Source organism: Cupressus sempervirens, chromosome 11 (genome assembly GCF_028749045.1).
Source record: "Cupressus sempervirens isolate cs-2001-9-10 chromosome 11, ASM2874904v1, whole genome shotgun sequence".
NCBI classification, from domain to species: Eukaryota; Viridiplantae; Streptophyta; class Pinopsida; order Cupressales; family Cupressaceae; genus Cupressus; species Cupressus sempervirens.
The window spans coordinates 540,631,782-540,775,960 of record NC_143128.1 but is presented as its reverse complement, the minus strand read 5'-3'; the positions used below and the strand labels follow the sequence as shown (position 1 = coordinate 540,775,960).

The 144,179-nt window shown below is 33.2% G+C and overlaps 1 protein-coding gene and 1 pseudogene across 1 annotated transcript; one reads left to right on the top strand and one right to left on the bottom strand.

Annotated features, from left to right (window-relative positions):
- Positions 1-7,941: 7,941 nt before the first annotated feature.
- On the bottom strand, positions 7,942-9,297 carry LOC149530768 (uncharacterized; annotated as a pseudogene).
- Positions 9,298-57,427: 48,130 nt separating this feature from the next.
- On the top strand, positions 57,428-106,529 carry LOC149530767 (uncharacterized). Its single transcript, XM_089808238.1, has 7 exons — positions 57,428-57,508; positions 57,594-57,656; positions 64,577-64,664; positions 70,094-70,170; positions 70,305-70,424; positions 70,679-70,783; positions 105,162-106,529. Exons 1-7 carry the CDS (start codon positions 57,428-57,430, stop codon positions 106,527-106,529), a joined length of 1,902 nt encoding a protein of 633 aa, XP_089664364.1.
- Positions 106,530-144,179: the final 37,650 nt, after the last annotated feature.

Below are 144,179 nucleotides of genomic sequence, written 5' to 3'. Positions count from 1 at the left end.
AGGGTTTTTCCCATGTGGTTTTCTCTATTTCTCCTCTTTTCAGAGATTTAGTTGTGCTTGGGTGCCTCATCAAGCTTCGTTGTCAGGACCCAAGTTTACTTCCATGACTAGTTTCTAGCTTTTTAGCTAATTCCTAAGTTTATCTTCTTTTTTTTTTGTGTGTGTGTGTGTGGGGGGGGGGGGGGGGGGGGGGGGGTTGGTGGTGGTAGAGTAATTAGATATTTTCTAATTAACTCTATTTAACTTAAGCTAAACTTTATGCATCTAATAATTAATTCTTTTATTAATTATTATAATATAACCTAGGATTTACCTTTTAGGGTTTTGATCTCCTTTATAAGGAATGATTTCTCTTTGTAGTTCATTCACTTTTGATTAATAATAATTTCTCTTTTTACTCATCAAGAATGTCTCTTCTATTTATATTTGAATTCCATCCTTCAATTCTTTTGCTTCTCTCTTTTTGTGACAAGTATTTGGATGTAGGTTATTCTTGCGAGCTATGGGTTTGATCTTTCATCAACTTCATCAAAAACATATTCTAGGAACATTTTGTTTTGAAGTACCAAAAGAAACTTGTTGCATCAAAATTTTCATATCAACCATTTGCGTGCTTGAGAATTTTTGTCTATAAACATATCCAAGGCCATAAAGGTGTTGAAGTCAAATAGTTTTGAAATCCCCAACTACACCAAATAACTTCCATGATCTACATGAAAAATTTATCTATCATTTTATTTTGATCGATACTATTTCACTTTTGAGTGGAACTACAAACTAGTGAGGCCAAAATTTTGGAGGACCTCATCTGTGAATACAACAACTAAGGCCTATGAGCCCATGAAGGACATCCAATAGGGATCCCAAGCCTAAGGGAAATAACCAACACACCCATCATTAGTCTCACATAGGGTCCATGAGAAATCCTAGCCCAATGGTGATCTTGAAAGTTGACTATTGCTCTCTCCATCTCCATTGGCAAGCGGTCTCAACACTGTGATCTCCATCATGAGTACACTATATACGTTCACTTATCCACCACTACACATGACAACCCAGGTGGGATCAACCAATATTAACACTGTTTTGGATAGGTAATTATTTGAAGTTGCACCATTAATAATGCAACCAAGTCATCACTACACCACAAGCTAATCCCTAGTTCATGCATCATTTTATTTTCCCTATAACTAGGATTTAACTATCAAGGGATCATTTTTATTTGAGCAAGACTTTGATCTATATACAATTAACAATTGTGAGCATGCTAATTGTACCAACTTATCAAATTTTACTTAACTAAATATTTTTTTGTATCAACACTATTCTTTATTGTTGTTTCCTAAACTAAATGTCTTGTATATATTCTCATTTAACTTCCTAAAATAATTTATCAAATTCTCTCTTCCATTTATAAATATAATGATCATATTATATAACTATGATATATTCAATAGATTGAACACATATTTCAACATAAATATTAATGAAATTTTTTAACTTGATACATCAATTAATTGAAAATGAATATAAATTTTAAAATTTTACTAAGCAAAGTTTATAGTCAATTTTTCTCCAACATGCCATCATAAAGAGACTTTATTGAAATGCTTATTTCTTACATAGGGTTATGAGTGGGTAATGGAAAATTGGATAAATTAAAAATAGATTCAAATCAATGCTCTTAAAGGTGACATGGAATATTAATAATTATTGATGATTATTCTATCATAGTATTCCTAAATGTAGGGAAAATGTTAACTTTTTTTCATTGGCATTTTAACATTTATCTTAAATCTTTAATTTTTTTGTACATTCTTCATTATATACATGAATAGTCCCATTGATCTCACAAAATTTTTGCTACTAGTATAAATGTTGACAATATTAACTACATCACACTTGGTTTGTCTAAAATGTAGATACAATGTATTCTAATCAATATGACCACACATAGGGCATATCATCATGTTTGTCACAAACATATATAAATGTTTTTAATATGTTAATAACTATTTATGAAAAATTCAACAACTTATATAATTAAATTCAACTCAATACTATCAGAGATGATATCAAACCTTACTAATAATTTATGATTTTCTATACTGATATTTCTATCTCAACTAAAGCAATTAGAGAAGAACATCTTAAGCAGAAACACATCAATAGTGGGATTGATAAACACATAATAAGATTATTATAACTTCTAAAACATTTCTTCCATATGTATAAGGAACTAAAAAATTCAACAATGTCGAACTGAATTAGAATCAATATTTATAGATAAATCAAATGTTTACAAGTTCTATTATGTTCACCCATCCTTACATTTGCATCAAATAAGAAAGAAAAACATGGAAAATTGTGTTATCTAGTAACTTAGACCATTATATTCTCATTCTATGAGTGAATAATGACCAATTCAACCATCTAAAACCAGATACAAGTCAATGCTCTTTGCTCTTTGAAATAACACAAAAATGTTAACAATACCATAAAACTAGATTATAATTATATGCTTACTAAAATAAGTAGCTGAAAGAACATTAAAAATACAATTCCAAAATTAATAAACTCAAATAAAAGATGTTTAACTAATCAATCTTTAACATGTTATAATATCTTTGAAAAAATATTAAATAAAGATAGTCATTATAAGAGATAGTCATTATTAGAGTTCAATACTACATAGTTATTAATAATAATAAAATATAGTCACAAAATCATCTTCTTAAGCTAAATTCAAAAAATTGACATTAGATAAATTGAATTATACTCCACATAAAGGGAGAACTCATTTTTCCCATAGAAAATCAAATAATGCATTAGCTTGAATTTTATTTTATAAATTTTATTCAAAATTATTTAATATTATTACTACTATATAGTTTAGGATACAATAACCATAATTAATTTTTAACTTAGGTGTCACTTTTATATCTCACATCTTAGTTTATTTTTATTAATCTAATTAAATGTAAGAGTTTTAAAATGTTAGGAAAATAAGAATATGATATTCACTAGTCACTTTAATATATTTTATATGTTTTTTTTCATCTTGATATTTGAATGAATTTATTATATGCATATAAGGACATGTCCAATAAGTAATCTACAAAACAAGAACTATAAGAATAATATTCTAGGAACAATTTTTTTAGAGCACTAAAAGAAACTCGTTGCACCAAAATTTTCACTAGAACTAGGATTTAACTATGGAAGGCTACTTGGAGAAGATTTTGATATATGTACAATTGAAAATAGTGAGAATACTAATTGTATTAACTTATAAACTTTTACATTACTAAATGCTTTGTTGCACCAACACTATTCTTTATTGTTGTTCCCTAAACTAAATGTCTTATATTTATTCTCATTTATTTTCCTAAAATAATTTATCAAAATTTTGACTCTCTTCCATTTGTAAATACAATGAACATATTATATAACTATGATATGTTCCATAGATTAAGCACATATTTCAGCATAAATATTAATTCAAATTCAAAAATTAAATATACATAGATCTTATTCAATTAATTGAAAATGAATGTAAATTTCCAAATTTTATTAAGTGAAGTCTACACTCAATTGTTCTCCGACATGTCATCATAAAAAAGATTTCACTAACATGGCTATTTCTTAGGGTGTTTGTCATAAATAGACCTATTATTTTAATATGTCCATTTTATGAGTGGCAAATGGAAATTTGGACTAAGTAAAAATAGATTCAAATCAATGCTCTTAAAGGTGATATGAAATATTAATAATCATTTATGATTTTTCTATCATAGTATTTCTAAATATAGGGAAAATAGTTGTCTTTTATTTTCATTGGCGTTTTTACATTTATCTCATCTCTTTTAGTTTTTGACATTCTTCATTGTATACATCGATAGTCCTTGATCCCACAAAATTTGTTTTACTAGTATACATGTTGACAATATTAACTACGTCATACTTGGTTGATCTAGAATGTAGATACAATCTAGTCTAATCAATATGACCACACATAGGACATATTATCATGTTTGTCATGAACATATATTTTAAGATATCAAAGTTTTTAATATGCCAATAACTATTTATGAAAAATTCAACAAAGTATAATTAAATTCAAATAAGTACTCTTTGATTTGATATCAAATCTTAACAACAATTTATGATTATTCTATGCTAACATTTATATCTCAACTAAAACAACTAGAAAAGAACATCTTAAACATAAACACATCAATAATAGATGGATCAACGTATAATAAGATAATTATAACTTCTAAGACTTTTGCTGCATATGAATAAACATATAACAAATTTAACAATGTTATTCTCACAGATAAATCAAATGTTTACAACTATTATGTTAATCTTATCCTTATATTTGCAACATAAGCAAAATAAAACATGAAAGCTGTGTTATCCAACAATTGAAACAGATAGATATGGAAATGTTCTCATTCTATGAGTGAACAATGACCAATTCAACCATCTAAAATTAGATTCAAATTAGTGCTCTTTGCTCTTTGAAATAACACCAAACTATTAATAATACCGTAAAACTGGATTATAATTAGCCGATAGGCTTTCCTTCTAGAGTAGCTTCTAGTTAAAATTTGTCTCACGCCAATAAACAACTGTCAGAAAATGATTTTTAGATCATGGTTTCAGATTATTACTGGTCTCACATCAACAAAAAATTGTCTCACATACGTAAACAACTATTAATAGTAAATGGTTTCCAGGTCATGTATAATGGTAAACAACTATTAGTAAATGGTTGCTAGGTCGTGTATAGTACAAAAGTGGTAGAACAATTAAATACAATCATTTTTTAGACCTACTTTAGATAAAGGCCACAGATCACATGCCACTTCTATTTAGTCAGATCTTAAATCAATGGTAGTTTGGCTCACCAGTTCAGCCAGACTCCAGGTGGACTCCTCCCTACAAAAGTTTTCCCATTCAATGCCTTATTAATGACATGATTTTGGGTGTTTCCAATCAAGTCAATTTATTGGTATAATCTCTCTGTCAAAGCATAGCAAACACGCCTCTACTCCTTTAATTTCCTTTAATAGAATCTCAATGATTTTGCATTGCAGGTGAAGATGATTTTAGTTGATAGGGGTTGCTTGCAACCTAAAATTGGTTATTGCCAGAGAATGGGTTTAGACTATCATTAAGTAGTTTTTTATATCTCACTTTAGCATCAAGTGCCTTTTGATCATGCAACCCACTTAGTCATCTAGATAACTCAGCCTAATACCATCCCACTCAGTTGTCTAGTATACAGTCCTCTATAGCTGCGAAAGCCTTCTCCCCTTTCTAGAAAAACTCAACATCATCACTTGATGCATCCAGGAAAATACATCAGTTGTATCCAATGAAGAGCTCAAAGAGGTCTCTCTTGACTTAAATCCAGTGGAAACAACTCTCAATGGTTGACATCTTAGGACTACCCACAAAACCCCCAATCCACAAAGTCCATGGAAGTCGAATTAGATTCATGGTGGGGAAAAGAACTCAAATATTATTCACCATCTCTATTCAACTACACTTAGCATTTGGCCAGTCCACTGACTATAATTCACAAATTCTCACACTACAAGTACCTACTTTCAAAATCTTCACTACTATTTTGAACTCAGAATATCATGCTTGTGTTTGCAAGCAGTTCAAAAACTGAGATGTTGTACGCTTTGTCTGCCTATTTAGAATTTTGAGTTTGGAAAATATGGAGAGAGAAATCCATACAATTTGCATCATCTTTAATTCCACTAATCTTTTTGATGAGCTCTATTACCCAATATTTGTAGATTTGGATGATAAGATACTGAAACAACAAGAGGAAGAAGAAAGGATATGACAAAGGACAGAGAGGAAAAGGGGAACTAATGTATATATGGAACTCATGTATTTTATGGGAAGCTATTTTGTGAAGAACATAATCTTGTTTCTATGTGTTTATTGCATATATTCCTATTTGAAAGTACTTAAATAAGTCAATTTGTCCACAAATCTTTTACCTGAAGATGCATTAAGCAACATCTCTTTGAAATCGTGTCTTGTTCTTATTATTTGACATAGAGAAAAAGCCTTGGAGGAAGATCTTGATGAATGTGACCAGGATGTGGCATAAATGATGGGCTTTGGTGGATTTCCATGAGATATTGGCAATCTTGGATTTCCATAAGAATTTGGCAATCCTTTAAATGATCTTCAATATTGCAGTCTTAGTTTCCCTATGCTAAGGAACTAGGGACCAAGTCTGATGTTAGGAGTGAAAGCATCCATCTAAAGAGAAAACAGTAGGTTCCCATAAAACATAAAAGAAGCTTCCTTTAAATTGGTTTTTATACAGCTAAAGCCAAAGAACTGGGAGATTGTATATTTAAGTTGAGAGAAACATGGGTCAATGAGTTTGACTCAAATTCACATTGTTAAATAAATCCTGACAGCAATATCACAAAGAAAATCCGGTTAGGAATGATGCTAAAAATAAGATAGGAATCATGTAAAAATAAGGCAAAAGATGCCTATAAATATTTTAGTAATCTATAAATGTTATGGTTTTGTATTTCAACTAAAAATGTTCAATGATGGTGAAAGCAACATTTTGTGGATTCTTCTAGGCAACCAATGGTATACAACAAGCTGACCCCATATTCCCTTTCTTATTTGTGATAATAGTTGAAGTCATGAGGTGGGATTTTGGAAAAGAAACTAAATCATGGAATTTGGAAAGAAATTAAGGTAGTTAATGATATTGAACCAATTAGAGAGGTCATAAAAGATATCATTGAGCAAGCAAGAATGTGAGGAGAAAGAGTGATAGTTCAAGGTTCCCTTTTTAAAAAGATTCTATGATAGGTTAGATTTGGAGGTTATACATTGACATATTTTTAATATAAATGTGTATGTGGATGAAAATTCTACAAACTTCAAAGCCATTTAGGTGCCAATAGTTCATTAAGATTTTACTTTTTAATTATTAGCATTCATTTTAATAAAAATAAATAATATTATCTTTTAACTCTTGAAAGCTATTGCTTATGGTCTTAATTTATGTTTTGCAAGTTTATGTGATCAATTTTGGTATGCATTGTATGGTTTTAAGTTTTAAGATTCATCTTGTGTTCCTATTTATTTAATATTTAATATTTATTTATTTAAATGCTTTTTTCGCACCAAGAGAATAAGCTACACACCTACTTTTAAAGAACTAGTTGTTAAATTACTCTCTTTCCTCAATTCATGATAATTGTCACTTATGAATTATAACATTTCACCTTCTAAAGAAATAGAAAAGATTTGTAAGTAGCAATAATATAATTTTTTGTCTTTTCATGCATTTCATGCTATGGTTTTTTAGGACCTACAAAAGCCACAAACACTATTTGATGCTACTATTTAATAGACTACTTTATGCAATGATACATGTTTGTAGATCTACACTTTTATAAACTTACTTTTATTATGCAAATCTTAAATTATACTTTCAAATCAAATACCTACCAGCGTACCCCTTGCACCTCCTTACGATACAAGTGCTAGTTATATGCTTACTAGAGTAATCATACGGAAGATCTTTAAGGAGAGAAGAATACAATTCCAAAATCAATAAACTGAAACAAGAGACATATAACTAATCAAAACTAAATGCTATTATACTTTTGAAAATATATTAAATATGGAAGATCTCTATGAATGATTGATTGAAGTTTGCATTTTGGGGAAATGCTTCCACATTGAAATACAATTTTCCACCCACAGATTATCATACGTTGCTACAGTGATCCAAGAATCTATCTTGATAAACCTAGTTCCTCTTGTATGACAGAAATTTCACAGAAATCAGGACAGAAATAATAATCATGGCTTTTTGCTCACACAGATTCTTACAACATTTCTTGAAATACCAGCATTTCCATCATGCTTTCACATTCTCTCTGTTGTCGTCTCTTGTGAAATAACCTCAACACATTCTTTCTGATCATCTTGTGGAGATGAAGATGATGATGGTGATTGAAGAAGGCGAGGCACAGGATTAAGCCAGGCATGATCAATGGCTACCATTGCAGTGGGTCTTTTTCCAGGCAAAAATTTTAAGAGAGAAAAAAGAAAGTCCTTGAAATCATATGCATCCTTTTTAGCAAACCCATATTTCAACTTCCTATACCCTCTCAGGCGACCATGACTGTCGAAATAATCTTGTGAAAGCTTGCCACGCATAGAAATTCCCCCTGGCATTGGACCAAGGAGTTCCATCATTAAGCTCAAGTGATTCACAGCCTTTTCGTTCCCGTTCTTCCCCTGAGGATTAAACAAGAACTCCCCTGTTGCAAGTTCATAGGCAATGCATGCAACGGACCACAAATCTGCCGAAGCATCGTATGGAGATCACAAAATGGTCTCCGGGCACTCGTAACGAAGTGTTTGAATTGGAGCCATTAAATCATTTGGGAAGCTCACTGCATTACCCAAATCAGCTATCTTGCACTTGTGATGATCAAGGGATTCTATCCATTCCTTAGAAGGGCTGTTGATCTTGAGTTCTTTGAATCTCTGCCATGGATTTACCTTCAATGCATCACCCAATTCCTTTTTTCCCCCACCCAATTCCTCTTCTTCATCATCTTGAACCACTGATTTGCCATTCTGATTTCTTGTCATTGATGCGGAGGAAGAGCTTGTAACAATGGCGGATTCAGCATTGCTACAAGAAGGCATTAAAATTGGGGGGCTAATCATCTTAGGATCTTTCTCCGGATCAATGGTGCACGGCAGAAGAATGTTTTCTGGCTTGAGATCGGTATGAATCAATGAAAGTTTGCCATGCAAGAAACATAGTCCACTCAAGATGTGAAAACAGATTTTCTTGACCATGTGCAATGGAATGCCATTAGGATGATGCTTGAGAAGAGTCCTCAAATTGTCTCCTAAATGCTCGAGAACCAAGCAGACATGATTCCCATTTGGGCCAGTGTGTATGAAATCGTCAAGCAATTTAACCACGCATTGTTTGTCCTCTGGATCCTTCTCTGCTATGTACTTGAGGATTCCAACCTCACGTTGGGCTACATCTCTAAGACAATCTTTGCTCATTCTTATCTTGAGGGCCACATATTTGTTGAGTAGGGTGTCCCATGCGAGCCAAACAGTGGAGAAAGCCCCCCAACCAAGCTTGGATTGCACCAAGTAGCGACCTCCATTGAAGAGATCGCCAATGTCCACAGGGTGATATCCTCCATTAACATAATTTGCAGAGCCCTCCTCTCCTTTGCCCCTCTCCATTCCTTCCACTTTGGACTTCTTTCTTTCTTTTCTGCCTATAGATAAGAGTTGGTTATACGATAATAGCCCCCTTGTAGAGGACCAACAGAGGTTCTCAGGGCCCCTCTTATTGTGTTTTGTGTGGTAATAGAGAGGAGTCTGTCTCCCATCTGTTTTTCCATTGCTCCTATTGTACTCAGATATGGCACTTTTGGTGGAGCACTTGGGGTTGCTCTTGTAGGCATGCCTCCTCTTAGCATGAGTTCTAGGCTCGTTTGGGCAGTGCTCCCTCCAAGTCTTCTTCTCTCCATGCTGCTTGGATTGCTGGTCCATCTTTCATGCTTTGGCATATCTAGTTGGAGAGGAATTGTCGCATATTCCAAGATGTTCAGCTTGATGTTTTGCATCTTTGGTGGAAGATATCACATTCTCTTCAGGAAACTATTCATGTCAAGTGTGAGCTTGATGGGGGTATGGATCCGGTTGATCTTGCTATCTGTAATCGCCTCAATTTTCATCCTCAGGATGGGGCTGCAGTTCAAAGGTTTCCTTCTGTGTCCAAGCAGCTTCACCATCAGAGGAAGGGTCGGGTTAACCGGGATGGGCATTGGACTCCTCCTCCCTATGGAGTTCTGAAAATTAACACTAATGGTTCTTCCCGTGGGAATCTTGGCCCCACTAGTATTGGGGGAGTGGCTCGTTGTAGTTCTGGGGATGTTAAATTTTTCTTCTCAGTTCATAAGGGTGATTACACTAACAATCTCATGGAAGCTCAGGCTATTTTATATGCTGTGGAACAGTGTTGCTTGTGGGAATGGAGTAAGATTATCTGTGAGTTTGATTCCCAGGTGGTGGTGAACATGCTTTCTTCGCAGGAGCTTGAGGATGTTAGTTGGCAGCTGGCCACTGTTGTTAAGCAAATTATTCTCTTCTCTACCTCTTTTCAGTTCATTAGGTTCACGTATATTCCTCATGAATGGAACAGAGCTGTTGATTGTTTAGCCAAATGGGCTTCTAGTCATGATCCGGGTTGGAATATTAGGGATAGGAGGCAATTGTCCTTTGAGATGGTGCAAGAATTTGATGATCTTGTTGCTCAGGATCGAGCTCCTTGTTGTATTCCTTTCTGTCTTAATAAATTTTTACCCCTCTTTTCCCTAACAGAGGTTCTCAGCCAATGCATTATATTCTCATGCAATTGAAACAAATTTAACCGTTGTGGGGTTGAAATAGTTTAGGGTTTTTGGCTTCCCGTTTCTCTTCAAGATTCAAGATCAAACCCAGTGGCCATTTTCTGGTAAGATCAAACCCAATTCATATACTTTCAAATATGAGTAACGAAGTGAGATAATTTGAAATTTGAAATCAATTGTAGATTTGTGGTTCACTATTTACGGTGAGAAATATTGGAAAAGAATAATAAAGAATAAAATAATAATCATATATATAGGGTATATAAATAATTATTTATAGTAATATGGAAGTATTCTATATTTCTTATAAGAGATCTGATTTTTTATAAATAATGTGTACATATAGCATCTTGTATGAGATTTAAGATGAAACCCAATTCCTGTATGACTAATGAAGTGAAGGAATTTGAAATCAACTCTAGAGGTCCACTATTCATGCTGGCATATATTAGAAAAGAAAGGAGAAAAAATTAAAAAGTTCATTATATTCATAGATTGTATATGGGTCTATAAATAACCTATAGAAATATGAGAATATTTTGTATCTTTTGGAAGGAGTAGCTAATTGTGCTATAAACAATGTATACAACTTACTTTCTATGCCTATCTGTTCAAATTTGAACTTTTTAACCTATCTTTCAAGCTCATAAATTCTTCATCACTAGAAAAATTTAAATAGCTTTACTTATTGCAGTTTTTTGAACATGAGTAATCTTCTATAAGAGAGTTGAAGCAAGCCAAACACTAGAAACATAAAGTCTTCATAATTCTAAAATGAAGAGTTAATGTTATAGAGTAACTTTTGAACCTGTTTGGTCCTCTATTTTCATTCACATCTTGATTACATTATCTTCCATTGCAACACCATTAATTTGTAGATACAATAATGTAGTGAAAAACCTTATTGTCAATGCTTCAAGAATTCCTCTATGATGTTATAATAATTGTTGGGATTATGCTTGCAAGGCCTAATGTTCAAGCTATCTAATATATTTATTAGTTTGTAATTTTAAAATAAATAATTTATTTGGGAGAAAGCTTTCCACATAGAGAAACTTTCATGGGCATCTCACCAAGGAGATCTCACCTGTGTAATTACTTGATTGAATGTTTTTTTGTTAAGTATTTGTGGGTGTATCCAATCTGGCAAGCATCACTTTGTGTTGAATCTTAGAAGGGATTATGTTTTTGGGTTTAGCATTGTTTTGGAATGGGTGTGCATCCCTTGCATATTTCAGGGTCTTTTGATTGCCATATATATTTGTTTTCTCTACTTGGCCTTCTACTTTTGATATTTTCTCCTATTTATACTTTTTTTTATCCCCAATATGTTGCACTCTTACTTTGATTTGTTGTTCCACTTTTATCTTCCTTTGAATTGCAGTCTCATCAAAACCTAATGCCATGGTAAAATATTTTTTCTCATAATGTTGTGCTCTTACTTTGTAATTTTGTAACAATTTTTCCTTCATATTTGGTGATAACCTAGACCACTAAATCAAAGTGGTACAAACATTTAATATAAGAGAAGGGTTTGTGAGTGGTGCCTCTCCACTATCTTTTCCTACACTTTCCTTGTGAGTGCCTCTTAAACCCACAATTCTTGTCTTGCCAAGATTTAATTCAAAATAGTAACATGAACAAATTGTATGGAAGATCGAGTGTTTCTGGAGACTTCAAAAAAGGTTGAAGGTTTAATGATGAAGTCTCCTAACTTTTAGTTCTTGAATCCAAAAAAGTGAAGTCCCCTTGAGTCTCGTATCTCTTGATATGACTATGAGATATGCAATGTGAGTTTTGAACTATTTGAATCTATATTAATGTGACATTACTATTATAATTCTCCCTCTCCAAGTACCTCCATCTCTTATTTTTGAAAAATAGCTGCCCTACCAATACTAATATCAGTATTCAAGACCTCCCAGTCTCTCCTTAATCTTGAAACATTTAAACATCACGCATTAAGACTTGATTCATAAGTTAAAAGTATTAAATAATTAAAATTTACTTATTTTATTTAAAAAAATTCTTAATTTTAAGAATAGTTCAAACTACATAACTAAATTTTTGTTCTCCCAAACTGGCCCTTTTTCTTAGATTTGTCTTTTGAACTTTTAGTAAAACATTCAACTTCAAAAATTGAATTGGGAGAAATTACCGCATTTCCATCTACACTCCTAATCTGCCATCTTGATTTAAACTTACCTTCTCCTTTTTTATGAATACTTTAGTTGTAGTCTTACCAAGATCTAATATAGAAGGAAGCAGGGTTGCAGAAAAGTTGATAAATTATTTCTTAGAAGCTCAAGAACCATGCAAACATGTTGCCCATTTGGTCCAATGTGGTTGTTCTCATCATGTAATTTAATCACATTGTTGTCTTATTTCTTCAAGGATCTCAATCTCATGGAATGTTATTCTTCTAAAATAATGTCACTTGTTTTGTATCTTGAGCGCCACATATTTCTCGGGTTTGAAATCCACAAAAAGCAAAACAATGGAGTAAAAGCCCAAACATGCTTGTGTGCATCATATAACGATCTTTCCTGCTCTCCATTTCCTATTTCCTTTCTACCAAACAAATGGTTACGAATAAAATTGAATATTAAAATAAAAATAAAATATGTGTGTTTGTGTGTGTTGAGAATAATCTTTCATAAGGCACTTATATTCATCAACTCCTAACCCACACAAACAAACTTATAGGACTTGATAAAAATAGATGCCTCAAGAGGGGTTATTCTCTGCACACACACACACACACACACACACAAGCTACTTATGTTGACATTTACAATGGTAGAAGCAAATCTATGGAAAAAAGATTAGATGACAGTTATAAACAAAATTGAATATTAAAATAAAAATAAAAAAATAAAATTAAGAATAACAAATCAATTAAAAATAGTAAATACCATTTGGCACTAACAAAAACTTTAAAAATCGAAATTAGAATATGTAATACCATTTGCAATCATAATTATTAATGAATAGAAATAGAAAATAAATTGACAAATGAGATGTTTACAATATTAAACCAAAAAGTCAAATTAAAATAGCAAATGCAAAAGACATTCACAAGTTTTTAAAAATAAATTTTCAAATGACATTCTCAAGTATAAAATATAAAATATCAATTTTGAACATTATTCTTTTACAAAATTTCCAAAGTAAAAATAGTAATATAGAAACAACCTAATTTCTTACTTTTTATTATTAATAATAGTTAATGAGTTCTTTTGAGCTAATATGAATACCATGAACAATAAATTATAGAGAAAACAAATTAATATTGAATATACATTTAATATAAGTTCATTAAATAAAGAGATTATCAATTTTTTGTAAATATTAATTTATAATTATTTTTCAAATATAATTATGTTATGACTTTTAAATTAATGTTTCAAATCACAATATTATCCTAAATAAATTGAATCTTACCTAACAAACTTGGGACCTAGCTCTAATACTAAATTAAGTTGAAATACAAATTTAATACAACCTTGTCTCTAATCTTAATTAAGTATTAATCATTATTTATCTAATATATTAGATAAAATGGTGAAATGAGGGAGGTGAGATACACACACACACACACACACACCACACGCGCGCGTGTGTGTGTGTGTGTGTGTGTGTGTGTGTGTGTGTGTGTGTGTGTGTGAGAGAGAGAGAGAGAGAGAGAGAGAGAGAGAGAGAGAGAGAGAGAGAGACAAACTTGAGACCTAGCTCTAATACTAAATTAAGTTGAAATACAAAATTAATTACAACTCCATCTCTAATCTTAATTAAATATTAATAATTATTTATCTAATATATTATATATTATATACATGTACAATTAAAATTAGAACAATATAAAGAAATTAAAATAGAGGCCAAAAGTTAGCTAAAGATATATTTATTATTTGAGGGGGAATGTTTATAATTAGATCACATTCAATTAAATGTCAAAGCTTCTTCCAATCACCATACAAAATTAAAGAGGTTTTTGTTAGGGTATAAATGGTATCAATGAGTTAACAATGCTAACTAGATATGGCAAGTTTAACACTTTCTTTCTAAATCATTAAATAAAAGCAAAAGAGAAACTTCCAAACATAACTCTTAATGCAATTTAAGTTGGATTAGAAAAACCCCAAATAGGATTAAGGGATGTCAATACTAAATCAAAATCTCATCAAGGAAGTATGCAAGCAAGGCCTCTTTCATGCAATGTAAATTGTCTTAAAATTAACAACGAAAAAGTAAGTCGAATCCATTTAATTTATTAGAAGTGTAGGATATATCTATGTGTAAAACATGTGCGATCAACCCAAGTAAGGTATGAAAATAGATCTATGCTAAAATATGAAATAAATGATAAAGTACTTATCTTGAGATGTACAAGGGAATATGTCTTCTTGCTCTAAAAATTGTGGATCTAAAATCGTGGTTGAACTTCTAACTATGGATTTGTGACCATGATAGAAAACTCAAAAGATATTGTTTTCATGATACCTCTAGGAACATGTTGACTTGGTGGTTAAGAAGATGAGCATATTATAGTCTTTGTGAAGGGGCAATGCCAAAGGTGATTAACTCTATTTGAGAGAAATACTACCATTATAATAGTATTAGATTAAAGTTGTTTACAATAGAATTAAATTGTCTTTGTACACTGGTCCCCAGTATTGGTATGGGTAGCTACACCTCCCAACCATGTGGAATCTGTAGGTCCATACCCATCATGTTGATGGAGATAATGCTCCAACCACAAACACACACCAAGGAAACATCCACGACTAGCACACACGCCAGATAGTATGATGACTGAAACCAAGACATAAACTATGCATAAACTAAAGGTCTTGGTCAGACACTCAATGGGCTACTATGTAGGGGTTGACATCATGGAGAGTAGCTTGGCATCGACAAGCCCAAGCTCAGATCACATGTGGAACACTCATAAGGTACTCCCTTGGAACCATCACATGAATGGGGATACTCACTCAATGTACTCCCTTGAAGGCCAACACATAGAATCTTTTCATTATCTTAAGTTTTATTACCACTCACACATTTTATTTAGTTATCACTTACTTAAAGCTTCCTTTGCCAACCTTTGATGCCATGATTGCCGACCTACGAGATAGAAGCCCCCTCCATATGCTACCCTACCCTACCCATGCTCATCCAATGATGAGCACCCGTAGGCATGCAAATTCCTAACCTAAACCCAATGATCATAACTTCTGGCAAGTCCATGGAAGGGCGGGCCCCACAGGTCACTCAATAGATATATACGCACACGTACTCGTGTGTGGCACACCACCATCATGAAGATCATAAGATGAGAACACAAAAAAGAAAGTTACTCAACCGAAAATAGAATCAGGATGATAGATTATACACAAATCCCAAAGATCAATAAAATCATACATCATGAAATCTCTCAACTAGCCTCAAATTGGGAGTATGGATTCTACATGAATCCCAATGATGCAACAAGACCAAACATCATGAACACACTCAACTGGCCTCAATCTGGGAGTACGAATTCTACACGAATCCTAATATCCACGATACAATAACAAAGGTCCAAAGAAACCATAACAATAGGTATAAAATTACTCAACTGAACACAAAGTTGGGAGTACGGGTGTGACACACATCCCAATGCAAACATAAAAGTACAATGATGGTCTGACTAACATCTTATGGATAATCCAAGTCCATGACCAACATCATGCCAAGAAAACCTGAGAAAACTGGGTGGCACGCAAACTGAGGCAAAAAAATCTCAAAACTCAAAAACTTCAATATTAAAACCCATTTGCTCTTAGGGCACAAAAGCCACAAATATCAAATAGAACTTGGGTTTGGAGTCTGTATGAAAAAATGGCTAGCATAATAGTGCAAAACCCCAAACCCTCAACTTGAAAAACAAGGAAATGCTTATACCTACTCAACTGGGTAGAGCTAGTATACAGAAATGGAGGGGAACACTAGCTCTCAACCTCTTAACAAATGGCTACCAAAAAATAAGAAAAAACATAGCTGAAAAAATAAAATGGGAGAGCACTACCTCACAGCCAAAAGGGAAAAATGAGAATCTAAACCATAAAATAAAAACCCCATAGAAGTAGATAGAAACTGCGGCAATCCAAGGTCTCCCTGAGCTAGATCCAATGAGCTCAACCTCAAGATGATCCCACGCTCGTAGCTCCCACAACGAAAAAAATAGTAAATCCTCATGAAGAGGATTTTGGGTTTTATTCTCAAACTTTCTAATTCAAAAGGGAGAAGTGAGGAATTAAATTCCTTTTTGGATACTTATTCACTTTTTGAGTGAATAATCGATTAGGGCAACTAACCAGCCAACCTAGTTAAAACCCAAATCGACCCAAATGAAAATAGGCTATTCTTAGAAATAGGAATTCATCTATAGAAAAGTTGCCAAAAATTAAAATAAATTAGTTAAAAAGCTCAAAAATCCAAAAACACAAAAATTTCCTTAATAACTTTTGCGACAATGTGAAACTCTAAATGCACAGACATGCTCACTGGTCTAATCACATAATGCAAATGAATTTAGATTTAATAATAACTAAAAGGTTTAATTTAAATAATTAATTAAGGATACGTCGACCACACAAGGACGACATTGGTAAAATATGAATAGTTGAATCACTAACTCCATGTGCCATTGCCAGGGATATAAATCCTGCACACTAAACAACACGATCAAGTGCAATTGCATATAATAACATAATTGAAGCAATAAATGCATTAAATCACCTAATTTAACCATTTGTCAATTATATTGAAATAATCTATTTACAACTCTCACATTCGCATAAAGAATAACAACACAGGAATGAAGTAAATAACCATAGCATTAAATCCATCATATAATATAATCAGAGGTATGTCCAAATACTGGATAACCATATATCAACATAAAACACATTGTCATCTCAAAATGGCATCATCATGCAAATATGATCGACTAAACAACATAGTAGTCTAACATCTATGATACTGAAATTCAAGATAACATCTGACCCTCGGGTCATCTCACATGTAAAACCTAACATAGTAACAAATATCTCTCGGATCAAAATATAACAAGGTAAATATCTACAAGCCATAACCAATGAATCCAACATGGACAATCCATTTCTAACAATTTAAGCATTTAATAATGGTTGTTTAAACAACATAAAAAGGCACTTAAAACACATAAGAAACCACAATCATAAACATGACTAACCACTGCTATAGGAACCTAGTCCACTGTAGCATGGTAATAGTACACAATGAAATATTTGCACACATCTCAGGATAATCACAGAACAACATCATGCTACCACATCAATCCTGGTAACCGCTGACACTAACCTCAATGAACCATAAATCAGATCATAATCTACTAAATTAGTCATAAGCATAATCAAAGCAACTGATATATAACATAAATCCAAATCACCACAAGGGTGTAGACCACTCATAGTCCCAATCACGATCCATCATAATGAAAGATCAACAAGGTTGCATCCATCAAGATGACTTACAGAAGTCAAATGGGAGAGGCACTACACTTACTCTTGAAGCTATTTGAGTAGTGGACCTAGCTATCTTCCACAACTCCTAACAAGGTTGGAATATCCTATCAGGGATTCAAAGTCTCCTAATAGGGACTCATATGTACTAAATGAATTTATAGACCCCTAACAGTGTCCATCCTCTAAAAAGGAATAATTTATATTAGTACATCATCTTGTGGGTACAATCCCACTGGGGTTTTCCCTCTGATCAAGGGTTTCACTAGTTAACATATTTGGTGTTATTGTGTGTGAGTATCCTATTGTGGTTTTAGTTTATATTTCTTAGAAGGTTAAGTTTGTTTAAGGTTGATAATTATGATTCACCCCACCCCCCCACCGCCTCTCTCTTTCCTCTCAATTATATCAGTGAACTATATATTCTAACAAAGTGTGTTGAAGATAAAGATGGATGACCTAGATCATTTAAATAAATGGAAATTGCATTTATTTATTTCTATGCAAGGATACAAGGAGAATTTTGTAGAAGTTTCTATAGCAGAAAAGAGGAGATGAAATTTTGGAAGGATTCAATGAATCTATCCTAAACCTAAGATCTATGGTGGTGTTTAAGCAACAAAATATCAAAATTACCTATTTAAGGAGGTGCAAGGGTTAACCTAATATGTTGAAGCAGTTTTTGATGATATTGATTGGTGAACTTAAGGAGGCTTAATAGGAGTCATGTAGAGGTAATTTCTTCAAGGCTTTCCAAGCAGATTAGAGATAGAGATGACAATGAAGGCCAATCAATGGATCAACATGTTAGCTAAACTTTGATCTGTAATTGCAAAGTGAGTTGTAATTGTTAGATCAAAGCTCATTGTGACTTTCTAACCATTGTATTAGTATTGAATTTTTTTAATCAAGGTTGACCTACCAATCATATGTAAAACCTTTAATCAAGGTTGACCTAACAGTCATATGTAAATCCTTTAATCAAGGTGGTATTCTAATGAAATATTCTAAAGTCCTCTAACAAGGCCACTCCTACCAAGGTGATTAAATATTTTAACAAGGTCACATTTAATAGTGTATTTTGTAACCTTTAACAAGACTGGCTCCCAAAAGAGCTCACTTTAGAAGAGTGAAAATATTGGTGAGATGTTACTAGTAGTTTTCAAATTGGGTTTCCACATTAAATCCTAGTGTCATACTTGTGTGGATGTTTTGTAATGATTTACAGTTAATGTTTTACATTCTACAAGTCTATTATATTTAGAATAGTGGAATGCTATTTTATGTTATTGAAAGTTTACTACAGAGACCAAGCTAATGGATGTTAAGATTTGAAGTAGTTGAAGTGTTTATTTGTTTAATTGGTACATTTGGACCCTGGATAACTAGTTCCCCCCCCTGTCAGTTATTATAAACATTCTAACAATAAAATAAAATAAAGTACATGAATGTTATGAAGGTTCTGGTACATAAATGAAAAATAATAATTGTATGAAGATGTTACCTAATGCAAAAAATGATGCAAATAAGAAGAAAAATGATTAAAAAATTTGTAATCAATTGTAGTGCCTGCCCCTAGTTTACATTTTCGAGCTACATTTATGATATGATTGCCAAACTCTTTTAGGCCAATTTATGTTTGATGATTAGTATTATTATTTTAGAGATTATCAGATGATGTTTACACTCAGTTTATTATATGATGAGATTACTTGGTACTCTATATTTCATGCATGTATGATGATTATTCAATGGTTTCAGTTATCGATGATGATTAGTTAGATGGTTTATTATTTCATGTGCTTCTTATGGATACTTACCCCATACTGCATGTGTATGGTGTGCGTGTTGTTTTATTTATGTATGGTGTTTCTGATATGGTTAAGGAAGGGAGTCGTAGTCACCTGCTAGTCAGGATCTACACGATGCACCACTTCCTGCCATTGTCTGTTTAGCTTAGAATATTGTGTTTGTACATGCGTGGATTTTATGCAGGTTGCAGGTATCGGGTATCAACTTCCCTGAATTGTCAGGATGAGTGTACCCTATCGCACTGTCTCAATGGTAAGAGAGGGGAGATAAACTCTTAAGTTTAAATCCTAAACCCTTTAGTCAATTGTCCTAATTGATAATTAGGACAAGTATCTGAGTTAAGTACCCTCCGAATGCATCAAATGATGTAATTTTGTGATTATAACCCTTTTGTTTGATTTGGTATGTATTTTTCTATGATGGGTTTTCGTGTGTTGCTTTATGAGTCCTTGGTGTATTTTCTATTAATTAAGTCTAATTAAAAAGACTAATTAATGATTTAATTTAATAAAGAATTATTATGATATCTTTATATTTAATTAATTAATTAATTAAATAAAAGAATTAAAGTTGGAGATTAAAGTTCAAGATATATTTAGAACAGGATAATATTTATTTAATTTAATAATAATATATTTGGAGTTCATTTTTAAATAAATGCTAAATATTATTGTTATTTAAATTAATTAAATATGTTATCAATTAAGTTCTAAAATAAATTAAAAGTTGAAAGATATTAATTTATTAAGAATTCTAGATCGCATGATCTAAACATGAGTTAAATTTAAGAATTAAATTAAAAGATTAAATTATAAAAATTAATAATGTTATTTTAATTTCTTAAAAGTGCACATAAGATTTAAAGTAATAAATTAATTAAGAATTGAAGTCAAGTGAAATTTTAAATAAAGTTATTTAATAATTCAACTTAATGTGCATGAAAGTTGAATGCAAAAGAATACGAAAAGATAATAAAAGTTAAATTGGAGTTAACTGAGCTGTGCAAAGAGTCTTCTCGGGTAAACGCACAATTAGTGCCCCGAATTGAGGAGAAATTGCTTATCACAACTTTGGGGGTTCATTTTTGAGATAGACGAATTTGGACGGGAATTTTTGGGAACAATTTTTGGAAGCAAATTTCAGAAGGCTGATACGAAGAAAGTCTTCGAGGGGAAGGTTATTGAGAGGAGCGAATTCGCATACAGTTCTTGGAGATTGCACAATAGCATTAGGATTAGGTAGGGTCTTGTGTTTTGACTATCCATTAAATATGCAATTATCCCTTCCTGTCTTCTTCGTGTCTGGGGTTTGTAGATCTAAATTCTCTGTGATGAAAGTTTTAACTGTTCAATATTGTGAATTTATTAATTGCTCTTCAATAATTTCTGTATCCATGGAGACTGGATGAATTATTAGAACCCTTGTTTTCTTGATTTAGAAATTAGCATTTAATTTAGTAGGGGTTTTGATTTTTTTTAAATTGAAAAGTTCTAGATAAAAATATATATATATATATATATATATATATATATATATATATATATATATATATATATATATATTTATATATTACATATTTATCCTTTGGAAGAAATTATTTTTTATTAAAAATTAAACAAAATTAATTTTTAAAATAAAACTTATTTTATTTATATTAAAATAAAATAAAATAAAATAAAAAATATATATATAAAAATATATAATAATATATAGTGGGGGGGGAGGGAATCACCCCGTACCCGCCCCCCACTGTCAGAGGCCGATAGTACCTGCATCGCAGGTACTGCGACGGCAGGTACAAAGTACCTACCGCCACAGGCCCTGCGACCACAGGCCTGCAGCCAAGCCGATGGGCTATAAACGTTGTGTGAATAAAAAAAAATAATATAAAAACTTTGATTTCGCTTTTGTTTTTTTTTAATAATTTTTAATTTATTAAAACAAATTTTATATTATTTAAAATTTTTAAATAATAAAATTATAATATATTTAATTTAATAATAGTTTAAACTTTATTAATATTTAATAAATAAACATTAAATGCATAGACATAGTTTGTAAATTTTAATTTATTAATAATTTTGCTTAAATATTAATAAATTAACAATTAATGGTTAGATTAAAATAAGTAATTAGATCAAATGATTATTGATTAATTTAATTAAAATTAGTTTAATTAAGTTAATTAATAATGAATTTTATTTGACTAAATTATAAATTTGGATATTGATTTAATGAAAGTTATTATAGAAAAGGGATAATCGTAAAGGGTAGTTGAGAAAACCTAGTTACTTGAATTTGACATTAAACTGAAACATAAACCTTACCTTAACTCAAACAATATACTTTCAGATCCAATCTCTGAGACTTTGATGTTGTCTTTGTACTTTGAATGTTTTGGGGTTGGTTTAGCGTTGACCAGTTCAGGTTGTTACTAGAGGCTCGGGGTGGTGAATGTGATGTCATGATGATTTGGTCTCGATCTTTCTTAACCTGACCATGGTAATGTGATGAAGTGCTCTATGACATGATTGTGTTACTGTTTGTTGTTGCTTTCCAGTTTCCTTGTGTGAAGCTGAGGTGTATGTATTTGAGAATACCTAACTTAACCATTTTTGAGTCTCGATCAGTTATACTTGTATTACTTTCTGGTTGCTCCTTGGAGAACCATTGGATTTTGTGACTTATCATTGATGCCTTCAGTTGCTGATAGAGAACTGTCGTGATCATGTGATTACTTTTTGATGTTATCTGCTGCTCATGAAGAACTGATATAATTTTGTGGATTATCTTTTTATGATGTTTTTCAGTTGCTTGTATAGGACTGAGATGGTTTTATTATGATTCTTTGATTTACGAGTTCATGAGCTAGGGTAGGTTATCTATGTGTAGAGTCGGGAAGTGGCTTGCAATGGGGGTCGGAGCCCTAAGAGGCTGCCTTGAGGAACCCATTGTAAGTCGTTTTTAATAAGTGAAAACATTTACACTAAATGAGAGAAAATGAACCTAACAAGATAATTGTATGTTCTCTCTCATGCCATGAGTGCTAGTACAGACTAGGATGGGGTAGAGAGAACGCTTGGTTACGACCTTGCATTCCATAGTATGCCTCGTCAGTACGAGAGGATACTAGTGGCCGCAGGATCGGTAGGTACCCGGGATTCCTAAGGGATTGCTCGGGTAACTTCTACGTGAATTTTGCGATGACACTTTCCCGCTTGCATATTAGGTTTCCTACGTGTCTTGTGGTACCTCTGGGATTTAGATGTCGATCTTTTTAGGAACCCTTGAGTTAGCATACTTATAGGATTTCCTGGACTTAGAGAGTACTTATGATTATAGGTTTTGTTATCCTATTTGGGACTTGAGACTATCTCCTTAGCGTAGTGGGAGTGGACCATTTAGGTTCCACGCGGTCGGGTGGTAATGCTTTTACTCTTACCATCGAGATCCATTCCGTGGTCATCGTGGCTGGAGATTTCGTGATTGGCATTTACCTTCACTTTGTTCTTGGATTATTATGATGGATGGTTAGATTTTATGATAGATGTTTTATCATTATGGATGTATCATGTATGGTGAATAGTTTCATATATTTTACTTTACTTTGTATCATGGATTTGAGGATGTTGTATCTTGATCTTTAAATATGTATATTCTTTTAAGCCTTTCATACCCTGTGACTTGTACAGTGGATGATTGAGCATTCCGAATTAATTTGCCGAGAGGCATTCAGAACAAATGTATATTAAGGACATGGGACTTTCTGATTATTCTTTCATATGTATGTGATGGTTGTTAGACTTAGATTTAATTAAATTTAAACGTGACTCAACGTCTTGGGATCTTTAAGAAATGTAACTTGCAATGTATGTTTGTCAATGATTACATGTTATTGCTTCCGCTACTATGTGTTTGATGTGTATGTTATACTTTCTTACTTTAAAAAAAAAAAAAAAAAAATGTTTAGCAAACTTAGTGAAACTTTAGGTTAATTCTTTTGGATCCCTTGGCGGGGCGTTACATCAATAAAATCAAATAAAGTAAATTGAAAAGATTCTATGAAGGTTCTAGTACATAAATGAATAATAATAATTGTAGGAAGATGTTACCTAATGCAAACAATGATGCAAATAAGCAGAAAAATGATTTGTCATTATTAAATGAATAACATGGCTCGCATGTAATATACAATTCAATATACTATAATTTAAAAAATCCTATAGCAGAGTTACTTTAGCAACTTTAAAGTAATTCACTAGTACACAAAAATAGTATAACTATAGTAATATAAATAATGAATCAAACAAGGAAAAAAGTACGTGAAAAAAGTTTTATATTAAAGAGAATGTTAGAGAAAAAAATCTTCAAAGTGAAGAAACTTTATAAAATCTTAATACAATAATTTGAAATATTAAATTATTACAAAATTCATAGTTTAATACATTTATTTTTAAAAATTATAAAAATGTTGGACAAGGTAAAAACTTTTTTAGGCATTAAGAGGGCATTCCCACTATAAATCAAATGACAGATTACAATTTCTCAACTAGTAACTATCTCAAATAAAAATGATTGCTCTACAAACTTGCAGAAGAGGTGTTACACTGTATACATTATCAAAATGATTGAAAGATTCAAATCATTGAGTAGAGTTGGTGAATTTACTAAGAGGTTACAATTGAGAATCAAAGGTTGGAAATTTTTTAATGAGATTTCAAATTACTAATGAGGGCTAGAGACGTTATGGTATAAGATATTGCATAAGTAATAATGAGAAATAGTAGGACAAGAAGATAAAAAAGAAAGATGATGAATGTTTAAAATTTGTTTGACCACCGAAAATACATACAGCTTGCGAGTCTCATAACTCAGTCACATATGTGGATTTTCCACATAATGCAATGTTGTAGTGGAGGAAAATGGCAAAGCTTATGGCTACTAAAGAGTTCCAAATGAAGAGAGAAATCGGCTAGGATGTTACTATGAAGGGCCTTGTCGAAGCCCAAATAATATGCATGTCCATAGTGTAGAAATAAAAGACAATGGACCACAAGTCATGTGAGAAAAGAGCCTTTAAAATGCACACAAATACTAAGGCACGTGGGATAGAATTGTGTATAAAAAAACACCAAGCTTATACACAAACTCCTAACTCAAAAAAATGTTGATAAGGAGTGGAAAAATAGAGAATTGTGCTGATCAAAGGTGAAAGCTTGTGGTTGTGCTTAAACCAAATGTGCTAAACATAAATGTTAAACAATGAAATACAGAAATCAAAGGATGCAAAGGAGAATCATATGCTCCAACAAATTCAAAGCACACACACCAACATAGGGGAAGCATAGAGTGGTATGATGATTTAACAGAGATATATTAATCTATATAACAATAAATAAAAATGATATTACTTTGAAAAGAAATAAAAATAATTTTCTTGTTAGATTTAGATTTAAACTAAAATGAAATACAAATAATTAAATACTTGCAATAATAAATTAATATTGAAAAAGAGTCATAGAAAAACGTGCAAACAAAGAATATTAGATAATGATGATTTTTTAAAATTAGATTGAATCAATAAAACCTAAAACATAATAGTGCTAAGTTTCTCTTGTTTTAGCGACAAGCCTTCCAAAACAAGAGAAAAAAAGAGATTTTATCAAGAAAATAATCCTTTGGAGGAAAGTCTTCCAATGAGGATTAGATAAAAGAAGAGAAGCTAAAAAACCTACACAAAAAGTTTTAGAATGAGCTAAAATTGACCCAAAAAAAATCTTCTCTTAAAATAATAATGTCCAAATAGGTGAGCTCCAAAAAATGGCAACCTTCAACACAAGACTCAAAACAAGGATTAGTATCTTGGGTCTTATACCATGTAAGACATGTTTAAATGAAAAGGCATAAAGGAAAGAATCCAAGTGATCAAAGTGAGAAGATGTGTTACCATGAGATAAGTTTATTTCCATGAGTATGCACCAAATAATCAATAAGAGGAGACAAAGATTGCAAAAGGAAAAACAAAGAAAACCCCTTGTGTAATATTATGAATGAAGGCAAAACCTATGCAAAAGAGAGGGAGGGAGAGTTGGAGCCATTGGCTCATTACAATAACATCAATGTGATGTGAAGAAGAAGAATTGTAGAAGAATGTGAGAGAGGTGTTGATATATGATTGAAAAGATCATTTGAGTAGAAGAATGTTGTGTGTTTTTAGTCATTGTTTTGTCACTGATGTCAAACTTGCTATATGTTGGTAAGACAATTTCTTATATGTTTCAATCACTATCACTTAGTTGATTGATAAAGAGGATTTTATCAACAAGATGTAAAAAAAGTACCTAGAGAAAAGGTTGAGTTATGATTATGTATTGAAGTGCAAGAATTAGTTAAGACAATGATAACATAATGTATTGATGATCTACTTGTGGTTACAAAATGATTGGCTACACTTAGAAAGTTTGGAAGAATAAGGTTGGACAAAGTTCATTTGCTAAGCTTGACCAAGTTGATAGAAGGTGTCAAGCAAAGTTAGTGCAAGCCGAGCAAAAATTTAGTTGGGGCTGAGTGAAAGTGATTTCTGGTGGATGCTAGGTAAACTAGTGGATGTCGAGCAAGTTAGTAGGTGTCGAGAAAGACAATACAAGCCAAGTGATTTTTAATAGATGCAAAGCACTAGTAAAATCTAGTTGATACCACTATCTCCTCCAATATCAATTTTTGAATTTTTCTTCTCGCCTAGCTCCCTGTGCTTGGCTTCGGCTTCGACTTCGGCCCCTAGTTTTGACCAAGCTCCTGCACCTGACTTCCACTTTTGCTTCTACCCTGGCTTCGTTCTAGTTTTGACTTGGGCTTTGGCCCCTGGCTTCATTTTGTCTACTATGCCTTGCTCCTTCACCTGGATTCGGCTTCAAACTTAGCCTCTGCGCTTGGGCTCGGGTTGGGCCTAAGTTCTGCTCGTGGGTTTGGATTCGGCTTCCCATCTGGCTTTTTTGCCTAGCTTGTCATGTTCTTTCTCTTGCATTGGGTTTTTTATGGCTACTTCGGTTTATTCTCTTATGTCTGGCTTTGCGAAGGTTGCTTTTGTTGATCGGGCAAGGATTGCACCTAGAGTTGTGGGTGGTTCAACCATTTCCTATGCTGATGTGGCTACATTTGAGGCTGGTATTGGTGGTCGGTCAGTGTTGCCTAGGTTTCATGATTCAGGGTTCCGTGTTGCTATGTCGGTTGTGGTATGTAACCCAAAAAAGCTTCTTCTAAAATCTTCTTTAGTTGATAAGATTTCTATTTAATTGGATGATTTCTTGGCTACTGCTGCTATCTTTCACTTTAAGGGTTTCTGACCCTCTCTTTCAGATTTGCATGCATGGATATCCCATGTTTGGGAACCATTCATTTCGAAGAGTGCCTAGATTTGCCCTATGGCAAGGGGTTTTTTTGTTGTGAAATTTGATTTTGCAGATGACAGAAATGCCATTCTCAGCAATAATTTCTCTTGGGATGGGAAGTTTCCCTTGATGGCAAAAATTTGGCACAAGGATTTCAACCCTTTAATTGAAACTTTTAATAAGACCCCTGTTTGGGTAAGGCTGCTGAACCTTCACCTTCATCTTTGGCTGGAACCTTTCTGGGTAGAGGTGGGGAATGTGCTTGGAGACTTTGTGAAATCTGATTCAGATATTGACGGCTTGTATCGATCAAATTTTTCTCGCATTCTTGTTGAGATCGACATTTCTAAGGGACTCCCAAATATGATTTTAGTGGATTCTTCTCTTGGTTCTTGGAATATTCTTCTAGACTATGAGGGTATCCCCTTTCACTACAGGAATTGCCACTTGACTGGTCACCTGGATTCCAGGTGCTCTTCAGGTAAATCTAGATAGAAATTGTCCCCTTCTTGGTGGAAGGGGGTCTTAGATGACCACTACATGTATGTGAAGGCTGTTGTGAACTCTTCTTAGTTTCCTTCTTCTCCTAGTATCTTGAAGATGGTTCCTCCTTCTTCCCCTTCTGTAGTGACTGGTGGCTAGTCTCTGGCTTCTGTTCCTACTCTTGGTTTTCCTACTACTATCCCTATTTCTAGGGTGGATTTTTCTCCTATTTCACTTCTATCCCCTCCTCTGGCTCCTCCAGTGGTGACAGCAGGTTCGTCTCTAGACCCAGTTTCTAGATTGGATTCTGCTCCTGTCTTTGTTGATCTGCCCTCTCATGAATTCTTGTCGATGGATCTACTTTTGGCTCCCTTAGTTTTGGTTGCTGGTCTTTCTTCTAGTGTTTCCAAGGTAGTTCCTCCTGTGATACCTTTCCTGGGTGCCACTATTCTGTCTCAGGTTTCTGCTGTCACTTACGCTTCTTCATCCTTTTCCCTGGCCTCTGGGGTTTTAGGTTCTGGCTGTGATGGTGCTAATTTTTAGTGGTAGAAGGTTGTTGGTTTGGTGGAGGATGGATGGACTATAGTAAAAGGAAAAAAAGGATAGCCACCCATTCCCTCTTTTGACATGGCACTGAGGTCTAACTTGAAGGGCTCAAAAGGGAAAGTCTGACTCACCTGGCTTTTGGCCAGTTGATTCTTGGCTCTTTTGGCCTTTTGCTCTTGGCAGTGTGTTTCATTTTGGGGTTTTAGGAGCCTGTTAAAAACCTATTGTTGTGGTTGTTATTGTCTTTTTTTTGTTTTGCCACAATGGTCACCTTTTGTTTGGTGACTTGTTTCTCCTTTGTTGACTCATATAGGGTTTCAAGAACCCTTCAAAACCTGGTTGTGTGGCTGATGTGTACTATTTTATTTGTGATGTCACTCTGGTCACTTCTATTTTGTGACTCGTTCTTCCTTAGGATTGTAGTTTGTTTGGTTTGGGCTTCATTGAAAAATCTTGATTTGTAAAGGGTTTTAGGGTCACTTCAAAGCCTATTTATCTTATCAAAAACACAGTATGTGTCGAGCATCAATAAATTTATAATGTCGAGCTACTGCATTATGAAAAGATTGAAGAATCACCAATTAAAAGCCAACAAGTTTATTTTCTTGGAACTTGTAAATCAGGAGGAAGATAAGATTGATGAGCTAGAGGCACACAATCTTATGTAAATCATTTTGGAGGAGAATTCAAATGGATTCAAAGAGAAGTTACTAGAGACGACAAGATATGAGGTAGATACATTGTATCCTACCTAATCTATTGAAAACCCTAATTTTGAGATGGGTAATGAGCGAAAAAAAGAGTTCTAATTCTCTATATAAAGGGATGTCTGGTCATGAAGAAAAAAGAAAAAGAAAAGAGGTCAGAGAGTTTTTGGATGCAAAAATCTGACAAGGAGGAGGAAGACAATTTGCTTCATCAAGTGACCCAAGAGGAGAAGTTTGCAATGGTGAACTAAGCATGAAGGCTTAATGAGGATGAACACTTGAAGGGTGAACAAGCTATCATAACTAAATAGATTGGAAGCCAAGAAGAGATGAGGACTGAATAGTGATTTGTAATAAGCAAGTAAGGTTTTAACTGGTATCAGATCAAACCTATACTATGACTTTCTAACAATTGTATCAGATTAGGGTAAATCCTTTGAAGAAAGGTTGACTTAATAGTCATTGGAAAATCCTTTAACAAGGTGTCATTCCAAGTGAATGTCCTAAATTCCTCTAACAAGGCTCACTCTTAACAGGGTGATTAAAATCCCTTAACTGGGTCACATTTAACAGTGTGTGTTGTAACCTTTAATAGGGTTGGCCTTTAACAGGGCATCACTTTAGAAGAACGAGAAAGGAGTAACATGTTACTGGTGATTTTTCCCAAATTGGGTTTCCATGTTAAATCACTATGTCATGTGTACTGATGGATGTGTTATGTTTTATGCTTTACATTGTTGCATGTTAATTTTATAGTAACATATCAGTTTAGATTAACACACAATGAATGCATGCATGGTTAAGAAAGTTTTTTTGGTTCACTGAATTATTTTAAAAAAGATTTTTATTTGGACATCTGGACCTTGAATAACTGATTCACCCCCCACCCCCCACCCCCCCTCTCAGTTATTCGAAAGAATTCCAACAATTGGTATCCAAGTGTAGTTGCTTAAGAGGATTAGTTTCAAGGTACTAAAAACATAAAGATCAAGATGTCAAAAAGAGAGGTATGCAAGCTGAATAGAGATAACTTTATTGCATGGAAAATCTTGATGAAGCTACATCTTGGAGGACTTGGAGATTATGCACAAACTTGCATTACAATAGAACATGTTGATCCAACAGGAACCCTAACTACTAAAGACTTGAAGAAAAAGAAGGAACACAATTAGGTGATGTTGAAGATTGCCTCTGCCTTGAGCTATGCTAAGTTTTATGATATCAAAGACCTCAAAAGTGCAAAGAAAATGTGGGATTCTCTAAACACCATCTATGGAGGAGACAAAAATGTTCAAAGAGCCAAGTCAGAGAGCCTCAGCGGTAAGTTTGATGACATGAGAATGGAACAAGGTGAAAACATTGATCAATATGTTGCTAGAATAAAAGAAGTTTTTATTTCTATAAAAGGTGCAACTGGTAAAATAGATGATGATACTATGATAAGTTAAGTTTTGAGAAAATTGTTGCCTGTGTATGCCATTAGAGTATCTGCAATTCAAGAGTTAAGATGTTTACTAGGAAATGATCTAACCCTTGAAGGTATAGTGGGTAGACTCACTACATTTGAGTTATATAATTTTGACAACTATAGACCAAAGAGTATTGAATTAGCTTTCAAAGCCAAATTGTTACCGAAGGATTCCAAGGAGGTGAAGCCCAAGAAGAAGAAAAGAAAGATAAAATATGCATCTAATGACAATAGTATAGATAAGGAAGACATTGAACAATTGGAGGCATTGCTAGAAAGAAGATTCCACAAAGAAAAAGGTAAATTCAAAGGTAAGATGCCTATCATTTGTTTTAATTGCAATAAAGTTGGCCATATTGCAGAAAGATATACACAGAAGAAGAACTTTAGAGAAGGGAACAAGCACAAAAATAGAAGAGAAAATGATGAAAGAGACTACAAAGATAAAGGCAAGAAGTCATGCTACATTGGTGATGAAAATAATTCTGATGAAAATGATGATGAAGTGGTATATGCAGCAATGAAGGATGAATCTATAGCACTTATGACTTGTGTGAACAATAATGACAAATGGATCATTGATAGTGGATGCTCACATCACATGACTAGAGACAAAAGTAAGTTCATTTCCTTAACCTGTTATGATGGAAATAGTGTAAGATTTGGTAATGATGCACCATGTTTAATAAAAGGAAAAGGGTCTATTAAGCTTATAGACAAGATTTCATGTGACAATGCTTATTATATTGAAGGATTGAACTATAACTTGTTAAGTGCATTACAATTGAATAATTTGGGGTGCAAAGTTGAGTTTGAAAAAAAATCAGTCAAGATATATGATACAAATGGAAACTTGATTGGAAAAGGTGATCAAAGTAGGAGTAATCTATTCTATTTGGATATAGAAGATGCTACTTGTTTTATTGTAAAATTTGATGATGTATGGCTTTGGCACAAGAGGCCATGTCATGTTAACTTTGACAATTTGATTAGTATCAACAATGTGAAAAGAGTTAGAGGTTTTCCTAAGTTAAAGAAACCAAAAAATATAATGTGCAAACAATGTCAGCAAGACAAGATGACAAAGTCAAACTTTAAAAGTAAAGCTTATCCCTCTAAGGAAATACTTGAAATTGTTCATACTGATTTATGTGGGCCTATTGATGTGCAAAGCTACAGAGGGGACATGTATACTATGCTACTTGTTGATGATTACTCTAGAATGATGACAAACATGTTTCTAAAACAAAAATCAGATGCTTTTCAAATGTTTAAATGGTACTTGGCAAGAGTTAAAAAAAATAGGTAGGAGCTTGAAATGCTTGAGATTAGATAGAGGAGGAGAATTTACTTGACATGAGTTTGAGAGGTTCTGCAATGATAGAGGAATCAAGAGATAGAGATCAACACCTATGACCCCTCCAAAAAATGGAATTGCTAAAAGAAGAAACAGATCAGTAATGGATTGTGCCAGAACACTTATGATGGAGAAAAATGTTGTCTTGAAATACTAGAGAGAAGCTATAAGTACTTCTGTATACACCTTGAACTGTGTGCAAGTAAAGAAAGGTACTCATTCTACACCTTTTGAACTATGGTATGGTCATCCACCTAATGTGAAATATTTTAAGGTATTTGGAAGAAAATGCTATATTCTTAAAGATGTTAGGAGTGGAAAGTTTGATGCAAAGAGAGAAGAAGGTATATTCCTTGGTTACTCTATAAGAAGCAAAGCTTACAAGTGTTTAATTACTAACACTAACAAAATTGTGGAAAGTGCAAATGTGAATTTTGATGAGTTTACAAAAGCACATGAAGCTAAACCTACAAAAGAACTAGAAGATTACAAGACATTTGTATACTACTATGAAGGAATGCCTACTAAAGAAGATGCTACAAATCATGCAACAAACCAACAACAAGTTTCAACAACTGCTGAGTCACATCTTGTGAATGCTAAGTTGCATTCAGATGCCAAGTTGTAAAATGAGGAAAATTTACAATCTAACTCTAAGATTGGTACACATGAAAGAGATGCTAAAATACCTAACATAGAATGCACATAGTAAAATTAAAGCTGAGAGACAGAATCCAGCCATGAGAACTGAGCCTAGACTATCCAAATATGTCAAAAGGTGCCATCTTGTAGATCAAATCATTGGAGACAAAGATGCAAGGCCAATGAAAAGAAATAGGTTGAGAAGTGAATCATGTTTTTTAAGCATGAAGGAACCTAATATAGTGAGAGATGCATTGGAAGATGATGATTGGTACAAGGCTATAGAAGAAGAAATTTAGCAGATAGAAAAGAACAAGACTTGGAGCTTTGTTCCAGACAAGAAGACAAGAATGTGATTGGCACAAAATGAGTATTCAGGAAAAAGCTAGATAAGAATGGAAGGAGTAAGAATTCTGCTTGCTTATGTCGCTTATAAAGGTTTCAAAGTCTATCAGTGTCAAGTCTACATTTCTGAATGGAATATTAGAAGAAGAGGTCTACATAGAACAAACAGAAGGATTTGATGACAAAAACAATAAGAGCATGGTATATAGACTGCACAAAGCCCTATATGGATTGAAACAAGCACCAAGAGCATGGTATGAGAGAATTCATACTTATCTTGTTAAGATTGGATATGAAAGGATAGATGATAACAACAATTTGTACATGAAGACAGATAAAGAAAAAGGTATACTATTATTTTAAATATTTGTTGATGACATAATATTTGGAGGAGAAGATGCATTGTGTCAAGATTTTGCAAATCAGATGAAGCAAGAGTTTGAAATGTCAATGTTTGGTGAGATCAAATTCTTTGTGAGCTTACAAGTCTATCAAATGAAGTATGGTGTATATATTAATCAATCAAAATATGTCAAGGAGATATTAAAGGCATTTGGACTTGAGGATTCAAAACTAGTAAGTACACCTATGGTAACAACACTCAAGCTATCAAAGAATGATAAATCAGTTGAAGTCAATCAAACATTATATAGATCCATGATTAGTAAATTGCAATATGTAGTACACAGTAGACCTGATATTACATTAGTTGTAGGGATAGTTGCTAGATTCTCTGTTAACCCTAGAGAGAATCACTTGGCAATGAAAAAAATAATGAGATGCTTGAAAGAAACAAAAGATTATGGCTTATACTATAAGAAGAATGAAAATTTTGAACTGAAAGCCTACATTGATGCTGATTGGGTTGGAAATATTGATGACAGAAAGAGCACCAATGGAGGAGCATTCTTCTTAGGCAGAAGACTTGTTACATGGACAAGAAGAAGAGTTGTACTTTACAATCTACTGTTGAAGCAGAGTATGTTGTTGTTGCTATCAATTGCACAAACATTGTATTGATCAAATAGCTACTAAAGGGAATGAAGGAAGAGATCATTGAACCAATGACACTTTATTGTGATAATACAAGTGCTATAAATATATCAAAGAATCATGTTATGCATACAAAGAAAAAGAACATTGCAATAAAGTATCATTATGTAAGGGAATTGGTTCAAGACAAAGAGGTGAAGATGGAATATATCAAAACAAAGGAGAAAATTGTTGATATCTTCACCAAAGCATTACCTAAGGATTCTTATGAGTATTTACGAGGTAAATAAAGGGTGATACCCCTATCAAAGGCTATGTAAAAGACAGAGGGAGTACCCTATATCAAATAAGCTGACATTCATTTCATACACATTGATGTAGCAGATCTTACTTTAGGAATTGCCTAAAGTAATTACAGAGCTGGAATTTCAAATCAGTTACAAGCAAGGTGACAGAGGGAGAAAATTGAAGAGTTTGCATATATCAAGATGCCAAGTGTTGAGTATATGTCTTTGGCATTGTTGTCAAAGAGGGAGAATGTTTAGTAATCTAATCAAGTGCATATTGATCAAGAGGAAGATGATCAAAACAAAAAATCAAGTCAAAGGAAGAAAGTATAAAGATGAGAAATGAAGTGATAATGCATCATTAGAAGATCGGAAGACTAAAAGAAAGAAAGAGGGAGAAAGTAGAAGATCAAAAAGAGGGAGATATTCTAATATTTTGCTAATTCATGACAAAAGATAATGTTATATTTTCTAACCTAAGAGGGAGTTGCTGATAAAGGGAGAAGTTTGATTCACAAGCTTTCTTTTTGGTATTACCTTATTGTTTTAACCTAGTTAGTATTGATAGAACAAGATGTTCATCATTTGTTTGACTAGTTGATCAGTTTGGTTTGCCATCAATGCCAAAGAGGGAGATTGTTGATAAATGATTAAAAAGATCATTTGAGTAGAAGAATGTTGTGTGTTTTCAATTATTGTTTTGTCACTGATGTCAAACCTACTATATGTTGGTAAGACAATTGCTTATATATTTCAAGAACTATCACTTAGTTGATTGATAAAGAGGATTTGATCAACAAGATATAACAAAAGTACCTAGAGAAAAGATTGAGTTATGATTATGTATTAAAGTGCAAGAATCAGTTAAGATAGTGATAACATAATGTATTGATGATCTATTTGTGGTTACAGAATGATTGGCTACACTTAGAAAGTTTGGAAGAATAAGGTTGGACAAAGTTCATTTGCTAAGCTTGACCAAGTTGATAGAAGGTGCCGAGTAAAGTTAGTGCAAGCCAAGCAAAAAGTCAGTTGGATCCTAGTGAAAGTGATTTCTAGTGGATGTCAAGCAAGTTAGTAGGTGCCAAGCAAGACAATAGAAACCGAGTGATTTTCAATAGATGCCGAGCACTAGTAAAATCCAGTTGATGCTAAGTAACACAGCATGTGTCAAGCATTAGTAAATTGATAATGCTGAGCTATTGCATTATGAAAAGGATCAAAGATTCACCAATTGAAAGTTGACAAGTTTGTTTTCTTGGAACTTGTAAATCAGGAGGAAGATAAGATTGATGAGTTGGAGGCACAGAATCTTATGTAAACCATTTTGGAGGTGAATTCAAATGGATTCAAAATGAAGTTTCTAGAGAAGACAAGATATTGGATACATACATTGTAGCCTACCTAATCCATTGAAAGCCCTAATTTTGAGATGGATAATGAGTGGGAAAAAGATTTCTACTTCTCTCTATGAAGGGAGGTCTAGTCATGAAGAAAAAAAAGAAGAAAAGAGATCAAAGATTTTTTGGATGCGAAAATATGACAAGGAGAAGGAAGAGGATTTGCTTCATCAAGTGACCCAAGAGAAGTCTACAATGGCGAACTAAGCATGAAGGTTTAATGAGGATGATTGCTTGAAGGGTGAACAAGCTATAAGAATTGCAAAGATTGGAAGCCAAGCAGAGATGAGGACTAAATAGTGATTTGTAATCAACAAGTAAGGTTGCAATTGGTATTAAATCAAACCTATACTATTACTTTCTAACAATTGTATCAGATTAGGGTAAATCCTTTGGAGAAAGGTTGACTTAATAGTCATTGGAAAATCCTTTAACATGGTAGCATTCCAAGTGAATGGCCTAAAGTCCTCTAACAAGGCTCACTTTTAATAGGGTGATTGAAATCCCTTAATCAAGTCACATTTAACAATGTGTGTTGTAACCTTTAATAGGGCGTCACTTCAGAAGAGTGAGAAAGGAGTAGCATGTTACTAGTGGTTTTTCCCAAATTGGGTTTCCATGTTAAATAATTGTGTCATGTGTATTGATGGATGTGTTATGTTTTATGCTTTACATTACTACATGTTAATGTTACATTAACATATCAGTTTAGATTAACACACAATGAATGCATGGATGGTTAAGAAAGTTTTATGGGTTCATTGAATTGTTAAAAAAAAAGTTTTTATTTGGACATCTAGACCTTGAATAACTAATTCACCACACCCCCCTCCCCTCAGTTATTCCCCCCACCCTTCAATTATTCTAAAGAATTCCAACAAGAGGTATCTCTTTTATAGAGATGAGAAAGGAGTTGCATGTGTAACTCCCTTTTCTATGAATGCCACCATTCATAATAAGTTTGTGCAAAGTGTCAAGATCCTCTTAAGGAGGAGGAGGATAAACTAATTTCCCTATAAAGGAAATTACAAAAAATGAGTTGCTCCCAGACATGTACAAGAGGAAAAGTAAATTACATATCCTCACATGTGGAGTAAAGGACATAAGACATGAGGGATGCCTTGGTTTATCCCCAAAAAAAAAAACCAAAGAAAGATTACTAATTCTAAGAAGATCTAACAATATTTTTAGAAAGTTCTCATTTTACAAATTTTTTTTTACATAATTTCTAATTTTTACATTTATCTTTATATTCTAATTATGAATAAATAATATTTTATAGCTTGTAAGTTTTGAATTATATTTAGATCAATTTTTAAAAAATGATTATTCATATATTTAGAGAAATCTATAATTTCTATTTAAATTTTAAACTTGAATTTTTTATAAAATTAATTATAACTATAAATAATTTTAAACTGTGAAAGAAAAAATTAGAAAGATTTTATATAGATTTAGATTTTAGAATTATTCTAAAATTAAGTGATGATACATTTTAGAAATTAGAAATTATTTAAAATTTTAAATATGAAATAATTTTATGTTAAATAAAAATAAAATTGAATAAAAAAATAGAAAGGTTTTACATATATTAAGAGACATTGAATCCTAATCCTAACGCTAAAACTTATGTTAAACAAAATTGAATCCTAAACATAATCCTAATGTTAATCTAATCCAATTTGAAAGTTACCCTTAAATATAACTAAACCTTACCTCAAAATCAAAATCTAATCTAAATATAATTAAACTATGATCATATTTCAATTCTAGGTAAAAATGTAACCCTCATGAAAGACTAATCTTGATTAAATACCAATCCTCATATAATTAACTAATTATAGCCCTAATTGAACTATAATTATAACCCTATCTAACTAGTATAGATATCTTAAATAAATCTATCTAAAGAAATGTCGATAGATAGCCACTACAAAATAATTATAATTTAATTTACTATATCTAAAATAATTTATATTTCATTTATCTCTATTTATTTAGTTTTTAACTAACTTAAGCTTTTTATTTCAATTTCTTGAAAAATGGATGATTTATATTTCCAAATATTATAATTTATATCTCCAAATATTATTATCTAGTTTTTTTAAAAGTATATTCTATTTATAATAAGATTTAAAATTTTGAAATGTACATGCTTGTCAAATTTTAACCTAGAAAATGTTAACATTAACGCGCTCACACCATCTCACTCCCCCATTTTTCCATTGTAGAATGCCTATCAGCATTAACTCAACAATAGTCTTTGACAATCGGTAACCAATCTATGTTGCAATCACACATAAGACTCTATTTTTATTCCATGTCAAACATATCATTGTTATCGATTTATCGTTGTACACACAAAAATGTGCAACTGCTAGTTTATATTTTACTATCAACATTATATATATATATATATATATATATATATATATATATACAATGACATCGACATCGTAATGATGGTAAAAGAAAACCTTTGAAGTCCCCTATTCAATTAACCACATGTATAGAAAATTTTCAAAAATCTTTGAAGTTAAGTTGTTAGAGGCGTTCCATATAATATTATAGTTCTTGGCATGAAATCTATGCTTAATTCCATCCATTTGTTGAGGAATAAAGAAAGTATCAAAAGAAAACAAATGGAGAACATGAAAAATCATCGTTATATGGTGCACAGAAAATTGTGTTGAGGCTTTTACTTCACTTTTCAAACTAAAAAAAACACATGTTGATCAAGATACAAAACAATGGAAATTTAATACAAATTAAATTGTAGACCACAACTGGGAAAATTAGTTCCTAGAAACTAACGCTCCTAGTTGCAATCTACAATTTAATTTGTATAATTAAAGCCACCCTATTCCTAAAGTTCAGAAATAGTTTATTTTTAAATTAGTTTTTAAATATTGATTACTTAATTTTGATTAGTTGCCCATAATTTCCTAGGGGTAAAATTGATTTATCGATATAAGAATTTCTAGAAATTAAATTTTGGAACCTTCTTCCAAATTTCTAGAATGTTGATCATAGCACTGGAAGCTTGCCTCTATAACATTTTAAAATCCGTGGTACATTTTGTATAGAGCTTAACCAACGTCATTTTAAACCAGATTTAGTCTTTGGAGAAATGGCCATTGGGTTTGATCTTGAATCCTGAAGAGAAACAGGAAGCCAAAAACCCCACAATGGTCAAATCTGTTTCAATTGCATGAGAATATAATGCATTGGCTAAGTACCTTTGTTGATCCTCTACTAGGGGTCTATTATCGTATAGCCAACTCTTATTTATAAGCAGAAAAGAGAGAGAGAAGTACTCGAAAGTGGAAGGATCTTTGCGTGGAGGAATGGAGAGGGGCAGAGGAGAGGAGGGCTCTGCAAATTATGTTAATGGAGGATATCACCTTGTGGACATTGGCGATCTCTTCAATGGAGGTCGCTACGTGGTGCAATCCAAGATTGGTTGGGGGCATTTCTCCACTGTTTGGTGCACATGTGACACCCAACTCAACAAATATGTGGCCCTCAAGATAATAATGAGCAAAGCTTATCTTAGAGATGTAGCCCAATGTATATAGCGGAGAAGGATCCAAAGAACAGACAATGCGTGGTTAAATTGCTTGATGATTTCATACACACTGGCCCAAATGGGAATCATGTCTACTTGGTTCTTGAGCATTTAGGAGACAATTTGAGGACTCTTCTCAAGCATCATCCTAATGGCATTCCATTGCACATGGTCAAGATAATCTATTTTCACATCTTGAGTGGTCTATGTTTCTTGCATGGAAAACTTTCATTCATTCATATAGATCTCAAGCTAGAAAAAATTCTTCTCCCGTGCACCATTGATCCAGAGAAAGATCCCAAGATGATTGGTGCTCCAATTTATTAGGATAAACCATGGACAAAAATAAAAACTACATGCAAAAATAACGAATAAAAAAAAAAATAGAACACACAGAAATGAACACAAGGCACCAAGATTTAACGTGGTTCACCCAATCCCTGGGCTACATCCACCAAACAACAAGTCCGATCTTATTACAATCTAGTGATTACAACCTGATTACAATCTATAATCCCTTACAGCTCAATACTGCCGCAAGAACCAATTTCGCATCACAACATAATGAAAAAAACCTAACCCTAAACCCTTTTATAAAAGTATTTTATTTGTTTTAGGGTTACAACATAATCTAACAATCTCCCACTTGGGGACTAATCAGGCTCCACACTAAACAACAATCTCCCACTTGGAGACTGATCCTATAGCAATAACACTACCACATGGGGTTCCCACTGGATCAAACCACCCTGGACTTTGTTGTTCTTTTATTCATGTTCAGTCTAAAAGACCAACCAAAGCTGAAGAGGAGTTCAGCTTCTCCCTTGTTACAACCTTTGTCAACATATTTGTTGGATTGTCATTTGTATGTATCTTCTCCAGCTTTAATTGTCCATCCTCCAAAACTGGTCGAATGAAATGGTACCGCAAATGTATGTGTTTGGTCTTAGAATGCAGAGCTGAATTCTTTACAAGATGAATGGCACTCTGACTATCTATGAACAAATAATTATTCTTCTGAGGATGTCCCAATTCTTCCAAGAAGAACTGAAGCCATATCATCTCCTTGGCTACCTCGGTAGCAGCAACATACTCTGCCTCTGTAGTGGATAAAGCATTAATCTTATGTAACCTAGAAACCCAGCTGATGACTGCCCCACCAATAGTAAAGACATAACTTGTAGTACTCTGCTTGGTATCAATATCCCCTGCCAAATTTGAGTTAACATAGCCCTGTAAATTAGTAGTAGAGCCCCCAAAGTGTAAACACTTATTGGATATTCCTCTCAAATATCTAAGAATCCACTTGACAGCATTCCAATGCTCAAATCCTGGATGACTCATATACCTGCTAACGACTCCCACTGCATGTGCAATATCTAGCCTAGTGCATACCATAGCATACATCAAGCTTCCTATAGCTAAAGCATAGGGTACCATGGACATCTTATCCTCCTCTTCCTATGTCTTGGGACACATCTCCTTGGTTAATTTCAAATGACCAGGTAAAGGTGTGCTGACAGCTTTAGCATTCTCCATAGAGAAACATTGCAACACCTTCTCAACATAATCAGCTTGAGATAGCATCAATGTTCTATTCTTCCTATCTCTGCAAATCTTCATACCAAGGATTTGTTTTTCTACCCCCAAATCCTTCATGGCAAATGCATGTGCTAACTGGTGTTTTAGCCCCTTAATATGATCCATGTTAGACCCAGCTATAAGCATATCATCAACATATAGACATAAAATAATGTAGCTATCATCATCCAACCTCTTAAAATAAACACAGTAATCTGAATGACACCTGTTATATCCATGCTCATGCATAAAACTATCAAATTTCAGATACCATTGCTGAGGTGCTTGCTTCAAGCCATATAAACTTTTCTTCAATTTGCACACTAAGTTCTCCTTACCTTTGACCTCAAAACCCTATGGCTGAGCCATATATATTTCTTCATCCAAATCACCATGAAGAAAGGTTGTTTTAACATCCAGCTGCTCTAAATGAAAATCTTTAGTAGCCACAAGACTTAAAATAGTACGAACAGAAGTCATTTTAACAACAGGAGAAAATATCTCATCAAAATCAATTCCCTTTTTATGTGCAAATCCTTTTACAACTAACCTGGCCTTAAATCTTTTCTTACCTCCTTACTCTTCGTTCAACCTATAAACCCACTTATTCTGTAAAGCCTTTTTACTTGTAGGCAATTTGCACAAATCCCATGTCTTATTTTTCAGCAAAGAGTCCATTTCATCTTTCATTGTAGACTCCCACTGAATCTTAGTATCCACCTGCACAGCTTCATCATAACTTTCAAGTTCACCAGCATCAGTAAGGTAAATAGAATACAAAGAGGGAGAAGACCTTTGTGGAGGTCTAATTTGCCTCGTTGACCATCTAACATTCACTGGTGTGTGTGGTATTTGTTGTTGCGGTTGTTGCACATCATGAGGAATGGCTGGAACATCAGCTTTTGGAGTATCATCCAGCACTACATAATCATCTTCTTTCTTCTCATGTTGCTGCAACAAATCTTTGTACAACACTTTTTCATTGAATATGACATCCTGGCTTCTTATAATTTTATGATTTTCAAAATCCCAAAGCCTATAACCAAATTCATTAATGCCATATCCAAAAAAGACACATTTATTTGATTTAGCTTCTAGCTTGGTTGTATTTTCAGAGTCTATATGAGAAAAAGCTTCACAACCGAAGGTCTTGAGAAAAGAATAACTCACCTTCTTACCATTCCATGCTTCCTATGGAATACACATTCCAAAGGAGTAGAGGGTGTAGACACCTAAATTTGATTACATTGCTTTGGTAATCCTATTTAGTTATCTCTAAAGGCATCATTAATTAAATTTCTATTTAATTAATCCTTTGCCATCCCTTAGCTAATTAATTTAATTAATCATCTATAGTCCTAATTGATAAATCAAATAACCTATTATTTATCAATTAAATCCTATTCTTCTATCTAAATCCAAAATCCCCATTTATTAAATAAACCTATTTGATAAATAAAATCCTCAAATCTAAAAAGCCCCTAACTTATTCCTAAACCCTCTTTTTAGCCTAATCCACCCCATCCACCCATACTAACTAAGCTTAGTCACTAACTCACCCACACTCATGAATGCCATCCACTTGCAAAACTCTAACATCCCTAATCTAATCCTAAATCCAAGCCTAATCCACCCCCTAATGTTGTCACATTCCATAAGCAAGCTTAAGACTTTCTTAAGCCAAGGAAAGTCAACAATCTCAACTCCCCTCAAAATATCCCAACCACTAAGCTTTGAATGCTCTTAAAAAAGCCATAAAGACTCTTACAAGCTCTTACAATCTCTTACAAGCCATAATGAAGGGTCTTTATGAAGATATTATCCTTTGAGCCTCCTTTGTTGACTCATCCTTCCCCTTTCCTCCATCCACTTACCTTGTGACATGTGTCACTCCCTGATTGGTGCTAAACAAGCAAAACCCATGTGCTCCCTTTTGAGTGCATCCTAGCCCTCCTTAAGCTTTTATCTTTCCTTCCATCTTAGCCCTTAGCCTATAAATTGAATCCCCTCCCAAGCCATTTCATCACAATCTTGGAGCTAAAGTTATAATGCCCTTTTGAGAGCCAAAAGCCATCAACCATACCCTTATGATGATAAATTGAGAGCTCACAAAGCTACCAATTTGCCATTTTTCATCTCCATTGAAGCTAGTTTTTGGGAACCTTGAGCATACATCCCAATCTTTAGACCCATCTATCAAGCAAGGAGCTAAATCCCATTGGGAGAGTCCATTCATTTGGCTCACATTTCCAATTGGGGTTTCCTCTTTAGTCTCTCATTTATGTTATGGTTTATATGCTAGTTAATGCTTTTGTTTTTGAATAGATTAGTATTACTTGCTAACATATTCCTCATATACAGAGGGACCTTTATTAATCAAATATACTGTAGTATTGACAACCTCTGCCCACATGTGTAAGGGCAACCCAGCATGCAACCTCATGCTCCTTGCGCACTCCATTATAGTCCTATTCATGTGTTCAGCCACTCCATTTTCCTGTGGAGTCCTTGGAATAGTTTTTTGTCTATGAATACCATTAGTGGAGCAATAATCTTCAAATTCATGACAGAAATACTCACCACCATTATTAGATCTGAGACATTTTAATTTCTTACCAGTCTCATTTTCAACCAAGCATTTCCATTTCTTAAAAGTTTGAAATACATCAGATTTCTGTCTAAGGAAATAAACCCATACTTTTCTAGTTGCATCATCAATAAATGTAACATAATAATGAGAGCCACCAAGGGAAGATACCTGAGCTGGTCCCCATACATCTGTATGCACAAGCTCTAATTTCTCCTTTTTGTTTTCCTTCCCAGTCTTTACAAAACTCACTCTCTTTTATTTTCCATACACACAACTTTCACAGAAATCCATATTCACACATTTTAGACCTGGTAAAACTTTCTTTGAATGAAGTACTTTCATACCTTTCTCACTCATGTGCCCAAGTCTATTGTGCCACAGCGCTGTATCAGAATCTATAGCAGCTATTTGTTCTCCCTAGTCAACTGCAACAATTGTTCCTGAACATTCATTTTTCTCTGAAACAATCAAAGTAGAAGGAACAATATGACCTGTACAAAGATATAAGGTGCCTACTTTCACACCTTTTGCTAATACAAGGGAACCTTTTGAAACCTTCCAATTTTTATCATTAAAAGTAACTACACAACCCTCATCACCGAGTTGCCTTGCTGAAATTAAATTCCTACTCAGCTTTGGAACATGTCTTACCTCATGTCGTAGCCAATGATTCCCATTCTACAATTTAATCTTAATTTTTCCCTTTCCAACAATTTGACAGAGTTCATTATCCCCCAAATAAACAAGCCCAAAATCCCCTTGGACATAATCAATGAAATAACCTCTATGAGGTGTAGCATGAAATGAAGCACCAGAATCTAAAACCCATGAATCATCAACACTTTCTAAAGACAGAAGCAAAGCATCCTCGTCAGATTTGTTACTTACCACATTTTCCTCCTTGTCTCCATTTGATTTATCTCCTTCATTTTTCTTGCGATTCTAGCAATCTTTCTTTTTATGACCTAGTTTGCCACAATACCTATAGTCATTCGGTCCTCTCGATTGAGACCTCTTCCCCTTTGACTTTCCTCTTGATTTCCCATGATTTCCAGAGTTACTTCCTCTCTCAGTTGTTTTGCCCCTACTTTATGCATTCAAAGCACTTCTTGATGTAGATCCACCTGAGGATTTTCTACAAGTTTCCTCACTTAAAATAACACCAATCACATCATCATATTTTAGGGTACTAGATCCAGGAACAGAATTACTCACAGCCATTACCAAGCCATTCCAGCTTTCAGGCAAAGAACACAAAATCAAGAGAGTCATAATTTCTTCATCAAAATTAATACCCACAAAAGATAACTGACTAGTAATAGTATTAAACTCATTTAAATGATCTACAACAGATGCACCTTCTGCCATTTTTATATTAAATAAATGCTTCATGAGAAATACCTTGTTTGAAGCGGAGGACTTTTCATATAGTGTCGCTAGGGTTTTCATCAAATCTTCTGTCGTCTTTGCTTTTGTAATATTAAATGCCACCAATGGTGCTAAGCATAATCGAATGCTTTCGAGTGCCTTTCTATCCAAAAGATCCCATTCAGCCTCTGACATAGTTCCTTGATTCTTGGCTTTGTCGTCCAATGGCTTCCATAAATCCTTCTTATATAGATAGTCTTCCATTTGCATTTTCCATAACTGGAAGTTCTACCCATTAAACCTATCAACCCTCAGCTTACCCTCATCTGCCATTGCTCCCAGTCAACCATGAGACTCCCACTTAACTATGAGACTTTCTTGCAGAGGATAACTGAAAGACAACCTCGCTCTGATACCAATTGTTAGGATAAACCACGGACAAAAATAAAAACTACATGCAAATATAACCAATAACAGAAAATAATAGAACACACAAAAATGAACACAAGGCACCAAGATTTAACGTGGTTCACCCAATCCATGGGCTACATCCACCAAACATCAAGTCCGATCTTATTACAATCCAATGATTACAACCTGGTTACAATTCATAATCCCTTACGGCTCAATACTGCCGCAAGAACCAATTTCACATCACAACATAATGAAAAATACCTAACCCTAAACCCTTTTATACAAGTATTTTATTTGTTTTAGGGTTACAACATGTCGGCTACCATGTCGGCCATGGCCAAATTTTTTTTTTCAGGGCGATGCCCCAAACCCCACTATTTATGAAGTATGTACAGTACTTTCTTGATCAGTCACCATAATCTAACACAATTTTAATGCCTTCTTGTAGCAATGTTGAATCTGCCATTGTTACAAGCTCTTCCTCTGCATCAATGGTAGGAAATCAGTGGCTCAAGATGATGAAGAAGAGGAATTGGGTAGGGAAATAAAGGAATTGGGTGGGAGAAAAGAGGAATTGTATGATGCATTAAAGGTGAATCCATGGCAGAGATTCAAAGAACTCAAGATCAACAGCCCTTCTAAGGAATTGATAGAATCCCTTGATCATCAAAAGTGCAAGATAGCTGATTTGGGCAATGCAGTAAGCTTCCCAAATGATTTAATGGCTCCAATTCAAACACTTCGTTACATGTGATCAGAGACCATTTTGAGATCTCCATACGATGCTCTGGCAGATTTGTGGTCCATTGCATGGATTGTCTATGAACTTGCAACATGGGAGTTCTTGTTTGATGAGGAAAGAACGGTCAAGAGAAGGCTATGAATTACTTGAGCTTAATGATGGAACTTTTGGGTCCAATGCCCACAACAATTGCAATGGGTGGCAATCTTTTTAGAAACTATTTTCACAGTAATGGTCACCTGAAAGGGTATAGGAAGTTAAAACTTAGGTCATTGATCAGTGAGCTTCAGGATAAATATGGGTTTGCTAGAAAGGATGCATATGATTTCAGAGTTTTTCTTGTTTCTCTCTTACATTTTGTCCCCGAAAGGAGACACTCTACAATGCAAGCCATTAAAAATTCCTAGCTTAATCCCATGCCTCGCCTACTTCAGTCACCATCATCATCTTCATCTCCCCAAGATGATCAAAAAGAATGTGATAAGGTTATTTCACAAGAGAAGACAACAGAGAGAATGTGAAAACATGATGGAAATGTTGTTTGGTTTTAAGTATTTGTGAAGCAAGAAGCCATGATTACTGCATATTGACATGATTTCTTTGAAATTTTTGTCATACAAGAGGAACTAGATTCATGGAGATAGATTCTTGGATAACTGTAGCAATATATGACAATCTGTGGGTGGAAAATTGTATTTAAATGTAGAAGCATTTCCCCACAATGCAAACTTCAATCAATCATGCTCAGAGATCTTCTATATTTAATATATTAATAGAATTTTGTTTCGATTAGTTTAATGTCTCTTGTTTGACTTGATTGGTTTTGCAATTGTATTCTTTTGTCCTTAAAGATGTTCTTCTGTCTGAGTACTTTAGTAAGCATATAATTATAATCCAATTTTATGGTAATGTTAACATTTTGGTATTATTTCAAAGAGCGAAGAGCACTGATTTGAATCTAGTTTAGATGGTTGAAATGGTCATTGTTCATTTAGAGAATGAGAATATGAAAAGCTTAGACTATAAGGAAGCAAAGGTGTGCAAAATTGCTTCCTACGCTAATTTTTGAGAGGACGATTATGCAAATTGAACTAACTATTGCAGAGATCTCAAGAAATGCATAATAACATAATCAAAATAACAAAGAACACATAGCATAGTGATTACCATGGGGAAACCCTTCCGGGAGAAAAACCCCACCCTCCAAAACTCGCACAATGTATTATCAAACCAAGATGATTACAATACACTTGCAATGCAAGTTCTTAGAGGAGCGCATCACCACAACTCGAACTCGGAGAGACTTCTTCTAGCACTAGTCTTGCAAAATGAACTCAATTAGACAAGCACCTCCCCAAGCCCTCCTTTTATAGTGATTTTGCAACCTGGAAACCACTTGTGGTTTTACAAAACCATGGGCAAAGCTATCATGACACATGTTTCCCATTTTTGACATTTACATTTCCAATATGGAAAAAACAACCAGGTTAAAATAGTAATCCCGTCCACAATTTTGTCTCTTAGTCTAGACCCCCATAAAAGTCACAAAATGAGTCATCAAGACTCTAAAAATGATCTATCTATTTCTACTATGGACAAGACTCATTTTTGACAACTCATTAACCAATTTCCAATGTATAAACAAGTCGAAAGCTTCCACAAAGAAATTCTAAAATTTTCCAAAATAAGATTGCAAGGTTGAGACACATGTTCTCAACATTCTCCCACTTGTTGAACATCTTGTAAGAGTCAGGGGATCCAAAAATATCATGGACTTAATTGCTAGGGGTCAAGAGACCCATAAACTCTAAACACCATTTGAATTTCTCTGTGCTCATGGGCTTAGTTAATACATCAACAACATTCACTAAAGTCTCTACCTTTTCTAGCTTCACCTTGCCATCCTTGGTCATATCTCTCACAAAATGATATTGTACATCAGTGTGCTTGCTCCTCACATGAAATGTTGACTTCTTTGCTAGGCAGATTGCACTCTAGCTATCACTATAAATTGTCACTGCACCCTATTTGAACTCTATATCTGAACACAATCTCTTTAGCCAGATGGCTTCTTTGTAGGCATGAGTAGCTACCATATACTCTACCTCAGTAGTGGACAAAGCAACCACAACTTGTCGCTTACTTATCCAACTGATTGCACCACCAAATAATGCAAACACATATGCACTATGGATCTTCTTCTATCAACATCATTGGCCTAGTCTAAATCCACATAGCCTTGAATATCCAAGTAATTCTTGTTTCTTATTCCATGAAAATATATTGAGTACTCTGAGGTACCCCGTAAGTATCTGAAAACTCTTTTTATTCATCCCAATGTGCTCTTCCTGGATTAGACATATAATGGGAAAGTACTCCCACTACTTGGGCAATGTCTGGTCTTGTACAGACCATAGCATACATCAAACTTCTAACAACACTCTGATATGGTACTTGACTCATCTCTTCCATCTCTGATGGGGATGTAGGACATCGTGAGCTAGAAAGCTTTGTTCCCATACTATTAGGAACACTCAATGATCTTGAATCCTGCATATTAAATTTTTTTAAAATAGTGCCGACATACTTACTCTAGCCTAGCCAAAGCTTTTTGTTTTGTCCATCTCTTATAATCTCCATTCCCAGAATGTGCCTAGCTGCACCAAGATCTTTTATTTCAAACTTTATCAAGAGTTGAGATTTTAACTCTACAATCAAACCTTTTCCTTTGCCAATAAACAACATGTCATCGATATACAAGGCAATAACCAAGAAACCATCACCATCAGATTTGAAATATATACAGTGATTAGATTTAGATCACACAAATCCCAAACTCAACACATATTTATCAAACTTCTAGTACCACATCCCAGGACTCTGTTTTAAACCATACAAGGATTTCTTCAATTTACAGACCAAATGACTTTTACCTTTCACCACATAGTGCTCTGGTTGTGACATGTAAATTTCTTCCTCCAAATCTCCATGAAGGAAAGCAGTTTTCACATCCATTTGCTCAATTTCTAGATCATAAGTTGCTGCAATAAAAAGAAAAAAACTAATGGATGTCATTTTGGCTATTGGAGAAAAAATCTCACCATAATCTACTCCCTCAACTTGAGAGTAACCTTTTGCAACCAAACGTGCTTTATACTTCTCAATGCTTCCATCTGAACCCATCTTCCTTTTGAACACCCATTTACAACCAACAAGCTTCCATCCTTTAGGAAATAGTACAACGTCCCATGTTTGATTCCTCTTAAGAGCTGCCATTTCTTCATCCATGGCTATTTTCCAGGACTCTAAATCATTCATACCAAGAGCCTCTTGTATAGATCTCAGTTCATCAATATTAGCATTCAATGCAAATATGCACCTCCAATCATCAGGAGAATACCCATACCTTTCAGGTGGTTTCCTTTATCTAGTAGATCTTCGAACAAGATCTGGTTAAGGTTCAAGAGGTTCAAGTTCATTATTAGATTCTCCCTCTTCCTCTGATGATTCAGAACTTGTAGAGGTTTCTTCAACATCTCATCTTTCTAGGGGCCTCGATTCAACTTTCTCAGGTGTAGCAGGAAGTTGAATCACATCTTTCTTTTCTTCAATCTGTTCTAGTTGCACTGTAACAAAAGAAGGCTTAGTTTCTCTAAAAATAACACTTTTGGAATAAAATACCTTTTGTGCAATAGGATCCCAAAGCTTGTATGCTTTCACACCATAACTATATCTGATGAAGATACATTTGACAGCTTTGTTGTCCAATTTTTTCTGCTTCTCCTTTGGCACATGAGCATATGCCTCACAACCAAATACTCTTAGATGTCTAAGTGAAGGCTTGTGGCTCGACCACACTTCCATTGGCATCTTATCAACAAGAGCTGATGTAGGAGACCTATTTATTAGGTAGCAGGCAGTGGCTATAGCTTTAGCCTAGAAATTTTGTTGTAGTCCAGCACCACTTAGCATACTCCTAGCCTTCTCCATCAGGGTCCTATTCATTCTTTCTGCAACTCCATTATGTTGTGGAAAATATGGAGTTGTCTTCTCTCTTTTAATACCACAATCTTTACAAAATGTGTCAAAATCATTGAACCCAAATTCACCACCATTATCAGTTCTCAAACATTTTATTTTCTTTCCAGTCTACAATTCAACCGTTGCTTTAAATTCTTTGAAATGACTAAAAACTTCAGCTTTACTCCTAAGGAAATAAACCCATGATCTTCTACTGAAATCATCAATGAAAGAAACATAATAAATTGATCTACCAATAGAAGGAACATCAACTAGACCAAATACATCCAAATGGATTAGATCCAAAATACATGAAGACTTATGAGAACTCAAGTAAAATTGAATGTGGTTTTGTTTACCATAGATACAATGCTCACAAAAATCAAATTCAAGATTGCAATCATTTAACCCATCAACAAGGTTCTTATTTTTCAAGGTTCGTAGGCCCTTCTCACCTATGTGACTGAGTCTCTGGTGCCATAACATGGTCTTCTCTGCAGGCAACTTTGATTCGATAGATAAAGCACCCTTGGGTACCCAAAAACCATGACCATCTATTGAAAGAGAAATATTCTCCTTCTCCCACTGAGTAGTCCTTTTTACAATCTTATCAAAAGTAATATTGCACTTAACTGTGCATGCATCAAGCTAGTACAATGTACCCAATCTACTTCCTCTTTCTATTACCATAGCATCTCTCACCATTTTTATACCTGCTTTAGAAAACTTTACATGGACATCCGCATCTATTAGCTTACTAACAGATAACAAATTTCTTGCTAGTCTAGGGATATGCAAGACACCATCAAATCTTCTAATTCTACCATCAGAAAATTTTACGCAAATACTTCCACGACCAACAATATCAAGTACTAAATTATCATCCAAATACACCTTACCACCATCAAAATTTTCATACTTACTAAACTAGTTTCTATTAGGAGTCATGTGGAAAGATGCACTTGAGTCTATTAACCATGCATTTTCACCTACATGAGTGGCCAAGGCTATGATGAAAGCATCTCCATCTTCCTTCTCGGACTCAGAATCTGAATCTTTCTTCTTCTTCTTCTTATTTTTCTTCTCCTCTTTGCAGTCCTTTCGAAAGTGTCTATGTTTGCCACAATTCCAGCAGATTGCCTTGGACTTACAAGGAGATTTCGATCTCCCTTTATTTTTGGACTTAGAATGGCCATGTTGCTTTTCGTTGTTGCCTCTTTCTTTTGGTTTTCCTCGAACACTCAAAGCCTCTTTGGCATTCAAAGAGACCTTCCTTCTCATCTCCTCAAAAAGTAGAGAACCAACAATGTCCTCCATCTTTAAGACAACTAAAGTGCTCCCTATAGCCATCACAAGACTATCCCATGAGTCTAGCAACACACATAGCAAGATTTGACACCTTTCTTCTTCATCCATTGGCACCCCTACTAAGGTCAACTGAGTCACCAACATATTAAACCTTTCTAGATGCTCAAAAATTTGTCCACCTTCTTCCATTCTCAATGAATACAACTTCTTCCTCAAGAAAATATTATTCACAAGTGATTTCGATTGATAGATCTCACTTAGCTTTTTCCAAAGCTTCTTTGCAGTAGGTTCTTCATGGACATTAATCAGAATAGAGTCTGCAAGACACAATCTGATGAGACCTTTAGCTTTTATGTTGATCACATCATATTGTGTGGCTAATGTTAGATCTATGGGCCTCAACTTGTTCTCATCAATCACATCCCATAGATCTCGATCAATCAATAGATCTTCCATCTTCAGCTTCCACATCTCAAAGTTTGTGCCAGAAAACTTTTCAACATCAATTCTCCCTGACATGCTTTCCATCTTTTCAATTCTGAAACACAAAAATGAAACACTCTACACAAGCTCCCACTCAAACCTTGATTAGCTCAAAAAACCATGTACCCAACAAATAGAACCAAAACTAGCCAGGCTCTGATACCACTTGTAAGGAAGCAAAGGTGTGCAGAATAACTTCCTACGCTAATCTTTGAGAGGATGATTATAAAAATTCAACTAACTATTGCAGAGATGTCAATAAATGCATAATAACATAATCAAAATAAAAAAGAACACATAACACAGTGATTATCGTGGGGAAGCCCTTCTGGAAGAAAAACCACACCCTCTAAAACTCGCACAATGTATTATCAAACCAAGATGATTACAATACACTTGCAATACAAGTTCTTATAGGAGCGCATCACCATAACTCGAACTCAGAGAGACTCCTTCTAGGACCAATCTTGCAAACTGAACTCAATTACACAAACACCTCCCCAAGCCCTCCTTTTATAGTGATTTTGCAACCTAGAAACCACTTGTGGTTTTACAAAACCATGGGAAAAGCTATCATGAAACATGTTACCCATTTTTGACATTTACATTTCCAATATGGAAAAAAAAACCAGGTTAAAATAGTAATCCCGTCCACAATTTTGTCTCTTAGTCTAGAACCCCATAAAAGTCACAAAATGAGTCATCAAGGCTCTAAAAATGACCTATCTATATTCTACTATGGACAAGACTCATTTTTGATAACTCATTAACCAATTTCCAATGTATAAACAAGTGGAAAACTTCCACAAACAAATTCTAGAATTTTCCAAAAGAAGATTGCAAGGTTGAGACACTTTTTCTCAACATAGGCATCTCCATATCTATTTGTTTGAATTGCTAGATAACAAATTTTTCATGTTTTTTTAAACTTATGTATCTATGAGGACATTTATTCGAATTCATTTTGACATTGTTGAATTCATTATTTGTTCATTTATATGAAATTGACATTTTAGAGTTACAATTATCTTAATATAAGTTGATTGATTCCAAAGTTATTCTTTGTTTGTTTTAGTTGATGGGGATGCAAGTATAGAATAATTTTAAATTGTTCTTAACATTTGATATATCTGTAAGAGTAGTGATTTGAATTCGTTTGTCATAAATAGTTATTAATATATTAGAATCTTAGACATTCTAAAGTATTTATTTGTGACAAACATCATGATATGCTTTATATTTGATCAAACTTTACATTAGAGGTCCATGGTTGTGTTAAAGAAGAAAATTCTTCACTTCTCATAATTTATACATTGTTCCCATGTAGTAGCATAATGGATAAGGAGAGTTGTCCATTCTCTAGCTTTGATCGTCTAAGAGCTTCCAAAGAATAAGGTGGCATCAACAATCTACTACAAAGGTCGAGGGGGGAGGTGAAGCTAGTTTAATGCTAATTTTTTTATCTGAACTACTAGGTTTGTTATATTGCACCCTAAGACCTCTACCACCATGATGAAAAGATAAGGGGAGAGGGGATCTTTCTTTTTAGTCCTTTACTAGTTGAGAATTTGACCCTAGGTTTCCCTACGACCAAAATGAGAACTTAACCATCTCCACACACTTTGAAGTATTATGCTAATTATGCCTTGACTAAATCTCAACATGATCAAACCTTGTATAGGAAAGCTCAATTTAATTTATCATAATCCTTGGAGATATTAAGCTTGAAATGCATACCCATTCCTTTACACTAGTCCATAGAGTGCATGATCTTATGCATTGTGATAGTAACATCAAGGATATGTCTTCCCAGGACAAATCACTTCCGATTTGGGTTGATAATCTTTTTAAGAAGTAGTTTGATTTTTTCAATTGCAATCTTTGTAAGAATTTTGTAGAAAGTATTACATAGAGTTATGCCAGGTCTAAATTCATTAAGATACTTTGGGTAATTGTGTTTAGGGACCACTATAATGTAAGTATCATTAAACTATATCAAGAACTTATCTATTCTAACAAAGTCCTAGCAGTCTTGGTAACATCATAACTAATAATGTCCCAAAAATCTTGGAAGAAGGCTGAAGGGAAGCCATTTAGACCTCAGAGACTTGTAAGCATTCATAACAAATCTTAGATAAGGTTTTATCTCATTTTTAGGTAATCTAATATTTTCTAAGGCAATTGTAAATTATCTAGTTTTGTGGAGTCAACCAGATTCTTGTAATGTAAATTTTGAGATATAAGCTAAGGTGACTGATTTTGAGATTATAATACAATATTTTCAATAAATTTTATGTGAATTTGGACCCCCTATAGAGGTAAGATCTATGAGTGAGGCTTACAATTTGATGTGTAAAATAAAATTTATAACTATCTAGAAGCTTTAAAATTACCTTGCAAAATCAAATTCAAGTTTTAAAAAAATAAAAAAAGAATTTTTTCACATGATAGCCTTACTAATAATAATAATAATCTTCTAGAAATGGTAGTTGTGTTAACAACATTTTATCTAATTTATTCTTGTGCCTACGACCTAGATACTTTACTATTTGACATTAACATAGTCAACATGTATATTACTAGTAACATAATCTTTATGAGATCCAACAAACAAGTTATGTATGTAATGGAGAATTTAAAACAAAAATTAAAAGAGATAAAATTAATGGAAAAATATCAATATAAAATAGAGGGCTACTTCTTCCCTGATACAGATGAATGCTAGGATAGAATAATTATAAATTGATATTAACATTTGATAGAATCTCCAAGAACACCAATTCAAATTTGCTTTCTTTGTTAATTTGTCATTGCCTACATATAAAATGACCATATTATAGCTTTAGGCATTCCATGTCTCTATTTTCTACAAATATTCTATATATATGAAAACTTCTTCAATGACTTATCCACTTTAGGGAAGCCTCATTTTGATGTATTAGATGTATACCTAATTATAAACATTAACTAATAGAAATACATAAACCTATAAACTATATATCAATTCATTAACTTATTTATGGTTTATGTATAAAACTAAACTAATATTTATGTTTAAATATAAGTTTAAGATACATTACACATTTAATAGTTGTAGACATTATAATCATCTATGACAAAGGCAAAATAAATCTAGCTATGAAAGGAAAATTAACATGACCAAACACATAAGAAGGAATATAATTCAAATATCTAGAAGACTTTTGTGAACTAGAATAAAAGAATTAAAATGTATTTAATATTTTTTTACCATAAACTTTATGTTTATGGAAGTCAAATTTAAGATTTCACTCATCAAGGCATTTGACAAGACTTTTACTTTTTAGGGCACTAAGAAATTCTCACCAATGTGATCAAATATTTGGTGACATACAACCATCTTCTTTATTGAGAGCTTCATCTTTAAAGCTTTTGTACCTGTAGGTACCCAAAAAGAACAATTGTCATGTGTAGAAACATCAATATTCTTGTTTGCTATATTTGATATCAAGAATGAAGAATCCAAAGCTGTTTACATGGACTTCACATAATCATTACTACACTAAATTGTGCATGCACAAAATCTATACAACCTACCAATCTAAACACCCTTACCAATCACCATAGAGCATCTTTTAATATTACATACACTACTTGGGAAAATAACCTACACACTCACATCATTGAACTAGCTAAGGGCATATGTATTAAGTTGTGGTACCAAAATGGTGTCACATTTTTATTTTTTTCCTTATGAAAGCTATAGTGTGATCACACTGCCTTATTCATGATCTGAGCCACAGGCTTGGGTGATTCAAAAAGGTCAAGGTAGTTGGATCACACTATAGTGTGATCACATTGATGGTTTTTTTTTTTAATAAATCACAATCTCTTAGCTTATTTCCTCATTGCACTCAATGTATTTTCCCTTTCTCCATTTTCTATAGCCCCAAGGACCACATATACACTATTGCTTGCTAATAATGTCCCCTCCATGTGCTAGCAATGCCTCCTTGTTGTATTAATTTTTACGGTTAGAGAAGAGGAATGGATTTGAACCCTTGTTTTTATTAATTTTATGCTTTTTTATTATTTTTTTCCAATTTTGATTCAAGTTAGTATATTTTATTGAAATTTACTATTGTTTATATGTCAGATAATGTTCAAAATACTCCACCAAATCCACCTCCAAACAATCCACCAATCTAACAACTAACCCCTCCACAAAATCAACCTAAACAACCACCTCCTCCATGACCTCCACCAATTCGATGACCTCCTATAGGGACTCAAGATAATTTATTGAATGAAATAGAAAGAGGAAAAACATAATTATAATCAATTGTTAGGAGGTTAAATGATTCACTTCAAAACAATCTTGGTAGGGCACAACTGGCAACATCCCTTGAGACTATTGTGACCTAAATTTCTTCTATTAGTGGCCAGTTAAATATATGGAAGAATAAAAGAGAAGAACAAAAATGATATTATGTTAAAGACATCAATTTTCCACAATCCATCATGTATAGAAATAGTTTCTAGAAGATATTATGTTGATAAATTATCATATCATGATGTTAGAAATAAAGGAATTACAAAAGATTACATATGTTCTTTGTTTAGAAGGCTAGGAGAAGAATTCACGATAAAAATTACTACTAAAAGGCTCCCCATCCATTGGTGCATAAATAAACATATAAAGAATAAATTTTTGGATAGATGGTTGATAGTGTTTGATGCCCATCCTTGAAATAATCATGAGGTACCAAAGTATTTTTTTTACATCATATTGGGAGTTTATTCTTGGGGAGATCCCCAACTATGCATGCATCTTGGGGTAGAGGTGAGGGTTCATCGTGTCAGAGGTTGGGGGCACTTCATGACCCTTATGCACCAAGGACACCAGTTGGCATCAAGCAGGTGGAGCATATTCTTTTTCTTTCTATTGTGAAGGAACACATATAGATGCATACACACTAGGCACTATTAGTGCATTGACTAAGAGCCTCATTCAGGTTTCTTGTCCTTTTCTTGTGGACAAGCCTCATCATCGTAGAAGCTATATGTGCATGTCATGTGGAGCTTTGTGCACATTTGACACTTCTAGAAGAGAGGATGTGGATGATGGGATTATGAAAGATGACTTCCTCAATACACATTTGGCATTGATGCACATGTAAATATTAATAATTATATTAAACTATTTTGATTCCATCTTGAATATGTACATGATTGAATAATAAATTGGTATTTTTTAGCACTAGCGCTAAACCCCCAACCAAATTGTACACCATGTCGACAACTTGATAGGTATGCATTGGTTTAATCATTTAATTAATACATCTATATAATGTAATCAGATGAAAGGTTGACTCAAAACTTGTATCCATGTGCATTAGTTCTTTGGTGGACCATCTACTTTCACATTCGACTTTAAGCATGGGCATGGTACCAGTCATAATAAGGTACATTTTTTTTGCATGTTTATTTGGTTTAATTGATTATGTTTGTTTAACAAATAAATTAATAATTAACTAATTGGCTTATTATCATCATATACAGAATCATGCTATTGGTCATGGTGTTCCTGAATTGGGCTCACCTAGATATTATACAATTTTATTTTCCCCACAAATATATACATGTATTAATGCATTTTTATTGGTGCACCTTCAAGGAATCCTAATTGAACTCATTGGCTTCATAGTTTGTTTGAACACCCAAAAGGAACTAGGAGAATCTCTAATAGATTTGCATACATGTTCAATAGGGAAATGTTGTACTTGTGGCATTAACACCACATAATATAGGACAAGGTGGTACATTCACGAAGGTACCTGAAATTTTATAATTATTGATGTAGTATAAAAATATATGTATTCTGATAATTACAAATAATTCTCTTGTTGTATCATTTTCAGCTTATGACAATGGAGACTCCTCCACATCTCTGTGTATCTATTGAGAAAGGAGTTACTGTTGTAGTGGTCAATTCTAACTCATTGACTGAGGTATGTTATTTACAGTTATTAGTATTGAAAATTATAAATTATACTCATGAGTAGGATTGATAGATTATTTTGATCATTGTTGTAGGGTCTTGTCACTCTTGATTATTTGCCTACTCTTGAGCTTGAAGAGAGTGACCATTTACTTTTTGTAAGTAAATACTTTATTTTATGTGTACTTATATTTCAATTTTGATATATAATTAATAGTTATTGATTCACATATATTGTTTATTGTAACACTAGTACATTTTTGGGTGATATGTGACTAGGTGATCGAAAATTCTAGTCACACGACTAAAATTTTAGTCTTGTGACTAAAATTGATCACACATCACTATTTCTTTATAATAGGGGATCAAACAAGTGACTATTTTGGTCACATATCACTATTTCTTTGCAATTTATAGCTATAGGTGATAAAAAAAAGTGACTAATTTGGTCACCTATTAAAATCACAAGGTTAAATGTGTAAAGAATCAACTTTCAAGTAGAATATGGTCAAATTTAACCTACCATGATCAATACTCATAATTGTATAGCTTTCATCAAACATGTATTTCTGCAATATCTTTAAATATAATAGCATTTAGCACAAGTGTGTAATTAATGGGTACCTTATATAAGAGATCATACCTAATATAAACCTTTATGTACAATGGTTATATAGTCTAGGAGGTGTGCAAGGTAAATTAAGAAAAATAATAGTTGACCCTATAACATCAGGAATAAGATCATGTCATGATGTGTTGTGCACATGAAGAGTTTTGGAAGTTTTTTTAGGCTAAACTTTGATGTTTTTGCATGCAATTATATAATACATGAGATGAATAATTAGTAGGTCAATTAACAAATGATATTATTTGTGAACAAAATTCTCAACAAAGAAGTGATTGCAAAAACTTATTTAATAATTTTTATAAACTAAAATTAAATAAATTATTTATCACAGTTACTAATTAATTCAAAATTAAAACTAATTGATGAAAAAAAGTAATCAATTAATTGATGAAAACAAAAATTGAGTTTGACTCAAAAACTAAAGAATTGAATCTTGATGGAAATATCACAAAAATTAATCAATTAAAAGTTATTAATTAATGAATCTTATTATTAAATTAATTAAATCCTAAAAAAAATAAAAATAATGATATTCATGTTGGTTTCCCAATAATGTCAACAACCAAATTTCCCCAATTTTCATTCCTGCACGTGCAATCAAGGGTCTGCCGAGACACAAAACAAAGCTTAAAATTTGCAGAGAGCATTAATTTAGCCAAACATACAACATATTGCAACAACAACATATACATCAATGACAGGCAATAGCAGAAGGCATAATATTGTTCAGTGGGTAGAGTAGTTAAAGTATTGGGAGGCAACATATTCTATTTATCTACATTATATTTAAATTCAATCTTTAAGGCAATCAATTTATTCCCTTTTCTTTCTCAAGACTAGAGGATTCATGATATATTGGCTAGGGATTTTATTCATCTCCATTATTCTTTGATTGAATCTTCAAGGTAATTAATATGTTCCTGTTTCTCTCTTAAGCACTGGTCTTAGGTTCCCTTTTCTCTTTTAGATTAGATTAATATTAGTTTAAATGGTTTAAATCGATGCCCTATCTAGGCTATATAGTGCATTTTCTTAGTTTTTGTGATTCATTCAATATGTGATTAGCTTTAAGATGTCCTATGAGATACTCAACATAGGCAAAAGGCTCAACCCCACCTACCACAGGTTTGATTAGCATCTTGATGATTAAACTAAGGATGTCCTTTGAGTTACTCGGCATAGGCAAGAAGCTAAATAAAGGTCATTGGATAAAGTTCATGCATTGTAGGGTTGCAATTAAGGCCATTTCATGTGATTTAAATAACAATCCTCACCCTCTAAACCTGAATGGTTGCATACACATAGAATACATATAATTCTTATAATTGTGGTATATATTCTATAGTACTACATTAATACAAGCAATTTGAGCACACAGTTGCACCAATTGGTGCACAACACATCCATACCCTACTCCAAAGATTCCATTCTTCACAACCTGCAAGAAAGAAGACAAAGGTTGTAGAGTTCATCTTTTACACTAGTCAATAATTGCATTTTCTTGTTCAACCCACACAAGGCCTACATTAATACAAGAAATTTTTTTTCAACTTTGACATGTATCACTCTCTTTTAATAGCACATATCATTGTCATGATAAATAGTATTGTCATTAGCATTTGTGAAGCTGTTCCCTCATCCACTTTTTCACTGCTATAGGTGGCTTTTCCATAGATTCGATCACATTTCCACATTAGATGTTAATAATAAAGTCAAAGAGGAAAAGGAAACACTTATTAGATGTGAAGAACACAAGTCAAAGAAGATGCAAAATACATGCACTATCCTCTGAGCTTTCAAAAGGCAAGTCAAAGTTTGATTTATATATTAGTTTTGTGGATGGGTGTGAACTTGAAAATAATATGTTGGTTAGTGCTAATTCAAAGATTTCAAGTCACAAAATAGAATTATTGAGGTTATTACAATAGAAAAGAGGATGAGCATATTTTTTGTAGGATCAAAGTGAACCTTTGGTGAGCCTAATTCTATTATTCTATTCTTTTATCTGCAATTCTATCTTGATTTATACCATACAATTTTAACTATGTGGTTTTTGAATCAAATTCATTGATCTCCATTTCATGAATAGTGATTCAACAGGAATCCATCAATCATACAATAGCTTAATACCAATAATATAGTAAACATGTGTGGGGTATAAAGTTCTTTTAATAATCAAATGAAACACAAAACATACCCTCTAGCATTTTGAATATCCCAAGTCTTGCTACCATAAAATTAACTAGTTTTAGGTTTGACGTGTCTTGGTATAGACACAATTACAATAATTTAAGGTATGCGGCATGGAAAATGCAGATGTGAAATCCTTTGCTAGATATATTGTGTGTGTTTTCTTAGTGGTACCATTACATCCAACATCAGAGATCCACCATGGATTGAGAAACTCTATAACTGTAAAACATCATTATTGACTACCAATTTGATAATGCAAGGAGTGATTAGTCCATACATGTAGCATGAAAAAGATACTGAGCATCATTGAGGTGGGCACTCATGTCTTCATTAATGTAATCAATTGTGTGAAGTAGTTGTATCTCCTCTTGCCATTTATCAATTTGTTGTTGATCTCACCTGCATTATCTATGTCAAGAACAACATTCTAATAATAATAAAAATGTGTTTTACAGGGACAGTCTAAAATATAAAACCCATGGGCATAAATGTAAGGATATTTTTCTCAACGTTGGCAAAAATGACCCCCAATTCCTTCTCTAATCCCCTGGCATTCACATCCTGATCGAAGTGTTTTGTTTGATCACGGTGGGTAACAAAAATCTGGAGTAGAAAATGGTTGTGTCTTAGATAGTTAACCCCCATATTTCTACCTCCTCAAAGGCCCCCACCACCCCTTGAGATACCCAAAAAATATGTCTCACCTTCACCCTCACCCTCTTTGAGGTCTCCAAATGGTCATTCTCAGAAAAGCATGCAAGTCCCCTCTATGATTCCTCTCCAAAAAAACTCAGCTTTATCTCCTTCTGTGGAGCTCACAAATGACATAAACTTTCAAGCCTCCTCTTGTATCCTTCTTGCCATGTTATCATCTCATCCAACATTTATTGAAATTGGATCCTCCTGGAAGAATCCTAATCCCAAACCCTAGTAAAACAATGAAGTAGAAGAGAACAATTCTACCAAGGATCTATCGTTATTGATAGTGGCTAAAAATGGGAATTAATCAATCCCCAAATCACCTGTTCCTCCTCTAGTTTTGAAAATGGGAATTAAAATATTTGATGCAGTACTCCTATTCCCTCCCAATATTCCATGTCGGCATGCTTTCCTTGAATTTTCCTTGAACGTACTTCTTTATCTCCCTGTTGATGCTTGGGAACTCTCTGATTCTAATACCCCACTTATTGAACCATTTGATCTTTTGCTTCATCAATGAGCTCTTTCTTCTATCTAATTTCTCCCCTTTCCTCTGTCTAATTTATTCTCTACAACCAGTTTTGGGTAATGATGCAGCTCCATGTTCTCTAATCTTCTTAAATAGATTATCTTTTTGTACCTAGCTTCTGCTTCAATAAGTTAGTTTGAAATTAGTATGGTGGTGAGTAAGTTAGTTTCTTTGTGATTGTCATTCTTCACATAAGATAGTGGAAGACCACTAGTCATGGCAAAGCCACGCTAGATTGGTAGACTACCACTAACTTGTAGCCATTAGGGATTTACTATGGGAGCGAAGTTTTTAAAGAGTCAAAAGTAATGAGAATGTGGAGTTGAGACTTTTAGATCTATATTTGAGGAGAAAAAAAAGTCGATTGAAGCTCAATCTTTCACTATGGAAGTGTATGCAAAGTGTATGCACATCCTAGATTGTGTTAGGAGGTTACTGGTCCTAATAGTTAATATGAACATTAAAGTTGACTTTGTTGCTAGACTGGTGCAAGTATTTCCATTGTTGTTGTTGGAAATATCCTTACTATCCTTAGCCTAATCAGAGTCTAAAGATGTCACCTCCAAACTTATGGTACTGGAAATATCCTTACTATCCTCAGCCTTGTCTCTTTACAACACAAGGTAATAAATGTCTTTCCATGCTCGTAGCCATCATTTTTCCCTCTTCCCAACTAGATCAAACATTATATTGGCACTTTGCCAAAAGTGAAAATAATTTTATTTAATTGTTATTTCTTAGCACTTGCCTTGTGTATTATAGGGTAATGATATGGACTTTGGTAATATATTATTATAATTTTTTTGGCATAAGCCCTTTTGGGTGAGTTCTCAAACATAAAATATGTAGCTACCATCATTAAATATCAAAAAATAGTAAATATTATTCACTTATGAAATTTGTTGATGTTAGAGCTCTATAGCAATGTAATGTCCCTTGTCAGATTGCTTAAAATATAGAGACAATGTCCTCTGAACTTCAAAGTGAAAGATACTTTTCCCTATTAAGCCTTCAAAGATATGAATTTAGTTCTCTTAACACTATGAGAGATTTTTCTTATCAAGTGACTCATATAATGAGACATCACCCATTTGTCTCAATACGTCTTAATTTTGGTACAAATATGGGATATGGTTGCAATATATCATTTTGGTGTAGAATAGATCCGATTATTCACAATATATAATATATAGCATTGTCTCTTTTTCACTGTATTTATTAATTAATCTTAATGTTTTAATAGTGATTATTGATGATATTGTTGACATAAGCTGCCAATACCAATCACAACCACCATTTAATTTCTAATATTTCTTCTACTAAGATGATCACAGGTGTAATGTATCAAAAATGTGTTGCTCGCAAGCTCCCCAAATGTGATGTTGCTGCTATAGTATCTTACAATCGATTGTCTTTTTATATACTCTACTTTCCACTTTTGCAATCTTCCTTTATTCATATTAGTTCATGTTCCAACTAAGCCTGAATAGTTAGTTCCTATTTTATGTGGTGTGGTTCTTTGCCTTTGTATATACTTGAAATCATGAATTGTCGGCATTGATGTTGTTATTCCATTCCAAGCTATCACTGGATGTCATACCTTGTTTGTCACTTGACAGTTCTAAGTACATTTGTAAATCTGGAAGTTCTCAATACCATTACATGCATCCATTATTATCGATAGTTGATTGCCTATATAAGGTTGTCTCCCAATGTAGACTAGATTCTTTTCAAAGAAGAACCAATGCTCTATAATTTTCAAATGATAAGGAATTTGCTGTAGTATTGTCTTCCTTGTATAATACTGATATCTTTTGATATGATGTTGATAGTTATGTTGAATTTATATCTTTGCATAGATACCTTGAGCATTCACTACAGATATGTTTGATTCCATCATGGTCCTTTTTGATGATGAGGATGAAAAATATGTATCTTCTTGTGCCACTATGCCACTATGCCCACCTTGTAAATATCAAGTCTGCTGACTTTCTCTTGTTGGATGCTAATTGTCGCTCTCTTGGATGAGTACCAATGCTCTACAATTTTCAAATGATAAAGAATTTGTTGTTGTATTGTCTTCCTTGTATAATACTGATATATTTTGATATGCAGCTGATAGTTATGTTGAATTTATATCTTTGCATAGATACCTTGAGCATTTACTGTAGATATGTTTGATTCCATCATGGCCCTTTTTAATGATGAGGATGAAAAATATGTATCGTCTTGTGCCACTATGCTACTATGCCCACCTTGTAAATATCAAGTCTGCTAACTTTCTCTTGTTGATTGTTGATTGTTGATTGTTGCTCTCTTGGATGAGTGTTATTGCTCGATAGTTTGATTTTCCTCGGTTGATGCCTTGAGGTATGGGTGAGTGATGACTTTCTCTCATTGGATGCTGATCATTGATCTTAGGTGAGGTTCTAACAAGGTGAGGAGCATAATTCTATTATTTTAGTTATTTTTAGCACGCTTCATCAATACTAATATTTGATTTATGATTGTGATATTTCTTGCCATGCTTATGAGAGTCAACTGGACTTTCCTAACATTCTAGGCTGAGTGGGAGAGTGAAATACAAATAAAATTAGAGTGAGTTGGGTTTCACTCAAGTTTTATTTTAAATTAAAACATTACAGGCATCTTCACATTAGAATGAGTGATATGAGAATTTCATAACATAGAATAGCTCTTCCATTATTCAAGCTTACTTTTTAAACTTACAAATGACATGATTACATCATTTGCAAAATGGAAATTTTGACAGGAACACATTGAGTAATGTGGATTAAAAATGCTATAACAGATTGATTACCAACTACTATGAATTTTTGCTATTAGTTCCTGTCATGGCATGGAAGTATTGCCATGGCTTATAGTTAAATAGTGATTAAACTAAAAGGAAATAACCAATCAAGTATTAGTTTTCCAATATAGATATTTAAATTAATTTCTTTATTCAATGTTTCTATAAATATTTGATTGAACGTTAGTGGTTTCCTGTAAAATATGAACATTGGCAGGCTCCTGTTGGTGGATGCAAAGGCATTGCCAACTTCCACATAGGAGAACACTTGAATACAGAGGAAGAGGGTAAAAGAAAGTCCAGAGGTTTGACATAATTTGTGTTTAGGGTTATCTTTCGCATATTATGCATTGGGTCTCTCAAGAAACTTCAGAGGCCATAGCGAGTAGACCAAGAGAAGAATGAAAAATAATTGTCATCTGGGAAACTTTAACAAGTGCAGGTGGCTACTTATGAAATCAACACTTAGCATTCATTATTCTCCTGAAGATGAGAAGTGTGCCCTCTTTATTAGCTTTGGCATGTATATTTTAATGAAAAAATGCTATAGATCTATAAATGCTCTTATGTTGTTCAGGCTATAGAGATCATTCAGAGTATACAAAAATGTTGTTGTTGACATTGGCAAGGTATGGAATTCCATTTTCTCTCATGTCTCTAGCTCTTGCAAATTGGTAATTTAGATTAGGGCCTGACAAAATGCCTTAGCCCTATACCCCATAAGTATAAACCTAGTTACAATTTTCTTTGTAGATCAATAAAGAAAGAAATAGAACAACAATTTTCTAGAACACAATTTAGATTCTTGACTTGTGCATTATAAACTAACAATTAAGATGATAGTCTCCAATGCAATTATAATTGGCTCTGGAATTGGCAAGATAGAAGCATTTGTTCTCCCATCTTCCTCACAAATCTTTGGCTACTCTTGCCCAAAAATATGGCCCAATTATGACCATCTATTTGGATTCTAAACCAGTCATTGTATTATCTTCCTCACGCATGGCTAAGAAAGTCCTCAAAACACATGACAACATATTTGCAAACCACCATAATCTCATGAGAAAGTACATAGAAGTACCCGGCTGGCAGTTTTTCATAATTCATGTCTTGACTTTAACAGTCACCATTACAATATGTGAATGGTTTAAGGATCAACTTCAGTAGCAGTAGTGGGGAGTTCTCCTTTCATGTGGCCTTTGCCATATTCTTCACTTTTCCAATTGCCATTAGAAAGGCTATTATTGATAAGGTATCAAAGAAATCCATTTTGGAAAAGAGGACTGCTCATGTTGTGAATTCTTCCATAAATGTACTCTTAATATTTTCAAATTTCCACATAATATAAGGCTGATATCTTACAAGATAACAATCTATGGATTTGTCCATTAGACCAAGTGATATATGGTTTGAGGACTAATTGACCCAAGGAAAATTTTATTGTGCTTTTAACTGACCTCTTTCCTAAGGCTGATATCTTACAAGAGAACAATCTATGGGTTTGTCCATTGGACCAAGTGATATATGATATATCTTATTCAAAGAAAGGTAGGAGAGATGATCTAGAGTCCTTGATATACATGCTAATGTACTTCTTAAGAGGTAGGTGGGTTTATTGATCACATGATTGTACCTTTTTAATTACTTGTTTTGAAGCATTTTCTATCTTTTCTCTATATATTGTATCTTATTTTTTTCATGTATCAACCTTTCATGGTAGGTTTTCAAGGCTGCGACTATAAAGTGAAAGTATGAGAAAATATGCAAGAAAAAGACCTCAACTCCAATTGAGGTATTATTTTCATATCAATACAATATCTTTCTAATACATTTGACCGTGCACATCATTGTGATATTTTATGGAGAAGTATATTTCAACTGAGTTTCATATAGAAAATATATCTCTAAGATTGTCACTTCACTAACAGTTAGCAATACACTCAATTCTTTTATTTGAAATCAGATCTCTAGCTTGTCATGCATCTGCCTTGCATACACATCACCAAGGTTATACCAAATTTCTTACACCTTATCTTAGTTATTAAATAAAATTCCTAGCCCCAAAATGTTAGTAGAAGTCTATAATTGCAATTTTACTGTTGAAAAACATAGAATTTCTTAGGAAGATCTTGCTAGGGCATCATGTTCCTTATAAAGTACAAAATTATTTAAGTTAAAACCAAAACCATTTATGTCGATGTGCCTATATTAAATCACTGGCGATGAGGATCACAATGATTCTAATCACATGTCCTATGCATAAGGACTGATTTTGCAACTTCCTTAGAACTACTCCTAGATCCCACAACTGATCACTAAGTATCTCATCCACTTAATGTCTCCCTCAAGATGTATTAATGGTCAAATCCCTCATACCATACCTTCTCCAACCAAACACAATTCTCCACATGTTGACATGTCTCAAACTCTAATCACACCCAAAAGTACTAATCATAGACTCCAACAATAACTTCATGCACTAGTCCTCATACATTTATCTGCCTACTAACCTTATGAACATATACTCAAACCTTATCATTAACATCCCACATAAGGAAATCTCACTTCTATTGATATAATCAAACATTTATGATTCATTCTTGCCGTATGGCTATCCCAACCACATTAGATATTTACTTATTTTACTGTCAATCAATGGTAGTCTCACATCACTGTCCTAAATACCAAAAATCTTGTCCAATAGAATCCTACCTTCCATAAACCTTTGATCCTTTGGAATTATATCCTTCTATCATCATCAAAATTTCCCACATTGTCCACAACTTCCACTCATTCCAATCCCTCATTACTAATAGTGATGCATCTCTTGCTGTCATTATGTGACAATCAATGTATTAAAGAAAACAGTTAATAAACATACCTTGTTTTGGTCTACAACCTTCTTCAAGGAAATTTTCAAATAAAATTCTCCCTAATGCACCTATCACATCTCTCCCTACACTTATCTCCCTTCTTCAATTTTTTTTTCTTTTTTGAACTAACTTATATTTGAAGACACATTGTTCCCTTCTTGAATGAGACAACATTTCTCATTTTTTCATTCATTCAAAGAATGTGCAAACTTGTGAATGGAACACTATAGAATTAAGAATGTAAAATATTTTATTTCCTCCCATCTATTATAATTTTGAGTCTTGGTCCACAATTTACATTTCAAATCTACATTTTCAAAGTTACTGTTTATCCTAGTAAGTGTTCAGACTAGATTTCACCGAAACTTCAATATCTCACTCAAAACATAACAAAATTCAATGAAACAATTTTTATTATTATAGAGGATTAGGTATATCCATAAAACCAAACAATCATCATATGATTTTTTATTTTTTGAGAATTTTCATACTACAGGTGATCGGGTGGGGATAGTAGGCTTCCCCTTGATTGTTAAAAAACATCAAAATATGAACTTATCAACAACCTTCCAAACAATAAATAAATCCTCCTCAACTTTGACCTACACAATGGTTATAAACAATGACTTCTAATTCTCATATTAATGCATATTTTCTTGGACCATTAGTGTCTCTACTACAAACTTATTGAATATACCATTTGTATCAACCATAGGTACCTCCTTGTCTTCACATCAACCTACAACATCTCCATACTAGGAGAGAAAAAACTCTTCAATTAATCATCATGGCCCACCACCTCATCTTTAGCCTCTTGAATTCAGACCTCTACTAAACCAAAGTTTTTTCATGCCATTTACCTTGAAACTCAATTACTCCCTTATTCATCTCAAGGATGTCTCACCCTTGAGCCTCACCATTTAGTTTCATAGGAGTACCTTGCATGGTACCCTCCCTTTCTTCATCTATTTTCTTCTTTTTTTCTGCTAACCTTTGCATAGGCCATTTTATCTTCTTCTTAATCTTCAAATTCCACCTTGAATTTTTTTCTCCAATCAACCTTTACAATGCCTCTAACCTTTCCCTTATCTCCCTTAAATCATTTTCTCTCAACTCTTCTTTTCTCTTTCTCTTTTCCTCTTCCTCTCTTTTCTTCTTCTCATCCTTCCTAAACTCTTTCCATGCCTTCAATATCTCCCTCTCAGACCTTGTCAAACCAATATTCAACTATCTAGGACTCCCAACCATGATATCCCAACCCTTTGAATGCAGAGCATCAGTGGGCCTTTACACAATGTCCAATTATTAAGGATAAATTCACAACTATTTATGATATACAACTTCTCACATTATCTCCCCTTACCAATGTTATTGTTCAAACTCAACTTCACAAACATCAAGTATTCAAAAGTTTGGTCATGATGTTGTTCAACATTCCATACAATATGGACTTTTTGCCATGAGATCCTACCCTTGGATCAATCTTGTTTGTCTTAGATTCCCCTTACAATTTATCTTGAGAAGAACCCCCAATTATCCTATCAAGTGGTAAAGACTCATGACCATCTAACCCATCAATTTGTTCACAATATAATGACAATCTTGTCCTTGTCTTATCAATATTTTCCAGGGTAAACTTTAAGAAAGCCACCTCCAAAAAAAGATATAAAATATTGGCAAATATTTCATTATTTTGAAAAAAAAAAATTATTTATATTGGCGAAACTCTAAATTTTTTATTCTAAATATGATTAATTTTGGCGATTATTTTTGAATCATAATTTTTTTTTGTATAAAATATTTACGAATATTACAAATCAAAATTGAACATTTTTTTACCTTGTGGAATGTTATGAGAATCGTTACATATACTTTAAATCAATAGTGAATAATAAATATTAGTGATATATCCCTAAATTAACTAATAATTATGATAATTATTGGTCAGTTCAATTTAATTTCTCCAATAATATATTATATTTAGGTTACTCAAATCTATTCATGTAACGAATATTGTGGCGAATATTTGAGTTTAAATTTTTTAATAAAATAAATTATTGAGCGATTTTAAATATTCTAGAATTGAATTTTATAAAACTATGGTGATTTAGGTTGTATCAAATCTTAAATTATTAGCCAAAATACTAGCCAAAAAATTCTAAAATTAGCCAATTTATGAATATTAGCCACTAAATTATACCCTAATATTTTCTATACTTTTGACACTTCCTTATGACAATCATTTATGACTTCCAACCCAAACCCAACTACTCAATACTTTCAAGAATGGATCCATGCACTTTCTCCCTATAATGGTATCACAATTGGGATCCTACAAAAACCTACACCTTTCCCACACTTAAATCACAACTTACCCCAAACAATAACACTTGTTCACATCTTGATTCTATTCTATCAGAGTCACTCTATCATAGTCCCAACATTCCTTGAATCATAATCCCTTTCTTGGTCCAATACATGTACACTCCTTGGTATGGATATATGCAAGTTTCCAGATAGGTGTTTTACATAGTCATCCATATTCATGCTGAATATGGAGACTTATTCCTTGTGATCATGAAAGAAATTACACTACAAAGGGTCACCGATTAACCTAGTTAAGGGTTTTATCAATTTCATTCAAACATAAATATCTTAACTGATTCCCAACCAAATTCAGTGCTTCAAGAACCAAACCTATGGAATTCAAAGTGTTAACATATCCAATCAATGAAATGTTCAAAAAAAATGAAATGGACATGTAATATCTTGGATAACATTATTTTTTGGTATTAAAAATATTAGAGTAAACATTTGCCTTTGGTGGGTATAGCCTATGACTTGTTCTATCTTTATTGCAGTTGATAGACACACACAATTTGAGATGCTAGAATACATTGAAGAAGACTATAAGAAGGAATTGGAACACATTGAAAAGGTAAGATATATATATATATATATATCGTATTAGTTTTAAAATAGTGAGTAACAAGTGTAGTTTGAGAGATTTTCTTGATATGGATTAAAATGTTTTAACTTTGAAAATTTTACATATATTGTAATTTGTTGTAGGTTTTTTCTCCTCTAGTAGAGAAATGCAAGAAATATGGAAGGGCGATCTGCATTGGCACAAACCATAGAAGTCTTTCTAATCGAATCATGAGTTACTATGGTGATTCTCCTAGGGGAATGGTAAGTTCATTTGTTATTTATATTTCTATTAAGTTGGGTGTATAGATTGTATGTTTAAGTAAATTTTATTTTACTCTATTAGAAAATTGTTTTATGTTCATACGTAATGTTATTTATATTTTTTGAACATACTAATGTCCATTGTCTTTAAACAAGTGAAATCAGTATTTGAATTTGCATGCATTTGTCAAAAGTTGGATTTCCAAATCTTTGTCTTGTCAATGAAAGAAAGAAATTGAGTAATTATGGTCCAGGAATATCATTTTCTTGTTCTAGAGATGAATGTCCCTGGATGGAATTATCCATTGCATTTGGGAGTTACTGAAGCTAGTGAAGGTGGAGATGGGCGAATAAAATTTGTAAGTGGCATTGGAACAATTTTACAAGTTTTTTCTAATGATTCTCTTCCTCATTTTTGTGTCAAGATATCAAAATTTTTCTTATACCTTATCATGATATATGCTGACACTTGTCAATTTTCTATGCAAGATGGTTTGGTGATACAATTCTAGTTTCCCTGACGGAAGCTCCATAAGAGTAGATAGATCCATGTAGAAGACTTGCAAATCTTGTAATGCAAGCTGCTAAGCTTGAGAAAGGAGTGGTAAGATTGAAACTAGCTTCTTTATACATGTATGGTGTTGATATTTTTCTGAATCATCATTTTACTTTTAAATTTAGTATTGATATTTTAGAAGCTAATCTTTTCATAGGCTCCTTTTGAGCAGAAGCACTGCCACTACTTTGATTTCCAAAGGAGAACCAACCAACTTCCCATTTAGAAGGAGGTGCGTTATACTTTATTCTTGTAGGCTTGCTTTTTGCAGAATCTTTATACTTCCTTTTTCCCATTTGTTTGATATTCTCCATTTCAAATTATATTAGTGTTTATTTTTCCACAGTGGAAGTCTTGTTTAATTATTTCTTTTTGTACTTCTACTCAGTCAATATCTCGACTAAAAGAATTCAATTTTTTGTTGTTTGAACTTCTTAATTGATTCATTAAATTTTATCATTTTTATTTTTAGTCATTTAAAATCTTGACACTTGATCTGGGAAGCTCAAATTATAAAAGTGAGTTGGTCTTAATGTTAATATGTTTTTAAGAAAATTACATTTTGTTTCTTTATCTCTTTCTATAGATCATGCTTATCATTAATTGAATTCCTTTCACATGTACAGGGTGATGAGGTAGATTACAAGGGTGTTCTGCATCAAGATGGGTTAGTTTTAATATTTGTCACTCTTGATTAGTTGAAGGTGAATTTTGGATATAAGTTATTGTTCTATTCAATGATAGTTGCTATAATGTCTCTATTGCCCCAAATAGTTACTAAGGTGTAAAATTTCATTTGATTATTCTTAAATTCCTAGTACATGAAATGTGAATTTCTTAGCTTTGACTCTTTACTATATAACCTTTTTGGGTGCTATATTGAGAATGAAATGAAATGAATAACATTTTTTTATGTATTCTTTAAAGGGTGCTAGCTCAATGGAAGAGCACCTACTTTACAAGCAGGAAGATGGTGGTTTGATTCCATTATGCCCTATTATGACCAAGTACACTACCAAATATCTGACTAAATATACTATTGAATATGCTACTAGATATGTAACCAAATATATTATTAAATGTGCTACTAAATACACTATCAAATATGTGCCAAATATGTGACTAAATATGCTATTGAATATGCTACTAAATATGTGACTAAATATACTATAAAATATGCTACTAAATACACTACCAAATATGTGGGTAAATATACCAAATATGTGATTAAATATGCTACTAAATATACCACTATATATGTGACTAAATCCACTATCAAATACACGACTAAATATGTGATTAAATCGATGATCAAAATTAGTGATCAAATAAGTGACTAAAATTGTTTAGTATTATATTTAGTAGAGTTATAAATGACTAGATATTAACTACTATTAGTCATGTGACTTATTTTAGTCACATATATACAAATTTTAGTAGTTTTTTTAGTCACGTATTGCTATTTTGGTACTAGTGTAATAACTTGAACTAAAGAAGAGTCTAAAGCGATGAAGGAGCAAGCATGTTAGGAAAACCCCCTCATCCTAGGCATCTCCCTTTATGCAACAGACAAAGATAGGTAGATATTTGTTTTCCTACCCTAGAGAGAAGGACTATGTCTATAGGATATTTTATTCTATTCCCATGTGGCATCATTGGACATGCATTTTGTATATTGTACTTGATTTACATGTCACTTTTGACTTATGTTGGACATATTTGATGTACATGACATATTTTTTGTATATTATATTCGATGTATGACATATTGGACATATATTTCATGTATGGAATACTTGCAAATGATTTTTTTACAAAAAAATCTTCATTAACTCATATACTAGGATGTTTTCAATTAGTAAATCAAATCTTTTACACTCTTTCCCATCTTTTAGAGCATCTATCATAATCTTATATATTTTCCAAAATCTACGTTTTCATTTCCAATTTCATGTGTACTATCCATATGTTCACAAGTCAATAAATGTTGCAAACCACCACAAACCAGACATGCACCATTCAAGCATGACAACCTGTAAAATTGTTGACCATACCTCTTTCACATAAAATGGAAAAAATGAATTCCCTTGAAGATCTAGGTGGCTCCTTTATGTTACAACCTTGTAAAATAAACTTAGAATGCAAAAATACACATATATACCTTAAAACATCAAAATGGTTAGAAAATTCAATATTTACCCTACAACAATAAGTTGTATTTTTGTAATTTATCTTCACATAAAAATTTTTACGCATTTCAAAATATCTTTGACTTTGAGTAATTTTAATTTGAGGATACACAGCAATAAATTTTGCAAATAATTGAGTTTGAGTTGAATCAAAAAATTATTTTGCATGTGGATTGTAGATTCTACTACAAACCCTCCTTTTTAAATACATATATTTGATTAGGGGGAACATGTGTATTATTCTTCCAAAAACCTTCAATCAATTATTTTAAAGTTTTGCTAATTTTTTTATCCTTTCACGGTAGTCTACTACTAAATATCCATAACTCATTTTTGGTTGGATCTTCTACTCTTTCATGTCTTCCAATGGTTCTCATTAGAGTACCTCTACTTATCTTCAATGATTTTCTTGTGTTTCTAATGAGTTGAGATTTATTCATTTGGGTGCTTACAAATGTTTATGTAAGCATGCATCTTGTGGCATTATTGTCTTTGGGGCATAACTTACTACCCAGTTTGTCATATGCACTCATTAGATTTTAACAATATTTTTTTTCATTTGACTTATCCATCGTTCTTAGTCCAAGAATCTCCATGACAAGCCTAAATTTTAAATTCCTCATCATTCAAAAAATAATCGACATCTTCCTATCATATTGAATTCTTCAAAGAATAATCTCCATATCCAAATAACTTTTCTTTGAAATATTGCCAAGCATTGATTCCAAAATGTTAGTATCAATATCAATCAAATATATTGGATTTCTATAACAAAATGTTGGAGGTTTTCTAATATCTTTAGTGGACTTAACATTATAAGAATCAACACTATTTTGGGTGAATTTCGTACGTTCAATGTTCAAAGATGGTGTGCCTTGGCAATAAGATATGAAAGAAGGAATATCACCTACTAGGTATGTTGATGTTGTGCCTTCAACATGACATGATGGAGTGTGTATATTGTGAAACGTAGAACAAGATGCATCTTCAACATGAGACAATGTTGTGGCTCCAATATTGGAAGATAACATACCTTTACAATTCAACTGTCTAGTTCGGCATAAGAGTCACATTCATTCTCTTTGTCTTTCCCATTCTAAATCTTTGTTTCTTTCTCTTATTTCTTCCAAAGATAAATTGTCATTAGCGGCTTACAATTTTATTTGTTCATGTGATACTCTCATTTTATCTCTTTTACTTATCAATTCTCTCTCCTTCTGTTCCATCATTTGAATTTTTGGTTTCTTCCTTGGCATGATGGTGAATTCTACATGAAAAATAGTTGAAATATACAAATTACAATGATTTATAAACATCAAATCATTCAAACATACAAATTACAATATTTTTTATGGACAATATATTAAAACTTGTCAAATAAGAACAAAAATGATCTCTATAATTGTATTTAACATTTAAAATGCTAGGTGTTAACCTCAAATATGTTGGAATGTTGATCAACAATTGAAATAGTCAAGGTAAATGGTTCATTTTGGTGTTTTTGAAACTTCCAACACCATGAAAAGCACATTTATGTTGTAAAATCAACACATAATAGAGAATGTGGGCCTAACTCAATAGAAAAACTCCTCATTACCAATTCATGTGTTTGAATATAGTGTGATTGCCCCCCCCCTCTCTCTCTCTCCCTCTCCTATCGCGTACCTTTACACCTCATTACAATAGATCTTAGAACTAATTATGACACATTGAGACCCCTCTAATCATGTTAAATATTCTAGGATAATATGTTATTGTAGAATTGGTTGAAATGGGTCATAAGGTATCTTATGACCCCTTTTTCCCATTTCATGACAACATATGAACTCCTAGAGTTCCTACAATCCCTAGGGAAATTTTTTATAATAGAATGGGTTCAAATGGGTCATAGGGTACCCTATGACCCCTTTTGACTAATTAGAAAATATAGAATATGTCCATAGGTATCGTAGGATCCCTAGGGACATATGTTATCATAGAATGAATCGTAAGGGGTCATCATTGGTATGATGATCCATTAAGATCTATTAAGATCCCTTAATATGCATTAGGACCAATTATAAATTATTAATACTCCTTAGACCACCTCAATGGACTTATGATGTACACTAAGGGGTTAGAATATGTCTTAATGAGTCCAGATGTTATCTAAGTGATCATTTGACACCATTTGGTCCATTAGTACCCCTTACAACCCATTTGAACATTTAAGAGGCAATTGCAACCCCTTAGAAAATATAAACCATCAAAAGGCAATATATTTTAATTGTGTGATTGCTCTATAATGTGTACACACTACACAATCCACTACATTTTAGTAGTGTGATCGAGCTATTAAGTGATCACATTTTTTAAATGCATCAAAATTCACCAAACCTAAGGCTTGGATTTTCCTTAGAGATCCAACCCAAAGTTTTGGTGGTCTCAAACATGCATGAGATGTGTTAATCAATAAGCACACCAAAAATGCTTAATTTTTCTTCTATGCACCCCATCAAGTATCATCATGGTTGAATATTGATAAAATTAGGTAATGTGATATTGTATATCTCTTTCTTAGCTATTTAACCATATTAATTATTTTGAATTTGGACTTTTTCAAGCCTTTCAACTATAATTTATTCTAAATGTATGTCCTCTCTATAAAACCAACATATAGTCTCTGGGGGTTAGATTTTAAGTTGTTAATAAGATATTGCAACAAGTTAGTTTTATGAAAACTAGACTCCATTCTACACACTTTTTGAAAGAAAAAAAAATATTTTCAATTAGTTTTGATTAATGTCTAGGAGGTACATAGAGAGATTTCACATCTTTGAGATGTGCCCACTTACAAAATTTGTAAAAAAAATACATTAAAAAATTTAACAAAAAATATGGGATAAACTACATGGTGTTAGATAACTTCACACTAGAGTGATTAAAGTATTTCAAAAAAATAGTTAGAAGTTAAGGGGGGGCACACTTTTTACTTTGTTATATTTTTACTAAAAATTAGTACCACTTTCTATGACCCCTTTTTTGAGGGGCTTAAACTCCACGATTTTTTAAAGTAGTAGTTTAGAAACTAGATTTGGAGGATTGTGAATTTTTTTTTGGTTGTATTTTAGAATTTTGAGTGTAACTATCTTCAAATGCTTGTCAAAGAGTAGAATTTGTTGAATTCAAAAAAAATGTGGCACCTTAGACCCTGCTTTTGGTACCACAACTTGTTGCATATAGCACTAAGTAAATATAATACTAGTTTCAAAGTAGGGATATGAAAGTGAATATCAATCCCCTTCATGCTACCATTAGGGAATTACATTTGGACTTTCCCATAAGCAATAACCTTCAAGTAAGAGTTATCACCCAAATGCATCTTACCACCATCAAATGCTTCATACTTTGAAAACCAACCTCTATAAGAGGTCATGTGGAAAGAGGCACTTGAATATATCAACCAAACATCTTAACACTACTAAATTTGATAGAAAATTGCCATCACAGGTTTGTCTCAATTTTGGCATCACAACCTATCACTATCATAATTTTGATGACTCATTGTCAGAATTGTGATGGTAAGAGGTTGTGATGCCAAAATTGTGACATACCTACCATGGTAATTTGGTATCAAATGTAGTAGTGTAAGATTCATGTGTTCATGTCAAGGTTGCGATGAAAGAACCTACTTAGTCTTGAGAGGATGTTTTGTAGAGTCAGAATAAAAGAAAACCTTTTTAGCTTTGTTTTCTCCTTTTTGTTGAACCCTTTTCAAAGATGGCTAGAGGTTTGTTTTAAGGTACACTATTTTTCTTTGTACTTGTTACCAAGAAACTTGCATTCACATTTATTGTCATTTTTCTTACCTTTCTCCATTGTACTACCATTAGAAACCTTAGTCTCCTTATCCATCTCAAGGTATTTCCCTTGCATCTCTTCAGATAAAAATGAAGTAACTATACACTCAAATTTGAAAGTGATTGTTATGATTCCAATGCCCATCACAAGGTGATACAAGGAGTTCTGCAGAAAACAATAGTATAAGTTTGCATTTTTTATTATCATCAATCTTAACTCTAGTTCAATTCAGTTGAGAAATCAACGTATTATATACATTCATGGGTATGTGTAGGATCATGATCAACCAAACTATGGTCTTAAGTGGTAGTGAAAAACCAAAAAATCAAGGTTATGTCGACACATAATTTTAAAGTATGGACTTTATATCAAAAATTTGTAAATAAAGAATCTTTAGGAACTTGAATGTAATTTCTAAATACTAGAGCTTATTTGGAGAAAACATTATTTGATTGGTCAAAGTTTTGGATTTTAGTGTAGTACTACAAAAATTTTAGTGCAAAAATAAAAAGTAGGTTTATGTATGACCACCTTAATCAAAATCAAATGATGATATTTTTAAATATAATTATAGATATAAAAAGTAGACTCATGCCCAAATGTAATACATATCTTTGGGTTTTTTAATTCCAAATAAATAATTAAATATGAATTTTCTACTATAACTTTTCCAGAATAAAAAATTCCTATGTCTAAACACCTAAACTAATTGAAAAATTTACAAATTTTCCTTTTTTCTTATACTACGTAAAGCATAGAATGTGACAACTTTTGGATTTCAAAAATATCATATTGTTTGAAAGTTGTAGCTATTTTTCAATCAGTATGTCAATCAAGAGTTTGCAAACATCTTCATTAGAAATTAACTAATAAATACTTATCAAACTCATAATTTGACATCAATGATATCAATGGAATCTTGAGAGTGTTCTCAAAAAGCCCTTTTCATTTCATTGAATTTGGATGAAAAAAATATTGTCAGATGGCCAGTCAAAGTTTAAATGTTAAGAAAATATGGCTCAAACACTTTTTTGAGTTGACCAAATAAGTTTGGTAAATATCAAGCCTAATTGGGCACCTGATACAAAATAGGGTACTCGGTCCAAGGTTGGGTACCTGATGTAAAATCAGGTACCCAAAATGTGGTTGCAAAATACAAAATTTTAAGTTTGAGATAGTGGGAACCAACTGTACATTTTAAACCAAAAGGCTTACAACCATATTTAAATATATTTTACATTTAAGATATAATGATATTTGAATACTATTATTTTATATTTTATTATTGTATATTATGTAATACATTTTATTATTATAATATTATATATGATATTAAATATGATTAGATAGTATATTAGGATCATAATAGTATATATTGTTATATAGTATTCTATATTATCTATATATTATTATTATATATAATATAAAAAATATAATATTAAATATACTATAATATATATTTTAACAAGGTATTAGAAATTATTACATAGTATTATATAGCTTACTAAATTACAATATGTCCCAAGGTGTCCTAGGAACCTAGAGACATATGTTGTGATGATATGGGTCGAAGTGGGTCATAGGTTACATTTGACCCATATGATCAATTACAATATGTAGTTAGGGGTCCTAGGACCCCAAGGGACACATGTCCTGATGAAATGGGTTGAAGGGGGTCATAGGTTATCCTACGAGCCCCTTCGACACACTTGATCGATTATGGTATATCCCTAAGGGTCCTAGGACCCCTAGGGACACATGGCATGATCAAATGGGTTGAAGGGGGTCATAGGTTAGTATATGACCCCCTTTGACCCATATCATTAATTATAATATGTCCCTATGGGTTCTATGAACCTTAGGGACACATGTTGCAATGAAATGGATTGAAGGAGGTTAACCTATGACCCCATTCGACCCATATAATTGATTATGATCTGTCCCTAGGGGTCCTAGGACCCCAAGGGACACATTTTATGATGAAATGGGTCAAACGAGGTTGTATGTTAGCCTATGGCCCCCTTTGACCCATATGATTGATTACAATATGTCCCTAGGGGTCCCTAGGGACACATGTTAGGATGAAATGGGTCAAAGAATTCATGTGTTAGCCTATGACCCTCTTTGACCCATATGATCAATTATGATATGTCCCCAAGGGTCTTAGGACACCTAGGGACACATGTCGAATGGGGTTATAGGTTATCCTAGGAGCCCCTTTAACCCATATGACTAATTATGATATGTCCTCAAGGGACCTAGAACCCCTAGGGACACATGTCATAATGAAATGGGTTGAAGGGGGTCGTAGGTTAGCCTACAACTCACTTTGGCCCATATGATCGATTATGATATGTCTCTAGGGGTCATATGACCCCTAAGGTAACATGTCATGATGAAATAGTTTGAAGGGGATTGTAGGTTAGCCTATGATTCCTTCAATCCAAACGATCAATTACAATATGTCCCTTGGGCTCGTAGGACCCTGTGGGACACATGTCGCAATGAAATGAGTCAAAGGGGGTCATAGGTTAGCCTACAAAACCCTTCAACTGAAATGATCAATTACGATATGTCCCTAGGGGTCCTAGGACCCTAAGGGACACATCTCATGATAAAATGGGTCAAAGGAGGTTGTAGGTTAGTGTACAACCTCCTTTGACCCATATGATCAATTAAAATATGTCCCTAGGGGTCCTAGGACACCTAGGGACACATGTTGTGATGAAATTGGTCAAGGGGGTTGTAGGTTAGCCTAAGACCCCATTCAACACATATGATCAATTATGAAATGTCCCTAGGAGTCCTAGGACCCCTAAGGACACATGTCAAAATAAAATAGGGTGAAGGGGGTCATAGGTTAGCCTAGGACCCCCTTTAACCCATATGATTAATAATGATATGTCCCTAGGGGTCCTAGGACCTTGAGGGAGACATGTTAAAATGAAATGGGTTGAAGGGGGTCACAGGTTAGCCTATGAACCCCTTCAACCCATATGATTGGTTATGATATGTCCCTAGGTGTCCTAATACCCTAAGGGACACATGTCATGAAGAAATGGGTCAAAGGGGGCCATAGGTTACCCTACAACCCCCTTCCACTCATATAGTCTATTATGATATGTCCCTAGGGGTCTTAGGACCCCTAAGGACACATGTTATGATGAAATTGGTCAAAGGGGCTCATAGGTTAGGCTATAACCCCCTTCAACCAATATGATTGATTATGACATGTCCCTATGGTTTCTAGAACCCTTAGGGACACATGTCAAGATGAAATGGGTTGTAGGATATCCCATGACCCCCTTTGACCCATATGATCAATTACAATATGTCGCTAGGGGTCTTAAGACCACTAGGGACACACGTCATGATTAAATGGGTCAAAGGGGGTCATGGGCCTTTGACCCATATGATCGATTACAATATGTTCTTAGAGGTCCTATGAGCCTAAGGGACACATGTCATGATGAAATGGGTCAAAGGGGGTCATAGGTCAGTCTACGACCCCCTTTAACCCATATGATCAATTACAATATGTCCCTAGGGGTCTTAAGACCCCTAAGGACACATGTTGAGATGAAATTGGTTGAAAGGGGTCATGGGTTAGCCTACGACCCCCTTCAACCCATATGATCAATTACAATATGTCCATAGTGGTCCTAAGAGCCCCAAGCACACATGACGAGATGAAATGGGTTAAAGGGGGTTGTAGGTTAGCCTACAACCCCTGTCTACCCATATGATCGAATGTGATATGTCCTTAGGGGTCCTAGGACCCCTAAGAACATGTGTCATGATGAAGTGAGTTGAAGGGGGTTGTTAGTTAGCCTAAGATCCCCTTTAATCCATATGGTCGATTATGATATGTCCCTAGGAATCCTAGGACCCCAAGGGACACATGTCATAGTTAAATGGGTCAAAGGGGGTTGTAGGTTAGCCTACAACCCCCATTGACCCATATGATTGATTAAAATATGTCCCTAGGGGTCCTATGACCCCCAGGGACACATGTTTTGGTGAAATGGGTCAAGTGAAGTCATAGGTTAGCCTATAAACCCCTTTGACCTAGATAAGCAATTACAATATGTCCCTAGGAGTCCTAGGACCCTGAGGGACACATGTCTCAATGAAATGGGTCAAAGGGGTTATAGGTTAGCCTATAATCCCCTTCAACCCATATGATCGATTATGATATCTCCCTAGGTGTCCTAGGACCACTAGAGACACATGTCATGATGAAATGGGTCGAAGGGGTTCATAGGTTAGCCTACGATGCCCTTCAACCCATATGAATGATTACGATATGTCCCTATGAGTCCTAGCACCCCCATGGACACATGTCACAATGAAATGGGTCGAAGGGGTCGTAGGTTAGCCTACAACCCCCTCAACCCATATGATAAATTATGATATGTCCCTCGATGTCTTAGGACCCCCATGGATAGATTTCATGATGAAATGGGTCAAAGGGGGTCATAGGTTAGCCTACAACCCTCTTTGACCCATATGATTGATTACAATATGTCCCTAGGGGTCCTAGGACCCCCAGGCATACATGTCGTGATGAAATGGGTCGAAGGGGGTCATAGATTAGGGTGGACACATGGATCAGGGTGAGTGGGTGGAAACATGGGTTCCACATGATCTTACTCCATTTTCTATAATACCTTCTATAAGAAATTATGACATGGAAAGTTCAATTGAGCATGACCATCCATCAAATCTTCTTTAGCCAAGACATGTCTTTGCATTGGTTACACCATACGGGAACGATGAGAAATCATATTATTGGTTAGCACATTGTGTAAGATGTAAACAAAATATTGCACAACCAATTATAAATGATGATGGATTCGCATATCCTACTAGTTCAATTTCTATTGCTAGAATATGGCTAAGGACATGCATGCTTAGAAGGAATGGAATTCCCACATTCAAAGACTATCAAAAGCACAAAACAATTCTCATATATTCACATCTTATTATAGCAAAAAACATGAAGTTGTTGAAGCATCAAGGAAGACCAAAAGTAAAAGAACTTTTTACTATAAGTAACGCTGATCATGAATCCCTAATGGAGACCCTAAAGTAGAGAGAGGACCCTACATGAACACTCGACTAGATATATTTACTTCTTATGTTCTTTTGTTAATAATGATTTGGTGAACTGATGATAATCTTGTTTAAATTCAATTAAAAAATTATTATGTAGTCATAATACAGATTTTTTTTACAATATTGGAATGTAGGTACATAATGAAGACTAGTTGTGCATGAAGATCAAAACTAAATAAGTAGTGAAATGAAGAAAAATTTATTCTATTTTTGATACTATGATTTTTGACACTACGATTTTTGACACTGATTTTTGGTAGTTTTATATTTATGTAATGATGAAAAATTTGAGATATTGTAAATATAAACTTATTGATTTAATGTAAGCAATAGGGATATTTATACTTAATTCAATTAATGTGGAGGGAGCTAAAAAATGATATTTTGACTTTATACTAACACCAAACTTGCACTGTGCGTGATATTAAAAACTTGAGGGAGATTAAAAAATAATGTTTTTACTTAATACTAACCCTAGTGACACCCTTATTTCGACTGCAAAGAGCCTACAACATTCATGAGCACCCTGTACTGGAGAGTCTCTAAGATGCTCTAAGTGCATTTGGAGATTGATCTTCTGAGGATCATAACTTAGAGCTCATGGGGGCTATTAGTGAAACATTGAATGAGATCATATTTGTTTGGATTTGACACAATGATCTTGCCTAATGCCCAAAATTGTAGGGTGTGTCAATTCATTAGTGCATCATTGTGTAACTTTGAAACCTCTGATCCTGGCATCAAATCATTAGCACGATTAGCACCAAATGGGTGGGTGAACCTTATTGACACCCCTATTTTGATCACAGAGCCCGTATAACATTTGTGAACATTGCATACTAAAGCATCGCATAAGACCAAAATTGGGCTACTAAGACCAAATTGGCCATGGATATGGCTAATTGTAGACATCTTAAGGGACTACATACATCATTTCAACTAAACATGTATGCTTTAGTTTAAAATTAAACATTGCATCAAAATTTGATAATAAAGGTTGATAAAATGTTCTTCACAAATTAGTGCATTTGAATCGAATATAACAAACATGATCAAAATGAATGATATTCCATAAACATGAACAATACACATGATCCATGATAAATTGAACAATACTATACTAAATTAATATGTATATCCTTATGCACAAAAATGAAAAAAAAAATCACAAAATACATGTATCCATAGAAAAATTATATAATTATATATCAAAGTTCATGTATCCATAGATAAATTATGCAAATATATATCAAAATACATAGATTCATATACAAAATGTGGCTGATCATGCCATCAAAATGTGTATAATATCAATTTTTTTGTATACAATGTGGCATATACCATCTCAAAATGTCTCATGATGCATCCTATGACAACTATACTATCCTATGTTGCTAGTGGATCATCAAAATGTAGCCTCTTCACTAAACTAGGTGGATTGGATGCCTCCTACATAAAAAAAAAAGTAAAACCCAAAGTTAGACTACTAAATTGATATGATTCTATGTACCTAATATTGAATTACTCAAATGCATAATGTTCCTAATTTAAAATTTATAGTTATAAACTTTCATCATAAATACCTCTCTCATCGACCTTTTACGATGGTCAAGAGTCCTCTCATATGTCCTCAACAATGCTTGAACCTGGTTGATTGTGGCATGTATATGTTCAAGTATGGTATTTATATGGATCTAAAACTTAAACTATAACATTATAATTTATAGCATACTATATTTATAACATATAATCAAGAATTCAAAGTAAAACTTACCTCTGTTGACTCCTTTGGATATAATGGTTGCATAAGAAAAGATACAAAACTTTGATGTCCAACCTCCGACACACTAGGTGTTTCCTATGAGATACAAAAGCCTAGTTGTTAATATAATGGAAAGATTTTTAAATGAAAATAAGGGATATAAAAAATAAATGATACTTATAAATATGATGGGGCTTTCTCTATGAATGAAAATGCCAAAGGGTCTGAGATGTTGAATCTGCATGGACTTATCACCAGTAGCCACACCCTGTACAATAAAGAATGCAATTAAATTTCATTAGAAAAAATATTTTACAAGAATGCATCGATATTTAATCACTTTATAGTCACCTAATTACCTTTCTCTTGTCAATAGGTTATGCCTCATCCCCCACACTCTGCCACCTACCCCCCATTGATAGGTGATACCTATAAGAGAAAATAAAGATTAGAAACCATATATGTTCCAATATCAAATAGAAAAAGAATGAGAACACAACATAATTTACCATAGATACTCAAGGCCAAATAAAATAGTTGAGAGTGTGACATCATCAACCTATTGAGTTCCTCCTCAGTCACCAACTAAACATGAATGAGGATCACATACATGTATAAGTTAATATGGGATAAAAATTCTCTATTATAAAGATTAACTTTAAATCAAATTTGTCATAACAAAAAATGGTATACATGTACCGACACAGAAGGACCCCATGGTTCTACATGCTCCTCTTCTCTCACGTCAAGGTGTGTAGTCTTTGTAGGTGTTTCTATTGTATCATCCTCTTCAAATAGAAACTGATTTTCAGAATGATCACCAATGGGACCCAAATAAATTTTCTTGTGCATTATGGAAGTAAAAGGCACACAAACATGTGATGAGCTTGTTGATGTTGAACTCGCACCAACATCATCAACATGGGAAGGCAATAGTGACCTAGTATGGGATATCAATAGGCTACTCAATCTATGGATGGGTCTAATAGTCTAAGAGCTAGCCTTTGCAATGATATCAGGATGTTGCAATGGAGGAGGGGGGAGGCATCAGTATGGGTGACAAAAGTGCCAACTTTTTTCCACTAGACAAAGGGTCTATCCTAAGGAGCTCCTCCTCCTACACCCATGTTGGGCCTCATGCCCCAGTAGTTCACCTTGAGGCCCAACACAAATTCAACATATAGTTTTCTAATTAAATAGAATGAGACCTCTAAATTATTGTGTGGAGGTTTTTCAAAAACCATCCACCAATGATCCCAAAAGTTTGTACACATGGCCTCATTTGTGCACCATTTAATTTATAATTTGGACTTATTATGTTCTACTTTTTTACTAGTTTTTGGTCTCACAAAAAGGTTATCTATATCATCTTTACTTATGTTTAGGGTCACAACCTCATCATAGTCCAACCCATCCTCAAACATTGCATGTATTTTCTCATGCAAGTGAAGAGAAACATTTTTTTCATTGGTAAGTCCCTCAATATTATCCACCATGGTGTTTAATGTGGATAACATGGGAGCCAATGAAGCTATATTGTTATATGTAGCTTGAAAACCCCTCAGTTCAGCAAGATTTTCTTGTATCAAATCTTCAATTTGATGAGGATTTTGAGGGGGTAGTGAAATTTTTGGTGGAGGGTTGTGGGGGGGTATTGGATCATTTGGTGGAGAGTCTCGAGAAACTCTATTTCATAGCTCAGTGCTATCAACATCATTTGGGTCATCCATGCCTATTAAATTTCAAAGAATCCAAAAATTACTATTTGTATTAATAGTTTTTAATTAAAATAATAAAATCAACAATTTCTATTAAAAAACATAATTTTAAATAGATTTCAATGAAAAAAATCACAAACAAACAAACAACTTATTTGAAATTTCCTAAGTCCTATATCCGATTTCAAATCATATACCCAATATGGGGGCTAGCAAATAGCACAAACAAACCACAAACAATAAAAAATAATAATAATGCACTCAAAACTTTTATTTAAATTTTTGGTTGTAGGTTTCAGGTGCCTAATTTTATATTGGATACTTGACATGGGGTTGAATATCCGATATGGATCAGGTACCTAAAATGGGTTGGTATCACATTTTTGCTTTGGTATCAAGATGGGTGAAAATAAGTCAGAACAGATTTTGAGATGCTTTTAGACATTTTAAACTCTACTTTTTTCACATTGCCACTTTTTGGTATAAGATGATCTTACACATAGCCACATTTAATAAATAGTAGATCCTCCTTCCTCTATCCTTAAAGGATACAAATTATTTTCTCAAGAATAACCTATTTACCAAGGATTTCCTCTAATAAATATTAGCAAGATTCTTCCAAATCTCAACTATAATTTTCTCTTTATGCACATTTAGAAGGATATATTCATCCAAACCAAGTCTTATTAAACCTTTTACTTTCTAATCTATTGTACTCCATACATCCCACATTATAGTTTGGGGTTTCATTAAAGAAACTATAGCCCATAAATCTCTATCTGTGAGCATGCCCTCTATTTTGAGTTTTCACAACTCAAAGTTACTGTCATTAAACTTCTTTGTCTCTATCATATTGGATATTCTTGTCATATTGAACTTGCATCAAGGCTACCAAATCTTCCTCTATGATATTTCCACTAGACCAACATAAAAACTCAATAGTAGCAAAGCTAGTCAAACTCTGATACCAATTGAAAGGAAACCAATGTATAAAATACCACCTCCAAATGCTAAATCTAACACAAGAGAAAATGTATATATTTCTTACAAGGCCTTAAACTAGTGTAGATTAGAAGACACATAAAATAAAATTTAAATAGGTAAAACCACAACACTAGATATATGTCGGAAATCCCTTTCAAAAAAAAATTGTCCCCACTCCAAAAGCTATTCTCAATTGTATTATCAACAATAACCAATTCTTATAATACAATTCATATACCTAGAGAAATTTTGATATATAAAAGCTTCTTAGAAGATATCCAACCTATCATATAAAACACACTAAGACACCACATACTTATAGAGCTCAACATAGTAGAAAGCACTCATGATTTTTAAAACCAACTCCATTGATAAAGAGGCATGAGTAGTCATAAACAACAACTTGATAAACTAGTGGCACATTGCTTATAGCCCTTTTGATACAACAAAGAATAAATCATCCATAATGATCACCTTTCCATATGTAACAACTATCTCACACCACTTGTTAAAATTAAACTTCATAAAAACATATGAACTATTTGAAAATAACTCTTCATGACTCTTCTATCAAACTACAAATCACAATATACATAATAGAAAATCATTATAATTCCAACATAGCAACCTACAACACGAATTCCATAATTTGAAGACTTACAAATTAGATATGAAATTGAAAAAATAATTAATAAATATGTTTAGACTCTAAATAAAAGATCTTAATTCCAATAAAGACTACATTAAATAAAATCATTGAATTCGAGAGGTACATACACAATAAATAAATAAATAATAGACCATGTATCCACTAGAGACCTTAAATTGGTCGACTTCATTAACTATTTTCAAATTATATAAATGAGAGGGGCAATCTTACAGAAAATAGCCACTTGATCTTAAATTTTGAATCCAAGAACAATAAAATTTTCTTCAATTGACTAAAAATATAATGTGGTGGCTAGAAATCTTTGGCAATCCTCTCATTGGAAGAGGTCTCATATAGCCAATTCTTGTGTATGGAAATCCAAATAAAGAGATCTTGTCTATAGGTGTTGCATGTCACTATTGGTCATTTTTCAAACTATGTCAAAAATAGGCATAATATTACAATAATAGCCAAAATCTTATATCAAATCTATATTGGGTTTGATACTCGATTTTTTGAAAGAAAAATATATCAAAAAAGAAAGAAAAAAAACTTAGTAACCCCACAACAATTAAATTTATTGGTCTTCATGCAGCCAATTCATGTGAGGTCCAAAGTGAAGAAAGAGTTCTTTTATGTAGGTTTTGCATAAGTCTTGGTAGAAAGAGAAAAAGGAGAAAAAAGAACAAAAGAAACAAAATGAGTAGAAAGAATGGACAGTAGGACATCAAATGAACAAAACTCTTTTCAAAAAGGTGAATCATTCTAAAATGGGTGTTATGTGGTGTAATCCAAGTTGCGTTTTGGCACTTTTTCCACCATTTGGCTCACATGGGACACCCACTACTATAATTGGGATGTAATTGCAATGATAGGTCATCTTAATTGTGATAGTAACCTTTCAAATGAGCGACAATAAATGGAATTACCTCCCATCATATGGGTGTTGGACTTTTGTTTCCACAAATTGTGATGGTGTGGGCAAAAGAAGTCACAATTTTAGAGAAAAAAAAAGTGGAAAGTTCATCCTTGCACTATTAGAGATTCAATTGTATACGATTGCAACTATGATGGTCTATAGTTTTAGTTAGCCATCACAGTTCCAATGACATTGTCATAGTCCCAATGAGTATCCAGCTGAATGGGCATCACAATGGAGATGGGTGTGTGATGAAAACATTGTTGGAGCAATGGTGAACCATCAGTGGGTTCTGTCACTGTGGAGATGAAAAATCTGTCAGAACAACGACTGCCCATTGGACTATCTATCACAATTGCAATAGATTGTTGCATTATCATATATATATATATATATATATATATATATATATATATATATATATATATATATATATATATATATATATATATATATATATATATATATATATATATATATATATATATATATAAGTTGTCATGTAATCATATGTTAATATTGAGCTTCACTTGGTTTTTAGAATAGTTCAATATTCTCTACTACTTAGGGCCAACCATGTCAAGGTGGAAGTACATTTGGTCTCTCCCCCCCACAACATCTAAATTCCCCATTAACATCTAAAATCTTTAAGAAATGATCAATTTCAAGTACAAAAAAAGTTTCCAAACCTACAAAGGGGACATCATTTTTTTATCGCATCCAAAATAAGATTCTACCACTTTGAATCAAGAATGCACGTGCAATTGCATTCTATATGAATGGACAATAGGAGGAGATGAAAAAACCTAGCATGTTTACATTTATTTAATAGGTCTATGCAAACTACTAACAAAAATGTAAACTTGTTTGGTTTTTTCAGCTCCACCTGATGTCATATGCATATGAATTGAGATTTTATATTGAACTATGACATCCTTTTGCATTGCCTAAAACCAATAGATTCACACATTTAGTTGTCATAAAATCATAGGTTAATGTTGATCTTCACTTGGTTTCAAGAGTAGTTTAATATTCTCTACTAAGCAGGGCCAACCATGTGAAGGTGGAAGCTCATTTGGCCCCACACCCCCCTAACACCTAAATTCCCCATTAACATCTCAAATCTTTAAGAAATGATCAATATTTAAAGTACAAAAAAAATTCCAAACCTACAAAAGTGACATAATTTTCCCATCTTCTGGTCAATTTTCTATCGCATCCAAAATAAGAATCTACCACTCTGAATCAAGAATGCACACATGCAACCACGTTCTTTATGCATGGACAAAAAGTGCAGTTGAAAAAATGTAGCATGATTACATTTATTTAATAGATCTATTAAGTTTTTAAAATTATACACCATCATGAATATTAGAACTCTAGTTTCTATAGCTAAGAGAATTTTCATGATGGTCTCTAACTTAAAACACCTAATTAAACACCTCTAAGAAAAAATGCAAACCTAGTGCATTTTTTAGCTACACTTGATGTTGTATGCATATGAATTGAGATTGCATATTATCTATGGCCTCCTTTTTCATTACTTCAAACCTAAAGATTCACATAGTTAGTTGTCATGCAGTCATATCAAGTTAATGTTGAGCTTCCCTTGGTTTCAAGAGTAGTTTAATATTCTCTACTAAGCAAGGCCAACCATGTGAATTAACATCTAAAATATTTAAGAAAGGATCAATCTTTAAAGTACCTGGAATGTCCTCATCACCTCCTACTACTCTGAGGGGAAGTCCATCTTCATTACTCATAATCAATTCATCACAATTCATTATTGATTCACGTACATCTAACACAAGTACATCCAGGAATGTATCCTCATCGCCTCCTACATAAAATGAATCCAATATAAAAAAATGCCCCCTATGAAATAATAGTTCAAGTGAAATAAACACATGAAAAATAAGAGAGAGAAAGATGAATATACTTACTAATAGGCATTTCCATCACATCTATGGCCACGCTACATGTTGAGTGAGTTTTATTATTTTTCTATTGTGCCAAGATCTCTTTGTTTATATTCATAAATACATACATAGACAAAAACATGTGTGTGTGTGTGTGTGTGTGTGTGTGTGTGTGTGTGTGTGTGTGTGTGTGTGTATACATACATACATATATAGAGATCACAAGGGCATGACAAAGAGATGCAGAGATCACAAGGGCATGGCAACGAAATGCAGCAATCACAAGGGTACATATATATATACACATACATAAATGTATACATACATATATACATACATATATACATACATACATACATGTATATAGAGAGATCTTTTTTAAGGTTCTTATTACTTCTTAGCACAACAGAAAAATTGATCCATCTACATACATATTGCATCTGCATTTGCTTTGTCATTGCAGCAACAATAATAGATACTTGGGATCCTCATAGGAGAACATGCCAATACATGCATGGTTACATCCTTGGCTTCCATTGTTGGGACAATGTATGTAGCCTTTATATCAAACCATTCATTATAAAGTGGGGAATGCACTTCATGCTTGGCAATCAAGTGATGCATTTTCATATGCAATTTTATCACCTTGGAAAATTGTATTTCATCCTACTAGCTAGGAATAACTGATTGTTCATTTTATTGTACCGAATCTAATGATAGTTCTACAAGAATTTGTAATCAACTCAGCTAATCAGCAACTAGACCCATTTAATTAGGTTATGGCTTGTATAAATACATATATTTAACTGGGTTATGGCTTTTGCAAGGGAATGAGCCTCATGATTTTGACATTTACATAGAAGAAAAACTTGCTTCTTCAACTCCTTACACTTAACTCTTCATTGAAGTTATTCTTCTAGCTGTGAGAATAGCTGTTACAAATTCTTGGGAGCCAAGGGACCCTGAACCTATGCTACATTTTATGGATACATGGGAGAAATTACTACCGACTTCAATACTTCATAACATTTTGGGTCATATAGTGATGCCCAAATTAACAACAACAATAGATACTTGGGATCCTCGCAGGGAGAGTGTGTTAATACATGCATGGTTACATCCTTGGCTTCCATTGTTGGGCCAAGATATGAACCTTTATATCCAACCATTTTTATAAGTTGGGGAATGTATTTCATGTGTGGCATTCAAGTGATGCATCTGCATATGCAATTTTATCACCTTGGAAAATTATATTTGATCCTGCTAGCTGGGAACAGTTGATTGTTCATTTTATTGTACCTATTCTAATGATAGTTCTACAAGAATTTATGATCAACCCAACTTTTCAGAAAGTAGACCCATTTAACTGGGCTATGGCTGGGGCATCTATAATTCCCATGTATCATATGGTTTCAATGTTGGAGGTAGGATTTTTTCCAAAGTGGTAGTAGATTCTGCAAAACAACAAGCACTTGCACAATCTGGAGATAGATGGGTGATTGCATCATTGGAGTAGCTAGTTGAGATGCACCATAATCAAACTGGAGGAAATCAATAATAAACCAAACATATAATGAAGAGAAAACTTGAATGTTGAAATGTTGAAATGAAAGCTATTGAGGATCAAACACCTATGCTAGAGTTACAACACAACATGAAGTTGATTTTATATATGGTAGAGGTAGATATTCAAAAGTTTGATCAAAATTTAAGGCACAAGAGAGAGTTTGTGGCAATATATCTAGGAAAGTGTTGTGGTACGTACTCTAACATTAGAATCACTTACAAGTGTCTTTGAGAATATCATGGAAAAACACAAGTTGATTGCAATGATGGATGGGTATGTATATGGAACTAATGCAGTAAGCTTTCTAGTATTTCCATTGTATGAGGTTGATTTTGGATGTGGAAAGCCATCCGATGTGCAGATTGCAACAATGAATGAAATTGGATTAATATTTTTTTCATGTGGAAAGGATAGAGGAAAAAACATTTTGGTCTCCACTTGCCTTCCTCAACACCAAATCTAATTCTTACATAATCTTCTCGCCATTTAACTACAATGACTTGCAATATTCCCTTGTAGGATGCAAAATGTGGGTGATGACTAGTAATAATTGAGGTTATTACTAGAGGAAGTACACAAAAACAATACAAAAAGATCTATATTTAAGTCTACAATTATTTTTAGTAGCAATCCAACATATATGAAATTCACACCCATAATGAGACCACAAAAAAAAATCTACAAGATAATTTACAACATACACATCAAATCATAAAATGAAATCTCTATCTAAAGATTTATAACTTACATATGAACCATTTCAACTTGTATGAAACTCATCTTCATTGTTAGATCATCGGGAACTTCTAATCCTTTCATAACCTGCACACATATGTACCAATTAAAGTTGTAATTAAGAAACTCATCTCCATTAGTAGATCATAAACATGAAATTATTTTACAACCCACACTACCAAAATCTCTATTGAATCTATAAATGACATACAACATACCCACCAATTCAAAATATGTTCCACAGTTAGACAATAAAGAGATTTCCATTTATAACTCACAACACCAAATGATAATCCTTTTGAGTCCATAGAAAACTTATAGAAAACCCTAATTGAGTTAAATGTGGGACATGTTTTAGTGTAATCATACTCCCATTTTCTAAACATATAAATTGTACCAATAGGTTTCATCACCTAATACAAAATGTGATGGATTCTTATAATAAAATTAATAAAGAAATGAATGATAACACGAAAAATATATATGGAAATTTAATAATGGGAGTCATCTTGAGGAACTTGTGTATGCTCTTAGCAAACATATAATGTCTTAAAATAGTTAAGTGCTACCTAACTATGTCCAAGGCATCTGTACACTGGAGGCATACTCCAACTACCAGGATACCTACATACCCATATCCACAGGATCAAGAGCCTTGAACTACTCACTCTAACAAATATGTAGCTATGGTTTCTAATTGTTTTGATGTAGTTGTATTGCTATAACCATTGGTGAGCTTTACTCACCTAATACAACTCTTCACCATCATACACACACTTGGGCAAATCAAACAGTTTTCTATTATTACAATATTGTAATACCTTGATGCAACCTTTGTGTTGTAGTTTACAGTTAATGTAAGGTTAACCTATATATGTCCTAACTCACTCTTTATATTGTTCAAGTGAAATAAAAACATGAAAAATGAGAGAGAAAAAGAGGAATCTACTTACCACTAGGTGTCAACATTGCATCTGTGGCCATGCTACCTATTGAGTGAGTTTTATTATTTTTATGTTGTGCCAAAGTCTCTCTATTTATATACATACATACATACATGCATACATACATACATTTACACATATATGTACATATACATATGTCTATATGTGTGTGTGTGTGTGTATACACATACATACATACATATATATGTACATACATATATAGAGATCACAAAGGCATGACAATGAAATCCTAGATCTCCACTGATCTCCACAATCCACAAGATCTCTCTCTATATATACATACACACATACATAAACACACAAATATGTGTGTGTGTTTGTATGTATGTACGTATACACATATACAAATATACATGTATATACATACATACATATATACATACATACTTATATACATACATAGATATTCATACATACATACATCCGCATATGCAATTTTATCACCCTGGAAAATTGTATTTGATCTTGCTAGCTAGGAACAACTAATTATGGTTATGGCTTGTTTTTTTCTAAAAATACCTTCTATGATATGTTTTTATAAAATTTCTTGTGAACTCTGCCCATTTTTCCTGGTTTGTATTATTTTTGTAGAGGATCCTAACCTAAGTCACTTGTCATGGGTTGAGTGATTTTAATTGTTTTATTATTTGGATTATGGAATATGTGTGCAACTAGATCAATTTTATGTTGTGCTAATATGTAATAAGCACCTTAAGAAAGATCTCTTTGTCTTTATAAAGTGTAAAGTTTCTTACTAGATTTCATATTCATGGTTGACTGATGCATAACTTTTATTGTAGGTATGAACATTGATTTGTGATGGTGAAAGGGCATGTCTTTGTATGGAGACATGAACATTCCCAATCACAGAAAGGGGCATAATAGTGAATGGGCATGTTTCCAAATGGAAACATGAACATGAACATTCACACCAGTTCAGTGATGGTTTATCAAACCCAATTTTTATAGACTTAACACAAGTCTAAATCATGTATTACTAATCATTATAAACTAAAACCCAATATAATATAGATCGATGGTGATCTAAAATCAAATAAATCAAAATAAGTTTCAATCATGCCTTAAATGAGATCTCAGACAATATATATATGATCATTGGTTTCAACTATGCATTGGTATGTATATGTATATACATATACATATACATATACATATACATATGTATATGTATATGTATATGTATATGTATATGTATATATATATACATATATATATATATATATATATATATATACATACATATATATATATATATATACATATATATGTATATATATATACATATATATATGTATATATATATACATACATATATATATATATATATATATATAATAGTATGTATATCATACTGGTATACATATATACATGTGTGTGTGTGTGTGTGTGTGTGTGTGTGTGTGTGTGTGTGTGTGTGTGTTGATCACAGTTATTGTCAAACCAAAGCTACATGCTTTAACATAAAGACTACAAGTTGTGCAATTTGTCATGTATTACATCTACATTTTCTTTGTCATTGCTTATAAGAGTTTTTCAAGGTTGGGAACCACTTCAACATCCTTTGCATGGTTTAGAGGTAATGTCATTGTGGAAGAGAGAATAACTTCAGTGAAGAGTTGAGTGTAAGGAGTTACTACCTTGAACCTATGCTACAAATTCCTAGAAGCCAAGGGACCCTAAACCTATGCTACATTTTTTGGAGACGTGAGAGAAGTTACTACTAGTTTTAGTACTTCATAATATTTAGGATCATATAGTGATGTCATAATTAACTTCAATATATGCATGGTTACATCCTTGGCTTCCATTGTTGGGCCAACATATGAGGCCTTTATATTCAACCATTCGTTATAAATTGGGGAATGCACTTCATTCCTGGCATGCAAGTGATGCATATGCATATGTAATTTTATCACCTTGGAAATTTGTATTTGATCTTGCTAGCTAGGAATAATTGATTATTCATTTTATCATACCTAATCTGATGATAGTTCTACGGGAATTTTTAATCAACCCAACTAATCAACAACTAGACCAATTTAACTGGGTTATGGCTCAGGCATGTGTTATTCCCATTTATCACATGGTTGCAATGTTGGAGGCAACATTTTTTTCAAAGTGGCAACAGGTTTTGTATCATTGGCTTCATTCAAGTTTTGATTTTAATGAAGTAACAAAGTGGTTTTTAGGGTGGAAAGGACTATAAAATGAAGAGGAAACTTGAAAAATTGAATGTTGAAATGCTGAAATGAAAGCTATCAAGGATCAAACACCTATGCCAGAGTTACAACACAATGTAAAGTTGATTATATATATTTTTAAAAAAAGAATACAACATAAATCACTCTCCATTTGTCTTGATTGTGGATAGATGCATGCGAAAGAGGGTGGAGAGCTCCAAATGAGGGTGGAGAGCTCTAAACATTGGTGGATATTTCATTGCCATGCCCTTGTGATTACTGCATTTAATTATTGTGCCCTTGTGATTACTGCATTTAATTATTGTGCCCTTATGATCTCTTCATTTCAATTTTGGGCCTTTTGTGGAGATCAGTGGAGATCTACAATTTCATTTTTGTGCCCTTGTGATCACTGCATTTCATTGTCATGCCCTTCTGATCTCTGCATTTAATTGTTGCGCCCTTGTTGTTTGCAATTTTTTTGGTGTGTCATTCCCTTATGATCTGTGTGTCCTTTGTATGCACTACAACATCTGGGGTCAAATTGTGACAACAATTTATGACAGTGGTGTAATTTATTATGTATTTGAGCACAAATGTAGTAGGGATCTGTGATTTTCTTCAAGGGGAGAAGAGGTACCTATGTAAATGTTCTTTTCTTTTCCTTCTAAACATGTATCTCTTTATATTTTCCTACATATGTGTGTCCCTATGCATGTATGTATGTATATACATATATATACATATGTATATATGTATATACATACATACATACATACATATACAAAGATCACAAGGGACTGATAAAAAGATGCAAAGATACATATATATGCATACATACATACATATACACATGCATACATACACACGTACACACACACACACACACACATACATATGCATATGCAATTTTATCACCTTGGAAAATTGTATTTGATCTTTACTCAATCACCAAGAGATAATATAATTTGTAAGTACATATTTTTTCATGTGTTTTCTGGTATGAATAGTTTCAATTGAATTTGTCTAAGGAGAGTGAGTCTACTCATGATAATAATGGCTCCATGTATTGGGTCTTTAGAGGAGAGAGACTTATAGAAGATTAGATGTTTTTTATGGATATGGTATGATTCGTTTGTGATGCCAATACATCATCCTCCATATTTAATTTCTATATCATCAAATTGCCAGGTACAAATCATTGGACTTGATCTTTTGAAATGGTATGGACTACTTGGAATTGTCAAACTTGAACCATTGAACTGTACATTCAGATTGATGAACCAACACTTTGAATCACTAGTTTCATGTTCAGAACCTTTGGCCTTTGAAATGTGAACTTTGATTTTGATTTGTGGTGCATGGATTATTATGAACCAAAATACACCTAAATGTTCTATATTTGTGTTTTAGTGATAACAAATATACAATCTAATTTTAAGAAAAATAACAGTCAATGTATATGATTAAATAAAGTAAACAAAAGTACTAGATGTAGCTGTATAATTCTAATATCACTAATTATGTTAAACAAAATGTTCAATAAAACAAGTATGAAGTAACATAAATGGATCATCTTGTCGATCCTACTATGACTTAATGTGAATGCATCTGGCCATTACCTGGATGATATTATGCATGAGATCTTTACTCAATCACCAAGAGATAATATAATCTATAAGTACAAATTTCTGCATATTTAGTTTGGTATGAATAATTTCAACTAAATGCAAGGATAATTGCTTGTGTGAATTCAAGACATGAATGAGTAATTTAATTTAGCACAAGTAATATGAAAGTGTGTATGTATGCATGTAAAGTAGTTCACATAGTGAATTGATATAAAGAAATGCATGCACATATGCATATAATCATCATAATCAGCTATCCGTGAATCTAACCAAAGCTATTATATATGAACAAGAGATACATGTTTAGAAGGGAAAAAAAAAGAACATTTACATAGGTAACTCTTCTCCCCTTGAATAAAATCATAGAGCAAGGGCACAACAAAAGAAAAAAATGCAGCAATCACAAGGGAACGACAAAAAAATCCTAGATCTCCATCAATCTCCACAAACATCAAAGTTCTCCACCCTCATTCAGAGCTATCCACCCTCTTTCATGCGCAACTATCCACAATCAATCAAAACAAATGGGGAATGATTAATGTTATTTTTTCTTTTATTTTTTGTTTATAATCCATAATCCACAATGCACAAGATTTCTCTATATATACATACATACATACATATACATACATGCATACATACATATACATCCACACACACACACACACACACACACACACACACACACACACATACATGAAAACAACAATGCACTCTCTAAGAGTTTACAATTGTTCAACAAAACTAATGTTTTATAGGAAAATGCACCTAAAGAACTGTTAACTTAGAAGCAAGAACATGGTGTTGAAATAGTACAAAAAGTGCTTGACATGAGAGGTATGCAAGTGAGGGTGTTGACCAATCTTGAAAACTTGAATTGTGAAATGAAAGCTATTGATGATCAAACACCTATGCCAGAGTTACAAAACAATGTGAAGTTGATTTTAGATAAGGGAGAGGTAGATATTCAAAAGTTTGATAATCAAAATTTAAGGCATGAGAGTGAAGGGGAAGGAATGACTTTAGAAAGAGAAGGAGAAGGAGCGGCTTTAGAAAGAGACTACATGACAAAAGCAACATCTAGACAACATAGATGATATTATGGGAGCCACTGGATAGAATCCATGAAAGTGTTGCGGTAGGTACTATGACATTGGAATTAATTGCAAGTGTCTTTGAGAATTTATAGTCCAAATATCAAATGCTTATATGAGTGTTTTAAGTATTGGCATACTCTATGTGCGATGATCCCAAGTATCAAATGCTTATAAGAGTGTTTCAAGGTTGGGAACCACTTTAACATCCTATGCATGGTTTAGAGGTAATGTCATTGTAGCCAAGGCTTTTGCAAGGGAATGAGCCTTGTGATTATGGAATTTACAAAGAAGAAAAACTTGCTTCATCAACTCCTTACACTCAAATCTTCAATAAAGTTATTCTTCAAGTCCTTGCATATGCAATTTTATAACCTTGGAAAATTGTATTTGATCCTGCTAGCTAAGACCAACTGATTGTTCGTATTATTGTACCTAATCTGATGACAATTCTATAATAATTTTTAATCAGCCCAACTAATCAGCAACTAGACCTATTTAACTAGGTTATGGCTAGTTTCTTTCTAAAAAAAATATCTACTATTATATGTTTTTGTAGAATTTCTTGTGAACTCTGCCTATTTTTCATGGTCTGCATTTTTTTTTGTGGAGGATCTTGAGGTAAGTCACTTAACACAAGTTGAGTGAGTTTTATTGTTTTATTATTTGGATTCTAGAATATGTATGTAGCTGGATCTTTTTTTGTTGTGCTAAGATGTAAAAAGCACCTTTTAAAAGATCTATAAATATACATGTTTAGAAGAAAATACAAAAAGATACCTATTTAGAAGGAAAAGAAATGAACATTTTCATAGCTTCCTTGAAGAAAATCGTAGAGCTAGGGCATGACAAATAAATTATAGAGAAAGGGCATGACAAATAAATTATAGAGAAAGGGCATGACACAACAACACAATAGCATCACAAGGGCACAACATGGCAACAAAATCACAAAACAAGAACACGACAACGAAATTGTAGTGCAAGGAAATGACAATGAAATGCAAAGATCAAAAGGGTATGAAAACCAAATTGCAAAGCAAGGGAACGACAATGAATTCCAAAGATACATATCAACGAAATCACAGAGCAATAAAATGCAGAGATCACAATAATGAAATGCACCAATGACAAGGCACAACAATGTTCACAACTATCCACCCTCTTTCACGCACAACACTCGATAATCAAAATAGATGGGGAATGATTTGTCATTTTTTTTTTAATTTATACTCACACAGGCATCACAATTGTGACGTAGACATCAATATTGTGATGACATTAGGGATAATTACAAAAAAAATATGAAATTCACCACAAATTACACCATCATCACAAATTGCCATCACAATTTGACCCCAAATATTGTAGTAACCCAATTCAATGAATATGTGGCCCTCAAGATAACAAAGAAAAAATGTTGGTTTACAAAAATGACCCAAAGGGAGATTAGAATTCTCAAGTTCATAGCAAAGAATGATCCAAAGGAAAAACAATGCACGGTCAAATCACTTGATGATTTCATACACATTGGGCCATATGGGAAATATGTTTTATTGGTTCTTGAGCTTCTAGGAGATAATTTAAGGAATCTTCTTGGTCATTACAAGGTGAAGGGCATTCCACTACACATGAGGAAAGAAATATGTTTTCATGTCCTTACGGGACTTGATTATTTGCATAGAAGAGTTTCAATCATTCATAGAGATCTCAAACCAGAAAAAAATCTCTTGGTTTCCCCCATTGACCCAAAAAAGATCCCAAGATGATTGCAACCCCATTTATACCACCTTCCAACAATGGTAAATATGGCATTTCTTCAAGCTCAAAGAGGAGCAAGTCAATAGTTCAAAATTGTTGGTATGAAGCAAATGGTGAAAATGAGAAGTTGGGTGAATGTGTAAGAAACAAAATGGCATGGGGTACTAATGAGAACTTAAATTATTTATTTGACGAAAAAAATAAAAGAAAAATTCCTTGTGAGAAGAAATTAAGGGAGCCCATTGATGCTAGGTGCAAGATTGTTGATCTTGGTAATAAAAAGGAGTGATGAAGGTGGTCTTGTATTGATCATAAAAAGGAATAAAAAAATGATTATATCCTAAAAATCCATCCATAAAGGACAATAACATTTCAACCACCATAGAGGCTATAATCATATCAATATTAAGGAGGGAAAAATCATCCTTTATGGAGTTTTTTAATCCTAAAAGTCAATGCGCATCCTTATCTTATTCAACCCTTTGAGGCATCCACAATATTATAAATTTAAGGGGAATAATCTATAAGACATATGAAACTGACATTGAAGAGTTTCTCTATTTTAGCCTTGACAAGAAGAGCAATGCTTCATGTTAAAAATTATTTTCTTAATTTTTTTTGCATTAGATGCAAGAACTATGTAAATAAGTGATGGTCTTAGGATTAATGTTAGGCATGTCCAAATACACACAAGAAAAAAAAATCTAAGAATTCAAGAAGAATATTGGTAAGTTTATAATTTCTGTCTAGATCTATAAATTGTCCAATCTTGATAACCTTCTTAGGGTTGTTAGGATCAACTTGTACATCCACAGTATTAGTGATTAAGAGATTATTCTTCTAAGTATCTTCTATGGGTGGGAGAGAATTAAAATATTGTTCAAAATCTCTTTCTTGTCCAGATATCCATACGTGTTCAACTAATATGGCTTTCTCTTATTATGATGAAAAGAAGGAAAATCATCATATATCCCTAAGAATTTTTCTATAGTATCGAAGATAAAAAAAGATATTGTTGAAAATAGATTTATACAAGTATGATAAATGTGTTTCAATCATTATTTTGTCATTGATGTCAAACCTACTAGTTGTTGGTAAGCCAATTGCTTATATGATTTAAGTACTATCATTTATTTGATGGATGAAGAGGATTTGATCAAATGAGGTAACAATAGTACCTAGAGGAAAGGTTGAGTTATGATATGAAAAGAAGTACAAGTATTAGTTAAGATGGTGATATTATAGTGCATTGATAATCTACTTAAGGTTGCAAAGATTGGTTACACTAATTAAGTTCAAAAGAATAAGTTAAAAAAAGTTTGTCTACCAAGCTTAAGATTCTTCATAGTAGGTGTTGAGAAAAGTTAGTACAAGCCAAGTAGAAAATTAGTGGGAGCTGAGAAAAGTCAGTTTTAGTGTAAGTCGAGTAAAGTTTAGTTGATGTCAAGCACCAGTAAACTTTAGTTCATGACAAGTGATTTAATAGAGGATGCCAAGCAATACCGTATGTGTCAAGAATTAGAAGCCTGTTAATATAGAGTGTCAGTGTTATGAGAAAGATCAATAATTCAATGAATCTAAGCGAATAAGTTTGTTTTCTTGGATTGTGTGAACCGTGTGGAAGATAAGATTGATGATTTGGTGGCATAGAATCCATGATGAACTGTTTTGAGGGGAATTCAAAGAGGATTGAAGGAGAAGTTTCTAGAAGGGAATGAAATGAAATGACAGGTAGATTCGTTAAATCCTACCTAATCCAACCTAACCCTAAAATGGAAAATGGAGGATGAATATAAAAATATCTTAATTCTCTATTTATAGAGATGACTGGTTAGAAGCAAGAGTTGTCATGTGCGAGAACCTATGGAAGATAAGGAGTCTAGGGTATTTTCTTCATTCAATTACCGAAGTAAAGAATCTGCATTGGCAAGCAAAGCAAGAAGGCTTAAGGGTGTGGATGCTTGAAGGGTGATCAAGCTATTAGAGTTGAAGAGTGTGAAAGCCAAGAAAAATGGGGGACTAAAACAGAGATCTATAATTTGCAAATGGAGTTGTAAGTTGTTATCAGATCAAGTCTTACTGTTATTCTCTAATCATCATATCAGTCTAGGGTAAATCCTTTGGATTAAGGTTGACCTAACAATCATTTATAAATCCTTTAACCAAGTGACATTCCAAGTGAATGATCTAAAGTCCTCTAATAAGGCTCACTCCTAACAGGGTGATTGAAATCCTTTAACTGGGTCACATTTAACAGTGTTCATTGTAACCTTTAATAGGGTTGGCCTTTTACAGGGCAGCACTTCGAAAGAGTGAGAATGAGTAGCATGTTGCTGGTGGTTTTTTCCAAATTGGATTTATGTGTTAAATCATTATGTCAATTGTGTTATTGAATTCATTTGTTTCATGTTTGCATTTCTACAAATTGATTTGATAATGACCTACAAGTTTAAGTGATTGCATAATCTAATGGATGCATGCACGATGAAAATGTTCTATGGATATGGGTTTACTAAGTCGTGAAAAGTTTTATTTATACATCTAGATCTTGGATAACTGATTGACCCCCCCCCCCCCCAGTTATTCTAAAGAATTCCAATAATCCATAGGTGGTTTCTAATCTAATGCGATAATATGCAGGTTCACTAATTTCAGAGGAACATCAAAAATGTGATTTACATTTAGAAAGAAGGCATGTTGGTTATAATGGTTGAATCCCTAATGATAAGTATGCTCACAACCATCATTTGTTAGGTGAATAGGTATTCCTTGTTCACATTTTATGCAACTCAACCACTAAAACCATGTTTAGTGAGAAATTATAACTAGGACCATGTAACGAGAAACCATGCCAAAAAGAGATAAAGGAGCTTGATAGGTCATTATGTCATAATAACCAAGTAAAATAGTTTCATTAGATGAAGCAATGACATAGTTGTTACTCAACTCTTCCTCAAAAAGGAGGGGAAGCAACTATTTCAATTTTAGGTTCTCCTCAAGGTTTCATAAAAGAAAGGTTGGAAACCTACATTTCTCTAATAAAGGTAGGAGTAAAATCTAAAGTGCCCCAATCATCCTAAGATAGAGTGGAAGAGGAAGGTTCTTCACTTGACTGAGTTTCATTTTCAATTTTAGTCTCTTCACTATGTTTTGATGCTTTAGTAGACTCAGTATTCAAACAACTATTAGGTTAATCATCTGTATGATGAGTGTACATCAGATTGTTGTAAAATAATTTGACTTTACAATAAATTGTGGAGGGAATAACATGCATGTTATTGAATCAAGGTCTTCCCATAAGGAGATTGTAATTGAGAGGTCCAAACATCACATAAAGTAGAGTATCTAGGATAGCCATACCTAAATAGGTAGAGTTATGATTCCCAAATTCTTCTTAACAATGTTATCAAAGCCACACATAGAAATGTTATAAGGTTTAATAGTGAACATATCAGCCTTAATAGCTTTCAATATGTCTAAACAAGACACATTCAAACCTAATCCATTGTCATTAAAGTCATACGAATGAGACTCCCCATTAATGAGAACAACAACCATAAGAGCATCATATAGCTTATAAACCAAAGATTTCCTCTAATAAATATTAGCAAGACTATTCCAAATATCAACTACAATTTTCTCTTCATGCACATTCAAAAGGATAGAATCATCCAAACTAAGCCTTATAAAACCTTTTGTTTTCTAATCTATTTATCTCATGCATCCCACATTGCGATTTGGGGTTTCGTCGAAGAAACTACAACCCATAGATCTCTATCTATGAGCATGCCCTCCATTTTGAGTTTTCACAACTCAAAATTACTGTCATTAAACTTCTTTGCCTCTATCATATTTGAGATGCTTGTCATATTAATCTTGCAACAAGACCTTATAAAAATCCCCCTCTCTATGAAATTTTTATTAAAGCTAGATAATTACAAAAAACCAATAGTAACAAAGCTACCCAAACTCTTATACCAATAGAAAGGAAACCAAAGTGCAAAACAACACCTCCAAATGTTATATCTAACATGAGAGAAAATGTATAAATCTATTATAAACCCTTAAACAATTGTAGATTAGAAAATATATAAAATTAAATTTAAACTAAGGATTTTCCACAAACACCATGTGTGTGTGTGTGTGTGTGTGTGTGTGTGTGTGTGTGTGTTGCAAAACCCTTTAGGTAAAAAATTTGCATTCCAAAAGCAAGACTCAATTGTATTATCAACAATAGCAACAATTACAATACAATTCATAGACCTAGAGAAAAATTTACACATAAAAGCTTCTTAGAAGATATCCAACCTATCATATGAAACATGCTAAGAAGCCACATATTTTTAGAGCTCAACACCAACAAAAAGCACCCATGGTTTCCAAAATAAACTCCATTTATAAAGAGGCGTGTAATGTCATAAACAACAACTTGCTAAATTCATGACACATTGCATATAACAATTCCAAAGCAACAAAAGATAACTTATCCATAACAATCACCTTTTTGTATGCAACATCTACCTCACACCACTTGTTAAAAATAGACTTCATAAAAAAAATACCAAATGCTTAAAAATAACTCTTCACGACTCTTCTATCAAACGAGAACTCGCCATAATCATAATAGAAACTAGTCATAATTCCAAGATAGCAACCTTAAACACTAATTCCACAATTTTAAGACTTCCAAATACTTTAGACTCTAAACGAGACATATTAATCCCAACAAAATAAACTACATTAAATAAAACCATTGGATTCAATAAATAATGAACCATGAATCCAATAGTGACCTTAAATTCCTCGACTTCATTTACCATGAAGCCAAATTCTTGTGCATGGAAATCCAAAATTAAGAGATCTTGTCTGTAGGCGTTGCATATCGTTACCAGTTGTATTTCAAACTAGATCAGAAATAGGCAGAATCTTGCAATAATAGCAAGAATCTTATATCAAATCTAAATTGGGTTTGGTACTGGATTTTTGAAGAAAATCATAAAAGAAAAGAACGAAAACTTAGTAACCCCACAACGGTTAAGTTTGCTGGTCCAAAGTGAAGAAAGATTTCTTGTCTGTAGGAATTGCTTAAGCAGAAAGATTTCAATTGAAGAAAGATTTCTTGTCTGCAGAAAGAGAAGAAGCGAATGGGCAGCAGCACAACAGATGAAGAAAACACTTTTCAAAGAGGCGAATCATTCAAAAATGGTCGTTATGTGGTGCAATCCAAGCTGGGTTTTGGCACTTTTTCCACCGTTTGGCTCGCATGGGACACCCAATTCAAAAGATATGTGGCCCTCAAGATAACAAAGAACAAAAGTTGGTTTACAGAAACAGCCCAAAGGGAGATTAGAATCCTCAAGATCATAGCAGAGAAGGATCCAGAGGACAAACAATGTGTGGTTAAATTGCTTGACGATTTCATACACATTGGACCATATGGGAAATATATTTGCTTGGTTCTTGAGCTTCTAGGAGACAATTTAAAGACTCTTCTTGGCCATTACAAGGCGAAGGGTATTCCATTGCACATGGTGAAAGAAATATGTTTTCATGTCCTCAGGGGACTTGATTTCTTGCATACAAGAGTTTCAATCATTCACACAGATCTCAAACCAGAGAACATTCTCTTGGTCTCCCCCATTGACCCAAAAAAAGATCCCAAGATGATTGGAGCCCCATTTTTACCACCTTCCAACAATGGCAAATCTGCCATTGCTTCAAGCTCAAAGAGGAGCAAATCAATAGTTCAAAGCTCTGGGCATGAGGCAAATGCTGAATGTGTAAGAATAAACATGGCATGGGGTACTAATGAGATCTTAAATGATATCTTTGAAGGAAAACATAAAAGAAGAATTCCTTGTGAGACGAAATCAATGGAACCCATTGATGCTAGGTGCAAGATTGCTGATCTTGGTAATGGTCGTCAGACAACTAAGCAAAGCATGGGTCATATTCAAACACTTTATTACAAGTGTCCAGAGACTCTTATACAATCTCCATTCTCCACTCCAGCAGATTTGTGGTCTTTTGCATGCATTGCCTTTGAACTTGCTACAGGAAGTGTGTTGTTTGACCCGGTGGAGGACAAGAAGATGGAACATGTTGTTGTAAATCACTTGGGTATAATGATGGAACTCCTTGGTGTAATGCCCAAGAAAATTGCTATGGGTGGCGATCTCTCTCCTGATCTTTTTGATGAAAATGGTGATCTGAAGGGGTACAGGAAGTTTCAATTTATGCCATTGACCAATTTGCTCCAAGAGAAATTTAAGTTTTGTGCAAAGGATGCAGATGAATTCAGTGATTTTCTTGGTCCTCTCTTGGATTTTGTACCTGAGAATAGACCTGCAGCAGGGCAAGTTCTTCAGCACCCCTGGCTTAATGGTGTTCCTCGCATTCTTCAGCCACCATCATCATCCCAAGCCAAGAAAAATGATGAAGTTATTGGAGAAGATGAAGTTATTCAAGAAGACTCTGCAAAAGCTCAATCAGGATAGAATGTGAAAGCATAAAGAAGATGTTGCCATATAAGATCAATCTGTCAAAGAGATCTTTGGTTATATGAATCTGAATAAATCAACAGATGTTGTCATTTAATGTCAATCTGTCAAAGAGACCTTTAGTTATGTGAATCTGGATATATCAACAAATGCTTCAAGAATTTGTGCCAACAATGGCTTTATGGGAGCATGCTGAAATTTTGTCATGGATGTATGGAGTCTCCTGTTAACATTTTTCTTTTTTGCATATCAATATTTTACCATATGATTTATGATATGGACGGTTGAAGTTATTTGATTTGTCATGTTTAGTCTTTATCACCATAATTACTATTTCTGCCCTGTTTTTTGTGAAATTTCTGTCGTGCAAGAGAAAGTAGAGATATGAAGATAGATTCTTGGAACTTGTGGATATTTGTGGATGAAAACATTTTAAAATGAATATAAATATTTGAAACTTATTTTTTCACCTTGTGCAGAGTTTGTTTAGTTTTTAATGAATGGATAAATGTTTTTTATTGGGAGTCAGTAAATCAGTGAGGTTGGATACAAAAAGGTAGTGCATTCTTCATGAAAAATAATAATAATATCTTAATAGAATTTGGATCTAGATGATATTATATCTGAACTATCATAAAATATCAATATTATAATAATAACATAATAGAATTTGAATCTTGATGATATTGTATCTAAACTATCATAAGGAAGATATCAATATCAGACATCATGAATATCCAATATCATTTTTATTTGCTTAGAGATGCTTACAGCTTACAGATAATAAGTTCTAATCATTTTAATAAATTTTTTGATAAATTTTCTTTCAATGTACACATAAGTGATGGTACACAGTGCATATAATGCCCATTTGAATAGGTCAATTCCACAATTTTCATCTTTTATGCTTAAGATTTTTCCCTCTAGATGCTTTTTGGATGGAGACGCATGAATATAAATAATTGTTAAAATTTGATTTATTCTTTACGAGGAGTGATTTGAATGTAGTTTTATTAAGTTGAATGTTGATCTTCATTCATGCCCAATGAACATATTAGACGCTTAGACATTCTAATATTTATATATATGACAAAGATTTTATATGTTTTAATGGAATTGAGTGTAACCATAAAAAGACGCAAATTTAAAATTTCTTAAGGAATTTGATGCTCTCTCTCACCAATTTCTTTGGAGTGCCAATTTGCAAAATACCAAATGGAGCCTCATCAATTGGGATACTGTTTGCAGGCCAAAAAAGGGAGGAGGCTTTGGCCTTCATTCTGCTATCTTGTGCAGTCAGCTCTTGTTGCCAAGCTCTATTGGCGCTGGTGTTCTAGTCAGTCTTAGCTTTGGGCCTGTATCCTGTCACACAAGTATTTACTTGGTGTTGAACCTTCAGATATTTCTAGGTTTTCTCTTGAGGGAAGAGGGTCTCTGGTGTCGAATACCCTCAAGATTGGTGCTCACCTAGTGAAGAGAAGTTTATTTTGAATCTGTAACAGAGACACTGAGGCTCTATTTTGGAGTGATTCTTGGAATGGGCATCCTCCTCTCTTATCCTCTCATCCACACTTGCAATCCTCTTATCCTTTCTGTTGGATGGAATAAGGTGGCTCATTATAAGGAGGCTTATAACTTGGGCCTTGCTATAGATGGAAGAACTCTTCTGATTGACTGTTGGGTGGCTCTTTGGGGGATCAATTGGAACTATCTCAGATATTGGCTTCTAGGGAATGCAACTCTGTACAGGAACCTGATGTTTTGGCTTGGGGAGGTGCTTCTTCTAGCAAGTATTTTGTTTCTTCAGGGTACCTTGCGCTGATGAAGCAAATTTTTGGCGAGGTGGAGGTCTCTTGGTGGAAGAAAGTTTGGAATAGTTTTTCATGGCCTAAGAGTAACTTTTTCCTCTGCATTCTAGTTTACAATCATTGTCTTACTTGGGAGAATCTATGCAAGAAAGGCTTCTAGGGGCCTTCCATCTGTGTTTTATGCCGCAATAGTGAAGAGACTGTGTCTCACCTTTCTTTCCAGTGCCCCTTTGCCAAACAGATTTGGCACTTTTGGTGGAGTGTGTGGGGATGCACGCACTAGCACATTTCTTCTTTATCTGAATTCTGGGACCATTTGGGCCATCCCCCTTCCAAGACTTCTTTTTTGCAAGTTACTTGGACTATTGGCCCTTCCCTTATTTTATGGCATGTTTGACTTGAGAGGAATAGGAGGATCTTTCATGATTTGTAGTTTGAGATTAGGCACCTGTGGGGGAAAATTGTTAATTCTCTTCATGAAACACTCCTAGCTAAATGATGAAGGTACGCTCTGATACCACTGATGAAGGTACGCTCTAATACCACTGATGACGGGGCCACACCACCCGTACCAACTCACAACCAAGATCACAAAAATATAGAGACAAGAGATGACAAAATGCTTCACAAAGCATCCATTAATACTTGAAATTCATTAGAAGTGATTACACTTGAAGAGCTTACACTTGAAGAGCTTTTATTTCCCGAACTTGATTACAAATGATAATAGGCCTTTCTTAAATAAGCACTTCTAACCCAAGACATTACAAACACAACCAATGTGGGATAAAAGGTAAATACAACTACCTTTAAATAAATATTAAATTCCCACCCAAATACAACTAAGCACCCAACAAATATTAAATACATGATTTAAGGAACTTTTCACAAACTTCTAAAATGCCACCTACACACCTCGATTAATGGAATGACAATTAATTTTCTTATTTTTCTATTTATGCCACCTATGCACCTTGAAAATAGAAATTCCTCCTTTTTTTCTTTCTCTCCTTTTTCCCTTTTTTCCTTTTTTCTATTTTTAATTATTTTTCTTCCTATTTTCGTCACTTTCTCTCTCCTCTAGATTTGTTTTTTTTTTTTCAAAATTTTTTTTTTTTTTCAATAATTTTCCCATGAAAGATGCTCCTGCATCAGACTCCCCCGGTAGATAGAAAAGTGTGTCCCACACTTTGACACCAAAAAAGAAAGATCTACAACCATCTTCATCTTCACCAAAGGTTTCCACCTCAATGGGGACAAGAAAACCAACGTGCAAATCTTCCACATCTGCATTACTCTATCAAACACTAGAATCTTAACCATCTAATCAACATTGAACATAATTCTTCATCAACAAACTCTCATTCACATTAGCAACTAGTGAATTCATATCCGCAGCAACAAACCCCACATCAACAGCCACATGTAGATTTTCATCAACACATGCCAAACTCTCAACACTAGCAAGCTCATTACTCACAACAAGATGCTCTGCAAGATACAAGTCACCACCAACAACAACTGGATCATCCACAACCAAGTGCTCCACAATCTCCATGTTAGACTCAACTATTTGATCATGAAAACCAACCTCTGTCCCAACATCAACAATGTTAGGAATATCTTCAGCAACAACCTCTAGTTGCTCTGCAGGTTCTGCATTAGACTCCCCAATCTGGTCAACAAAACCATCCTCTTCCACCTTGACCTTCTTAGCTTGATCAGCCAATCTAGCATCCAACTGAGAAATCATCTTACAAAAATTCCTCTCCACTATATCATGGATTTTGGCAATCATCTTAGGGTCCAATCCTCTTGGAGCCATCTTCCAAGATCTTCGTAAACCCTCTGCAACAAATCCTTCCTACGCTTCTTGTGACAACCTTGAATTGTTTGCAAGTCAGATCGCAACCTGCCACCTCGCACAAACAATCATGAACCACATCACAAGTCTAGGACCACGGATTTGCAATCCACAAGCTCTCTACGATCATGCCTCAACAAGTTCAATCTTCCATCTCCGCATCCATCAATCCATCTGCATGTCCTCCCAAGGTCCTGGTGCAAACTGCCTCAGCTTCGGCAATCTGTCTATACGCTCAGGAACTCCTGCTCTGATACCACTGATGAAGGTACGCTCTGACATCACTGATGACGGGGCCACACCACCCGTACCAACTCACAACCAAGATCACAAAAATATGGAGACAAGAGATGACAAAATGATTCACAAAGCATCCATTAATACTTGAAATTCATTAGAAGTGATTACACTTGAAGAGCTTACACTTGAAGAGCTTTTATTTCCCGAACTTGATTACAAATAATAATAGGCCTTTCTTAAATAGGCACTTCTAACCCAAGACATTACAAACACAACCAATGTGGGATAAAAGGTAAATACAACTACTTTTAAAAAAATATTAAATTCCCACCCAAATACAACTAAGCACCCAACAAATATTAAATATATGATTTAAGAAACTTTTCACAAACTTCTAAAATGCCACCTACACACCTCGATTAATGGAATGACAATTAATTTTCTTATTTTTCTATTTATGCCACCTATGCACCTCGAAAATAGAAATTCCTCCTTTTTTTCTTTTTCTCCTTTTTCCCTTTTTTCCTATTTTCTATTTTTAATTATTTTTCTTCCTATTTTCGTCACTTTCTCTCTCCTCTAGATTTTTTTTTTTTTTTTCCAATTTTTTTTTTTCAATAATTTTTCCATGAAAGATGCTCCTGCATCACTACATGTGACATTGGTGGAGGTTTGGATCCTAGAGCTGTTGGTATTTACTCACGTCTTTCCTTTCCTCTTCCGGGTTGCACTCCCTCGATCCCCCACAACCACTTTGGGAATAGAGCTAGGCAACACTCTCGGCGTGTTAATCATGAGGGGTATTGATCTCCTCCTGAGGCAGGCATTCTTAAAATCAACATTGATGGTTTTTCTCAAAGAAATCCTAGTTTGGTTGGTATTGGGGGAGTTGGGCGTGATAGTTCTAGTGATATTCAATTTCTATTTTCTATATACAAGGGTTACCATACTAATAACCTCATGGAAACCCTGGCTATCTTGGTTGCAGTGGAACATTATTGTCAACGTGGCTTGAAAAGAATTATCTGTGAGATTGACTCGCAAGTGGTTGTGAATTTATTGAATAGAAGGAACCTTGTGCATGTGGATTGGCATTTGGCTCTAGTTATTTAGCAAATCATTCAGTTATGCAATTCTCTAGATTTTGTGTCCTTTATGCATATCCCTCGTGAGCGAAATGGTGTGGCTAATTGTCCAGCTAAATGGGCTTCTGAGCATGGGCCGACTTGGAACATTATTGATCATAAGATGCTTCCCCTTGATTTATCTCAGTTGCTGGTTCAACTTGTGGACCAGGGTAAAGCTCTGTAGTTCTCTTTGTTTCTTGTGTTGTTCTGCTCTCTTTGGTATTCAATAAATTGTTTACCCCTTTTAGTGAAAAAAAAAATTGTTTGGATTTTAAGCTTTAGCTAATGTTTATTAGTAAATGTACTATCAATATATTGAACACTAGAGATAGTTTTAAGAAAGTCTCTTCCAAAAAAGAAATTGAAACTGTTGATGAATTTTTTTTTGAAATAATAATACTAACTTAGTTGGCAGTTTTCTTACATGTTTTGTTTTAGAAAATCATGTGAATCTCGAAATATAATAGAAATATATATTTATTACTTGGGCAAAACCTCTTAAAAAGTACATTTTTAATAGAAAAGTACATGCATGAAGGTGGAAATTATTAAGAGTTTAAAGAATGGACTTTATAACGTCTAGTTGCTACCATTAATTATTAATAATCTAATATTTTATTTTTGTATTTTTTTAAATTACTAAAATATATAGAGTTTGTAATGCTAGCAATAGAAAAACTTATTGGAGGATATACATAACAGTATGCAATATACATGTTTTATATTATTTATATTAATTTTTAACCCTTTTACAACTAGCTGCACTTTTTTGTACATGCAACGAGAAGCCGATAGAAGTGATATGTTTAGTATAATGTATTATTACATTGTAAGTGATAGCTATAAAGTGTAAAGTGGCTATGCAACCAATAATTGACAATTTAAATGTAATTACCAAATAAATTAGATTCATTAGAATTAGGATGTTTGGAATTTTTTTTGTAATGTGTATAAATATTAAGTTTAGAGTAACAAGATAATAAAATCTATATAGTTATTTTGTGTAAAAAAAAAAAAATTGTTTAGTTTTTTGTTACTTTAATTATTAATTTTATTATATTTTTTCTATATATTATTTACATCTTTAAAAAATAAAATTGTTATATAGAAAATAAAAACATTAATAATTTTATAAAACTATTTTTAAGCTTTGAAAAAAAGTCATAATCTATATTTTAATATAAACTTTTGAAACTTTCCTACATAGTAAAATATTTCTATTTTTTTTTACATATTTAAATATTTATATTCTAAATATTTTAATTTAAAAAATTGACTCATAAATAGTTTTTAAGTATAATGTAGATTTTAATATTTGTATACTTTTAAACATGTTTTTGAAATATATTTTATTTTATTAAAAAAATATTGACTAGTAAATAGTTTTTAAGTATAATGTAGAATTTGATAGAAACTTTCTTTACTTTTAAATATATTTTAGATTTTGTTTTTTCAAAATTGAGTTAGTTTTTAAATACAATGTAGATTTTAATAGAAACTTTATGTACTTTTAAGTAGTTTTAGAAATTTATTTATTTTTCAAAATGAAGTTACTACATAATAAACAAGTGTGACATAGTGGCTAATTACTTGTCACATTATAATAAATATAAATTATTGATATAATTTTTTAATTAAATTGAATATTTAAATATAAACTCTATAATTTATTTTAAAATTTTAAAATTAAGTTACAATATCTTCTTTAATAAAAACTTTCTATACTTTTAAATAGTTTTAGAAATTTATTTATTTTTCAAAATAAAGTTACTACATAATAAACAATTGTCACGTAGTGGCTAAGTACTTATCACATTATAATAAATATAAATTATTGATATAATTTTTTAATTAAATTTATATATTTAAATATAAACTATAAAATTATTTTAATATTTTAAAATAAGTTACAATATCTTATAATATTATTTAATTATATTCTATTTGAATATAATATTTTTCTTAAATATTCTATTTTTAAAATTATTTTTTTAATGAAACGAAATATTATGATTATAAATCTAAACTACTTGGTGCTTGAAGGCATGTCTTTCACCCCTAATAAAATAGAGTCCATCAAATATTGTCCATCAAAGTGTCATAGCTAATCAAATAATCATAAATTTTTAACTTAAAAAAGTGCACGTATACTATAACAAAAAATTAAATTATTGCAAATAAAAAGAGATATGTAATTTTAATTGGTAGACATTGGTTGGAGACATTATATTTAATAACGAGTTAACAGATAGGATTCAAAAATTGATACAATAGTAATTAGCCTATGAACAAATACTAATAAATAATCACTTATTTTTATTCTAAAAATGTTTGCTCTTTTTGAATTTAAATTATGAGTTTTTTTTATTAAAAAAATCACTTTCTATACTTGTTTTCATTCTAAAAATATCTGCTCTTTTTAAATTTAAATTATGAAAAAAATAAATTAATCATATAAATCTGTATTTTTAAAGAAGATCGGAACTATGAATAGTAATTATTAATATAATTCTTTACCACAATTTTCTTCCCATATTAAATATTATCTCTAGTTCTACTTTTTTACAACCTATTAATCTTGATACATAATGATTAAAAATAATAATTATAAGATTTGTGAATCTTACACTAATTCAATCTAATGCAATCCATTTACAACCTCTACATTGTGATCAATTAAAATATCAATTATATCTTGTATTTCCAACTATATAAAAAAATGCAACAACTACATAATTTAGAGAAAGTGCATATGCCTACAAAAGAGAAACTTTGTGTATTAGTATAGCCGATGATTATTAAATTGAAGTTTATGATATTTCAAGTTCTAAGTAACACAAACCATAAACAAAGAGAAGGAAAAACACAACCAGAGAAAACACTTGAAATTCTCTTCTTAACAGTGTCATTAGACAAAATTCATAGCCTTTCTTGAACGAAATGGAGCTCCCCAAGTTGCCTGAAATTGATGCCCTAGGTGCAAGTGACAAAGATCATGCAAGTAGGTGAGCATGGTAAACTTTACAAAGATTGCCTAGAGAAGCAATGGAATTTAAACTTTGAAGGAGAAATTGCATTACAACAATAAATATGAAAACAAATTTGGGAAAGGTTACAAGTTTGATGTAAATAAATTCTTAAATCTCAGTGACGAAGAATTCAGAAATAAAAATCTTTAATAACATTCATATATATAATGGAGAAAAACTTACTAGAGAGAGTAAGTATGAACAACATAGTTTGAAATCCTTCAAACTATAGCCTGAAATCCTTCAAACAATTGCCATTACCATTGCTATATAAAATTTGGGAAATGAAATTAAAAAGCCTCAAACAACTGTTGCAAAAGGAAAAAACAAAATGAAAGCCCCAAATAGTAGTAGAAAAAGGAAAAAACAATGCTTATGCAATGCAAGAGGGAAAGTTAAAGAAAAGAAATAAAAGGGCGATAATAGAAATGTTTTTTGAGTGGGTATCTCACTTTGGCTGACAAATTGCAAAAAACTTTCGGTGAGGCTGACAATTTGCCGGCCAAAAATTGCAAAAATTGGGAACAAAGTTCCCATATATAAGCCTATCAGCTTAATAAAAGATATAAATTTAGAAACTTGACTAATTAATTTTTTTTGCATATATGACTAATTACTAATTTAATTTTATATTATTGTTGTCATAAATAAAATTTTCTTAAAATATTTTAAAATATAATACTTAAATTTATAAGAATTTATTGAGTAATTTGTAAATTAAAAAATTATTAATTTTTTTTTTCTTTTTAAATATAAAATGAAAGGAATTGTAATGATCTAAGGTCTTGTTTGGTTGTAAGAATTGTCAAATGCGACATTCATCTATACTAGAATAAGCACTCTTCTAGAATTCATGCATTTTTAAAATAAATTTTGGAATATCATTTGGACCTGTTTGGTTGACGTGGAAGAGGAATGAAAAATGCATATTCTCTTTTTGTTGCAACAATTGAAATAGGAATTTGAATAAGTTTATTTTTTAAATTTTAATAAATTTTATTTTTAGTTTGGTAATATTTTAAATAAACAAGATATTTTATTTATAAAAAGACTTCTTCTTTTTTTAAAGGCAAATAATTTTAAGTAGCATGTATTTTATTTTTATCATTGAAAGGTATACCACAACCTTTGAGAATTTCAAAGGACATATTATATTGTAAATTATAATTATAATTCTAAATAAAATAAAATTATATATATATATATATATATATATATATATATATATATATATATATATATATATATATATATATATATATATATATATATATATATATATATATATATATATATATATATATATATATATATATATATTGATGGAGGTCATCTACAAACAAGTTTCAGTACCCGATACGAGCTCATGCATGCCTGAAATCTTTGAGATTCTTTGAATATTAAAATCATATTCAATATTGTTTATAGCTACTTAAATTCTAAGTGAGATTTTTAAATATTCATGTTTATTATTTAAAAAATAAATAATTTAATAATTTAAATTATATATATTATAGCATTTTCCAAAAATTTATATGTTAAATATAACTATAAATTTGAGTATCAGGTCAAAACTATTTTTAAATATATTAAAGAAAATAAAAAATACAAAAAATTCAAGATCAAATATGGTATTTAAATGATCTTTCAACATAGTTCTAATTATAAAACTAAACATAAGATTTATCTCTAAAGATAATTTTATAAAAGTTTATTAAAGATATTGAATCTAATATTAGCCTTTTTTGTTATTTAAAAAAAATAAAAAAGCGTATATTAAAATATAAACAATGTTAACCTAGTTTATATCTTATGATGGATAGAGAAAATAGTCAAAAAATGTATTCAAGAAGCAAAATGCAATTAAGCAGCAAAGTCATCGACCTGACAACCCATCAAATTGGGTTTATTAAAAATTGGAATAAGAATAAGGTATTCTTATTCCACATTATTTTAGGAATTTCACTATGCTCATTTTGGGGTCAAATTAGGATAGATGAATTCTAATTCTAATTTTGTATTTTGCATACAAATGTCAAATTTGCAAATGCAGGTATTTAGATTTTCCTATTCCCACCCAATTCTTGCAACCAAACGAGGCCTAACTGTCATAAAAAATGGATTTATTCAGAAGATTATATCATACTTTCTATGGTATGATGGGAAGGAGAGTAAGAGGAAACATGCGATGAATGGGAATGGTGTACTAAAAAAAAGGAGGTTTGGGGCCAAAAGATCTCAAGAAATAGGGTGTTGCTCTGGCCATCAAGTGGATAGCAAAGGCCACATGTTGCAATGAACTTTGGAAGGTGTTAATTAGGCACAATATCAGTAGAGGGTGTCCAAATAGAGCTAAATTCTGGGAAGGCATGGGCTTGGGTGATCTTCTTTCTCTTGAGTGGAACTCTACTGTAGGAGGTTCCAATGTATTCAAATCTATATGGAAGAGTTGGATAAGTGTTAGACCCATTCTGGGTTCTATTCAGAGAATAGAAAAATGCAATATTTGGTGTGCTAAATGTTCCATTTGGTGGAACTTAAAGCATAATAATAGACCCCTTGCCCTACTTCAAGGATGTTCAAAAAAAGAGAGGCACAATCAAGCATTAGTACTTTTACCATCTTTTCAACCTTAAAATTTTATGCTTGTATTTTATCTTTTATTACCCCCTCCTTTTCAAATCTAAACTTTGAATCAATTGGTTCAAGGTTCAAAGTTCAAAGGTTCAAGTTGTCTTGGTCTTATCGGGACACCTTGGCCACGTTTACCTTGCATTACCTTTTCTTTGAGCTTGAACTCTTGAACCAATTGGTTCAAGGTTTATTGATCTAACCTGTATGCTTGTTTAAGTCTCAACAAGACCCATGACATCAGTTGGGTTTCAATGCTCCCTTTGAAGTTGAACTTTGAACCAACAACGATTCAAGTTTAGAGTTCTTCATCGCTAAGATTTTCCTACCATGATGTGTTAATTACGAGCATCAAATCCCTATATTCTAAGACTATCAAACTCAAATTTGAAACTTTTCCCATGGTTCATGAGTTCAAAATTCATCACTCTGACACGTGCATGGATAATGACAAGTGGCAGTACAAAGATGATAAAATCTTTTCTAAAAAGGTAGAAAAGACATGCCTTGATGGCTAATTGATGCAAAAGGTGGTGAAGTGATTTGGTATGTGTAGAGTTAAGCAATGCTCATTAATGATTAAAAATCCCTATCAAATCGGTACTTGCCTCATTCATCCATGATGCACTTTCCTGTTTAAACTATTAAAAGTTTCGTTTCTTATTTATTATGTCATCACCATATGAGGTAAGTGTTCTAATTTTCCTAGAGATACAAGTATAACCTTCTCATTCCTTTTCCTCATTAGCTACTATTAATTCTATTTAAAAGAATAGATATCTTTTCTGGTCCTTTTCATTTTGTCTTTTCCTTGCGGTGAAAATTATAATCTTCCTTTCTACCATGGCCACTTCTCTCCCTAAGTTACCTAAAGTGAAGACAACCACCACCCTAACTAGTTTCTTTCCAAAACTAGGAGATACCTTTCTTGCTAATGAGGATATCGAAAAACTAATGACAAGGTTTTTTAAGACCTAAGTCTAGATCTATTGCATAAAAGGTAGCTAAGAGTGGGTTGTTGCAAGCTAGGGGTTTTCTAGAAGCAATTCATTGCCTAAAGCTGATTTTGGGCTATAGAGACAAGTATGATGCTACCCAAAGGTGCATTAGAACACATACAAGGGAAGTGTTGATGTATGTCAATAGAGTTATAGTAATGGGTGCTCTAAGGATCCCTCTATGTGAAGAATATGAAGCCTGGACTATCAATCTGTTTGACTCTCAACTTGCCACTGACAACAACAAATTTAATAATACCATAACTAAGAATTGATTTCTTAGACCTGAGAAAGGAGGTTCTTGTCTTCCTCATCCCCTAATGCAAGAACATATGATTCCTAAGATTAAAGATATAATCACCCCTATGAACAAAATCAAAGGGAACAAGAACACCTTTTCAAGGAAAATTGGATGTATTTCTTTGTTCAGACCATTTCAAGTGAAGGAAAGTATATTGACTGGGTTGAAATTATAGTGAACCAATTGCATGAAGAGATTTGGCAAGCATCCAAGGTTTCTAGGTTTTATATGGCTTCTTATCTATTTTATATTGTAGCATGTTGTAAAGAGTGGGAAGGATTCTTATCTAGGTTTTCCCCACCTAGATTGGGTAAATGACATGCCCATCTAAGATTATTTTCCCCTACCGCAGAAAGAAAATAATCCCAAGGATTTTAAAAGGGTACAAGATACCTTTCTTGCCAGGTTGGTTTTTGAGCTCCAAGGTAGAGAGCATAGTGGATTGATTGAAGAAGCAGATCAATTTGTCACTACCTATGGCGTCTTCTTCACCCAATTTCCCATATTCACGTACATAAGAGTAGGTGGGTACAAAGGTAAACCTTTGAAGTTATCTAGATACTACTTAGATTGTTATTTTTTGATTGAAGTTTGCAGGTAGGTAGATGAAGTGGATAAAAAAATTTAAGCTAGAAAAGGTTATGATTTTATCTTCCCTATTGAGCTTGGCCATTATCAGTGCAAAAGCATTCAAGATGCTTTTGGTCTTGAAATTGAATTAAAGACTATGAATGCAGCATTCTATTCTGCCTGCTCTGGGTTTGATAGTAAAGGCTTCACACAATCTTAGTTTGAATTGCTCCCATCTTTTACCCACATTCCTCAGATGGAAGATTTTTGGGAAGATTGTGAGGAAGGCTATGAGGTAAGGAAAATATGGTGGTCCAAATTCATCTTGAAGCAAATTAAAGAGTTCAAGCTACACATGGATACAAAGGAGGTAGAAGAAGATGAAAGTGAATAAATAGTTGGTCTCTTCTATGCAGCTCAATTCGAAGCTTTTCCCCTACCTAAAATAAATTGGAATTTACTCAAGGAGGATAATCTTAAAGAGAGAACTCTCCCTGTCATTGAAAGAAATAAGAATTGGCTGGTAGAGAAAATGAGGTCCAAGTTGGGGCATGTTGAGTTACAGCTTCATAAAGGCTCTACCAGTTCTAGATAATAGTTTCATATTCATATTTTTGATAAAATTATCACATTTTCCTTTGTAGGCTCCTTGAACCCTGAACCTAAAATTGAAACTTAGACTTTGTTCAGAGTTTAGTTCAACCTTCAACTTCATCTAGGTGGACATGTTCCTACACTAAGAAAAAAAGATCTCAACAAGGTATCGTGGTAAATCCTAATGTGGAACCAATTGAAATTGAAGTCATAGTTGAGTCTAGTAGAGAAACCTAATTGAAATCATGGATCAAAATAACCAACATGCAGTGGATGGAGATAATTCCTTGAATACACTGGTTGTTGGCACTTCTCATGTTCTTCATAATCCTCCACTAAAGAGTGTCTCTTCTACACCAAATTGGTTTTATCTGTAAGGAAACTTGGCAATAAAGAATATAACCGTTTCCACATAACCCATAATAAATAAACACGGAATTAAAATCCACATGCAAGAGAATAGACAACATACTCACAAAATTGTGACACAAGATATACCCTAGGAAACCCTCATTGAGAGAAAAAACCCAGCCTCCAAAAGCATCCATCACCATGTATTATTCAGCAAAAAATACCATTGCCATACAACCATGGAAGCCTTCATGGCCATAGCCACAACCGAGAAAATTATGTGAACAAGCATGAATCCACACATCCCATGCCATGCTTTCAACCTTCACAAATGCTCCCTTGGCTAACCTGTCAAGCCTTGTCCCGCTTGACTCTTGCCTTTTTGTCTTCTCCTTGTCACTCTCTCTCACTCTACAACAACTACCCTTGTGGCTGCTTGTATAGTAGCAAGTCCCACAAAACCACCAAGTAGTATTACATAAACCATGTGCTAAAACCATGTGCTACCTAACCCACTGACCCCACATTTAATATTGGGCATTTAATTCTTTTCCCAATATTAAATAATTACATTAAATATTTTCACAATGTTACAATACAACTCATCAAGAATATTCCATTGAAATCTTTACATGTTGCACGTCCATCTAGGAACAACATTACATAATAAAATAATATATAACAACATTATGCAATGTGTGCAACAACCATTATCTCAACAATCTCCCACTTGTTGTATACATTGCATAGGGTCAATCCGTAGCCACACAAATGAACAAGGGAACAATCCCTCCCAGCACATCCACCATCATGGATCAAAATAAACCAAGTGCTCCATCTTGGTACCCGCAACAAAATCAAAGTATCCAACATCTCAAACATGAATGATCTCACCTCCTATTATGTCACTACCACTGGACATACATAGAATCCATCCAAAGAGAAAACCACCCAACATGTCACATTAGAAGATCATAAAATCCTGTACCAACTGAAAATTCCGAGCACCAATAACCTGATCCAAAGGTAATCACATGTATTCGTAGTTGTCAAAATATCCATAGCTGAAATAGTACCCATAGCAAAGTGCCAAACCCATCCAACTATCCATAACTCAAAGGTATAACAAGTGAATCTCATATCACTGACATATCCAATCTATAACCTGCAATCACAAGCCTCAAGAGCAATACCTGCCACATATATACCAAGAAGCTCCCACTGCAAAAGATAATGTTAAATCTATAACCAATCCACTCACAACATCTCAAAGAAGTGAATCCATGTAGTATCAAGGAAATCCACAATACATAAATTGATATCCTGCAAGAACAACTCTCATAACAAGTCTCCAATGCTCTCCCAAGTTCACCACAACCAACAAAGGAAAGAGATACAGGAATAACCATGTCATATTTCACATGAAATACATGAGCACAAACTAGTGATCACAATCTCCAACCAATCTCAAATCCAATGTAAGCAAAACTGAACAGGGAGGAAGATAACCAAGACTGGAGAAACCATGCAAATCATAACCTGTATCATGTCCTTCTACACACACCTCTAGATGTAAACTGTGCAAGTATGATCTCCTCCATAAAACCCCAACAAGAAGCCTCAACAACACCGAAACCATACCATATAACATATCATGGATGTAAGCCTCTCACAAGAAGATCAAACTCAATAAAACCATTCCTGAACCAGGGAATAACCATTCCTAAATCAAGGAATAACCATTCCTAATCCAAGGAAAATGCCCAATATAAAACCATCTCCCAAACTCAACCAACATAACAACATATGCACATGGAGATAACCAATGCTAAACCATCTCTCAAATAAACCCTCCAGAACTAACTCATGTACCATAGCTCAAGATCCATATCCATGAAAGACAAGCATAAATATAATGCAATTGAGAGAAAAAAAAATGGGCTATACCTCTCAAGTAGCAAACCGCCGAGTAGACCAAGAGTGGAGAATGAGAATGCTCATCAAGATACCCAAGTCTCCAACCAAGACTCATCTAAGAACAATCTCCTCTCAAGTCCATATCAGGTGACTGCCTCTCAGACTTCCTGTTGAAACCATCAACCATCCCAACAAATACTTCTCTAATCCAAGAGAAATCAGCGTCACCACCATCTCTAAGTATCCATGAGCATCTGTAACCAATCAATCCATGCCAACTCTAAATGCAACATAGCAATATCATGAAGTATCCAGCTTATGATCAGTGTACTCAATACCAAGAAACTAAACCAAGATCAATGTCAAAGTTCCAACCATGGTCTCAGGAACATAAACATGACAACATGATCTTACCATCTCAACTAAAAAAAGATAACATGCTCCATATGAACACACCATAACATGTCACAACTCTAAATGCGTATCAAGAGTATACCATGACATAATAATGAAACCATCCTCATACCAAGGATAACATGTGAAATAAAAGTATAAACCACACATTTGCCAAGAACCCTGTGAGTCCTCAAGATGCAACCATCTCCACACACCATGAAGAAAACTATCTCCACATACTAGGAAGAACCAAATCAAACCAGGAATTAATCCTGCACTGTCACCCCATCACTGTCACAAGCTCCCACTAAACTGTATATCCAAGCTATCCATGACATAATGATGAAAAACCCATCCTCTAACCATGAGAATCAACCAATGCATCAAACCATCAAATAACTCAAAGTGCACATCATGAGCTCCTCAAAAGAAACTAAATAACTATGATCCTCAACCAAGAAGATATACCACCATAACTGAATCAGAAATCCAAGCTAATGAACATCAAGGATGTACCTATATAACCAATCATGTCATGCCAAAATCCATGACACCATGATCACATCCATGAACTGAGCATCTGTCTCTCAAAGTGTCCAACCTATCAGCATAGTCAACCACAATCCTTTGTCATGACTGTACCTGGTAACAACATCTCATCCCTTCTACATGAAGATAAAATCATGTGACTTAGGGCATAGACAACCCAAATCCAAGCCACCAATCTGATTATGCATCAATAATGAAAGATCAATGGGCAAATACAACCCATAACCAAACTATAAATGCAACCTGTAAGTATAGACCGCTTACAATACTACACAACTTGTAGACCCAACAAGTCATCATGCATATCCAAACCAAACACTGATAACCATATCATCATGAGACCAAACTGAAATATGAACTGAGTATACAATGACATCAAAAACTTAAATCTCCAATGTCATAAACTCACAATGTTACCATAGTCAAAATATACCTATAAACTGTTCAGATCAATATATCAACAAATAAATCATGCCAAACCTACACCAAATCTGAACCAATGTGTAGAGCTCTCCAAGAGCTTTCCGTTGACTACTCAAAGTCCAAAATCTGACTCCGTATGCCCAAGTTATGCCCTAATTCGTGCTCAAAATAAACAACATCTGACTTTAGGGCTCTTAAAACCTGACAAAATCTCAAAATCATAGAACCAAACCTACACCATGTTGTAGTGCTCTGAATTATCTTTCCAATGCCTGTAAGAACTCTGAAATCTGATATTCTGAGAGAAAGTTATGGCCATTTTACTAAGACAGTCTTTTTACCATTTTCAGTACGATTTTTTTTTTTTTTTTTTTTTCAGTGACGAAAATTCCGCCAGGATTAAATTTGACAGCCATCATGGGCTGAAACTAAAAAACTCTTTCATTTCCTCTTAACATGGCCAAACTAGGGCATATTATATATCAAATTTTATGGAAATGTCGACTCGGATCCAGTGGTGAGGTCTATTTTTACCCAGGAGGTCATTTCTGCAAGCTACCCCCCAAAACCCTCATTTAAATGAAACATCCGAAGAAAAAAAATTTTGTCCAACAATTTCACATGCCCAAATATTTTAACATCCCATCATAACAGCAAATCCAAAAGCCTCAGATCTGCAATAAATCATTCATATATCTTGCCCTTTCTTTTATCCTCTCATGCATTCCCATGGATTCAATCTAGGGTTACAATAATAAAACCATAGCTCTGATACCAATTGTAGGGCCCATTTGTTGTCGCACCAAAAGCCATGACTGTTAGTGAACATGGAACACCACATAATTAACCACCTGTGGGCAGGGGAGTGCGTTGCATCACCCAACAATCTCCCCCTCGACGGGCATACCAGGTGCTTACGCGGGTCGGGAAGGCACCGGGGAGATTTGAACCCATGACCAGGCCAAAACCAGGCTCTGATACCACTTGTAAGGAAACTTGGCAATAAAGAATATAACCGTTTCCACATAACCCATAATAAATAAACACGGAATTAAAATCCACATGCAAGAGAATAGACAACATACTCACAAAATTGTGACACAAGATATACCTTGGGAAACCCTCATTGAGAGAAAAAACCTAGCCTCCAAAAGCATCCATCACCATGTATTATTCAGCAAAAAATACCATTGCTATACAACCATGGAAGCCTTCATGGCCATAGCCACAACCGAGAAAACTATGTGAACAAGCATGAATCCACACATCCCATGCCATGCTTTCAACCTTCACAAATGCTCCCTTGGCTAACCTGTCAAGCCTTGTCCCGCTTGACTCTTGCCTTTTTGTCTTCTCCTTGTCACTCTCTCTCACTCTACAACAACTACCCTTGTGGCTACTTATATAGTAGCAAGTCCCACAAAACCACCAAGTGGTATTATATAAACCATGTGCTAAAACCATGTGCTACCTAACCCACTGACCCCACATTTAATATTGGGCATTTAATTCTTTTCCCAATATTAAATAATTACATTAAATATTTTCACAATGTTACAATACAACTCATCAAGAATATTCCATTGGAATCTTTACATGTTGCACGTCCATCTAGGAACAACATTACATAATAAAATAATATATAACAACATTATGCAATGTGTGTAACACCCATTATCTCAAACATTATCTGTCTATGACCAAGAAAAGAAGCATAGTTCTAGTGAATGTCTCAGTAGAGGACATGGTTGGAAAGTGCCTAGGTAAAACCCCAAAAATAAAAAAGCCCAAAATAGAGATCTTATTGGAGGTAGATGAAAAAAGAGGACACTAGGTAGCTGTCATTTATAAACCATTTTCAAATAAGAACTTGGATGATATTACACCTCAAGATTATATAGTTGAGAAGATTCTTGGGTTGCCCTCCAAGGATACTAACATGAAAATCCTTGATGTTGGTCACACAAAAGTCACTAACCAAATCTGGAAAGATTGGAAGGAGAAGAAGGAATTAAAGAAATCTATTTGTTTGCAAGCGGAATATATCCATACTCTGTAAAATGTTGAAGTTGAGGCTCAACCCCATGCCATTCCTATCATTGATGTGACTTCTCATGTGAATCAACAAGTCATCGACCAAGTGAAGAGGGATGGATAAGTTTCTAATATAGAACTAGATTGGTAGATCTAGAATAAAAGCTGAATGGAAAAAGTGAAATAGGATAAAATGATCATCCATATGAATTAAGTTCAAGAGTATGGAACAGATAATGTCCAAGAAGGGAGACCAAGCTCTAGCTTAGATTTTGATTTCTTATACATATCCATGACTAATCTAGAATGGAGAAATATGGTGATCAAAAAGTACTTGGATGAGTGCTCAAAACTGGTTAATGAATTGGAATGTTTGAAGCACATTCTAGAAAATGACATAAAATGTATTGATGTAGAAATCATGGGGAAGAAGGATCAGCCAAATAAGGGTTTGAAGGATATATGTTTTTCCTATTAAGATAAATTGAGGACCATGAAAGAAATCAAAGAGGTCTCTATCATGAATTTCATTATTACAACTCGGGCATAGTCCATGACTATCATCTGTGAAGATCACCTGATGGTTCAAGAAAAGAAATTAGAGCATGCTTATAGAGTGATTACAAATTGGAAATTAAGAACATAGCAATTGGAAATCCCACAACAAAATGAAATCATGGAGTTTGAAGTTGCCTATAAGGAGTGGAAAAAAAGGTAGAAATACGCCTATAGATCACAAACAAAAAACTACCTCGATCAATGCAACTAGAGATTAGATTGAAATTAGCAGCCTTGGCCAATAAATTTTCTTATTTTTGGTTAGTCATGTTATGCTTTAGGTTTAAAAAAATTGTAATGACTCCTTATGGAGTTAGTTTTAAAACTACTTTCAAAGTCCCTACATGGCTATATATACAATTTTATTTGATAAAACAAGGGTCGACACTCTAAAAAAAATTTATTAGTAATTAGATATAAGACTTGGTCAAAGGAAATATTTTGATGGTGATACTTTTGTATGAATTAATAGAAAATAGTGGTGAATCTATTGGTTCTTCTCATGATGTGTATATAACTTGAAATCTTATGGTTTTAAGTAATTTGGATTGGTTTCATAAGGAATGCAATCTTGATTGTGGTGATTGATTGTTTATTATTTCTATGAATGGCATTTGGATCAATCATGTTCAGTGGATTTGATCAGTTTGTATGACTCACTTTCATTTTATAAGTCTTAAGGCTTATTTGTGGATCATTTACCTATCAATAATGCTTTTACATGTTTATGGAAAAGTATTTTGAATGTCTTTAGTTCTTTATGGTTAAACAAGAAATTTCCATTTCACTCTTTTTAAATAAAGGATATTATTGTTGAATTTATCTTGGAGGGAGATGTGCCTCTAAACACAGCAAGTTACAAATGGAGAACTCATTTTTTATGAAGTAATTTTCCTTGCCATCAGAATATAAGTAATGCATGTCAGTTAAAAGGGAAAAAAAATTCACTAACAAGTACTTTCTGGGACATTCTCTGTGATGGTGATCTCATTTACTGGCCTCTGCTAAAGGATAAATTAAACCTATTAGAATCTCATTGGAGGACCTTTAGCCTTGTTAAAATGCACTTGACTTTGTTGGAGCCAATCTGCAATGTTGTGGCCCTGACTCTTGCTCATATCTCCTATGTTGGCCTGACTCATCCCCTATCCACGAGGTCAGATACAACAGTGTTTATTCTACCCTTACCTCCAATTTTAAATTTTTGAATCATATCAACTTAAGATGGAGTCTTTCCTTTGATCTCTCCATCTAGAAGAAATTCTATTATAACCTATGGAAAAGGGCTATTGAACCTAGGATTACTTGCTTCTTATGGAGATTGATTTTGCATAAGCTACCATTTAAACAATCAGGAGGTGAATTTATTACCTATTATGCCTATCAACAAGATGAAACTATCCCTCGTGTGTTTTTCACTACCCCTTTTCTTAGAAAATTCGGAGCCTATTTGGTCTGAAAATGGATACCAATTTTGATATTTTTAATATTATTTTAGGAAAGTTAGTATCAAGCAACAAATGGTGTAACTCTTTTTGGTCTATTCTTTCATCTATTGCTCTCTGGTTCATTTGGAAATATAGGAATAATGATGGTTTTCAAGGTAAAAGTAGGTCTCTTACTAAGTCTCTAAGGACACTAATAAATTTGATGTTGCCACATAGGTTATTGCTATATTCAAACTCAAAGAGAGTAACTTCCTCATATTTGTCAAAGAAGGTAGAGGCACGAAGAAAAAAGACCTCAAGTGTGGCTTCACCACAATGAGAGATGCTAATGTGTTGAAAAACTCTCTATCTCAAATGATTTAGACTCTTAGAGATGAAGGTAGATGATACCCTCGGTTCTAGGAGGATGAACTAGCAGCAAGGTTGTTCATTCCCCCAATGATCTAGTTTATCACCTCAAAGTCTGAAAGTAAAGAAGAAGAATATTAGTTCTTTTCATGGTCTAGTTGTGATTTTTTAATGCATTTGATATGTTGTTAAACTCTTCGATGTCACATAAGGTGGTTGATGGTATTTTTTTGTATCTTGGGTGGGATATAGTTATGATATTGGTTATAATGGTAATAATGGGTAGATAGGCTAATGCTTTTAACTGCTACAATGACTCTATGACTTCAGTTTTTGTTTCATTATTTTCCTTGATATGCAATAGAAAATTATGTATAAGTTAAAATTTTATTAAAAATTAACATTTTTTCTTAAAATGTAAAGTGAAAGGAATTTAAATGATCAAATTGTCATAAAAATTCATATGATAGTTAGGGGCGACCAACAAGTTCCATGCTTAGCCTATATGACCCACAATTGCTTTTCAATAATTGATTTACATTAAGATTAATAGTTTATAAATGTTTTCAACCCACACGAACATTAAAAATTGTAGGTGCATTATAATATATATAGTTTTTACATGACCAAACATTAACAAGCAAGATTCATTAGTGAATCATTGGGATATATTTAGGAGTGTTCAAATAGGGTGTAATGACTCTTAGTACTCTATTGGTTCACCATAATGATTTTATTGAGTATCAAAACTTCATTAATATTCATAAATTCAAATTGGAGAAGAGATGCCAACAACAAAATATGTATTAATGTTTCTAATAAAATGCATTTGGTGGTGGTATTCATTAGATACGTCAGAGAGAACTTGTGGTCAATTTTCCCACTACAAAGGTTCGACACAAGCTATTCTTATGTTTATCTTTAAATAGTATTTTTAGATATGGGGATATGCCAATAAACTATTGAAGATTTTGTGAATGGTAGAAAAATACTGACCCTTTCATGCAAGTATGAATCACTTGAAATTTTAGTATCATTTAATTTATTATTTCTTAGAAGCTTGGAGGACTATAATAGTGCATTTGACACTTTGTATGTTGCAAATGCATTGTTGAAGCCAATAAATATAAAGAAGTTCAAGTGGTATATATTAAGTACACATACCTTCAACTCTTAGCAAATAGGTGACAGTGTACTTATTTTCTATTTTCCTTTAATGTATTTAACTAGTCAAAGAATGTTAAGAATAAAATTTGACCCTCTGTATTGCCATGTTGTTAGAATTGTGCAAGATCTTTTAAGTTAGTGATATTAGAATATATATAAATATGTAGACTATGAAATCATATTATAGTTATTTAATTAGTAAAAAAATTAAAGAGTTGGTTTATTTTGTTGGTATATGATCAATTTTGTTTTGTATATACCTTCTTTCTTATATATTTGTATAGAAGGTATATTTGACAATGCTACATTCTTTCTAGTTGAGCTCAACTAGTGGAAGTGAATTGATTGTATATACTTTTCCAACTAATAGAATCATGTTAGAAATTGGGTTTTTAATGCAGATATTTCCCTAGCTCAATTTATTAAGATTGATATTTATTAGAGAGAGAGGGGGGGAATTAAAATTTTTATGGAATGTGAGTTTGAAAATACTATAGCCAAGTGTGATTCTTTACTTGATGTTTTCGAATCTTAAAAAGTGTTAGACAATCATTTAAAAACAATCTTCAAATTTATATTGGAGAATTATTGTCAAAGTCAATTTGGAGCCTATTTGGTCTGAAAATGGATATAGATTTTGATATTTTTAATATTATTTTAGGAAAATTAGTATCAAGCAACAAATGGTGTAACTCTTTTTGGTTTCTTCTTTCATCTATCATTCTTTGGTTCATTTGGAAATATAGGAATAATGATGTTTTTCAAGGTAAAAGTAGGTCTCTTACTGATTCCCTAAGGAGACTAATAAAATTTGATGTTGGCACACAGGTTATTTCTATATTCAAACTCAAGGAGAGTAACTTCGTCATATTTTTCAAACAAGGTAGAGGCATGATGAAGAAAAAAGACCTCAAGTATGGCTTCACCACCATGAGAAATGTCAATGTGTTGGAAAACCCTCTATCTCAAATGATTCAGACTCTTAGAGATGAAGGTAGATGACACCCTCGGTTCTAGGAGGATGAACTACCAGCTAGGTTGTTCATTCCCCCACCAACCTAATTTACCACCTTCGAGTCTAAAAGTAAAGAAGAAAAAATTAGTTCCTTTCATGATCTAGTTGTGATTTTTTAATGTATTTGATATGTTGTTAAACTCTTTGATGTCACATTAGGTGGCTGATGGTATTTTTGTATCTTGGGTGGGATATAGTTATGATACTGGTTATACTGGTAATAATGGGTAGATAGGTCGATGCTTTTAACTGCTACAATGATTCTGTGATTTCAATTTTTGTTTCATTATTTTCCTCGATATGCAATAGAAAATTATGTATAAATTAAATTTTTTTTTTTTCTTAAAATGTAAAATGAAAGGAATTTAAATGATCAAACTGTCATAAAAATTGATATGATAGTTAGGGGTGACCAACAAGTTCCACACTTATCCTATATGACCCACAATTGTTTTTCAATAATTGGTTTACATTAAAATTAATAGTTTATAAACATTTTCAACCCACACAAACATTACAAATTGTAGGTGCATTATAGTATATATAGTTTTTACATGACCAAAAATTGACAAGCAAGATTCCTTAGTGAATCATTGGGATATATTTAGGAGTGTTTCAAATAGGGTGTAATGACTCTTAGTACTCTATTGGTTCACCATAATGATTTTATTGAGTATCAAAACTTCATTAATGTTCATAAATTCAAATTGGGCAAGAGATGCCAACAAAAAAATGTGTATTAATTTTTTTTATTAAATGCATTTGGTGGTGGTACTCATTAGATATGTAAGAGAGAGCCTATCGTCAATTTTCCCACTACAAAGGTTTGGCACAAGTTATTCTTATATTTAGCTTGAAATACTATTTTCAAATATTGGGCTATGCCAATCAACCATTGAAGTTTTTGTGAATGGTAGAAAAATACTCAATCTTCCATGCAAGTGTGAATCACATGAAATTTTAGTATCATTTAATTTATTATATCTTAGAAGCTTGGAGGACTATACTAGTTTATTTGAAACTTTGTATGTTGCAAATGCTTTAATGAAGCTAGTAAATATAAAGAAGTTCAAGTGGTATATATTAGGCACATTGTTGGAATTACAAGTAGGACAGGTAAGCTTCTGGGGGGGGGTGGTGAATTAGGAGTTTAGGAGTTAAAACTTTCACCATTCATTAGATGCATTCAATATATAAGCTGAGATAACATGTAAAGCAAATGCATCTAAAACATGTAATCAAACACACATACTTAACACCAGATATAATTTCCCAGAAACCCTCCAAATGAGAAGGTAAAATTGGGTGGGGATGACACCTACAAATCTTTACTCCTACAGCAATAAAGTGTAGCCAATTAAGGTTACAATGGTTTGACCATGAAATATGATCTACCCTATGAAAGGCCTGCCCTATTAAAGGCTTACAAAGACTGTTAAGTCTCACCTTGTTAGAGGATTTCAACACCCTATTATAAGTGTGCCTAGTTAGAGGACTTTAGGTCATTCACTTGGAATGCCACCTTGTTAAAAGATTTAAAACAACCTATTAGGACTACATTGTTAAGAGATTTAACTAAAATCACCTATTAGAATGTCTCAACATAGATCTTGTGATTGGTATTTACTTTCCTAATAATAGATAAACTCTACACAATGTCCTTCTTGATCCTTCATGATCAAATATATCAATGTTGTAATCTTCTCTATCCTCTGTTCTTCACAAACTGATTCTGTAATACACTCTTGCTACTAAGTCACCTTGAGTGCTCAACAAACTATCTTGTTTGCTCCTTCAATTCGATCATTCACCCCTTGTTACACTATTTTCCTTACTAAAAGTCTAGGGCTTCGTTCTTCTTAAAAATATTTTTGGTGGCTTAGGATTAGGTATGAATCTACAGTTGAGATTCATCCAGATTACCGCTTAAACCTTCCTATTTTTTGATTGGTTGCATGAAATTACATAGTGAATTCAAATATAGAAATTTGCCCTTATCTCCAAAAAATCAAAATCTATCCTTAAGTTGGCTTGAAAATGGTTTACATAGTTGTTTGTGCCATTACAAAAAAATGTCCAAACTATGTCACTTGGCATATGAAGTCTCTGATGCTTGGCATACATTGGTTTTTTTCTTTTGACTTAGCATCTAAACTCCTTGGCATCAACTATTTACTCAACATATGAATCACTTGGCATGGTCTATCTACTCAGCACATGAGTGACTTGGCTCATTGCAACTCAGCATGGTCTATTATTTACATGTTGTGCTCAGCGTGTATTACTAGTTCAACATGAATTGAGTAAATATCTTAAGTATGTTGACACTTACTTGTCAAAACCAATCTAAGATCAACAATGTCCCCCTTTGACATGAGTGTCAAAAACACTTAAATCAATCTTAGTTTCCTTGAGCATAACATATCCATGACTTGGCTTACATACAAAACTTCAAAATTTTCAAAATTTTGCAATAACCTATATACCTCAAAATTGATAAATCCCCCTAAGCTAATGTGTCTATTTTGTATCCAAAATATGTGCTCCTCTTTAACTTCAATTAATTGTATCTAACACTCTTTCATTTGATCTTTTGATATACTCTGGCATAGCTAACACCTGTGTCTATTTTCTTTTCTTTCTAGAAATGAATCTTTCAAAAAATGTATGAGGTGACATACATTTTATTACTTCTTCCTTTCTTTTCTCTTTTCCTAATCCCCCTTTGTTCATACTCTCCTATTGTGGATATTCCCCATGTTTTCCATTTTGTATCTCTACCCCTTGCATTATTCTCCCCCTTGCTTACTTTCTTACTTACTCCCCCTTTTTGACACTTATGTCAAATGGGCTATACACTTATAATGTGTTTGTCCAAAAAGGATTTATGGACTTCCATTATTATTTTGAGAGCTACATCCCAGTTGTCACATGCAACATCTAATGACTTGAGTTGGATAGCTAGCTTAGCTGCAAGGTGTACTAGGCCATCTAGAGTAGAAAGATTGGGGTCTTTCTTTAGTAGAGTTTCTACATAGCCTAGTTCTTTGTGGAGTATATCCATGTGTGGCATGAGGAAAGCTTGAATGTTTGTTAATTTGGCCCTGATGTTAGCCTCTTCTACTATTAATACAGCTAATTGACTATGTGATTGAAGCAATGTATAAAAATGCTTATCACTCTAAGCTGGGTTCTGAGGTAGTTGTGTACTTGAATGTTTAGATTCCTCTCTAGGTTTAGAATATGATGTCTAGTCTCTGGGATGAAGAGTGTAGGGTCACACAATTTAGTATACAATGAGAAGATATTCTCAAGTACCTTCTTCACATCCTCAACCTTGTTGCCAATGTGACTTGAGTCAGTGCTATATCACCAGATATCTTTTCATTTACCTTTCTCTAGAATTTCTTTTCAGACCATTCAAGAAGTTTAGCATTAGTATCCAGGTCTTCATTATCAATCTTTTCCACTATGTCTAACAATTGTTCTAGTAGTGGCTTGGTTTCTTCAAGAGGAGGAAAGCTAAATGCATCTAAGAAGATGTCTTTAATGTCTTGAAGAGCTTGCTTCTACCTATGCTCCCTCCTAAGCATTTCTTGATGCTTCTTCTTCTCTAATGCTTGTTACAAAATACCTATTTGCTATATTGTCATTATGTCATAGTCATATTTAGGAATCACCATCTCTTCATCTAGAGTGATATCTCCATAGTGAATTACCTTTTCAACCTTAGAAGAGCTTGAGCCCGACAGTGAGATTTGCAAGGGTATAGTTTCTATGCTTAAATTTTGAAGGACTTTTGTAGGTGGAGAGCCAGATGTTGGTAAAATTACCAATGCTTGGATGGCCTCCTGATCCTTTACCTTACATGATTACTCCTTTTCTTTAGGCTTATCTTGATCTATGACAATGACTTGACTTGCACCTCATGTTTTTGCTTCAAGTACAGATGAATCTATCTATCCCATTTGCTCTATTGTTGTTTCTTTTTCTTCTTCTACAGTCCATCTCTACTCAACTGTATCAACTTTAACACTTGTGTCAACCTTTGTAGATGTCTCTACTATTTTTTGAATCAAAGGTTGATCACTAGGAACTGAAGGGATGACAGAAGGTGGTTCTTGTGTATTCACCTTGTCCCTTGTGACCTTAGTTACTACTTTTTGAAGTTCTTCTACACTGACCAAAATAAGATTTCCACATAATTATCTTGTAGTGTAGATTGGTCTAGAATCTTCTTTAGATCATTTTTAGTTAATGGATTGATTATCTGAGCTGATGCATGAGAGACATCTTTGACAATTATAGTTTATGCAATTGTACTTATGTCATGAGGAGGATTGACACTCAGAATTTGTGTGTCTTGCACACTCTATTCCTCTTGTTTTCGTCCAGTTGCTTCCATGTCAGTAGCTATCTTTTTAGTCTCCTCCTCAACTATATTTCCTTCTTATTTACTATCTTCTTTGTCATCTTCTTCCTTGTCATCATTCTTACCCTCAAAGGGGCCCTCTTCTCCTTGTTTTATAGTAGTAAATCCATAGATCAATTTCCACATTTGAGTGGATTTCTTTACAACATCTTCAATGTTATTTTGAAGAATGTTGAAGGCTCTATACTTTGGTGCAAACCTTCCTCCATATTTCTTCTTTGCCTTGGAAATTTTCCCTTTGGTTAGTTTTGGCATTACCTGAGCTAAAGTTGATTCTCTAATCTATTTTTCCAAATTTAAACAATAATGCCACTTTTGTTCCACAATGTCATACAAACTCTTTGGTATAGTGTTGTCAAATTCAAGTGGAGTGTTCTTAAATTTAGACATCATTACATACACTACCTCTTCTACTAGATTCTTCTCCTCTCTTCCAAGTTTTTCAAAATCAATATTCTTTAAACTAGATAAATCTGCATTATTCTTGATATTTTCACACAGATTTTCAATATCAGAAAGTGATTTGTGACTTACCACTTTGAATTGGCTTATGTCATCTAATTCAGTTCTTTCTTCATCTGAATCTGGTTGTGCAACATATTTTCTTCTTTGCTTCTTTTGCACTTGGCTGCCTTGTTCTGTTTGTTTGGATTTCTCTTTTTCCTTCTGTGTTGTGGCTTGTATTTTGGCTTTGGTGATAGGAGCATTAGACTTAACTAGGATAGATTTGAAAACTTTCTTTGCCTTAGCCATAGGTTGTACCTTAGCCTTTCTCTTCTTTGGCTCAACTTATGTGGGTGCTTCCTCAGCTTTTCCTTCCTCGGCACCTTCTATTTCTTATTCTTCCTTGTCCTCTCCCATGCCTTGGGTCAATGCAAGAGGTCCTTATGTTTGTTCTTGCTCTTCTTCTTCATCCTCTTCATCTTCTTCCTCTTCTTGCTTCTCTATACCTTCACCATATTTAGCTTTTAGCTTCTTGACTAGCCTATCCTTCTTTTTGAGTGTAGAGGTTATCTTCAATTCCATTTCAACATTTGGTTTTGTTAGGATAAACCACGGACAGAAATAAAAAACTACATGCAAATATAACCAATAACTGAAAAACAATAGATCACACAGAAATGAACACAAGGCACCAAGATTTAACGTGGTTCACCCAATCCCTGGGCTATGTCCAGCAAACAGCAAGTTTGATCTTATTACAATCTAGTGATTACAACCTGATTACAATCCATAATCCCTTACAGCTCAATACCGCTGCAAGAACCAATTTTGCATCACAACATAATGAAAAATACCCAACCCTAAGCCCTTTTATACAAGTATTAAGCCTCTTTAGGGTTATAACATGTCAGCCATATGTCGGCCATAATATGTCAGCCACGGCCCAAAAAAAAAATTTCGAACCCCACTATTTCTGAAGTATGTACAGTACTTTCCTAATCAGTCACCATAATCTAACAGGTTTCATTACATCATAATTTCTAAAGATTTTAACAGTTATGAAAATATCCTTTGCTAGGAGTGCAGTGATTATTGTTGATACTTCATCAACATTGATCTCATACCTAAGTGGCCTTAACCATCTGACCCTTGGTATGGTAGCCTGTATAAAGATGTAATCAGCATCAACTAGAAAACATATATCATTGTAGTGTTGCTCAACTAGTGAAACATGTATCCTCATCCTTTGCTTCATTAAATTTTTTAAGTCTTCAAAATAGCTTGTCATCAATGTTTCAAAATTTTCACCCACCTGTTCAATAAATTCATTGATCTGCATTGCTATTGGTCTATTTGTTTTCTAGCTTACTGTGCCAAAGGATGGGAATGTATTCTATACATAGAAAAATATGCAAACTATAACACCCCACCAAGGGATCCAAAAGAATTAACCTAAATTTTTACTAAGTTTTCCAACATTTTTTTTTGAAGTAAGAAAGTATAACATGCACATCAAACACATAGTAGTAGAAGCAATAACATACAATCAACTAAAGCATACATAACAAGTTACATTTCTTAAGGATCCCATGACATTGAATTACATTTGAATCTAATCTAATTCTAAGTCTAACAACTGCCACACCCACATGACAGAATAATCAAAAAGTCCAATGTCCATATTATACATTTGTTCTGAATCCTCTTGGCAAATTAATTCAGAATGCTCAATCATCCATTGTACATGTCACAGGGTATGAAAGGCTAAAAGAATATACATACAAAGAAATATAAATACAACATCCTCCTCGGATCCATGATACAAGTACAATAAAATAAATGAAACCATCCACCATACATGATACATCCATCCATCATAAAATATATAAACATCCAACATGAAATACAACTATCCATCATAAAACACAACTAACTGTGTGTTTCCTCCCTACCGTCAATAGCATCATTAGACCATCATGGGCCCTAGCCATCCTCCTTGTGTAACATCCCAAGTCACCGATAAGATCATTGGTACTATAGTAATAGGGATGTCACTACTAAACACACTACAACATAATCATAAGAAAATCTAACATACAAGAATACAACATAAGATGATCCTACAAACAAATAACATCACCTATCACATGCTAATAATCAATATGAGGAAATGCATCAATAAATAACATCACCTAATCATGATAAACAAGTATCCCAAGAAGCTCCAGCCATAGTTACTATGGATGGATCTCAATGGTAAGAGTAACTACGTGGAACCTAAATGGCCCACTCCCACCATGCTGATGAGATAGTCTCAAGTCCTAGTTAGGATATCGAATCACATATCACAAGTACTCTCTAAGTCTAAGAAATCCTAAAAGTATTCTAACTCAAAGGGTTCTAACATAGAATGACATCTAATCCTAGAGGCACACAAGACATGTAGGAAACCTACTATGTAAGCAAGAAAGTGTCATCGCATGAATCACGTAGAAGTTACCCTGGCAATTTTTCTAGGACTCCAAGATCCCTAGTGATCCCCATGAAGCCACTAGTATCCTCTCATACTGACAAGGCATACTATGGAATGCAAGTTTGCAACCAAGTGTTCTCTCTACTCCCATCCTAGTCTATAGTAGCACTTGAGACATGGGAAAGAACATACAATTATCTTATTAGGTTCATTTTAATCCCCATTTAGTGTAATGTTTTCACTTATTTGTGAGGCCTCGCCCTGACCCATCGTAGCTTAGTGATACATTTTTATTTTGATACTCACGACTTGAGATGTCTAGACACTATCAAATATTTTGAACATATTATATTATTTCATGTTGTGTGATGTTTACTTTCAGATATTTGAGTTTGTTATTTAATGCTTTATGAACATGTATGTTGATGAAGTAGGTAAATGAAAGATGTTTCAATGCTTAGGGCAGTGTGTTTGGGGTTAGAGTTTGTGATAGTTTTAAGTAAGTTAGTTTTGGGGTATGTTATTAGTTGTTGGCTAGTTTTTTTTTTTTGTTACATTGTAATAAGTTAGTTTAATGTTTGGGTTAGTTTTCTAGTTTAGTTATTATTTAATAAAAGTTTTTTTTAGTTAGTTGCAATTTTATGATTAGTTTAAATTTATGATAGTTAAGTTTAGTTTAGTATTAGTATTAATGTTTTAAATTAAATAATTTATGAAATGGCTAGTTGAATTTTTTTATTAGTGTAAGATGATTAATTAGTATTAGTTGATAGTGTTTAGATTATAAGATTGAATTTAGTAAAACTATGTGATGTTAAGATTTTAGTTAGTGAGCTTTTCCTAATGATTAGATGTATAGTATTTTAATGGTTATTCAAATCAATTAAAAGATTATTTTTCTTAATAGATACTTGATTGTTTAATGATAATATGAATTAATCTAATTGAGGATTATATGAAGTTTAGTTCTATTGTTATAATGATGTAACATTATTAGGGTAATTAAAGATTATTCAGTGTTAGGACATTTAATTAATTGAATTACATCTATCTAATTTAATTAATTGATTAACAATGAACGTATAAGTTTAACAACCTGTTCCTTTTATGATGGTTATCTACTGAGTAGTAACCTTTAAGTTATGATAGGTAAATGTGTTGTCTACTTGTAGTGTATCGATGTTGTAACTATTTCAAAACATATCAGCTTCATTTAGTTATTTTAAAATTTAAAATAAAATAAAAATTGTGTTTTTGCCCTTGTATTTTGGGCATGACATTTTGGTATCAGAGCCTCTGTTTCAACACTAGGAACCTAAAACCATTATGCTTCTGAAACTTAAAACTAAACTTTAAATGTTGAAGGATGCCTCTTGTTACTCGAATCAACCAACAAGGCAGAGGTCATAGGGCGAGAGGTGGTAGAGAGGGACAAGAGGATGGAACATTCCACCACCACCACCAAACCTGAACTAGGACATTTTGGATGCCCTTCAAACATTGATTGGTGTAGTTTAGCAGAGGGTAGTACCTGTAGTTCAACCTGGACAACAGATTCCCATAGTGGAAGCAGAGGGACCCACAGAAGGCTGATCCAGAGGCAAAGAGAGGACTAGGAGTCCCCCACCAAGGTAGTTAGAGGGTCAGGGTGAGCACAAGGGTGAGTCAATACACCAGAGAGGACCCCCATTTGACATACCTCCTAGGCATATAAGAGATGATATCAGGGAGTTGATACGACTCGGGCCACCATTATTTACCGATTCCACTGAGGGGACAGTAGCAGAGGCCTGGTTACAGAGTCTACAATGGTGCTTTGGATTACGTCCTTATGTGAGTAATCTAAAGGCATGTCTAGCAGTCCATCAGCTGAGAGGAGATGCCTCCAATTGGTGGCATCAGGAGGAGACTATAGGAGGAGTGAGGATGGATATCCTCACATGGGAGTCATTCTTGGAGAGGTTCTGAGAGAGATATCTATCAGAGCACTTCAGACATAAGAAAATAGAGGAGTTTCATTCTCTATATTAGAGGGGTCTTACAGTAGCTCAGTATGAGAGCAGGTTTCTCTAGCTCCTTCCTTATGTTGAATACATGAAGGATGAGAAACTGCGAGTGCATCGCTTCATCATGGGACTAAATTTTGCACTTCAGGGTCCAGTTCGTATGGCCTTCCCTACCACCTTCAGACAGGTAGTGGAGATAGCACTAGTTGCTGAGGATACTCGAGGTAGGCAAGAGTCATGGGATCGATCTTAGAACTAAAACTCTACTTGGCAGAAACCCCCTTGGAAAGGGAATCAGAACTTTGCACCAAGGTCCTCTAAGGGCCAACAGTCTCAATAGCAGTAGTAGCAAGAACCCTCACAAGGTTACCAGGGCTCCAAGCCCAAGCAGTGGCAGTCACAACAGGATCAGAAAGTACATGCCCCACAGCCACAGTCAGAGAAGACTCAACAGTCTTCCAGGGGTGGATACAATGGGTCTAGTAGGTCAGGAGGCCTACAACAGTTTGGATCATAGGATGCACGATCTTATACCTGAGGACCATGCTACACTTATGGTGGCATGGATCATATAGCTAGAGAGTGTCCGCAGGGATAGTCATCCACTGGTCAGAGAGGAGCTTTTTCAGAGCCGACAGTTGGAGACATGGGCAGGTCCCATAGAGTTTTTGCAGTGGTTGATAACCACCAAGCTGAGCATTAGGCTACAGTTATCAAGGATATAGGTGGAGTCAGATAGGTAGCTAGCACTAGAGCCTATCCGTATTATTGCCTGACAAACCCTAGCTCTTCGAGGCTGAGAGCTAGACTAGGTTAGGGTCTAGAGGGATTGTTACAATGAGGTCACAGCTTCATCGGAAGATGCAGCATGAATGCAATCTCAGTACCCTTATCTTTTTGATGAAATCTAGGAGGAAGTTCATGCATAGTGAGGGAGGATGTGAGGCCTCACCCTGACCCATCATAGCATAGTGATACATTTTTATTTTGATACTCACGACTCGAGATGTCGAGACACTATCGGATACTTTGAACATATTATATTATTTCATGTTGTGTGATGTTCACTTTCAGATATTTGAGTTTTTTATTTAATTTTTTATGAACATATATGTTGATGAAGTAGGTAAATGTAGGATGTATCAGCGCTTAGGGCAGTGTGTTTGGGGTTAGAGTTTGTGATAGTTTTAAGTAAGTTAGTTTTGGGGTATGCTATTAGTTGTTGGTTAGTTTATTTTTTTTGTTAGATTGTAATAAGTTAGTGTAATGTTTGGGTTAGTATTCTAGTTTGGTTATTATTTAATAAAAGTTTTTTTTAGTTAGTTGTAATTTTATGATTAGTTTAAATTTAAGATAGTTAAATTCAATTTAGTATTAGTACTAATGTTTTAAATTAAATAATTTATTAAATGGTTAGTTGAATTTTGTTATTAGTGTAAGATGATTAATTAGTATCAGTTGATAGTGTTTAGATTATAAGATTGAATTTAGTAAAACTATGTGATATTAAGATTTTAGGTAGTGAGTGTTTCCTAATGATTAGATGTATAGTATTTTAATGGTTATTCAAATCAATTAAAAGATTATTTTTCTTAATAGATAATTGATTTTTTAATGATAATATGAATTAATCTAATTGAGAATTATATGAAGTTTAGTTCTATTATTATAATGACGTAAAATTATTAGGGTAATTAAAGATTATTCAGTGTTAGGACATTTAATTAATTGAATTGCATCTATCTAATTTAATTAATTGATTAACAACAAATGTATAAGTTTAACAACCTATTCCTTTTATGATGGTTATCTACTAAGTAGTAACCTTTAAGTTATGATAGGTAAACATGTTGTCTACTTGTAGTGTATCGATGTCGTAACTATTTCAAAACATATCAACTTCATGGAGTTATTTTTAAATTTTTAAATTTAAAAAAAATTGTGTTTTTGCCCTCCTATTTTGGGCATGACATTATTAAAACAACTTACAATGAGTTACCCTAGTAGCCACTTAGGGCCTCGGCCCCCATTGCAAGCCACTTCTCGATACTACAAGTAGATATCCTACCCTAGGCTCAATAAAAAACACAGATCAATAATCATAGTAAAATCACCTCAGTCCTATACAAGCGATTGGAAAGCATCAAAGATAATCCACAATAATCACATTAGTTATCAACGAGCAACTGGAAAGCATCAAATGATAAATCACAATATCCATTAGTTCTCAACGAGCAACCAGAAAGTATCTCAAAGAAATCACAATACCCATTGGTTCTCTATGAGCAACCGGAAAGTATCCCAAAATAATATTGATTGAAGACTCCAAAATGGTCAAGTCAAACATGTCACAACATGACATCATCAAGAACATAGCAGAAAAACACCTTAGTCCCATCAAGGTGATTGGAAAGTAATCCAAGTATAACTAATCGAGGACTCAAAAATGGTTAAGTCAGATATCTCATAAACATACACCTCATCTTCACACAAGAAGACCGAAAAGTAATATCAATCAATAAATACAAACATACCATAGAGCATACCATCACATATCATGGTTAAGTAAAAATAAATAAGATTGAAATCAACATCATACCATTACAATCACATAACCCTCGAGCCTCTGGTCACAACCTAAGACTAGTCAAAGCTAAAAAAACCCCAACACCCCAAAACATAAACAGTACATAGAAAACATCAAAGTCGCACAGTTGATTTGATTTGAAAATACAAAGTTGAGTGGAACAATAAAGTTTAAGTTTCCAGTGTTACTATAAGTTCCTCTGTTAACCTATTCAATTAAACCCTATCTCATTCTTATAAGAAAATGCATCATGACTTACAAGCATTAATAATCATTTATTAAATTATTAAAATAATAATAATTGATTATTAAATAATATAATCCCAATTTCATTAATAATCAAAAATATAATTATGATATTTATCATTAATTCCAGCTAGTCCCAATACCAATTTACCTTACTAAATTAATAATGATTAATTATTTAATAATTAATAATTAATTAATAATCAATATCTATTAACAAAATTCTCTAATAAATAATATTTTTTAATCATTAATTAATTTAATATTTAATATTTAAACCATGAAATGAATCCCTTTTTAATAAATAACAATTACTAATTCATTAATTAAAAACAATATTATTAATTAATAAATTATAATAAAATAAATTTAATTAACCAAATTATATTATATTAAATGAATTAATAATTAACATGTATTTATAGAATACTATATTTAATTAGTTATATAATAATAAATATTTAATAAACTTATTTATCAAACCATTTTTAAAATTCATATTAAATAATATATATAATATTTAAACAAAAATAAAAAAATAAAAATTTTAAAGCATACAACCACATCCCCGCATTTTAAATTTAATACTAGCATTGACATTAATACTGGCACTGTTAATACAATTGTCATCCTAAGCAAATGGTTGTGCGGCCCTGCCCTTTGTTGCAGTACCTGCAACAATGGGTATGGTTGCCACTGGTAGTATAAAATAAGTGGGGGTAGGGGGTGGGTAAAACCCGCCCCTCCCTAAAATAATATATATATATATATATTTTTTATATAAATTTTTTTAAATATAAGTTTCCATATCTATATTTAACAAAACAGACCCTCCCAAATTTATTTTTAAATTATTTATTATTAATAACATTTATAACCTTAGTCTAATAGGAAAAAAAAATATTTAACTAATCAAATTTCTAATTTAAAGATTTTCTTTTTAATTCTCAAACCCACCCCGGTTTAAAACCAATTTCTTTCAATTGTAGAATGAGGTTTTCTAAATAGTTTTCAATCTGGATCTACGGATGAAATCAAATAGCAAAAGATTTAGAATGAAGGGTGACAAGATTCATGCAATAAAATTTGAGAAAACAATTTTCTACAAGCATGAAGTAGAAAAAACATATTGAATTACATAATTCATTTAGTGGTCAAAACACAAGACCCTACCTAAGCCTGATGCTAATGCACAACCACCTGAAGATTGTGAGAGAATTCGCTTCTATCCAAAAACTTCTCTCTGAAACTTTCCCAAAGATTTCCCTTCCAAAACTTGCTTCCAAATTTTCTTCCAAAATTCGCGTCCAAATTCCTCTTCTCCAAAATCCTCCTCCAAACATGAACCCTTCAATTGTGATAAAGAGTTCTCTCCTTAAATCAGGGCACTAATTGTGCACTCACCCAGGAGAACTCCTTGCTCACAACCCTTAACTCAATATTAACTTTTATTAATGTTTTCTTTATCTTTTTCCATGCACGTTAATTGCATTTATTAAATAACTTTATTTAATTTCCACTTGACTTCACTTTTAATTTATTAATTATACTTTTAATCTCATGCACACTTTATTAAAATATCTTTATTAAGTTCCCATGTTTTATCTTTTTGATTAATTTATTATATTTTACTCTTATGCACGCATGCAGTCTAACAACTTTAATTAATTAACTTATTTTCACTTTTTAATTTACTTTCGAAACTTAATTGATAAAATATTTACTAACTTAAATAATAATAATATTTAGCATTTATTTAAAAATGAACTCTAAATATATTATTAATAATTAAATAAATATTATCACATTTTAAATTTATTCTTATAACTTTTATCTTTAAATTCAATTCTTTTTATTTAATTAATTTCTCAATTAATTAAATATAATTACATATTAAAATATCATAATAATTTTCCATTAAATTCAAGCATTAATTTAATCTTTTAATTAGACTTAATTAATAAAAAATTCACCAAAGACTCATAAAGCAACATACGAAAACTCATCATATAAAAACACATACAAAATCAGACTAAAGGGTTATAATCGTGAATTAACATCATTCGACGCATTCAGAGGGTACTCAACTCA

Coding starts and splice junctions, on each gene's coding strand:
- LOC149530767 (XM_089808238.1), top strand. CDS start 57,428: ATGGAGACTCCTCCACATCTCTGTGTATCTATTGAGAAAGGAGTTACT. Junction 70,171..70,304: donor AATTGGAACACATTGAAAAG/GTAAGATATATA, acceptor AATTTGTTGTAG/GTTTTTTCTCCTCTAGTAGA. Junction 70,784..105,161: donor GAGATGGGCGAATAAAATTT/GTAAGTGGCATT, acceptor TCTTGTCTGCAG/AAAGAGAAGAAGCGAATGGG.